Source organism: Salvelinus sp. IW2-2015, linkage group LG4q.1:29 (assembly GCF_002910315.2).
Source record: "Salvelinus sp. IW2-2015 linkage group LG4q.1:29, ASM291031v2, whole genome shotgun sequence".
In the NCBI taxonomy this organism is placed as follows: Eukaryota; Metazoa; Chordata; class Actinopteri; order Salmoniformes; family Salmonidae; genus Salvelinus; species Salvelinus sp. IW2-2015.
Window position 1 is genome coordinate 4,557 of NC_036842.1, and position 144,179 is coordinate 148,735.

A 144,179-nucleotide genomic window follows, 5' to 3' on the forward strand; every position below is an offset into this window, starting at 1 on the left:
TCATCACATAATTGGCAAATATGGAGGACCTGAGCCCTAGGACCATGCCTCAGGACTACCTGGCATGATAACTCCTTGTTGTCCCCAGTCCACCTGGCTGTGCTGCTGCTCCAGTTTCAACTGTTCTGACTGCGGCTATGGAACCGTGAGCTGTTCACCGGACGTGCTACCTGTCCCAGACCTGCTGTTTTCAACTCTCTAGAGACAGCAGGAGCGGTAGAGATACTCTTAATGATCGGCTATGAAAAGCCAACTGACATTTACTCCTGAGGTGCTGACTTGCTGCACCCTCGACAACTACTGTGATTATTATTATTTGACCATGCTGGTCATTTGTGAACATTTGAACATCTTGGCCATGTTCTGTTATAATCTCCACCTGGCACAGCCAGAAGAGGACTGGCCACCTGGTTCCTCTCTAGGTTTCTTCCTAGGTTTTGGCCTTTCTAGGGAGTTTTTCCTAGCCACCGTGCTTCTACACCTGCATTGCTTGCTGTTTGGGGTTTTAGGCTGGGTTTCTGTACAGAACTTTGAGATATCAGCTGATGTAAGAAGGGCTATATAAATACATTTGATTTGATATACTCTTACAGAATTTCCATGTGGGCGAGGATATTGGAAATGTTTTCAAAGCCTACTGGATGATAACTTGTTTAACTAGGACAGAAGAATTTATAACTGACTTTTTCTGACATAACATAGGTACAGCAGATCCCCTTATTGTATGGGACACTTTTAAATGTGCCTGTAGACGCCATGCAATTCAGTACTCCTCTATAAAACAAAAATAATTTACATCAAAAGAGTCCATATTAACAAAGGAAATTGAAGGACTAACAGTACAGTTAGATGGCAATACAAACTGTACCATAGAAGCACAGAATAAGTTAGAGGAAAAACAAAAAGAAATGGAGGAACTTATTCAAGAAAGATCCAGTGAAATATATTCTAAAAATAAAGCAAATTGGATGAAATATGGGGAAAAATGCACCAAAATATTTTTCAATCTCCAACATAGAAATGCTACCAAAACAAATGTTTTGAAACTTGTTAAAGATGGAGTTACGCATGATTCACTGAATGATATTTTGAAAGAGGAAGTAAAGTACTTTAATAATGTTTTTGTTTCAGTTTCCTCCATCTCCACTAAAGTAAAGTATACCAAACCCTTTTTTGATATACTCAGAGGACCATTTATTAGCATGTTTTAAACAATCCTATATAAATGGTAGATTATCAAACACGCAACAAAGTCTGATTTCATTTTTACTGAAACAGGATCCAGTCCATTGGAGAAAAAAATTGGAGGCCTCTTACACTTCAGTGTTGTGATGCAAAAATTCTAGCTAAATGCTTGGCGCATAGAATAAAAAAGTATTTGGCAGATATCATACATTCTTTTCAGACAGGTTTTCTTACATGGAGCTAACACAGACATATGGAAATGTCTGCTCTACCCAAAACTACAACCAACTAATTGCAGCTTTACTACAACAATGGAAGAGGCAAGTAGAAGGGGAAAAAAGTAAGGAACTTGTCTGTCGGCCCTGCATTAAAGACCATAAATGGTTAAAGAAAATAGTGATAAATAAAAACATTCATGAAATTGGTATAAGGACCAAAAATGTACATAAGGTTCAGTAATTTTGTGAAACAGCAGTTACAAATATAAATCAAACTGGATGGACATCAGAAATAGAGGAAGGACTAAAAACAAACAAAATATAACTATTGTAAAATAAATTGTCTGTAAAATGTGTATAATTTGTAGAAACTGAAGGTAGAAGCCTAAGTGTTATTGTTTATTAGTTTACTCCAAATGGGGGAGGGGTGGTAGGGTTTGAGGGGAATAATACAGGCATATTAAAAAAAGTATGTATATACATACAGTGGGGCAAAAAATTATTTTTGGGGCTGTTTTTCTGCAAAGGGACCAGGACGACTGATCCGTGTAAAGGAAAGAATGAATGGGGCCATGTATCATGAGATTTTGAGTGAAAACCTACTTCCATCAGCAAGGGCATTGAAGATGAAACGTGGCTGGGTCTTTCAGCATGACAATGATCCCAAACACACCGCCCGGGCAACGAAGGAGCGTGGCTTCGTAAGAAGCATTTCAAGGTCCTGGAGTGGCCTAGCCAGTCTCCAGATCTCAACCCCATAGAAAATCTTTGGAGGGAGTTGAAAGTCCGTGTTGCCCAGCAACAGCCCCAAAACATCACTGCTCTAGAGGAGATCTGCATGGAGGAATGGGCCAAAATACCAGCAACAGTGTGTYAAAACCTTGTGAAGACATACAGAAAACGTTTGCCCTCTGTCATTGCCAACAAAGGGTATATAACAAAGTATTGAGATAAACTTTTGTTATTGACCAAATACTTATTTTCCACCATAATTTGCAAATAAATTCATTAAAAATCCTACAATGTGATTTTCTGGATTTTTCTTCTCATTTTGTCTGTCATAGTTGAAGTGTACCTATGATGAACATTACAGGCCTCTCTCATCTTTTTAAGTGGGAGAACTTGCACAATTGGTGGCTGACTAAATACTTTTTTGCCCCACTGTATATATGTATGAATGTTTATGTATACAGTTGAAGTCGGAGGTTTACATACACCTTAGCCAAATACATTTAAACTCAGTTTTTCACAATTCCTGACATTTAATCTGAGTAAAAAGACCCTGTTTTAATAGGAGAGTGATTTATTTCAGGTTTTATTTCTTTCATCACATTCCCAGTGGGTCAGAAGTTTACATACACTCAATTGGAATTTGGTAACATTGCCTTTAAATTGTTCAACTTCCCACAAAAAGTTGGGTGATTTTTGGCCCATTCCTCCTGACAGAGCTGGTGGAACTGCGTCAGGTTTGTAGGCCTCCTTGCTCGCACACACTTCTTCAGTTCTGCCCACAAATTTCTATAGGATTGAGGACAGGGCTTTGTGATGGCCACTCCAATACCTTGACTTTGTTTTCCATAAGCCATTTTGCCACAACTTTTGAAGTATGCTTGGGACCCAGTTGAGACCAAGCTTTAACTTCCTGACTGATGTCTTGATGTTGCTTCAATATATCCACATAATTTTCCTCCCTCATGATGCCATCTATTTTGTGAAGTGCAACAGTCCCTCCTGCAGCAAAGCACCCCCACAACATGATGCTGCCACCCCCGTGCTTCACTGTTGGGATGGTATTCTTCGGCTTGTAAGCCTTCCCCTTTTCCCTCCAAACATAACGATGGTCAGACAACAGTTCTGTTTTAGTTTCATCAGACCAAAAAGTACGATCTCCAAAAAGTACAATGTGCAGTTGCAAACTGTAGTCTGGCTTTTTTATGACGATTTTGGAGCAGTGGCTTCTTCCTTGCTGAGCGGCCTTTCAGTTTGTTGATATAGGACTCGTATTACTGTGGATATAGATAGTTTCGTACCTGTTTCCTCCAGCATCTTCACAAGGTCCTTTTCTGTTCTGGGACTGATTTGCACTTCGCACCAAAGTATGCTGATCTCTAGGAGACAGAACGCGTCTCCTCCCTGAGTGGTATGATGGCTGCGTGGTCCCATGGTGTTTCTACTAGCATACTATTGTTTATATGGGTGAACGTGGTACCTTCAGGCGTTTGGAAATTGCTCCCAAGGATGAACCAGACTTGTGGAGGTCTACAATTTTTTTCTGAGGTCTTGGCTGATTTCTTTAGATTTTCCCATGATGTCAAGCAAAGAGGCACTGAAGAGACACCTCCAATTGACTCAACTGTTGTCAATTAGCCTATCCGAAGCTTCTAAAGCCATGACATAATTTTCTGGAATTTTCCAAGCTGTTTAACGGCACAGTCAACTTAGTGTATGTAAACTTCTGACCCACTGGAATTGTGACACAGTGAATTTTAAGTGAAATAATCTGTGTAAACAATTGTTGGAAAAATTACTTGTGACATGCACAAAGTAGATGTCCTAACCGATTTGTGAAAACTATATTTTGTTAACAAGAAATGTGTGGAGTGGTTGAAAAACGAGTTTTAATGACCAACCAACCTAAGTATATGTAAACCTCCGAAATGAATGAATGTGCTTTGTGCTTGCTGCTGAAAACACTACGTGCTTATGCAAGGTACATTGTGTCTGTGAGGAGGAGAACACTTTATAATGTATTCCGTCCATGGGTCTTGGAATGTTAATGCATTCTCATAACATTTATACATTCTGTCATGCAGCAACACAATGTTCTCTGAGGTAAATATCCCCGGTTATACATTTCTCCGTCCTTCTAGACCCTCACAAACTTCCAAAGAAGCACCATTAATCAAACTGCAATGTCCACTTTGCAGTAGCTATTACAGTGAAAAAAGACCATGCTATTGTTTGAGGAGAGTGCACAACAAAACTTTTATCACGGCAACTAGTTTGATACATTCACCTCTGAAGGTAAATGTACTTTATGTAATTTTGCTCTGATTTGTCATCCTGAGGGTCCCAGAGATAAAATGTATGATAGTTTTGTTTGATAAAATGCATTTTTATATTCAAATGTAGGAACTGGGTACTACAGGTTGAACCCCTGCTGTCTCTGGCTACACACCAACCTCGCCCGGCCATCTAGATGTGTGAAAGATCAAATCATATTTTATTAGTCACATGCGCCGAGTATAACAGACCTGACAGTGAAATGCTTACTTACAAGCCGCTAACCAACAATACAGTTAAAAAAAGAGAAAGAATAAGAAATAAAAGTAACAAGTAATTGAAGAGCAGCAGTAAAATAAAAGCGAGACTATACACAGGGGTACCGGTACAGAGTCAATGTGCGGGGGGCACCGGTTAGTTGAGGTAATATGTACATGTAGGTAGAGTTATTAAAGGGACTATGCATTGATAACAATAGATAGTAGCAGCGGTAGTGCAAATAGTCTGGGTAGACATTTGATTAGATGTTCTGGAGTCTTATGGCTTGGGGGTAGAAGCTGTTGAGAAGCCTCTTGGTCCTAGACTTGGTGTTCGGCGCCGTTTGCCGTGCGGTAGCAGAGGGAACAGTCTATGACTAGGGTGGCTGGAGTCTTTGACAATTTTTAGGGCCTTCCTCTGACACCGCCTGGTGTAGAGGTCCTGGATGGCAGGAAGCTTGGCACCAGTGATGTACTGGGCCGTATGCACTACCGCAAGGCACTCCAGTGTATTAGCTAATGATCCATGTATTACCATATAATTTTTGTCTATAGTTATGTACTTGAAAATGTATCCGTATGTGGTCCCGTGTGGCTCAGTTGGTAGAGCATGGCGCTTGCAACGCCAGGGTTGTGGGTTCATTCCCCACGGGGGGACCAGGATGAATATGTATGAACTTTCCAAATTGTAAGTCGCTCTGGATAAGAGCGTCAGCTAAATGATGTAAATGTATCAAATGACCAATTTGACACATTTGGGCAGACTTGATACAAAATATTGTCCACTATTGAAATGATTCACAGGATCAATCTGAAACTGTGCAAACTCTAAATTGTGCCTAAACTGCAATATTATATTAGGGCCTCTCTTGCATTTCAAAGATATATATATATATTTTTTTAAGAAGCATGTGTTTTTGTTTTATCTTTTACCAGATCTAATGTGTTATACTCTCCTACATTCATTTCATTTCAAATATATGTGAAAGTCACCCAGTAAAATACTACTTGAGGAGAAGTCTAAAAGTATTTGGTTTTACATTTACTTTTGATGCTTAAGTGTATTTAAGTGCTAAAATATACTTAAGTATTGAAAGTATGCACTGTTTCAAATTCCTTATATTAAATAAACCAGACAACACAATTTTCTTGTATTTTTTAAATTTATTTACAGATAGATAGGGGCACACTCAGACATAATTTATAAACGAAGCATGTGAGTCAGAGTCAGTAGGGATGACCATGGATGATTTCATGATAAGTGTGTGAAATGGAAAAATGTTCTGCTAAGCATTCAAAATTAAACGAGTACTTTTGGGTGTCAGGGAAAATGTATGGAGTAAAACACTACATTATTTTCCATAGGAATGTAACAGAGTAAAAGTTTTCAAAAATATGAAGTACAGATACCCCCCCAAAACGTAGTAGTATTTTAACTTAAGACCACTGCTGTTAGATTACATTTACATTTAAGTCATTTAGCAGACGCTCTTATCCAGAGCGACTTACAAATTGGAAAGTTCATACATATTCATCCTGGTCCCCCCGTGGGGAATGAACCCACAACCCTGACGTTGCAAGCGCCATGCTCTACCAACTGAGCCACACGGGACCGATAGTCACCACTAGCTGGCCTCTGCCCAGTACCCTGCCATGAACTTGTGACTGTTATTAGAGCAAAAATATAAATGCAACATTTACAATTTCAAAGACTTTACTGAGTTACAGTTCACAAAAGGAAATCAGTCAATTGAAATAAATAAATTAAGCCCAAATCTATGGATTTCACATGATTGGGAATAAAGATATGCATCTGTGCATCTGGATCAGAAAACCAGTCAGTATTTGCCTCATGCCAGGTCGCAGTTGTAAATGAGAACTTGTTCTCAACTGGCTTACCTGGTTAAATAAAGGTGAAATATATATATATTTTTTAGATGCCATCTCCTTAGCATAGAGTTGATCAGGCTGTTGATTGTGGCCTGTGGAAGGTTGTCCTCATCCTCTTCAATGGCTGTGCGAAGTTCCTGGATATTGGTGGGAACTGAAAACTCTTTCGTACATGTCGATCCCAAACATGGTCAATGGGTGACATGTCTGGTGAGTATCCAGGCCATGAAAGAACGGGGACATTTTCAGCTTCCAGGAATTGTGAACAGATCCTTGTGAAATAGGGCCATGCAATATCATGCTGAAAAAAGGTGATGCCGGCAGAGGAATTTAACGACAATGGGCCTCAGGAGCTCTTCACGGTATCTCTGTGCATTACAATTCCCATCGATAAAACGCAATTGTGTTCGTTGTCCGTAGCTTATGCCTGCCCATACCATAACCCCACCGCAACAATGGGGCAGGCACTCTGTTCACAACGTTGCAACCGCTCGCTCACGCGACGCCATACACGTGGTCATCGGTTGTGAGCCGGTTGGACGTACTGCCAAATTCTCTAAAATAATGTTAGAGGCGGCATATAGTAGAGAAATTAACATTACATTCTCTGGGAACAGCTCTGGTTGACATTCCTGCAGTTGGCATGCTCCCTCAACTTGATCCATCTGTGGCATTGTGTTGTGTGACACAACGGCACATTTTAGAGTGTCCTTTATTGTCCTCAGAACAAGGTGCACCTATGTTTTAATCATGCTGTTTAATCAGCTTCTTGAGAAGCGACACTCTTGTCAGGTTGATGTATTATCTTGGCAAAGGATAAATGCTCACTAACAGGGATGTAAACAAATTTGTGCACAAAATGTGAGAAAAATAAGCTTTTCGTGAGTATGGAACATTTCTGGGATCTTTTATTTCAGCTCATGAAACATGGGACCAAAACTTTCCATGTAGCGTTTATATTTTTGTTCAGTGTATATACTGTATATGTGATCCGTTTCAGGAAACTAGGTGTATGTAGCGGGTCACTACTTCACAGGAGAGACGTTTGAAAGTGAATAATAAAAAATAAAAAAATGCGTAAAAAAAAAAATAAGAAAGCCTTCTCAAACATGCCTTCTCAAACATTCTCAAACAATGACAAACAATTGTTAAATTACGAGCCTAGTTGGTTTAGTCAACGAAAAGCCTGCAACCGTCCCGCTAGCCATGATTGGCTGAGATAATGAGTGGTCTGGACATACGGAGAGATGAGTTTGGATTGGTCTCACATATGGCATGCTTCTGTCTATTTGAGCTGACAATCCTTTATAATCTAGGCAATCCTGTCTAATACAGCTTTTTTTAATGTATCGCGTAGTAAAGCTGCATAAGTGTTGCTCTCCACTTTCTGGAGGACTGAGTTTTGAAATCAGTGAAATGTGAGTATTCCGGATTACATCTTCAAACTAAGGGCAACCATTAGCATCCGACAGGAGACTCATTCATCCATAATGTATATGGTTAAGAAAGTCTAGCTAGCTAAATTTTCAGATATTACATCTTTCTAATTTTGACAGAAAGTGCTTCATTTCAAGTTGAAGTGTACTGTTAGCTAGCTAACGCTAGCTGGCTGGCTCGCTAGCTAATATTATGTGTATGTTTTTATTATTCGTATCACAGAGCAATTTGCTTGGCTAGATATAGCCTAATCTTAGCTAGCTAACATTGAACCTGTTTGGTCAGCTATCTGCAGATTCATGCAGGGTAGTAATGTCATGAGTTGGGATTATGGTTCATTGTTTACCTAGCTACATGTCTTAACAAAAGACTCCACTATGCAAGCAACCATTTCGGGTGAGTTCGGAAATTCAGTCTGGCCATCTACTCCGATTTCAGAGCACTCTTGTCTGAGTGTGCCAGAGCGCAGAATAACTGATGAATTTACAAACGCTCAACACCATTTGAATATGGCCGGTGTCAGTAAACATTGTTAAAAAAGCGTCATTAAAATGTTGCCAGCAGCACAGTTACAGTCACCAACGCTCTGGATAACATAAAACAGTAACCAGCTCTGCAAGGGCCAGTAAAATGGTCAGAGTGGGGTGTTCTCTCATTTGTGTCTGGAAGTAGATAGCAAGCTAGCCAATGTTAGCCAGTTAGCTTGGGTGCTTGACTGCCGTTGTGTCTGGAAGTAGCTAGCAAGTTAGCTTGGGAGCTTGACTGTTGTTAGTACAGAACGCTTCAACCAACCCCTAAAGAGATGGGTGGGGCTAAAGCTTAAGAGGGTGTGAACGATGCTGAAATGGGTGTAGACAAAGAAGAACTCTCCAGTAGTATTACCAAAAGGTTCAAAGGCCATTTTCTCAAAAGTGAGTTTACAAGCTTATCAACTTTCAAAGCAGAATTACTTCCCCATTGTTCCTCAACTGTAGTGTATGATACATGTTGTAGCTCTTAGTCTCTACTTTTAGCCATTGCAAAAAACACAATTAAAAATGTTGCTACTTAAAACCGGTCGGTCAAATATATATATATATATATATATATTCAACATTCCAGTTGAATCTACTCCTTACCTGATTTTTCATTATTTTTACTACTTTATACATTGTAGAATAATAGTGAAGACATTAAAACTACGAAATAACACATATGGAACCAAAAAAAAAAGTGTTAAACTCATCAAAATATATTTTATATTTGAGATTCTTCAAAGTAGCCAGAACTTTGAACGTTTCTTTAAGTGCAGTCACAGAAAACATAATGCGCTACGATGAAACTGGCTCTTCTGAAGACCGCCACAGGAAAGGAAGACCCAGAGTTACCTCTGCTGCAGAGGATAAGTTCATTAGAGTTACCAGCCTCAGAAATTGTGGACAAAATAAATGCTTCACAGAGTTCAAGTAACAGACACATCTCAACATCAACTGTTCAGAGGAATCAGGCCTTCATGGTCAAATTTCCGTCTAATTTCTGCAAAGAAACCACTACTAAAGGACACCAATAATAAGAAGAGACTTGCTCAGGCCAAGAAACACGAGCAATGGACATTAGACCAGTGGAAATCTAACCTTTGGTCTGATGAGTCCAAATTTTATGTCATTGTGAGACACAGAGTAGCTGAACGGATGATCTCTGCATGTGTGGTTCCTACCATGAACCATGGAGGAGGAGGTGTGATGGTGTGGGGGTGCTTTGCTGCTGACACTGTGATTTATTTAGAATTGAAGGCACACTTAACCAGCATGGCTACCACAGCATTCTGTAGTGATACGCCATCCCATCTGGTTTGCCCTTGGTGGGACTATCATATGTTTTTTAACAAGACAATGACCAATCAAACATCTAGGCTGTGTAAGGGCTATTTGACCAAGAAGGAGAGTGATCGAGTGCTGCATCAGATGACCTGGCCTCCACAATCACCCAACCTCAACCAAATTGAGATGGTTTGGGATGAGTTGGACCGCAGAGTGACGGAAAAGCTGCCAACAAGTGCTTAGCATATGTGGGAACTCTTTCAAGACTGTTGGAAAAGCATTCCAGTTGAAGCTGGTTGAGAGAATGCCAATAGTGTGCAAAGCTGTCATCAAGGTAAAGGGTGGCTACTTTGAAGAATTGAAAATATATTTTGATTGGTTTAATACCTTTTTTGGTTACTACATGATTTTAAATGTGTTATTTCATAGTTTTTATGTCTTCACTATTATTATACAATGTAGAAAATAGTAAACATTAAGAAAAACCCTTGCATGAGTAGGTGTGTCCAAACTTTTGACTGATACTATATATATATATATAGTGCATTCGGAAAGTATTCAAACCCCTTCCCTTTCCCATATTTTCTTACGTTACAGCCTTATTCTAAAACAGATCAAATTTTTTCCCCTCATTAATCTACACACAATGCACCATAATGACAAATTGAAAACAGGTTTAGATATTTTTGCAAATGTATTAAAAAACAGAAATAACTTATTTACAAAAGTATTCAGACCCTTTGCTAATAGACTCAAAATTAAGCTCAGTTGCATCCTGTTTCCATTGATCATCTTTGAGATGTTTCTACAACTTGATTGGAGTCCACCTGTTGCAAATTCAATTCATTGAACATGATTTGGAAAGGCACACACCTGTCTATAAAAGGTCCCACAGTTGACAGTGCATGTCAGAGCAAAAACCAAGCCATGAGGTTGAAGGAATTGTCCGTAGAGCTCCGAGACAGGATTTGTCATGGCACAGATCTGGGGAAAAGTACTAAAACATTTCTGCAGTGTTGAAGGTCCCCAAGAACACAGTGGCCTGGAACCACCAAGACTCATCCCACAGACTCATCCTGACCAAGAACCCAATGGTCACTCTGACAGAGCTCAAGAGTTCCTCTGTGGAGATGGGAGAACCTTGCAGGAGGACAACGGAGATACGGAGAGATGAGTTTGGATTGGTCTCACATATGGCATGCTTCTGTCTATTTGAGCTGACAAGGGGCTCGAGGGGCTCAGTCAGAGCCCAGACTTGAACCTGATTAAACATCTCTGGAGAAACCTGAAAATAGTTGTGCAACGAGGCTCCCCATCCAACCTGGCAGAGCTTGATAGGATCTGCAGAGAAGACTGGGAGAAACTCCCAAATACAGGTGTGTCAAGCTTGTGGCATAATATCCAAGACTCAAGGCTGTAATCACTGCTAAAAGTGCTTCAACAAAGCACTTAGTAAATGGTCTGAATACTTATGTAAATTTGATATTTCAGTTTTAAAATTGTAATACTTTTGTAAAAAATTCTAAATGTGCTTTTGCTTTGTCATTATGGGGTATTGTTATTATGGGGGCTACCGAGTGGCGCAGCAGTCTAAGGCACTGCATCTCAGTGCTAGAGGTGTCACGACAGACCCTGGTTCGATTCCTGGCTGTTTCACAACCTTCCGTGATTGGGAGTCCCATAGGGCGGTGCAGAATTGGCCCAGCTTCGTCTGGGTTAGGGTTTGGCCGGGGTAGGTCGCCATTGTAAATAAGAATTTGTTTTTAACTGACTTGCCTAGTTAAATAAAGGTTAAATTAATAAATATATAAAATAAATATTGTGTGTAGATTGATGAGGGAAAAAAACATTTTAATCAATTTTAGAAAAAGGCTGTGACCTAACAAAATGTGAAAAAAGTCAAGGGATTTGAATACTCCGAATGCACTGTATGTGGACACCTGCTTGTCAAACAGCTCATTCCAAAATCATGGCATTTATATGGAGTTGGTCCTTCATTTGCTGCTATAACAGCCTTCACTCTTCTGGGAAGGCTTCCACTAGATGTTGGATCATTGCTGTGGGGACTTCCATTCAGCCACAAGAGCATTAGTGAGGTCGGGCACTGATGTTGGGCAATTAGGCCTGGCCCGCAGTCAGCGTTCCAATTCATCCCAAAGGTGTTTGATGTTTAAAAAAAAAATGTATTTACATTTTTTTATTTCACCTTTATTTAACCAGGTAAGCTAGTTCTTGTAAGTTCTCATTTACAACTGCGACCTGGCCAAGATAAAGCAAAGCAGTGCGACAGAAACAACAACAGAGAGTTACACATGGAATAATGAAGCGTACAGTCAATAACACAATATAAAAAAAGAAAGTCTATATATAGTGTGTGCAAATGGCATGAGGAGGTAAGGCAATAAATAGGCCATAGTAGCAAAGTAATTACAATTTAGCAGATTAGCACTGGAGTGTGTAAGTAGTGATACTGGTGTGCAAAAGAGCAGCAAAGTAAATAAAAACAATATGGGGATGAGGTAGGTAGATTGGGTGGGCTATTTACAGATGTACTATGTACAGCTGCAGTGATCGGTTAGCTGCTCAGATGGTTGATGTTTAAAGTTAGTGAGGGAAATGTAAGTCTCCAGCCTCAGCGATTTTTTTTGCAATTCGTTCCAGTCACTGGCAGCAGAGAACTGGAAGGAAAGGCGGCTAACTGAGGTGTTGGCTTTGGGGATGCTGGAGCGCGTGCTACGGGTGTGTGTTGTTATCGTGACCAGTGAGCTGAGATAAGGCGGAGCTTTACCTAGCATAGCCTTATAGATGACCTGGAGCCAGTGGATCTGGCGACGAATATGTAGCGAGGGCCAGCCGACTAGAGCATACAGGACGCAGTGGTGGGTGGCATAAGGCGCTTTGGTAACAAAACGGATGGCACTGTGATAGACTACATCCAATTTGCTGAGTAGAGTATTGGAAGCTATTTTGTAAATGACATCGCCGAAGTCGAGGATCGGTAGGATAGTCAGTTTTACGAGGGTATGTTTGGCGGCGTGAGTGAAGGAGGCTTTGTTGTGAAACAGAAAGCCGATTCTAGATTTGATTTTGGTTTGGAGATGTTTGATGAGTCTGGAAGGAGAGTTTACAGTCTAGCCAGACACCTAGGTATTTGTTGTTGTCCACGTATTCTAGGTCAGAACCGTCCAGAGTAGTGATGCTAGTCGGGCTGGCGGGTGCGGGCAGCGAACGGTTGAAAAGCATGCATTTGGTTTTGCTAGCGTTTAAGAGCAGTTGGAGGCCACGGAAGGAGTGTTGTATGGCATTGAAGCTCGTTTGGAGGTTAGTTAACACAGTGTCCAAAGAAGGGCCAGATGTATACAGAATGGTGTCGTCTGCGTAGAGGTGGATCAGGGAAACACCCGCAGCAAGAGCGACATCGTTGATATACACAGAGAAAAGAGTCGGCTCGAGAATTGAACCCTGTGGCACCCCCATAGAGACTGCCAGAGGTCCGGACAACAGGCCCTCCGATTTGACACACTGAACTCTGTCTGCGAAGTAGTTGGTGAACCAGGCGAGGCAGTCATTTGAGAAACCAAGGCTATTGAGTCTGCCGATAAGAATACGGTGATTGACAGAGTCGAAAGCTTTGGCCAGGTCGATGAAGACGGCAGCACAGTACTGTCTTTTATCGATGGCGGTTATGATATCGTTTAGTACCTTGAGCGTGGCTGAGGTGCACCCATGACCAGATTGCATAGTGGAGAAGGTACTGTGGGATTCGAAATGGTTGGCGATCTGTTTATTATAACTGTTTACTATAACAGTTTGGGTCTAGAGTGTCACCCCCTTTGAAGAGGGGGATGACCACGGCAGCTTTCCAATCTTTAGGGATATCGGACGATACGAAAGAGAGGTTGAACAGCCTGGTAATAGGGGTTGTAACAATGGCGGCGGATAATTTTAGAAAGAGAGGGTCCAGATTGTCCAGCCCAGCTGATTTGTACGGGTCCATGTTTGGCAGCTCTTTCAGAACATCTGCTATCTGGGTTTGGGTGAAGGAGAAGCTGGGGAGGCTTGGGCAAGTAGCTGCGGGGGGTGCGGAGCTTTTGGCCGGGGTTGGGGTAGCCAGGAGGAAAGCATGGCCAGCCGTAGAGAAATGCTTATTGACATTTTTGATTATCATGGATTTATCGGTGGTGACCGTGTTGCCTAGCCTCAGTGCACTGGGCAGCTGGGAGGAGGTGCTCTTGTTCTCCATGGACTTTAGTGTCCCAAAACATTTTGTAGTTAGCGCTACAGGATGCAAATTTCTGTTTGAAAAAGCTAGCCTTTGCTTTCCTGATTGACTGTGTGTATTGGTTCCTGACTTCCCTGAACAGTTGCATATCGCGGGGACAATTCGATGCTATTGCAGTCCGCCACAGGATGTTTTTGTGCTGGTCAAGGGCAGTCAGGTCTGGAGAGAACCAAGGGCTATATCTGTTCTTAGTTCTACCTTTTTTGAAAGGGGCATGCTTATTTAAGATGGTGAGGAAATTACTTTTAAAGAACGACCAGGCATCCTCGACTGACGGGATGAGGTCAATATCCTTCCAGGATACCCGGGCCAGGTCGATTAAAAAGGCCTGCTCACAGAAGTGTTTTAGGGAGCGTTTGACAGTGATGAGGGGTGGTCGTTTGACCGCGGACCCGTAGCGGATACAGGCAATGAGGCAGTGATCGCTGAGATCCTGATTGAAAACAGCAGAGGTGTATTTGGAGGGCAAGTTGGTCAGGATAATATCTATGAGGGTGCCCATGTTTACGGATTTAAGATTGTACCTGGTGGCTTCCTTGATAATTTGTGTAAGATTGAGGGCATCTAGCTTAGATTGTAGGACTGCTGGGGTGTTAAGCATATCCCAGTTTAGTTCACCTATCAGAACAAACTCTGAAGATTGATGGGGGGCAATCAATTCACATATGGTGTCCAGGGCACAGCTGGGAGCTGAGGGGGGTATATAACAGGCGGCAACAGTGAGAGACTTATTTCTGGAGAGATTCATTTTTAAAATTAAAGCTCAAACTGTTTGGGCATAGACCTGGAAAGTATGACAGAACTTTGCAAGCTCTCTCTGCAGTAGATTGCAACTCCTCCCCCTTTGACAAATCTATCTTGACGGAAAATGTTGTAGTTGCGTATGGAAATCTCAGAATTTTTGGTGCCTGGGGACACGCAGGGCCTGGGTTAGCCTCCACATCATCCGAGGAACAGAGGAGTAGGATGAGGGTACGGCTAAAGGCTAGCAAAACTGGTCGTCTAGTGCGTTGGGGACAGAGAATAAAAGGAGCAGATTTCTGGGCGTGGTAGAATAGATTCAGGGCATAATGTGCAGACAGGGGTATGGTGGGGTGTGGGTACAGTGGAGGTAAGCCCAGGCACTGAGTGATAATAAGAAAGGTTGCATCTCTGGACACGCTGGTTATACTGGGTGAGGTCACCGCATGTGTGGGAGGTGGGACAAAGGAGGTATCTAAGGCATGTACAGTGGGACTAGGGGCTCCGCAGTAAACTAAAACAATGATAATTATACAAGTATACAAGGCATTTTGAGAGAGACATAAAGCGAGGCATAAAGCAATCACAGGTGTTGATTCAGAGAGCTAGCTAAGACAACAACGGGTAAGACAACATCAGCTAAGACAACAACAACAGGTAAAATGGCGATGAATGGGCAGAGAGGGTCGGTTAGCGACACAAGTTTGGGGCTAGGGCCGACAGATAAACAAAGGTAAACAAAGTGGAGTACCGTGATAAATGAACAGTCCAGCAGGCATCAGCTATGTAGCCATGTGATCATAGGGTCCAGTGTACAGCAATAGATGGAACAGGGAAGCCGCGGGGTAGTCGTTGCTACGCTGGCACGCGGGAGACACAGCGTTTAAAGTTAGCAGTCCGGGGTAAGTAGAAGCGTCTGCTCCGTCGTCCGTCAAAGGCCGGTTGAAGGCACAGCTGATGGAATTACATCTGCGGACCAGTCGTGGTGGTACGGCGGGGCACCGTGTCGACGAAGGGACCAGGCCAGATGGCGAAAAAGGTATTGTAGTTGTGGTAATTACATTTGCTAGCCGGGAGATGCACCTGGCTCAGGGCTAGCTTCGGGGCTGGGTCATTTAGTGGCAGCTAGCTAGCTGTGATGATCAATGGTCCAGGGTTTATGGCAGGAATCCGGCATTAGGTCAGAGCTCTGTGCAGGCCAGTCAAGTTCTTCCACAATGATCTCGACAAACCATTTCTGTATGGACCTCGCTTTGTGCACAGGGGCATTGTCATGCTGAAACAGGAAATGGCCTTCCCCAAACTGTTGCCACAAAGTTGCAAGCACAGAATCGTCTAGAATGTCATTGCATGCTGTTAAGATTTCCCTTCACTGGAAATAAGGGGCCTAGATTGAACCATGAAAAACAGCCCCAGACCATTAATTCTCCTCCACCATACTTTAGTTGGCACTATACATTTGTTCAGGTAGCATTCTCCTGGTATCCGCCAAACCCAGATTAATTCGTCGGACTGCCAGACAATGAAGCGTGATTCTTCACTCCAGAGAACGTGTTTCCACTGCTCCAGAGTCCAATGGCGACGAGCTTTACACAACTCCATCCGAAGCTAGGCATTGTGCATGGTGATCTTAGGCTTGTGTGCAGCTGCTCTTCCATGGAAACCCATTTCATGAAGCTGCAGATGAACAGTTCTTGTGCTGACGTTGCTTCCATAGGTAGTTTGGAACTCTGTAGTGTGTGTTGCAACCGAGGACAGACAATTTTTACGCGCTTCAGCACTCGGCGGTTCCGTTCTGTCGACTTGTGTGGCCTCCCACTTTGTGGCTGAGCCGTTGTTGCTCCTAGATGTTTCCACTTCACAATAACAGCACTTACAGTTGACTGTGGCAGCTCTAGCAGGGCAGAAACTTGTTTAACTGACTTGTTGGAAAGGTGGCATCCTAAGGTGCCACATTGAAAGTCACTGAGCTCTTCAGTAAGGCCATTCTACTGCCAATGTTTATCTATAGAGATTGCATGGCTGTGTGCTCGATTTTATATACCTGTCAGCAATGGGTGTGGCTGAAATAGCTGAATCCACTAATTTGAAGTGGTGTCCACATACTTTTGGATATATATTCCGGACTCTTACATTGCTAGTTTTAATATTTATATATTTCTTTATTCCTTTATTTTTTTTTGGGGGGGGGGGGATTCGCATGTATTGTTAGGTACTACTGCACTGTTGGCGCTAGGAACATCTGCGTTTTGCTATACCCACGATAAGATCTGCAAAATATGTGACCAATAAAATGCTAGTTGATTTTGACTTGAATAGAAGCCATGATTTCAGAAGAGGACTGTATGGCTTTTGCAAACCCAATGTTCCCTGAAGTATATTAACACAAAATAAAGCTGTGGAAATTGTTTGAAGGACAGTGGTTGTAATGTGAATGGTATTTCTAAAGTCCTATTTGATTCTTTGTTTGCTATTAATTTAGAGCACATCCTTAGGCATCATCCTCATAAAAATGTACTCTACTGCAGTGTTTCCCAATCTCGGTCCTTGGGATCCCAAGGGGTGAATGTTTTGGTTTTTGCCCTCGAACTACACAGCTGATTCAACAAATAATCAAGCTTTGATTGTTTGAATCAGCTGTGTAGTCATCAGCAGATCTACACAGGGCTATCATACTGCCATGCTGTCTTACTCTGTTCTATGCATTCTATGTTCTGTGCATTCTATGTGTTCTGTATGAAAATGTTCTATTTGTTATGTTCTATGGAAGTGTTTTAAAATGTTTCGATATGTTCATGATATCATTCCACAATTTTAAATTAAACATGTAGCTATGAATTAGGCAAATTATGTAATATTGCAGTAACAGTGAAATATTGCAGTATATATTGCAGTATAAAACAATGAAAGTTATTCATCCACTGCTGAGTGTATGTGTGTTGTGTTCAATCCAGTTTGTGTGTGGGACAGCTCATTAGGCCTTACATTTTTTATCAAATTGATGCTTTCACAACTTTCTGACAACAAATACAAACCAGATAAACAATAAAGTAGCCAAGATGAGGAAACGGATGGAGTCGAATCTAAGGCAGGTCATTCACAGATCACAGGTGAGACTACAGTCATAGAGAGCCACTGAATGCTACAGTTACCAATCCCCCCAAAGGTTAGCGCTAGAATAGATTATTATGGCTAATCAGATCACTCACAGGTGAGCCTACTAAGAAACCTATCCAACGGTCAGCACAGATTATTATGGCTAAAGTCATAGATCGCCAGTGGTGCTAACTAAATCTATCTAAGGGTCAGACTCAGAACAGTGGGTAGTAATGATCTCACCCTAATCCTTACCGGTCTTTGCAAGAGTCAAACTGGCAGATTTGTATAGGTACAGTGAGACTAGACTGCATCATAAGTGTTTATAAGCCTACAGCTTCAGAAGCAAGCCCTAGCCATAACACTAGTCTAACGGATATGGGAATTGAACTCTGCTCTTTAATGCAAAAGCCCAATCATTTAGATTCTAACAGCTTATACTAAGAACTCAGAACTCATTAGCATGACTCCAGATGTTTGGTGGTCCATGATGAATAATTTCATGCAGAAATGATGTAATAGGGCATCTAGATTGCAGAACCTCCCCTAACAGTGTTCCCTAAAAGCCCCCAAACAGAGATGGGTAGCATCCCAAATGGCACCCTATTCCCCTACATAGTGCACTACTTTCGACCAGAGCACTTGGGATGCAGACATGGTGCTACTGTAGTTCTGTCTGGGAACCTCCTCACAACAGGGACAAGGGTTTTTGGTATCTGTGACGGCTTTTCCAAATCCTCTTTCAGAGCCACATAGCAGAATGGGGATATTAGATAAAACATATGATTTTATATTAAGTAAGGGCTTACCTTCTCTTGGTACTGCCTGCGGGACGAGTCCAGTGATTGGATGAGAGCAGTGGCGTGGCCGACGAACATGGCGTAGCAGGTGGCGCCCACAATCATACTGAGCATAGTGATCCACAGGTCGGACATGCTGACGGGCGCCCGGGCACCGTACCCGATACACAGCATGTGGCTCATGGCCTTGAAGAGAGCGTACGAGTACTGCTTACCCCACGAGTCATTCTGCAGGGGAGACAGGGGGAGGATGGGGGAGAAGGGGGGAGAGAGAAGGGGAAAGGGGAGAGTTACCGCAGGCTTGTAGAAGATTGACGGCACAGTGAGAGAGGAGGATCTTTCTCTTTGATGGATCACAGAACATCCTGCCAACATACCCTTCATGCTTGGGCACGTTACGCTCACAGAGTGACTAAACCACCCCTCCCTCTCCTCCCTCGCTCCCTCAATCCTCCTTGGCCAACGCGTGTAAAACAATTGATGGCTGGAAGTGGTGCTAATCAACATTGATTACTTCCATTAGCTGTGTAAGAGCTGTTGTATAGTTTGTCTTTGACCTAGGGATCCTTCACTTCACTGAGCTGGACGGAGGAAGCAGAGAGGCGAGGGTTCTGCCTGGCTTCTGCCTTTTCTCTACTACGTCCCAAATGGCACTATTCCCTGCATAGTGCACTGCTTTTGTAGTGTACTATATAGGGAATAGGGTGCCATTTGGGACATAACCCTTCTTATGGCTGATTACCACAAGTGCTTTAATGGGATTCAGGGCAGAGAGGCAGAAATACAGTCCTGTCAGGACCAAGGCACTGTGATTCAGCCCAGATACTATAAACCCTGCTGGAGCAAGGCCTAGACTAAGCATCTGGAACATTGGTTTGAATCAATAGCATACAGTATTTATACAACCGCATTCTTCAGCATTGATTCTCAACATAGTCTCCTGATGATCCTTACTGTTGCTGTAAATGTCAATTTATCAAATGTATTTATAATGCCCTTTTTTTTCATCAGCAGTTGTCACAAAGTTCTTGTACATCAAATGCAAGTGCTTATACAGTGTGGAAATAAAAGCTCTAAATGTACAATTTTATTGAAATGAAATCTTGATGATGGATGCTCTGATTTTGAAAAGCAATAGGGGAGCCTACAGCGACAGCACTGGCAGGTGTGGCATACAAGAAAAGACAACTCCGATAAAAGACAGGGCATGTTCATCAACCAACCTGCTAAATTCCTCAAGAGAAATCAGATCCTGCAGTTCTAGCATACAGGTTTCAAAGGCTTCCATGTAGGGAGCTGAGTAATTGACAGACTGGAGGTGGCATACAAGACAGCAGCAGAGAAAGACCTGGGTAAAGTACAATAGTTGCAGGCACTACAGCGACGGTATAAGACAGAACACTTGAGGTGGCTTCCAAGAGAGCGGCAGCAAAAAAACCTAGTAGGAATTTGTTATAATGTATAACAGTGCAGTGTGTGATGCATCAGACACTGGAGGTGGCAGGCACTACAGCAACAGTAAAAGAGCGCGAGGAGTTGGCATACATGTGGCAGACAAACAGCAGTAAAAGACAGAACATACAATGGATGTAATAAAGTACAACAGCACGGTATGATGAAGCCTAGCACACACTGGAGGTGGCACGGCAGGAAAAGAAAGAACATAAAATGTGACACAGGTGATGCATCAACACAGTGTTACGCACGCCTCTAAGAAGAGGGAACGCAACACCCTGCTACAACTCAACTCCCTGTGAAGTGAAAGAGGTATGGACTGTAAGTGTGAGAAAGGATGACAAAAAGGCAGAATTTACCGTTTACTAGGATTTTATTCCTTACACGGTAATATGGGGAAAAGGGGCTGGACGGAACCAAAGCAAAGAAAGTAAATATCAAAGCTCCCCCTCTCCTATCTAACCTGCCTACCTACTACTTACCACCACCTGGTGCCCTAACCAAAATACAGGGGGTGGTCCGCCCAGGTCTTACCTAGTGTGCCTAGACATTGAATATACTACGGGTATATGCATGCCCGCGGGCCTCTTGCCTAAGCACTCCCTAGGTCCCTTCCCCCCTGGGAACAAATGAAACAGAATATCAAACAATACTCAAACAAACTAAGAAACAAAGGACATCAAATAATCTCTATCTGAGCAACAATCTCACACAGAACATACCAACTGCTCCCAGCAACAACTAACACAGTACATACCAACGACCAACATGCTATAACCCTCAGCCATCAACCTTCTCTCTCAGCAATGATCTATATCACATTCAATCTCTCCAGCAATGATCTCAGCCTGCAATGATCTAAGCCTGCCTATGATCTCTCTCACATTCAATCTCAGCCTGCCTGCCATCAGCTGCTTGGGGAGAATTTCAGGAAGCCATCTCCTGAAACACACACACTCAAATACAAACTACAACACAGAAACTGGGGAACGTAACAACAGTTAAAGACAGAGCACAGGAGGAAGCATTCTAGAAAACACCAATATAAGACAGAACATAGAACAAATGTTATATTTAGTACAACAGTCTTTGAGACAGTGGGGGTTGGGAGTGACAATGTTCTAGAGGTGCACGAGTAGTTCTTTCTATGAAGTGTTCTGCTGGAGTACTTCCTCAGCACTTTTAGTTCACAGAAAGAGAGGAACAGGAGAGAAAATTGGAGGAGTCAGCCACTCAGGAAGAGCAACTACAAGAGACTGTATCAGGGAGCTGTCACATCCGTCTATCCAAATTGAGCTTAGGTGCCTTGCCGGGAGCCATAGTGTGCATCCCAGATGGCACCCTATTCACTTTGTAGTGCCTATAGAGGCCTAAAGGGCTCTGGTCAAAAGTAATATACTATATAGGGAATAGGGTGCCATTTTGGACGTAGTCACAGATGTAGGGGCCTGTTTGGTGGCTTGCTAGCCATATTATATGACTCTACTCTCTTTTTTAATGTTTTATTTATTTTAAAAAATCGACATTGAAGTCTTCAAGACTAGTGGCTTGCAGGAGGATGGAATTTATGCCACTAGGAAGTGGGTTAGCAGCTCAGGAGTTGTACAGAATATCCTGACCTGGAGGCTTGTGACATTTGTGACATTTATTAAGATGAGTAATGTAACAAACAGTTCATTGGGTTCAGGGTTTGGTTGTGTGGTTGCAGCCAAAAAAACAAAGGGGTCAAAAAGGCATACAGTTTGAAGGCTTATGTTTATTTTCCTATACAGTGCATTCGGAAAGTATTCAGACCCCTTGACATGTTCAACATTTTGTTACGTTACAGCCTTATTCTAAAATTGATTAAATCGTTTCCCCCCCTCATCAATCTACACACAATATTCCATAATGACAAAGCAAAAAACGTTTTTTGAATTTTTTGCAAATGTATAAAAAAAAATATATATATATATACTTTTTTACATTTACATAACTATTCAGACCCTTTACTCAGTACTTTGTTGAAGCACCTTTGGCAGCGATTACAGCCTCACGTCTTCTTGGGTATGATGCTACAAGCTTGGCACACCTGTATTTGGGGAGTTTCTAACATTCTTCTCTGCAGATACTCTCAAGCACTGTTAGGTTGGATGGGGAGCGTCGCTGCATAGCTATTTTCAGGTCTCTCCAGAGATGTTCGATCAGGTTCAAGTCTGGGTTCTGACTGGGCCACTCAAGGACATTTAGAGACTTGTCCCAAAGCCAACCCTGCGTTGTCTTGGCTATGTTCTTAGGGTCGTTGTCTTTCGCCCCAGTCTCAGGTTCTGAGCTCTCTGGAGCAAGTTTTCGAAGGATCTCGCTGTACTTTGCGCAGTTCATCTTTCCCTCGATCCTGACTAGTTCTCCAGTCCCTGTCGCTGAAAAACATCCTCACAGCATGATGCTGCCACCCCCATGCTTCACCCTAGGGATGGTGCCAGGTTTCCTCCAGACGTGACGCTTGGCATTCAGGCCAAAGAGTTCAATCTTGGTTTCATCAGACCAGAGAATCTTCTTTCTCATGGTCTGAGATTCCTTTATGTGCCTTTTGGCAATCTCCAAGCGGGATGTCATGTGCCTTTTTACTGAGTGGCTTCCGTCTGGCCACTCTACCATAAAGGCCTGATTTGTGGATTGCAGCAGAGATGGTTGTCCTTCTGGAAGATTCTCCCATCTCTACAGAGGAACTCTTGAGCTCTGTCAGAGTGACCATCGGCTTCTTGGTCACCTCCCTGACCAAGGCCCTTCTCCCTCGATTGCTCAGTATGGCCGGACGGCCAGCTCTAGGAAGAGTATTGGTGGTTCCAAACTTCTTCCATTTAAGAATGAAGGCCACTGTGTTCTTGGGGACCTTCAATGCTGCAGACATTTTTTGGTACCCTTCCCAGATCTGTGCCTCGACACGGTCCTGTCTTGGAGCTCTACAGACCATTCTTTCAACCTCATGGCTTGGTTTTTGCTCTGACATGCACTGTCAACTGTGGGACCTTATATAGACAGGTGTGTGCCTTTCCAAATCATGTATAATTAATTGAATTTACCACAGATGGACTCCAATCAAGTTGCAGAAACATCTCAAGGATGATCAATGGAAACAGGATGCACCTGAGCTCAATTTCGAGTCTCACAGGAAAGGGTCTGAATACTTACTGTATGTAATTTAGGTATGAGTTAACAATTATTAGTTAACAATTATTTTTTATACATTTGCAAACATTTCTAAAAATATGTTAATTATGAGGTATTGTGTATAGATTGATTAGGATTTTTTTAAAGGCAGTAACGTAACAAAATGTGGAAAAAGGGAAGGGGTCTGAATACTTTCCGAATGCACTGTATTCCACATTCTTGTGAAAATTAAGCAATACTGAACAAAAATATTGCTGAGTTACAGTTCATATAAGGAAATCAGCCAATTGAATTAAAACATTTTAACCTTTATTTAACTAGGCAAGTCAGGTAAGAACAAATTCTTATTTTCAATGACAGCATAGGAACAGTGTCTTGTTCAGGGGTAGAACGACAGAGTTTTACCTTGTCAGCTTGGGGATTCGATCTTGCAACCTTTACGGTTACTAGTCCAACGCTCTAACCACTAGGCTACCTGCTGCCCCATAAATTAAATAGGCTGTAATCTATGGATTTCACAATACTGGATATACAGATATACATCTATTGGTCACGGATACCTTAAAAAAAGTAGGGGCGTAGATCAGAAAACCAGTCAGTACCTGGTGTGACCACCATTCGCCTCATGCAGCGCGACACATCTCCTTCGCATAAAGTTGATCAGGCTGTTGATTGTGACCTGTGGAATGTTGTCCCACTCCTCTTCAATGGCTGTGTGAAGTTGCTGGATATTGGCGGGAACTGGAACACGCTGTCGTACGCGTCGATCCATAGCATCCCACACATGCTCAATGGGTGACATGTCTGGTGAGTATGAAGGCCATGGAAGAAATGGGACATTTTCAGCTTCCAGGAAATTGTGTACAGATCCTTGTGACATGAGGCCGTGCATTATCACGAGGTGAAGATGGCAGATGAATGCCACTACAATGTGCCTCAGGACCTCATCAAGGTATCTCTGTGCATTCAAACTGCCATTGAAAAAATGCAATCGTGTTTGTCTTCCGTAGCTTATGCCTGCCCTTGCCATAACAACACCGCTACCATGGGGCACTCTGTTCACAACGTTGACATCAGCAAACTGCTCACCCACACAACGCCATACACGTGGTCTGTGGTTGTGAGGAGGGTTGGACGTACTGCCAAATTCTCTAAAACGACGCTGGAAGCAGCTTATGGTAGAGAAATAAACAATAAGTTCTATGGCAACAGTGCTGGTGGACATTCCTGCAGTCAGCATGCCGCTTGTACACTCCCTCAAAACTTAAGACATCTGTGGCATTGTGTTGTGTGGCAAAGCTGTACAAAAATTAGACTGGCCTTTAAGTGTCCCCAGCACAAGGTGCACCTGTGTAATGATCATGCTGTTTAATCATCTTCTTGAAATGCCACACCTGTAGGGTGAATAGAGTATCTTGGCAAAGGAGAAATTATCACTTACAGGGATGTAAACACATTTGTGCACAGGTTTTTATTTCGTGCATATGGAACATTTCTGGGATCTTTTATTTCAGCTCATTAAACATAGGACCAACACTTTACATATTGCATTTATATTTTTGATCAGTTTATAGTCCCTTTCAGAATGATAGAAAATCTAAGAGAAAAATATTATTAAAAGATCCTGTATAGTATTAACTTAACTTACTACTGAAGTAGTAAGCAATATGCTCATTTTGCCTTCATTTACACTGGTTAGTCTAATTGAGACAAAATATATTTGCAATAAAGACCTGTATTATGTTAAAATGTTGAAGTATGGTGTAATGTGTTTATGTAACTGTATGTTGTAGTGTTGACAATATGGCACGCAACCAATGATGTATATCAACATATATACTGTACATGTACAGTATGTCTATGAATTGATCTGCATGGGGAACCAACTTAACCATGTCAAAGCCACCATGCCCGGAGAAGCCACCATTGCAGCAGCGAATCTCCCGCTGGGGGATTAAGGAGCATGCTAAGGCCTACTATAAACATGCATACTGTCAGCATACAGTACACACATTCAACTGGTAAACAAGAACCAAGCCATGTACAGTGAAGTCAGAGTTTTACATACACCTTAGCCAAATACATTTAAACTCTGTTTTTCACAATTCCTGACATTTAATCCTAGTAAAAAAATCCCTGTTTTAGGTCAGTTAGCATCACCACTTTATTTTAAGAATGTGAAATGTCAGAATAATAGTAGAGAGAATGTTTTATTTCTTTCATCACATTCCCAGTGGGTCAGAAGTTTACATATACTCAATTAGTATTTGGTAGCATTGCCTTTAAATTGTTTAACTTTGGTCAAACGTTTCGGGAAGCCTTCCACAAGCTTCCCACAATAAGTTGGGTGAATTTTGGCCCATTCACAGTAGGAGAGGGAAAAACAATGGCTGTCCAAACTCTGTTGCGCGAGCAAAACTCATGTGACCACTTGACGAGATGTTATCGTTCTGGCTCATTTTTCAAAATATAAGCCTGAAACTATGTCTGAAGACTGTTGACACCTTGAGGAAGCGATAGGAAAATGAATCTGGTTCATATCCCTTTAAATCCAGCAAAGGGAGGCTATGGAACATGGAGTTTTCAAAATAGAAGCCACTTCCTGTTTGGATTTTCCTCAGGGTTTCGCCTGCAATATCAGTTCTGTTATACTCACAGACAATATTTTGACAGTTTTGGAAACTTTAGAGTGTTTTCTATCCAATACTAATAATATGCATATATTAGCAACTGAGACTGAGGCGCTGGCCGTTTACAATGGGCACCTTTTCATCCAAGCTACTCAATACTGCCCCTGCAGCCATAAAAAGTTAATGCTACATTAAAGTAAACCAAAGTTTTGGAAATACATAACACCATCTAACCAGTTATCAAATAATGTTACTGGTATATGCAGTTAAGCCAGCAAGCCAGCCAGCAATGCTAGTTATTTTAGTCTGCTAGTTAGCCTAGTCAGCTAACTAGCCAACCACCACAGTCAACATAGCTAAGTAGTAAGCCAGAGAACAACACCAACTAGGCTAGCACAGGCAGGAACAAAAAAGCTAGCAGATATAAAGTAGAGAGAGCAGAGATAACTTATTGACGGCTGAGTTAGCTACCAAAGAAGAACCATGGAGATCGGAGCTTCAGAAGGAGAGTCCTTTTCACCGGCCAAGGGAGAGTCAGCTAATCCAATAGCGATATAGTGAAGTAAAATCACATTAACTGATCCGCTTAAGGTCTGGTGATTGTGGACGTCAGGTCATCTGATGCAGCACTCCATCACTCTGCTTCTCGGTCTTATAGCCCTTACACAGCCTGGAGGTGTGTTGGGTCATTGTCCTGTTGAAAAACAAATGATAGTCCCACAAAGCGCAAACCACATGGGATGGCGTATCGCTGCAGAATGCTGTGGTAGCCATGCTGGTTAAGTGTACCTTGAATTCAAAATAAATCCCTGACACCATCACACCTCCTCCTCCATGCTTCACGGTGGGAATCACACATTCTGAGATCATCCTTTCACCTACTTTGCATTTCACAAAGACACAGTGGTTGGAACCAAAAATCAAAAATTTGGACTCATCAGACCAAAGGACAGAGTTCCACTGGTCTAATGTCCATTGCTCATGTTTCTAGGCCCGAGCAAGTCTCTTCTTCTTATTGGTGTCCTTTAGAAGTGGTTTCTTTGCAGCAATTCGACCATGAAGGCCTGATTCATGTCTTCTCTGAACAGTTGATGTTGAGATGTGTTTTTACATTTTTTATTTAACCTTTATTTAACTAGGCAAGTCAGTTAAGAACAAATTCTTATTTACAATGACGGCCTACCCCGGCTAAACCCTAAACCGGACGACGCTGGGCCAATTGTACGCCGCCCTATGGGCGTGGAATCAAACCGGTGTATGTAATGACGCCCCAGTTTCATCATAGCGCTTGATGGTTTTTGTGACGGATTGACTGACCTTCATGTCTTAAAGTAATGATGGACTGTCATTTCTCTTTGCTTATTTGAGCTGTTCTTACCATAATATGGACTTAATATTTTACCAAATAGGGCTATCTTCTGTATACCACCCCTACCTTGTCACAACACAACTGATTGGCTCAAGCACATTAAGAAGGAAAGATATTCCACAAATTAACTTAACTTTTAACAAGGCACACCTGTTAATTGAAATGCATTCCAGGGGACTACCTCATGAAGCTGGTTGAGAGAATGCCAAGATTGTGCAAAGTTGTCATCAAGGCAAAGGGTGGCTAATTTGAAGAATCTCAAATATAAAATATATTCCGATTTGTTTGACACTTTTTTGGTTACCAAAGGATTCCATATGTGTTATTTCATAGTTTTGATGTCTTCACTATTATTCTACAATGTAGAATACAGCAAAAATAAAGAAAAACCCTGTAATGATTATATGTGTCCAAACTTTTGACTGGTACTGTATGTATATATGTGAACCTTTTCAGGAAACTAGGCGTACGTCACGGGCCACTACTTAAAAGAAGAGCCGTTTGAACGTATACTTTTTTACAATCAAAATGCGAATATGAACTTTCATGTGCCTTAATAACAAACTTGTATGCCATCTGTAAATACAAATATAATTGTTAAATTACGAGCCTAGTTGGTTTAGCCACATTAAAAGACACCGACCTTCCCACTAGCCATGATCGGCTGAGATCATGAGTGGGCTGGACATGTCGAGAGATGTTTGGATTGGTCTGCCATATAGCACACTTCTTTCTATTTGAGCTGGTCAGTATGTCTAGGTAATCCTGTCTAACACGGCTTTTAAACAAATGTATTGTGTATTAAAACTGCATAAGTGTTGCACTCTAATTTCTGGAGGACGGAGTTTTGATATCAGTGGAATTCGAGTTTGATATCTAAGGAGATGGAGAAAACACCTGTCTCCAGATCACATCTTCAAACTAAAGGCAACCATGGCATCCATGACAGGAGATGCATCCATCCATGAATGATATATACGGGTAAGATAGTCTAGCTAGCTACATTTTCAGATATTACACGTTTATAAATTTGACAGAAAGAGACATTTGCTTGGCTAGATATAGCCTCATGTTAGCTAGCTAACATTGAATCTGGTTGGTTAGCTACCTGCAGATTCATGCAGGGTAGTAATGTCATGAGTGGGGATTATGGTTCATTGTTTACCTAGCTAGCTAGCTACATGTCTTAACAAAAGACTCCACTATGCAAGTAAATTCAGTCAGGCCATCTACTCCGATTTCAGAGCACTCTTGTCTGAGTGTTCCAGAGCGCAGAATAACTGATGAATTTACGAATGCTCAACACCCGTTGAATATGGCCGGTGTCAGGTAAAGTCGGTAAATAAGCGTAATTCAATTGTTGCCAGCAGCACACTTGCAGTCAACAACGCTCTGGATAACATAAAAACTGCCTAACCAGCTCTGCTAGGGCCAGTAAAATGGTCAGAGTGGGGTGTTCTCTCATTTGTGTCTGGAAGTAGATAGCAAGCTAGCCAATGTTAGCCAGTTAGCTTGGGTGCTTGATTGCCGTTGTGAGGTCAGAACGTTTGGATCAACCCTACTCATCGGCCAGAGTGTCCGGTGTGTGCTCTGAACGCTCCGAGATCGACACATTTTGAATTTACCAACGAACAATCTGACAGCACAGTTGCAGTCACCAACGCTCAGGATAACATAACAGCCTAACCAGCTCTGCTAGGGCAAGTAATGTTTTGTGAGTTTTTATTTATTTAACTAGGCACTGTAATTTGTTTCTGGAAGTAGCTAGCAAGTTAACTTGGGTGCTTGACTTCTGTTGTTAGTACACAACGCTCGGATCAACCCTTAAAGAGATGGGTGGGGATAAAGCTTAAGAGGGTGTGAACGATGCTGAATGGGTGTAGACAAAGAAGGGCTCTCCCGTAGTAGTACCAACAGATTCAAAGGCCAATTTCTCAAAAGTGAGTTTACAAGTTTATCAACTTTCAAAGCAAAATTACTTTCCCATTGTTCCTCAACTGTAGTGTATGCTATACCATTTTGTAGCTCTGAGTCTACTTTTATCCAATGTAAAAAACACAATTTCAAATTTTACTACTGTACATAAGACCGGTGTAACGCTCGTCTTCCTCCTCGTCTGAGGAGGAGCAAGGATCGGACCAAAGCGCAGCGTGGTTTGAATACATATTTTAAATATAGCAACGAAGACGAAAAACACTTGACAAAATACAAAACAATAAACGACGTGAACAAACGAACGAAAACAGTACCGTGTGGTGAACAAACAGACACGGGAACAATCACCCACAAACAAACATTGAAAACAGCCTACCCTAATATGGTTCCCAATCAGAGACAATGACAAACACCTGCCTCTGATTGAGAACCATATTAGGCCAAACGAACAAACCTAAACATAGAAACAAATAACATAGACTGCTCACCCCAACTCACGCCCTGACCATACCAAATAAAGACAAAACAAGGGAAATAAGGTCAGGAACGTGACAACCGGTCACATATACAGTGCTTTCAGAAAGAACTCATACCCCTTCATTTATTCCACATTTTGTTGTGTTACAGCCTGAATTCAAAATGGATTAAATAAATAAAAAACTCTAACCCATCTACACACAATACCCCATAATGTGATTTTAGACATTTGTGCAAATGTATTAAATTAAATGCAGAAATATCTAATTTACATAATTATTACACCCCTCATTTACATAATTATTACACCCCTGAGTCAATACTTTGTAGACACACCTTTCTGGGTAAGACTAAGAGCTTTCCACACCTGGATTGTATAACATTTGCCCATTATTCTTTTAAAAATTCTTCAAGCTCTGTCAAATTGGTTGTTGACCATTGCTAGACAACCATTGAGCATCTATGGCAAGACCTGAAAATGGTTGTCTAGCAATGGTCACCAACCATTTTCAGGTCTGCCATAGATGCTCAAGTAGATTTAAGTCAAAACTCTGCCATTTAGGAACATTCACTGTCTTCTTGGTAAGCAACTCCAGTGTAGATTTAGCCTTGTGTGTTAGGTTATTGTCCTGCTGAAAGGTGAAATCATCTCCCAGTGTCTGGTGGAAAGCAGACTGAATCAGGTTTCCCTCTAGGATTTTGCCTATGCTTAGCTCCATTGTCTTTCTTTTTTGAACTGAAAAAGTCCCCAGTCCTTAACAATTACAAGCATAACCATAACATTATACAGCCACAACTACGTTTGAAAATATGAAGAGTGGTACTCAGTAATGTTGTATTGGATTTGCCCAAAATATAACACTTTGTATTCAGAACACGAAGTGAATTGCTTTGCCACATTTTTTAAAGTATTACTTTAGTGCCTGCCTTGTTGCAAACAGGATGCGTGGTTTGGCATATTTTATTATGTACAACCTTCCTTCTTTTCACTCTGCCAATTAGGTTAGTATTGTGGAGTGTGTCATGGTTCCACCTGTCACCAGAGGGTGGCATAGACCGTCCTAGAAACGTTAACGACACTCGTGTGTCCTATTTACTCATTACGATTTCCCTGTTCAAAGAGGTGTGTTTCCTCTTGTCCTTTGCAGAAGCTTGAATTGTTAGTTTTGGTCTATTCTCTGCACCTGGGTCCAACCTCACCACATCACAGCAAGCTTCTGCATCAACATGGACCCAGTAGAGATCACCTGGATCCAGAATGCTATAACCCAACAAGGAGCACTGCTGGGGCAGCAGCAAGAACAACTCTCCCAAATATCAGAGACCCTCCGGGCACTTACCGATTCCCTCCAACCACGGCCCAACCCTAACCCAGGAGGAGCCTCATCATCCAGTGCTACCGGCATCGCCATAGTTCCCCCAGGGAACATGCACCGGGAAACCAAGATCTCAGCTCCCGAGCACTATGATGACCACTCTGAAGGAATTAAGGGGTTCCTCACTCAGTGCTCTCTGGTGTTCGAGCTACAGTCCTCCTCGTTCCACCGATCGGGCTATGATCGCCTACATCATTTCTCTACTCTAGGGCAAGGCCCTGGCATGGGCAACGGCGGTGTAGGAACAGCAGCCACCATCCTGCAGCTTCATATTAGCCTTCACTGCCGAGCTGCGACGAGTCTTCACCCACCCAGTCGGTGGATGAGAAGCGGAATTCCTACTGTTCAACCTCTGCCGCCGAGAGTGGGTGGAATACTGAGGACCAGGTCACTGCTTTCCACCAGGGTCTGTTTTAACTCCAAAAAGGATAAACTGGCCGCTCGGGAACTAGGACAGGACCTCGAGTCCCTGATAATGCTGGCCATCAGGATTGACAACCACATCCGAGAATGTGTGAAACATCACCTTTTTGACAGCACCCCGTATCCCGATTTCCAGAGCACCCCAAGCCCCCCAATCCCAGCATTGAGGAGCCCAGGCAGCTGGGACGCACACGTCTGTGTCATTTTACATTTACATTTAAGTCATTTAGCAGACGCTCTTATCCAGAGCGACTTACAAATTGGTGCATTCACCTTATGACATCCAGTGGAACAGCCACTTTACAATAGTGCATCTAAATCTTTTAAGGGGGGGGGGGGTGAGAAGGATTACTTTATCCTATCCTAGGTATTCCTTAAAGAGGTGGGGTTTCAGNNNNCCACTTTACAATAGTTCATCTAAATCTTTTAAGGGGGGGGGGGGGGTGAGAAGGATTACTTTATCCTATCCTAGGTATTCCTTAAAGAGGTGGGGTTTCAGGTGTCTCCGGAAGGTGGTGATTGACTCCGCTGTCCTGGAGTCAATCACCACCTTCCGGAGACACCTGAAACCCCACCTCTTTAAGGTGATCTGTTTCACCTGTCCTTGTTATTTTCTCCACCCCCTCCATGTGTCGCTTGTTTTCCCCAGTGTATTTATCCCTGTGTTTCCTGTCTCTCTGTGCCAGTTCGTCTTGTCTGTTTCCAAGTCCACCAGTGTTTTTTCCTGTTCTCCTGCCTTTGCTATTCTCCTTTTTCTAGTCCTCCTAGTTTTGACCCTTGCCTGTTTCTGGACTCTGTACACACCTGCCTGACCATTCTGCCTGCCTTGACCTCAAGCCTGTCTGCCACTCTGTACCTCCTGGACTCTGAACTGGTTTTGACCTTTTTCCTGTCCGCAACCATTCTCCGGCCTACTCCTTTTTGGATTGTTAAACATCTTAGACTCCAACCATCTGCCTCCAGTGTCTGCATCTGGGTCTTGCCTTGTGTTATGAGAGTCTGAGCTCACAGGAATGTGGCAGGCGCATGCGCGATGCATGCTGCTGCCTCTACTGCGGAGGTCTCGGACATATCGTTCTACATGCCCAGAGTTGACAGGAAACGCCGGGGCTCACCAGGACAAGGGGAGACCCTGACGAGCTGTGAAATTACACCCCAGCTACCAGGCCACCATCAGACACTATCCGCAACCCTCCATTGTGACAACCGTCAGCACCAAGTTCAAGCCTTCTTGGACTACAAGGCCGCGGATCATTTCATTCACCAAGTCTTTGCCAGAGAATTACAAATCCCCTGCATGAAATGTCTCATCCCTCTACAGATTCAAGCCCTCGATGGATGCCCCATCGGCTCCGGCATGGTGGAATATCAGACCAAACCCATTCTACTGCAGGTTTGGGTGAACCACTCAGAGACTCTTAGTTTTCTTTTGATCACTTCTCCTGAGGACCACCTTATCCTAGGGTACCCCTGGCTAGTGCTACATAACCCACTATTCTCCTGGTCCACGGGACACCTACTAGACAGGGGTAAGAACTGTGAGTCTAAATGCCTAAGACCCCCACCAAGAGCCTCGCCGTGTTCCCCAGCATCCATTGAAGACCAAGACGTTTCTGCTCTACCTCCCGAGTACTTTGACCTCCGGGAGGCCTTCAGTAGGAGGCAATCCGCCCATTCCTTCCTCATCATCCATACGACTGCGCCATAGAAGTCCTACCCGGCTCCCCTCCTCCCCAGGGCCGCCTGTACTCCCTCTCAAACTCTGAAGCCGCAGTCATGGACAGTTACATCCGGGAATTGCTGGAGGCAGGTTTCATTCACTCCTCTACATCCCCAGCTGGTGCAGGCTTCTTCTTCGTGGGAAAGAAGAATGGAGGTCTTCGTCCCTGCATCGATTACAGTGGGCTGGACAGGATTACGATTAAGAATCGTTACCCCCTACCCTGATGTCTGCCGCATTGGTGTTGGCCCATTGGGCTCAATTCTTCACCAAACTGGACCTCCGCAACGCTTACAATCTGGTGAGAATCAGGGAGGGAGATGAATGGAAGACTGCCTTTAACACCCTGGGTGGCCACTATGAGTATTTAGTCATGCCCTTCAGATTATCGACAGTCTTCCAAGCATTGGTCAATGACATGCTTAGGGGTATGTTGAATCGGGTCATCTTTGTTTACGTCAACGACACCCTGATCTTCTCAAAGACCCTTCTGGAACACATCTGCATGTCCGCTAAGACCTGAGATGCCTCCTGCAGAGTCAACAATACATGAAGATGGAGAAGTGTGAGTTCCATGTAGCCCAAGTTTCTTTCCTGGGCACATTATCTACCACCGGCATCCAAATGGACCCTGTAAAGGTGAGGGTGGCTGGCACGGTCCCGCTTCACACAATCAAGTCCAGCTGTTCCTTGGGTGCACTCATTTTATAGGCGTTTTATATGCAACTTTGGTGCGGTGGCAGCGCCTGTCACGGCCCTAACCTGGAAGTCCAAGAAATGTTTTTGCTGGACCCCTGATGCTGACAGTCGTGGAGCTCAAGGGTCGTTTCACCTCCGGACCCATCCTCGTCCAACCTGATCCTACCGGTCCCTTCGTGGTAGAGATGGATGCTTATAACACCGGAGCAGGGGCGGTCCATTCACAGCGGAAAGAGGGGGACAAGAAACTGCATGCATGTGCCGTTCTCACCAGTGGAGCGCATCTACCATGTATTCAACCGGGAGCTCTTGGCTGTTAAAACTTCTTCTTAATAGGGGGCGCTATTTTCAAATTAAACGTCCCAAATTAAACGGCCTCGTACTCTGTTCTAGATCATACAATATGCATATTATTATTACTATTGGATAGAAAACACTCTGAAGTTTCTAAAACTGTTTGAATTATATCTGTGAGTAAAACAGAACTCATTTGGCAGCAAACTTCCAAACAGGAAGTGAAAATTCTGAAAATGGGGCTCTGTGTCAGGGCCTGCCTATTCAACTGGCTTATATTTATGGATCTGTATGCACTTCATACGCCTTCCACTAGATGTCAACAGGCAGTAAAATGTTGAATGGGGTGTCTAGCTTGATGTGAGCCCGAATGAGAGCTTTTGGAGTGACAGGTCCGCTCTTTTGTCAGTATTCAACTGCGCACCAGGTACCTCACATTGTCTTCTGAAAAGCGTTAGGTATACACGACGAAATGCTCCGGCTCTGATTTTATTGGATACATATGAGAAAAACATCATAAAGTAGGATTTTCAACCGAGTTTGACCAGTTTATTCWACGTTTATTGGGACWTTTGGAATTTTTCGTTCCAGGCGCAAAGARTTCTTGGACATGTGCCCTCCACATGGCTAGCCAAAGTTGCTAATTCGACAGAAGAAATGGACATTCTAAAACAAAACAACGATWTATTCTGGAACTAGGACTCCTTGCACAACATTCTGATGGAAGATCATCAAAAGTAAGAGAATATTTATGATGTTATTTRGTATTTTMGTGGTTTGTGTTGGCTCCAACAAGGCGGAGAATTGGTGAGCGCTGTCTCACAATATTGCATGCTGTATGTTGTACTAAAGTTATTTTTTAAAATCTAACACAGCGGTTGCATTAAGAACCAGTGTATCTTTCATTTGCTGTACAACATGTATTTTTTAGTAAAGTTTATGATGAGTTCTTTGGTTAGATTACGTGACTGTCCAAAATATCTCCGGACAATTTGGTGCATCGTGGCTACGTATTCACAATGTAAAACCAGGATTTGTACCTCAAATATGCACATTTTCGAACAAAACATAAATGTATTGTATAACATGATGTTATAAGACTGTCATCTGATGAAGTTGTTCAAGGTTAGTGATTAATTTTATCTCTATTTGTGGGTTTTGTGAAAGCTACCTTTGCGGTGAATAAATGACGTTGTGTGTTTGGCTATTGTGGTAAGCTAATATAAATATATATTGTGTTTTAGCTGTAAAACATTTGAAAAATCGGAAATGATGGCTGGATTCACAAGATGTTTATCTTTCATTTGCTGTACACCATGTATTTTTTATAAATGTTTTATGATGAGTATTTATGTATTTCACGTTGCTCTCTGTAATTATTCTGGCTGTTTTGGTGCTATTTGTGATGGTGGCTGCAATGTAAAACTACGATTTATACCTCAAATATGCACATTTTCAAACAAAACATAAATGTATTGTATAACATGATGTTATAAGACTGTCATCTGATGAAGTCGTTCAAAGGTTAGTGATTAATTTTATCTCTATTTGTGGGTTTTGTGAAAGCTACCTTTGCGGTGGAAACATGGTGAAAACATGGCGTTGTGTGTTTGGCTATTGTGGTGAGCTAATATAAATATATATTGTGTTTTCGCTGTAAAACATTTTAAAAATCGGAAATGATGGCTGGATTCACAAGATGTTTATCTTTCATTTGCTGTATTGGACTTGTGATTTCATGAAATTATATTATATGATATCCCTGTCACGTTAGGCTAGGCTATGCTAGTCAGCTTTTTTGATGAGGAGGATCCCGGATCCGGGAGAGAGAAGCGGTAGAGGTTAAGTGGGCCCTTGAGGAGTGGAGACAGTGGTTGGAGGGGGAACCTCATCCTTTCGTGATCTGGACGAACCATAAGAACTTGGTCTCCATTCAAGATGCCAAGATGTGGAACGCTCGCCAGGCTAGCTGGGCTCTGTTCTTTAACAGGTTCACCGTAGCCTATCGCCCGGGATCCAAGAATCAGAAAACAGACACCAACACGATGTCTCTAATGAGGAGAGGGACTCCGAGCCCATCCCCAGCTCCCGCATTGTGGCCCCCGTGATATGAGTATTGAGACCACGGTCCAACAAGCCCAGACCCAAGAACCTGACTCCGGCCGGGGTCAACGATCATGTTCCACGATCAGCCCGATCCCGAGTACTACAATGGGGACACTCCTCTAAATTAATTGGTCATTCAGGAGTTAATCAGACACTGGAATTCCTGAGGCGGAAATTCTGGTGGCCCAACATGATTGAGGATGTGAGATCCTTCGTTACGGCCTGCTCCACCTGTGCCCAAAGCAAGTCCTCATGGTCGCGACGGGCTGGGTTGCTCCAACCTCTGCCCATCCCTAGCCGGCCCTGGTCCCACCTGTCCATAGACTTTATCACAGGGTTACCCCCATGCCAAGGGCTTACCACTATTCTGGTGGTTGTCGATTGGTTTTCCAAGGCAGCCCATTTCATCGCCTTACCCAAGTTGCCCTCAGTGAAGGAGACCGCTGATCTCATGACTACCCATGTCTTTCAACTACACGGACTTCCTCAGGACATTGTCTCGGATCGTGGGCCCCAGTTCGTCACACAGTATTGGAAAGCCTTCTGCTCCCTGATGGTGAGTCTCTCCTCAGGGTTCCACCCACAGTCGAATGGGCAAACGGAGCGGGCCAACCAGGAGCTGGAGAAGTTCCTCCGCTGTTTCGTCTCCACCCAGGCCAGCAACTGGAGCAAGTTCCACATCTGTTGAGAGTATGCTCATAACACACTGCTGAAATCATCCACTGGACTGTTGCCGTTCGAGTGTCAGTTCGGGTTCGCCCCCCCCCCCCACCTGTTTCCTAAACAAGAGGCCGAGGCGGGGTGCCATCAGCCAATGCGTTCATTCGACCATGTCACCTCACCTGGATTAGAGCGCAATCCTCCTTGCTCCGCTCTCTGCCCGACACCAACATTTTTGCAAATTTGTTAAAAATAAAAAACCGAAAGACCTTATATACAAAAGTATTTTGACTCTATGCTATGAGACTCGAAATTGAGCTCAGGTGCATCCTGTTTTCATTGATCATCTTTGAGATGTTTCTACAAATTGATTGGACATGATTTTGAAAGTCCCACACCTGTCTATATAAGGTCCCACAGTTGACAGTGCATTTCAGAGCAAAAACCAAGCCATGAGGTAGAAGGAATAGTTGTAGAGCTCAGTGGCCTCCATCATTGTTAAATGGAATAAGTTTGGAACCACCAAGACTGTTCCTAGAACTGGTCGCCAGGCCAAACTGAGCAATCGGGGGAAAAGGGCCTTGGTCAGGGGGGTGACCAAAACCCGATGGTCACTTTGACAGAGCTCCAGAGTTCCTCTGTGGAGATGTGAGAACCTTCCAGAAGGACAACCATCTCTGCAGCACTCCACCAATCAGGCGTTTATTGTAGATTGGCCAGATGGAAGCCACTCCTCAGTAAGAAGCACAACAGCCTGCTTGGAGTTAGCCAAAAGGCACCTAAAGGACTCTCAGACCATGAGAAACAAGATTCTCTTGTCTGATGAAATCAAGATTGAACTCTTTGGCCTGAATGCCAAGCGTCACATCTGTAGGAAACCAGGCACCACTCATCACATCGCCAATACCATCCCTACAGTGAAGCATGGTGGTGGCAACATCATGCTGTGGGGATGTTTTTCAGCGGCAGGGACTGGGAGACTAGTCAGGATCGAGGGAAAGATGAACGGAGCAAAGTATGGAGAGATCCTTGATAAAAACGAGAAGTTTCAGGACATCAGACTGGAGGCAAACAGCCAAGACAATGCAGGAGTGGTTTTGGGACAAGTCTCTGAATGCCCTTGAGTCTGGCTCTGGCTGAGACCTGAAAATAGCTGTGTAGCGACGCTCCCCATCCAACCAGACAGAGCTTGAGAGGATCTGCAGAGAAGATGAGAGAATCTCTCCAAATACAGGTGTGCAAAGCTTGTAGTGTCATACCTAACTTATTCTTTACAGAGTCAAGTATATTTGTCCAGGCCTCAATTATTCCTTGACTTGCCCCATTCATTCTCGCTGTCGATAAATCTGTTATAACTTCTAATAGTAACGAATTGGGAGAGAGTGAGGTGATTGCCATTTTGAAGTTCCCACATTTTAAGTTATTTCTGTTGGACAATACATAATAGGGAATAAGCTGGCTTGCCAGGTCCTCCATATAACGTCATACCCCACAAAAACATTTCCTGACATAACTTCATCATTTTTCAGAACTCTGATCGGTTTTATGCTTTAGCTGAGATTATTCTTTACAGAGTCAAGTATATTTGTCCAGGACTCAATTATTCCTTGACTTGCACCTTCTCGCTGTCGATAATTCTAAAGTTATAACTTCTAATAGTAACAAATTGTGAGAGAGTGAGGTGATTGCCATCTAAGAGCCAACATTTTTTTTGCGGCAGTGCTGCCTGACAGCAGTAATCGTCTCTGATTGATTAAGAGATTTAAGGAGCTTTCATCGTTAAGTAACATAATGTAATATGTTAAAAATGTAATAACTCAAAAAATAGAAAAGAGGTTTGCATTTGGGACTTTTTGATGTGTATACTAATGCAAATCCATATGTTATATGTGGTTACCATTATGCTACCTACCTTTTGAAAGTGATTCCAACTGGTACCAATGTTTTAACATTTCCAACTATGAAAGAAACAAACAAGAGGTAGGGTATAATACTTACAACCATACCATTTAGCGACACCCAGCAATCTTGGGGGAAATCTTGTAGGAGGGGAACCAGGAACTGTAGACAACCGTCCCAGTGGCAGAGCAGTAGCATCATCCCTATCAGATTAAATATTCTTACCACAGCACTGGCCAGGTCGTAGGTCATATGGAAGATCTGGAGACAGAGAAAAGAGAAGGGGGAAAAAATATGTTAAGATACAAGGATTCAAATATTAATAGTTCTGGGACAAAGATGATTGATCCGAAACGCGACATATTACCCATTATTCAAAGGAATTAAGTTACTAACCTGAAGCTCAGTATTTCAATTTTACATTCCTAAGACTGAGCACCCTTTCAACAGTCCAGAAAATACTTCAAATTGTGGTTAGAGCGCAACCATACTACAACTATCCAAAAATCGAATTTTAAAGCAGTAGTAGAGAGGAGAGCCGCAGCCATTTTGGCCACAGGAGAATTTCAATCACTTTACAACACGGTGTAAAAGTGTAATTCACAGACGTTGGGGTATTCATTATTTGTCATGGAAATCATCCAAAGCAAACAGACCACAGTGAAATGGCCAAAAATGTAAGGTTGCTGTACACAGGGGGAATACGTTTAGAAGAGGGCATAGCCAAGCCAACGCACTAGCCACAATAATAGCACATTTCAAAGCTTGTAATGATCAAACAACTGTTTATTTAAACTTAACAGTGATGGCGAGTCCACGATTTCTAACACTTCCAGTTTAACACGTCCAGTCAGAAATGTTATTAAATTAACAAGTAAAGCATTTTCCTTTCAAAAATATTTTTTAGTTACAGTTGAACCCCCATCCACACTATACATGCTTTACTAATACCCATATCATCTATTCAAAATAAACTGGATTTAACCGTGGAGACATGAGATGACAGAGGGAGAGAACCAGAGAGATAGAGATCTAGAGAGAACGAGAGAGAGAGAGACACGATAACGATCATGTTGCTTAGTCAGAGCGAACCAGGGCGCTGCTAGAATAAAAGCCAATCTACAGTGTGACAGAACAGGTCTGGAGAAAAGGATTGGCTGACATTGGATCAGAACAAAATAGAATCTCCTCACACTTCTATGAGTTCCACTCTATCTGCTAATTAGTTCTCATTTGCATAGGAAACCCATTATTTCTCTCCTGGCTCATTATTCCATTACCCATTTTGGCCAAAGTGCCAATTACTGTATTTCTGAAAAAAATCTGGAAGTGTTTGAGTGAAAATTCACAAAGTTCCAGTTTCACATGACAAACCAGCTATCACCCATTTGTTAAAAATGTAAAACGCAACACATTGTTGAACCTGTCGACTGCCTTATCCCAATCCGAGGGGTTGATGAGGTAATTATTATCTATTTTTAAGGTGATAGGATTTCTCCATAACCTGCTTTAAAAGTCACTAATGCATGCATTTAATTGAGTTTTAATGGGTTCTTAAGGTATGATTTTAATGGCAGATTAAGAAATTCATATTATTCTTGACAAAATCCATAGGCAGTTGAAAAATGGTGACCTTTCGTTTTTATATATTATTGCCCTGGGGGGGATAAATAGTTAGTTGGAATGCTGTTGAATGCTGTAGAGTCAAGGTCTGGAAAAAACAAATAGGCCTAATGTAATTCAAGATATTCAAGCAACAACAAGGAAGGTTTTGCCCCTTGCAGAACATTAGCTCCTCCTTCTCACTGTTATTATCAATTCAAGGTATCTGAAATGATATCGCACGACAGTCTTATCGTTAATTCCGTGGTCATAATTGCTGAATAACTACTAAGCAAGCAACACATATTATAGAAGAGAACTTTCATCAGAATTCCTTTCACATCTACAGATGTAGGATCTTAATTTGACCAGTTTGCTACAGCAGGAAAATATGTGGATCATAATTAACGGAAATTGTTGTAGGGCATAATACATTTTTCGTAAAGGAAATTTCAAAGTGGAAATTACAATCTTCAGAAGCCTTTTTAACCCATTACAGTCTATGCCATTTAAAAAAAAAAGTACAACCCATTGAAGTATCAAAATGATCTAACTTTTCGGGATGAAATATTGTATTTGGCCTTACTGCTATTAGACCATACTAACACATTGAATAACAGATTCACTACATGGAACAACATGTAGTGAACAATTTAAAGGAACTTTGTTCTGAAGTGTCTGTCCTATATCTAAAGGAAATAAGAAAGATCAGGAAACATTATATATACAGTATATCACAAAAGTGAGTACACCCCTCACATTTTTGTAAATATTTGAGCATATCTTTTCATGTGACAACACTGAAGAAATGACACTTTGCTACAATGTAAAGTAGTGAGTGTACAGCTTGTATAACAGTGTAAATTTGCTGTCCCCTCAAAATAACTCAACACACAGCCATTAATGTCTAAACCGCTGGCAACAAAAGTGAGTACACCCCTAAGTGAAAATGTCCAAATTGGGCCCAAAGTGTCAATATTTTGTGTGGCCACCATCATTTTCCAGCACTGCCTTAACCCTCTTGGGCATGGAGTTCACCAGAGCTTCACAGGTTGCCACTGGAGTCCTCTTCCACTCCATGACGACATCACGGAGCTGGTGGATGTTAGAGACTTTGCACTCCTCCACCTTCCGTTTGAGGATGCCCCACAGATGCTCAATAGGGTTTAGGTCTGGAGACATGCTTGGCCAGTCCATCACCTTTAACCTCAGCTTCTTTAGCAAGGCAGTGGTCGTCTTGGAGGTGTGTTTGGGGTCGTTATCATGTTGGAATACTACCCTGCGGCCCAGTCTCCGAAGGGAGGGGATCATGCTCTGCTTCAGTATGTCACAGTACATGATGGCATTCATGGTTCCCTCAATGAATTGTAGCTCCCCAGTGCCGGCAGCACCCATGCAGCCCCAGACCATGACACTCCCACCACCATGCTTGACTGTAGGCAAGACACACTTGTCTTTGTACTCTTCACCTGGTTGCCGCCACACACTCTTGACACCATCTGAACCAAATAAGTTTATCTTGATCTCATCAGACCACAGAACATGGTTCCAGTAATCCATGTCCTTAGTCTGCTTGTCTTCAGCAAACTGTTTGCGGGCTTTCTTGTGCATCATCTTTAGAAGAAGCTTCCTTCTGGGACGACAGCCATGCAGACCAATTTGATGCAGTGTACGGCGTATGGTCTGAGCACTGACAGGCTGACCCCCCACCCCTTCAACCTCTGCAGCAATGCTGGCAGCACTCATACGTCTATTTCACAAAGACAACCTCTGGATATGACGCTGAGCACGTGCACTCAACTTCTTTGGTCGACCATGGCGAGGCCTGTTCTGAGTGGAACCTGTCCAGTTAAACCGCTGTATGGTCTTGGCCACCGTGCTGCAGCTCAGTTTCAGGGTCTTGGCAATCTTCTTATAGCCCAGGCCATCTTTATGTAGAGCAACAATTCTTTTTTTCAGATCCTCAGAGAGTTCTTTGCCATGAGGTGCCATGTTGAACTTCCAGTGACCAGTCAGTATGAGGGAGTGTGAGAGCGATGACACCAAATTTAACACACCTGTTCCCCATTCACACCTGAGACCTTGTAACACTAACGAGTCACATGACACCGGGGAGGGAAAATGGCTAATTTGGACATTTTCACTTAGGGGTGTACTCACTTTTGTTGCCAGCGGTTTAGACATTAATGGCTGTGTGTTGAGTTATTTTGAGGGGACAGCAAATTTACACTGTTATACAAGCTGTACACTCACTACTTTACATTGTAGCACAGTGTCATTTCTTCAGTGTTGTCACATGAAAAGATATACTCAAATATTTACAAAAATGTGAGGGGTGTACTCACTTTTGTGATGTACTGTTTATATATATTTTTTTGGTACTAAACAATCTCCATATGTACTTCCCTTCATTTTTTCAACCGGTACCAGGGGACCTTCAGACGAGTCTTGTGAGGCTTGTTGGCGTCCTAGATATGTACGTGTTAGTGAAAGTCTCACCTTTGAACAGAGGGGTCATATTAGTGTGATGCCCAAACTTTTCGGACGCTACAGACAGAAGTTGGCAGATCGGCTATACTGACTTCAGACGAGTCCCAAGAGGCTTTTTACATGATGCTAAATCGATTTCCGTGGGGGAGCAGACATCAACTCTAGGGGGTTAAACCTCCTGCACCAGGGTGATCAAATTAAGATCTTACATCTGTAGATACCAACACATAAGGGTTGGGGTCAATTTAATTAAAACTCCAGTCAATTCAGAAAGTATACTGAAATTCCAATTGCATTTATCTTCAATGCTTTTCAATTAATAAAGTTAAATTGGAATTTTGTTTACTTCTGGAATTGAAATGGAATTGACCCCAACCCTGCAACACGTCGTAAATACTGAAACTGCATGACAACACTGACCCGGGCATGACGTAGTAAAATGGGGCAATCACATGTACCCTAATCGTTGCTTTCAGACTTGATTTTCCCTTACAAAATGTATAAACGCCTACAAAAATGTCATTCATTATAATCCACATATAATATATATTTTCTGCTGTAGGAAACTGACTAAAATTGAGGTCCTACATCTGTAGGCCAAGTCAAGATAGCCCAAAAGAGAACACAATGATTATTTGGTAATCAGCGCTGTTGTTGTCTTAAAATAAGCTTGGTCAGCAGAAAGGCAGTCTGGAGAAACCAGATGGGCCAGGGTGTCGGAGAGCGTGTCTGTCTGTCTGTGTGTGTGTTAGGGTTTGGCGGTATCCAGATTATCATACCGTCATACTGTTTCTGTACCATACCGGGGTATACGGTATTACCACGGGCGTGTTTTTTTGACACCCAAAATTATTTAGGCAACAGGGATGTTGTTCCAGGAGGGGATTTAATGTCTCTGCTGTAACCAAGAAGCTTGATCTTGACATCTAGCCACTTACTTTAGCTAGCAAGTTAGCAAACCAAATGCATAGCTGGAGCCCTGAGCTAGATATAATTTATTGATTTCTTATAGCTATACTTAACTTAGCTGTTGGAGCTAGGAACACAAGCATTTCGCTACACCCACAATAACATCTGCTAAATGTGTGTATGTGAACAATACACTTTGATTTGATTCAGCAGTGGTGCAGCACGCCCCCTCGCACACCCATATTACAATTGTCACTTTCTCACTCTCCCACTCAAAGTTCTGCCCTCCACTTTTATTTTCTACTGACTTCATGATGACTCCATGATGTACTGAATAAAAAGCATGTGGATGTATTGAAGCCAAGACATACTGGAGCTCTACTGCCAATAGCCCTTCCATTGCCCTCATAGGACATGTCACACACACACACACACACACACACACACACACACACACACACACACACACACACACACACACACACACACACACACACACACACACACACACACACACACACACACACACACACACACACACACACACACACACACACACGGGCCAGATGTACTCTCTTCTGCCAATGACCCTCTCATTGACCTTCCAGGACCTGTCACAAACATGTAATCATCACGCCCCAGTCTGTGAGGGATTGTGATTGGACATCCTCCCTGTTACTCAGTCACTCAGGCCCTGTGCCATTCAGGTGTTGTCATTTGCGCTACGCCAAGTGGACCCAACATTTCTAGCTGAAGGTTTTGTAACACTCCCAAGTGGCGCAGTGGTCTAAGGCACTGCATATCAGTGCTAGAGGTGTCACTACAGACTGGTTCGATTCCAGGCTGTATCACAACCGGCTGTGATTGGGAGTCCCATAAGGCGGCGCCCAATTGTCCCAGAATCGTCCGTGTTAGGGCTTGGCCGGGGTAGGCCGTCATTGTAAATAATACATTTGTTCTTAAATGACTTGCCTAGTTTAAAAACAACACTGCACCATCCTTAACAGAACCCACCTGAGCCTTCCCTACCTCTCATGCTGTACATCCATCCCCCTCCATGTCAAGGACAAAGCAGGCCATGCTAGGAAGCAGAACGGAAGAGAGAGGAAGGAGTCCAAATACAGACTGATAGATCTCAGTGATGAGTTGGATCACTGGATCTCAGTGATCCAACTCATCTGTGGGGAGATTCAGTGGCAGTACAAGGGAAGGCAAAAATTTGCCATCAGGGCTAGCTCAAAGGATGGCTGCTTGTCTCACCGTCTCAGTGCTCTGCTCTATCCTGCTACCTGCCACTGCCTTACTCGCTCTGTTAGCGTTACTTTATGTGTCACTGTGTGTTTGATTACACACAGTAAGAGAGAAACAGCACATGTATGAAGCAACATACTCCTGCAGGACTCAGAGAGGATGGGAAAAACAGGAAGCAGCAACTTTGGCCTATTTGAATTGCTAATGTCTCCCTCACACCCTACGTGGCAAAAACAGAGATGTCTTCACAGCTTGTCTACGCTGTCCTGGTCAGCGACATAATTGAAAACAAAACAAAAGAAACCGAGGGAGGGAGAGAGAGAGAGAGAGGGAGAGTATGAAGCATGACGCAAGAGAGGGCGAGATGCTCATTGCAGTTGAGTTAACAGCATCAAGTTGTATATTACTTCCCAGGACCTAAACAGACTTTGTCTGGCTGCAGGTACTCAGGGGCTCAATCCACCTTGCTGGAAAACCTCTCTAACCTACAGTAGGCCTACAGGGCTGGGGTGTGATTATTTCATGAATCATGATATCATACCCTAGCCTGGTAGTTTAGGAGCTGAATTGTGCTTCAGTGACTTCAGAAACTATTCATACCCCTTATTACTTATTACAGACTTATTACACATTTTGTTGTGTTACAGTCTGAAAAAAAATGTATTACATTTATTTATATTTTTCTCACACATCTACACACAATACCACATCATGACAAAATCAAAACATGTTTTTAGAAATATTTTGCAAAGTATTCACACCCTTTTGCTATGCCTCTCCAAATTAAGCTCAGGTGCATCCAATTTTTGTTGATCATCTTTGAGATGTCACTACTTGATTAGAGTCCACCTGTGGCCAATTAAAATGTTTGGACATAATTTAGAAAGAAACACACCTGTCTAAATAAGGTCCCACAGTTCACAGTGCATGTCAGAGCAGAAACTATACCATGAAGTCCACGGAACTGTCCGTACATTTCCGAGCTAGAATTGTGATGAGGCATATATCTGGGCAAGGGTATAAACCAATTTCTAGAGTGTTGAAAGTTCCCAAGAGCACAGTGGCCTCCATCATTGGTAAATAAATAAAAACATTTAACTACCCAGTCTCTGCCGAGAGCTGGCCGTGCGATCAAAATGAGCAACAAGGCAAGAAGGACCTTGGTCAGGGAGGTGACCAAGAACCCACTGACTACTCTGACAGAACTACAGAGTTCGTTGGCTGAGATGGGAGACCCTGCCAGAAGGACAACAGTCCCTACAGCACTTCAAGAGTCGCCAGATGGAAGCCACTCCTGAGAAAAAAGCACATGACAGCATGCCTGGAGTTTGCAAAAGGCACGTAAAAGACTCTGAGAACATAAGGCAAAAGATTCTGTGGTCTGATGAGACAAAAAGGTAACTATTTGGCATGAATGCAAAGCGCTATGTCTGGAGAAAACCGACACCAACCCTACCGTAAAGCATGTTGGTGGCAGCATCATGCTATGGGGATGCTTTTCAGCATCCTGACAACATGATACATTTGTAAATTGCAAAGACTTTGAAAAACATGGTTTTACTTTGTCATTATGGGGTATTGTGTATAGATGGGTGGGCAAAGAATCTGTTTAATCAATTTTGAATTCAGGCTGTAACAAAACAAAATGTGGAAGTCAAAGGGTATCAAATCAAATCAAATGTTATGTCACATGCACCGAATACAACAGTGAAATGCTTACTTACAAGCCCTTAACAACATTGCAGTTTTAAGAAATGGAAGTAAAAATAGATAAATAACAAATAGTTAAAGAGCAACAATAAAATAACAGTAGTGAGGCTATATACAGGGGGTACCGGTACAGAGTCAATGTTGTAGGAAGAGTTAAAATGACTATGCATAGATAATAACCAGAGAGTAGCAGCAGTGTAAAAATGGGGGTGGGGGATGCAAATAGTCTGGGTAGACATTTGATTAGCTTAAGGCTTGGGGATAGAAGCTGTTAAGAAGCCTTTTGGATCTAGACTTGGCACTCCGGTACCGTTTGCCATGCGGTAGCAGAGGGAACAGTCTATGACTAGGGTGGCTGAAGTCTTTGACAATGTTTAGGGCCTTCCTCTGACACATGCTGGTATAGAGGTCCTGGATGGCAGGAAGCTAGGACCCAGTGAAGTACTGGGCCATACGCACTACCCGCTGTAGTGCCTTGCAGACGGAGGCTGAGCAGTTGCCATACCAGGCAGTGATGTAACCAGTTAGGATGCTCTCGTTGATGCAGTTGTAGAACGTTTTGAGGATCTGAAGACCCATGCCAAATCTTTCTATTCCCCCTCAGTCTCCTCAACGTTCAGCACGATAGTGCCATCAAAGCTCATCACTAAGGTAAGGACCCTGGGACTAAACACCTCCCTTTGGACCATGATAGTTTGTTGGTGATGTGAAGCTCTCAACCTAATCCACTACGGCCCCGTCGATGAGAATGGGGTCATTCTCGGTCCTCCTTTTCCTGTAGTCCACAATCATCTCTTTTGTCTTGATCACGTTGAGGGTGAGGTTGTTATCCTGGCACCACACGGCCAGGTCTCTGACCTCCTCCCTATAGGCTGTTTCATTGTTGTCGGTGATCAGGCGTAGGCACAACACTGTTGTGTTGTTGGAAAACTTAATGATGGTGTTGGAGTCGTGCCTGGCCATGCAGTCATGGGTGAACAGGAAATACAAGAGGGGACTGAGCACGCACCCCTGAGGGGCCCTTGTGTTGAGGATCAGCATGGCAGATGTGTTGTTACCTACCCCTACCACCTGGGGGCGGCCCGTCAGGAAGTCCAGGATCCAGTTGCAGAGGGAGGTGTTTAGTCCCAGGGTCCTTAGCTTAGTGATGAGCTTTGATGGCACTATGGTGATGAACGTTGAGCTGTAGTCAGTGAATAGCGTTCTCACGTAGGTGTTCCTTTGGGAAAGGACAGTGTGGAGTGCAATAGAGATTACATCATCTGTGGATCTGTTGGGGCAGTATGCAAATTGGAGTGGTTCTAGGGTTTCTGGGATAATAGTGTTGATGTGAGCCATTACCACCCTTTCAAAGCACTTCATGGCTACAGACGTAAGTACTACAGGTCGGTAGTCATTTAGGCAGGTTACCTTAGTGTTCTTGAGCACAGGGACTATGGTGGTCTGCTTGAAACATGTTGCTATTACAAACTCAGTCAGGGACAGGTTGAAAATGTCAGTGAAGACACTTGCCAGTTGGTCAGTGCGTGCTCAGTGTACACGCCCTGGTAATCCGTCTGGCCCCGCGGCCTTCTGAATGTTGACCTGTTTAAAGGTCTTATTCACATCGGCTACGGAGAGCGTGATCACACAGTCATCTGGAACAGCTGATGCTCTCATGCATGCTTCAGTGTTGCTTGCCTCACAGCGAGCATAGAAGTAATACAGCTCGTCTTGTAGGCTTGTGTCACTGGGCAGCTCGCGACTGTGCTTCCCTTTGTAGTCTGTAATAGTTTGCAAGCCCTGCCACATCCGACAAGCATCGGAGCCGATGTAGTACGATTCAATCTTCGTCCTGTATTGAAACTTTGCCTGTTTGATGGTTCTTCTGAGGGCATAGCAGGATTTCTTATAAGCGTCCGGGTTAGAGTCCCGCTCCTTGAAAGCGGAAGCTCTACCCTTTAGCTCAGTGTAGATGTTGCCTGTAATCCATGGCTTCCGGTTGGGGTATGTACGTACGGTCACTGTGGGGACGACGTCATCGATGCACTTATTGATGAAGCCAGTGACTGATGTGGTGTACGCCTCAATGCCATTGGAAGAATCCCGAAACATATTCCAGTCTGTGCTAGCAAAACAGTCCTGTAGCTTAGCATCTGCATCATCTGACAAGCTCTTTATTGACCGAGTTATTGTTGCTTCCTGCTTATTGTTGCTTCCTGCTTTCGTTTTTGATTGTAAGCAGGAATCAAGAGGATAGAATTATGGTCAGATTTGCTAAATGGAGGGCAAGGGAGAGCTTAGTACGCATCTCTGTGTGTGGAGTAAAGGTGGTCTATAATTGTTTTTCCTCTGGTTGCACATTTAACATGCTGGTAGAAATGAGGTAAAACGGATTTGTTTCCCTGCATTAAAGTCTCCGGCCACTAGGAGCGCTGCCTCTGGATAAGCATTTTCCTGTTAGCTTATGCATATCCTAGCTTCTGGGCCTGAGTAACAGGCAGTTTACTTTAGCACCTTTGACAGTGATTACAGCCTTGAGTCTTCTTGGGTATGACGCTACAAGCTTGGCACACCTTGAGGAGTTTCTCCCATTCTTCTCTGCAGATCCTGTCAAGCTCTGTCAGGTTGGATAGAGAGCGTCACTGCACAGCTATTTTCAGGTCTCTCCAGAGATGTTTGATCGGGTTCAAGTCCAGGCTCTGGCTGGGCCATTCAAGGATATTCAGAGACTTGTCCCGAAGCCACTCCTGCAATGTCTTGGCTGTGTGCTTAGGGTCATTGTCCTGTTGGAAGGTGAACCTTCGCCCCCAGTCTAAGGTCTTGAGCGCTCTGGAATAGGTTTTCATCAAGGATCTTTCTGTACTTTGCTCCGTTCATCTTTACCTAAATCCTGACTAGTCTCCCAGTCCCTGCCGCTGAAAAACATACCCACAGCATGATACTGCCACCACCATCCTTCACTGTAGGGATGGTACCAGGTTTCCTCCAGATGTGACGCTTGGCATTCAGGCCAAAGAGTTCAATCTTGGTTTCTACAGACCAGAGAATCTTGTTTCTCATGGTCTGAGAGTCCTTTAGGTGCATTTTGGCTAAATCCAAGCATGCTGTCATGTGCCTTTAACTGAGGAGTGGCTTCCGTCTGGCCACTCTTCCATAAAGGCCTCATTAGTGGAGTGCTGCAGAGATTGTTGTCCTTCTGGAAGGTTCTCCCATCGGGTTCTTGGTCACCTCCCTGACCCCCAAATTTTGAACAGTAGTGTATATATGTATTATGCAACAATTTCAAAGATTTTACTGAGTTACAGTTCATATAAGGACATCAGCCAATTGAAATAAATTCATTATGTCCTAATCTATGGATTTCACATGAATGGGGAAACAGATATGCATCTGTTGGTCACAGATATCCTGTTTGGGATAGGGGGCAGTATTTTCAGGTCTGGATGAAAAGCGTGCCCAAAGTAAACTGCCTGCTACTCAGGCCCAGAAGCTAGGATATGCAAATAATAGAAATCAGTTTCTAGATTCCCATAGAAAACATATTGAAAACATGGTCACCTCAAAAAAATAAATCCTGGATGGTTTGTCCTCGGGGTTTCGCCAAATAAGTTCTGTTATACTCACAGACACAGACGTATGAAAGTTAAATATTTCTAATAATTTATTTTGAATTCCGCGCTCTGCAATTTCACCGGATGTTGTCGAAACGTTCCGCTAGCGGAACCCCTAACCGTACAAGGATATCAGAAAAACCAGTCAGTATCTGTTGTGACCACCATTTTCCTCATGCAGCACGACACTTCTCATTTGCATAGAATTGATCAGGCTGTTGATTGTGGAATGTGGTCCCACTCCTCTTCAACATCTGTATGAAGTTACAGGATATTGGGGGGAACTGGAACGCGTACACATCGTTCCAGAGCATCCCAAACATGCTCAATGGGTGACATGTCTGGTGCTAGTCAAGGAACAATTGAGGCCTGAGTATGCAGACCATGGAAGAACTGGGACATGTTCAGCTTACTGGAATTGTTTACAGATCCTTGTGACATGGGGCCGTGCATTATCAAGCTGAAACATGGTGGTAATGGTGGCGGATGAATGGCACGACAATGAGCCTCAGGATCTCGTCACGGTATCTCTGTGCATTCAAATTGTCATCGATAAAATGCAATTGTGTTCGTTGTCCATAGCTTAGGCCTGCCCATACCATAACCCCACCGCCACCATGGGGCACTCTGTTCACAACGTTGACATCAGCAAACCGCTCTCCCACACAACTTCAAACACGTGGTCTGCGGTTGTGAGGCCAGTTGGACGTACTGCCAAATTCTCTAAACCAACATTTGAGTCAGCTTATGTTAGATACATTAAACTCTCTGGCAACAGGGCTGGTGGACATTCCTGCAGTCAGCATACCAATTGCGCAGTCCCTCAAAACTTGAGACATCTGTGGCATTGTGTTTTGTAACAAAACTGCATATTTTAGTGGCCTTTTATTGTCCCCAGCACAAGGTGCACCTGTGTAATGATCATGCTGTTTAATCAGCTTCTTGATATGCCACACCTGTCAGGTGGATGTATTATCTTGGCAAAGGATAAATGCTCACTAACAGGGAAGTAAACAAATTTGTGCACACAATTTGAGAGAAATAAGCTTTTTGTGCATATGGAACATTTCGGGAATCTTTTATTCCAGCCATGAAACATGGAACAAACACTGTTGCATTTTTGTTTTTGTTCAGTGTATCCGAGGGCCTTCAAAAGGAGCGGCCAGTTGCCCATCCCTCATAAACCTCATATATGCAGAACTCACTAGTCGAGCTAGTTTGCCTTTAAAATCCCTTCTATAAACACATAATTTAATTGTAATTGTCACAAAGGATTAAACTGAGACACCAAACATAACCAAACAACTCTATCTGGGACCAAGCCAATGTTAGGAACATACAATATCTGTAATTGAAATTGTTTCGAATCTATTTCATAGAATAGATTACGTTGTCTTCCACAAACATATAATTCAATCCCCTACTGTTGTTACAATACCCACTGGGCACAGACGTCAATTAAACGTCTATTCCACATTGGTTCAGCGCAATTACATTCAAATGACGTGGAAACAAGATTGATTCTACCAGTGTTCCCAGTGGATAGAGATGAGAGTCATCCTTGTCCCTGCGTGTCTCAAATAGATTTGTGAAGCTAGCTACACCTTCCCACTAATCCTTTATTAGTGGGATCTTATCTCACACACCTCTGCATGGAAACAACCACAGCAGCACACAACACTGCAGAGATGTCCCTGGCTCCTCTAATAATAACAAGATCATAATCGTGACAGAGAGACAGGCAGGCAGACAGGTGGGCCTACAGCATAGCAGCATAGCAGATGACATTAACCCACTGCAGCGCAGAGACATCCCTATCCCAACATGAATAAAATCATCATCGTGAGACAGACACACAGACAGGGAGGTCGGCTACACAGACAGACTCTTACACTACAGGCTACATACAGAGACTCAATAGAGGAGGATAGACATCAAAGTGGATATTAGCCCCTCGTATTTGAGTGACAGCTAGCAAGAGGCTTGCCCAGCGTTATCCAGTGAGGCTGCAGGACGGGCCCAACGGCTCAGTGGACACAGCAGAGAGAGAGAGAGAAATGAATGACGTGGTTCATATATCTGCACATATGTGACGAAGTACAACATTTTTGGGACCACATTTGGCTTGTGAGTGCTACTTTCAGAACTACTGGCTAAAAAGTATACAACAGTACAGATAATCTCTTTCGTGTACTGTAAAATAATTACATCATGCTTCTTGTGACCATTGAAATGGTCTAAACACATTTTAAGAATGGTGTCCAGCAAAGCCTGCATATGTCTGGATGTGGCTACACAGAGAGGCTACAAACAAATTTGTAGGGGTGTATACATCTTTTGAACAAGTTCTCAGAATGGTGTCCAGCAAAGCCTGCATATGTTTAAATGTAGAGGAATTATATATTTTTACTTATGTAAGATAAAACCATTGAAAGCGTCTGAACATATTTTCAGAATGGCGTGTGGAGTCCCTTGGGAAACTTAACTACCGAACCATCCATGGATGGGATTAATACATACATTATCTGGGCTCCCGAAAGAAATCAGCTCTATAGTATATAAACAACTTTTGGAAAGCTCATATTCTGAGCTAGCCATTAAAAAAGTATGGTGCACAGATCTAATTGAATCTGAACAACCCTTTAACTGGAAGAGAATATGGAAAAATATGACCTTGGCATCCTATAATTCATTCATATGATGTGGGAGTTTTCTGCAGTTAAATGTTTCTGGGGAAAAGTTACAAAAACTACAGTAAGTGCATGTGTGCAAATTATTTGCATCTATTATGTTACTTAACGAAGATAGCTCCTTGAATCTCTCAATCAATCAGAGAAGATTACTGCTGGACAGCAGCACTGCTGCAAAGTGTTGGGCTCTAAGATGGCAACCACCTCACTCTCTCCCATTTAACCAGTAGATACAGTAGTTATTAGATTTTATAACATTCGAATTATCGACAGCGAGAATGAATGGTGCTAGTCAAGGAACAATTGAGGCCTGGAAAAATATGTCTTATGTAGCAACACTTGAAATAGTGTTTTTTACATTGGACAAAAGTAGAGACTCAGAGCTACAAAATGGTATATGATACACTGCACTTGAGGAACAATGGGAAAGTAATTCAGCTTTGAAAGTTGATCAGCTTGTAAACTCACTTTTGAGAAAATGGCCTTTGAACTCATCCCTCGGGATGTCCATCCCACTCACTATCTCAGCCAATCATGGCTAGTGGGAAGGTTGCTGGCTTTTGCTGTGGCTTAACCAACAAGGCTCGTAATTTAACATTTTTATCCGTATTTACAGATGGCATACAAGTTTGTTATTAAGGCACATGAAAGTTCACATGTTAGAGAAGGCATTTCTGCCCCAAAATGCATTTTGATTAAAAGTAAATATTTGCGTTCAAACGGCTCTCCTGTGAAGTCGTGACTTGCAACATATTTCCTGAATCGGGTCACATATAGACTCTGTAAAGAACAATGTCTGTTAAAGCCCCTCACATACAAACCAATTGTATATATTTATTGAGACTTTTGTTACTTACTTTATTTTCATGCCCACAGGGAAAGAGTGGTACGAGGGGTGCGGCGGTCTCTGGACGTTGTGGGGGATTGGGGGGAATGTAAGGGGAGACTCAGGGGATGGATGGGTGGGAGGGGACTGATGGGCAAACTCGGTTGTTGGTTGGGATGGGAAGGGGTGGGGGGCATGCTTTCTTCGGGTCGGGGAGGTGTGGGGGTCTAGGCGGGGTGGAAACCATGGTTGCCGGGTGGGGAGGGAGGATGTGGGAGGGTCGATGGGGACTGAGAGGGGAACGTGTTGGGTTTATCTTGAATTTCTTAGATTGTTTTTGTACCCCACCCCTCCCACCTGAAAAAAAGACAAATCTAAATAAAAAGTTGGTCACAAAAAATAATTGTGTTATGAATCAACAAGGCCTGCATATGTCTGCAGTCTTATACTGGTTAAAACCTGTTTCTGAATGCTAATAGACAGTACAGTAAACTAGCTGGCATTCACCCACACAACATAAGCTTAGAATTAAGAAGTTCTAAAAGCTTATATTTGACTAAGGGGGCATAGTTTAGTCTAATCATTTCCCCCTTAATACAGGGGAGTCTCACTCTCGCTCATGCCCAAGAAGGGATCAGATAGTGTGTAAAGGTCAAACCAGATCAGCTAATGCACACCTGTAGTAGGTCCTGAAAGAGTGTGACGCTGGCTGGTAGTTTCAGATCATAGGTTCAGTTCCTGCAGTGATCACTTTCTGGTACTAAGTCCGGTCATAGATCTGTTTGTGCCGTGCCATTTGGCATCACAGTGTAGATGTCAGAGGACTTAGTGTGAAAAGGTCAAATGAAGGCCATGACATCACATCAGTACACACAATCCTGTGTGGCTCTAATGGCACCCTATTCCCTATTTAGTGCCATAGGGCTCTGTTCATAGTAGTGCACTGTAGGGTGCCCTTTGGGACGTGAATGAGCCTGGCGCTGGCTGGCAACGCAAGGTCATGGTACAGTGGTTCCTCCTTTAAAAGTTGCGAGCTTACACCGCGGGACTTAGAGGTACCCAGCGTCACGGCTTCATTGCTCCAGACCACCACAAGGGGGAGTTAGAGCACTCATTCTGCATTTGGGTCCCAAGGTTTTTATATGACCAATCATGTCGAACGAATTTGACGCGTAGCCACCCCTCCCTGGTGACTTTCTTCTGCAAAGATGGCTGACAAAACATTACCGGGAGGCAAATGTAAGTAGTTATAACGTCATAACGAGTCAAGCAAAAAAGTACTGTAGAGACAAACGATTGTGCATATTTTTTTGTCATCAAGTTAATTCACGAAAATCGCTATTGTGCATGTTTTTTTTCTGTCATATCCATTACCAGGTGTATCAAACTCCATTCTGTGAATGATGCTGTGTCTGCATGTATATCACACTTATACACTTCAGTGCTCCTGGGACATCAATGATTACACATTGTAACTATGCAATAGACTAGAAACATGATTTTGTAATTCATATATACAGAATAAAAAACAGTACATCCTGCCAGCACGCCCACAAGCATGCTGAAAGACGTGTGGAAGAGAGCGAGGAATGAGATGTGAGTAACAAGGCTAGGCTATTTGCTCTGAGACGACCGGCATAATAATGTAATGAAACAAGCAGGGAGCAGGTTTCGAACCCTCAACATTCTAGCCCGAAGTCCAGCACACTATCGACTGTGCCCAAATGTATTAATTGCGGTTGAGGCCGATTGTGGCTAAAAACACTTTATCAATTGCAATCTTTAACGTGGAAAGGGAAAAAAGTATTATTATTAGTTTTTCACAAGTGTAGCATGATGGGCTATTAGCTGAACAATAGACTATTCAACCTTTACTAAAGAATTGTCTAATAGCTGAGCTAGGTGTGAAACCCCCCACCCCAACTTGAGCTAGGTGTGAACCCCCCCAACTTGCAACAAATCATTTGTATCTATCTTTCCACATCTACCTACACACGGTTAATGTTCGGGAAAAATAATATATATATATGTCTCACCCCGCCCAAAACTCCACCCTTAACACAGTTACCATTCAAAAACGAGCTGTTAATAAAAAATAAATCACATTGCGACCAAAGAGAACAGATGAACTGGACATCGTTTTCATCAAGCCAGCTTCTTTCTATGGCGCTACCCATTCCAGGGTTAGGAATGTAACCACCAGAGGACTTGAAAATGAGCCGGAGCTGAGAGGATCACTAAAACTAAAAGTTTTTTAGTTTCAGATAGTTTTATTTAAAAAAAAGAAGGTATATAAATGTTTAGGCGTACTGTATAATAAAATCGATAATTGTGTCCTAAAAACGTGAGTGTGTTTTTTCAGAGCTTACAACCATGCCGACAACCATCCGTGGAGATCAGTGGACAAAGGGCTGGACAACGGGCAGCACCGAAAAAATGGTTGCCAAGAAGCTAAATTCTTAAAATGTGTATGCAGCATTTGGGTGTTGGAGTCACTTTTAATTCTTAATTGATCAACTGTTTCTATCATAGGCCACTGTAATCGATGGGGGCTCAGGGCGGTACCATTCTGCTCATCTGATGAAGGTGCTCATGAGGGAGATTCAAACTTTGAATACTGAGATCGAGGCATTGAAGGCAAACCAGCAGGAAGAGAAACATTTTCTGAGAGCAGAGATACGGGCGACAGCTGATGCATTGGTCCAGAGCCAGGTGGTATTGGCGGAGAGTCACTCCTCATTGGTGGAGATGTGTAACCGAAGAGAGATACCACGAGTGGGCACAGAATACAAACTGGGATGGATCCCGAGGCAAATGTGGCTTACCAGTGAACCTCCGGGTGTTCATCATTAACACTGTGTCTCAGAAATTTCCGTCCATGACTGATGCAACCCGAAAAAGCATTAAAGATATAGTTAATGAGTATTTGAGGTCAGCGAGAAAGTCTGGACATGCTCTCCCTTATGTAAGGAATTGGGCACTTTCCCATGTTTACTACAGTATATATTGTAGACTGCACAGAAGCCTAATCAACAAATAAACATATTTTGTTAAGAAAATAATGATTAAAAAATACTCTTTCAAACTGCAGATGTTGATTTAGTCATTGATTTAGTCATGGAATTACTATGGGAAAAATATCACTGATTTACAGAAATATTGGAACAAAGTTGTCTAATGAAGGCAAACAATTTAGAAACCTCCGATCCTGTAGCCTACTCCCGACGTCACATTGTACAGCGCCATAGAAACCCTGAGGGTTTCATTTTTTGATTTTCTCTGAATAGAAACACCATAATATTAATACAATTAATTAAGTATATGGTATTGATTTTAAGAAATTTGGCTATGTTATTACAAAAAAGGTTTTAAATTCTCTGGTAATACAGAATACTATCAAATGCTTCTCAAAGATGCCCTCTGGTGGTCAAACTAGGAAAAACTTGCAGTAACAGAAAAAATGGCTGAGAATTAAATGACGTGCCACAGAATGCTGCGGCAGCACGCAAGGTGTGCCGCAGTATGACACAACTTTTAAAGGAGGAACCACTGTTGAGCTGGGCGATATAGAAAATACTCCATATCGCTCCCCATCGTTACGCACACCTGGATTTTATCATCACCCTGTTTACGCTCCCTTTATTTAGCCCTCAGTAGCCTCAGTCTTCAGGCAGTCTAGGTTTTGTTTACATGCAGTACGCCACTCCTGTTTTTATTATACTCACCTTCTGCTTCCTGACTCCCTGCGTATACGTTACAGAATACTTCACAAGATGTGGAAGCTTCAGAAGTGGGCGTGGGGGCCGTCTTGTTCCAATGTCAAGGTAACCCACAGAAATTGTATCCATGTGCATTTACTCAAATAAACTGTCTCCTGCAGAGAGGAACTATGACGTTGATGACCGGGAGCTCTTGGAGGTGAAGTTGGCATTAGAGGAGTGGAGACACTGGCTGGAAGACCCATTTCTCATCTTCAATGATCATCGGAACCTGGAGTACATGCGGACAGCGAGGTAGCTGATCCTGTGCCAAGCAAGGTGGGCCCTTGTATTCACTAGATTCAACTTCAGCTTGTCATATCGCCCAAGTTCAAAGAACATTAAAGCCGATGCCCTGTCCAGAGTGTACCCATCAATCCGCCTTCCCGAGTTGTTGCCCCCATGTTTTGGGATGTAGATGTGGACATTCGCCAGGCTCTGGAGAGGGAACCTGCGCCTACAAGCTGTCCTCCAGAGCGCACATACGTTCCCACGGGGATAAGGGATTGGCTGTTGACTTGGGCACACACATCTCTCATCGCTGGACACCCAGGTATCCCTCGCACGATTCAATCTTTATCCGGAAAGTACTGGTGGCCCGCTCGCTATGTCAACTCCTGCTCCGTATGTGCCCAAACAAAACCTCCCCAGCACGCTCCAGCAGGGAAACTCCTTCCCCTTCCCGTGCCTCAGCGGCCTTGGTCTCATCTGTCCATTGATTTCGTCACTGATCTCCCCTCTTCTGATGTTTTCACTACTATTATGGTTGTTTTAGCCCTCTCTCTGGTCTCCCTACCACTCTCCAGGTCGCCGAGGCACTGTTCCAGCAGGTCTAACGGCACCATGGCCTTCCGGAGGATATTGCCTCCGACCGTGGCAACCAATTCACATCACGTGTATGGAAGGCATTCATGGAGAAGCTGGGGTCACGGTCAGCCTCACTTCTGGGTACTGGCCTCAGTCCAACGGGCAGGTGGAGAGGATTAACCAGGAGCTGGGGAGGTTCCTTAGGAGTCACTGCCAGGACCGGCAGGCGGAGTGGGCCCGGTTCCTTCCCTGTGTGGAGTACGCCCAGAATTCACTGCGTCACTCCTCCATCAGGCTGACCCCCTTCCAGTGTGTCCTTGGATATCAGCCAGCCCTGGCTCCATGGACCCTGAGCCAGCCCGAAGCTCCTGCAGTGGACGAGTGGTTCAATGCCCACGTGAGGCTTCAGTGTGCCGTCCACCGTCAGAAGGAGCAAGCGGACCGCCCCCACAGTGAGGCTCCTGTGTTCCATCCTGGTGAGTGCATCTGGCTCTCCACCAGGAATCTCCCGCTTCGCCTGCCCTGTAGGAAGCTGAGCCCTCGGTTTGTTGGGCCCTTCAACGTCCTCCGGAGGGTCAGTGAGGTAACCTATACATTACAACACTCCATTAACTACCGAATCTCACCCTCTTTTCATGTTTTCCTCCTCAGGCCAGTGGTTCCTGGTCCCTTGGCTGGTGCCGTCCCTCGCGACACCCTCCATCTCCCCTCGACATTGATGGGAGCCCCGCCTATGCCGCCAGGTCCCTCCTGGACCCCCGATGTCATGGGGGTCGGCTTCAGTACCTGGTGGACTGTGATGGGTACGTTCCAGAGGAACTCTATTGGGTCTGGGATTTCCACCTCCGCCGTCCGGCCCGGCCCACTTCTCGCTCTCGGGGCCGCCCACCTGGCCGGTGTCATCCTGCGACTGGAGCCATGCGTTAGGAGAGGGGTACAGTCACGCATACTCCCACTCTCCCGCTACTAACCACCGGTCCTGGCAACCATCATTGCGCACACCTGCTCCCCATCGTTATGCACACCTGGACTTCATCGTCGCCCTGATTCCTTCCCCTTTATTTAGCCCTCAGTAGCCTCAGTCTTCAGGCAGTCTTGGTTTTGTTAACGTTCAGTACACTACTCCTGGTTTGTTTATCTTCATGTTTGTAATTATTAAACTGACCTGCTTCCTGACTCCCTGCGTATATGTTAAACTTTTATTCAATGAACACCAAAGAAAACCGCAATCAAGTAAACAGAAATCAGCAAACGCCACATTTCCCCCAGCACAATCATTAATTAATTCATAGCTAAAGAAATGTATGTCTCACAAGCTAAGGACCCATGCAGGCTATGCAAAGGACACATCAAGTTGCACGCAGCCTACACACCATTTTGTATGTCCTCTATGCATCTTTAAATTGGGCACGGCTGTGAATGACCTCCAGTTAAGGTTACAGGGGATTAATAGAGGATTTATTTGAAGGGATTAAAACACTGACTGGCTATTACAATGAAGGATGACAAACTATTTCCAGGAAAATAGCTTCCACCGCCTTCCTCTTAAATTTCTTGCAATCTTTCCTCATCTGTTTTTTATTGTGACAGTAGTAATGTGTGTAATTGCAAAACATATTGCGCTGTGATCAAATGGAAATGTGCGATTGTTTTCAACTATCTTATTATTTCCTCCTCGTCTGTTGCTAAATGCAGTTAGGAGAGATGTATAAACAGAGCAAATCTGAAGACCCAGATCCAATCAAACATGCCTTCATGTTTATGGAGTGTAAACAAAATACTGCAAGTGCACACACACATGTCGTATTAGGAAAATTGGAAGCATCACCTATCACCACCTTTACTATTTTCTTTAAATAGTAAAGTAAAACTTTTAAAACTACTTCCACGACCAGAAAAATACCTTTTAAAGCGCTAAAACAAGCACCACAACTCTTTACTTCATGTAAAGTTACCATCTAGTTAAATGCATGATAATGATCGATGGAAACAACCTTGCAGATCTGCACAAAAAGTGATCTTGAAAGTGTCATAAATCGACAGGAAAGGAAAACAGAATCTGAAATAGAATCTGCTGCATAATATCAAGTCATAGCCCAAGGCTCATCTGATTGCCATACAAGATCACTTCTCTTGTTGTAAAACAAAAGTAAATCGGGATTATGTTGTGTAATATTTGTTTGTGTTCTCTCTTTCCTCCTACATTTCTTTACGACAACATTAACTGCGAAGCCATGCAGAGCAGAGTAGAGCAGAGGGCTTTATAATGAGGGCCGGGTCCCTGACTGTTGTTGTCTGTTACCGTCACCATCAAATCCAAGTTGTGTGTGTGTGTGTGTGTGTGTGTGTGTGTGTGTGTGTGTGTGTGTGTGTGTGTGTGCGTGCGTGCGTGCGTGTCTTCTCTTCTCATCATGGAGAAGTCCCTGCCTCCTTGCATCCTCCTTCCTCTACTCTGAATGTGTCTCTCTGAACCTTCAGGCTCTGTGCTCTGCTAGCTGGATCTATTTTGGTCGTGCGTGTGTGATAACCTCCACACTTCTGTTCATCCTTAATCTGTACATTTCCATTCTGAGCAACATCCACATGAGCAGGGGCCCTGTCGTATGGTGGACGGTTTAGTTCAGACTCTTTTATCTATCCTAGCTATAGCTGCTTGGCTTCTCCTTGCATGTAGAGCCACAGACAAGGGGAAGGTAAATAAATCACAGGTCCACACATTACACTAATTTAAAGGTGCAATCTGAAATATATATATACAACCGTTATATGGTTCATTTTGTGCTTCTTGTGTCTGATTGGACCAAACTGGACCAAATCCAAGCGTGGGTTTGACAAGTTCATAATGCCAAAAGTTAATCAACTTCTTTCAGTCTTCAAATATAAAGGACAGGACAGGATGGAAAGCCCAGAGCAATGGATGGATGGCAGGGTAGAGCATGTGCTCTGTTGTTCTAGGCTCCTTAGAGTTGTGTTTTTGGACAGCCACCATACATTTTTATTCACTATGCAATTTGATTTACTCTGCATTTTGATTCATTATGCACTTTCAAGGAAATTACAGTTTCTCTCTATATGAGCAAGCAGAATAATTACATTTGCTAAAGGCAAGTGGAGAAAGCCCATTGAGACTAAAGTGAATAGCCATCATGCTGAATGTAGTTCTGAAAATACCCTTTGTTTAAAGGATATAATAATTATGTACAGCCAACATGGCGGTCATGAAATTTTGTCAGCCGGTGATTGTCATTCAAATAACTGCCGGTCTCACGGTAATTGACCGTTAATTAACATAAACACATTTAGCATCTCGGCTTCCATGCATAGCCTACAAGCCACTGATGCTGAACATTGTTTGAACATCTACATTTTAAAAAGTCTAATAAATCCATGTAACATAGCCTACACCATCCCAATGAATCCATTATATATTTTAGGAAGGTCTAAAGAAACATTATGATATGAAGAAAATGTAGCCTATTTCAGAAGAACAGAATAGCATATTCTGAGTCATCCTTATGTTAGGCCCTGATCTGCCTATGCCATATGGCTGTTGGCTACACTAGTTCATTTAGTTGGCAAGATTTGCCTAGAAACAGGTCCTCCTATTTAGAGATATTTATTACATTTACATTTAAGTCATTTAGCAGACGCTCTTATCCAGAGCGACTTACAAATTGGTGCATTCACCTTATGATATCCAGTGGAACAACCACTTTACAATAGTGCATCTAACTCTTTTAAGGGGGGGGGGGGGTTAGAAGGATTACTTTATCCTATCCTAGGTATTCCTTAAAGAGGTGGGGTTTCAGGTGTCTCCGGAAGGTGGTGATTGACTCCGCTGACCTGGCGTCGTGAGGGAGTTTGTTCCACCATTGGGGTGCCAGAGCAGCGAACAGTTTTGACTGGGCTGAGCGGGAACTGTACTTCCTCAGAGGTAGGGAGGCGAGCAGGCCAGAGGTGGATGAACGCAGTGCCCTTGTTTGGGTGTAGGGCCTGATCAGAGCCTGAAGGTACGGAGGTGCCGTTCCCCTCACAGCTCCGTAGGCAAGCACCATGGTCTTGTAGCGGATGTTTATTTAATTTATGCAACTTTAGTTGTGATACAAACGTTAGCCTGGCTATATGTTTTGGTTTCTAATACATTCTAAGGCCGCATGATGCAATGAATAATGATTAGAAAAAAGTCACATGACAAGGAATCACTGCTCTGTTTCTGTGCAGGCTGCACACACTTCATCAGTCTCTCATTCACAATTTGACAAGCACTTGATAATATGCTCACACAATATTCTCAAATGAATCTGGTCTTTACAATATAGCCTACTAATGTATCCTATTTGTGGAACTATTTTTGATTTAGAATGTCCCCCCCAAAAATTCAAATAAACATCCATAGCCTGCACTGGAATAGTGAATGGAGGTTATGTGCAGTTACTTTTTATATGCCAGGTAGGCTACACCATTGGTCAAGTGGATTAATTTGCTTAACTTTTAAGAATTGAGCAAAAATATAGCAGCGTGAGAAAGCTGGGATACATTTTATAATTATATGGTGTTAATTGAAATAAATGTTTCAAAGTTATAGAATTACTGCTGTCTGTTCAGAAATACATGAACTCATTCAGAATAGCCTACTACACCATGAGTAGGCCTATAATTTAGCCGCAGAGGAGCAATAGCTTCTTTTTAAAAATTGCCTAGCTGTGGATTCTGTGTAACCCAATAACAAGGCTTGGCCTACAGTCGGGAACGCGCAGAAAATCTGCATGCAGACAAAATAGACCTTACGCAATATTTAAATCGCGGGATATTACAATCGCGGGAAACACAGGTTGGAATGTAAATGATAAGAGAAGAGTCTAATCCGTATGCTGTAGGCTACCAAAATATTTGATAAACTTCCAAATATTGTTTTTCAAAGCAAGCAAGAGAGCGATAGGCTTTTGGCATGAACGCATCGGCCACATCACCGGCGAGTGAGCTGCGCATTATTAGTTGAACAGTATAAATTTGTTTTCTCATGCAATTGTTTAGCGTAGCTTATATAAATGCTGCTCAACAGGAGCACTTATTTTATTCCATGCCTCAACCAGCAGGTGTTCCTATTTGGCTCAAACTCTGAATGCCATGACTCTCATAAAGTGTTTGATTTGATTTTCAATTGCATTTACATTGATGTCAGAGTGATTAGAGGGACAATAGAGCACTGAGTACCGGCCTTTAGCAACTGGCATTAGCAAGTTTGGTAGGCTACTAATGACCATCAGAGGCAGTTTGGAGAAGCGTAGTTACCGTGACCCAACGGTCACATGGAATTTGACTGCAGTCATGACTCCTGACTGCCGGTGTGGTGGTAATATGGCCACAGATCTGAATTATGCATCCACTGGATCTTAATAATAATAACTGCTTTACTTTCCTTTACATCTATATGAAATAATGTTCAATACTTTAGCTGGCCTTGCTCAAGCTTGCCAGGTGCAACGGAGCCAATGGAAAGTCACAAAATTGCAAACCCCGCCCACCTGAGACTCCAAGCAGGCTAAAGAAAATAGTATCAAAATAGTATTGATTCCCATTCCTAATTAGATTTCTCTAATGAGTTTACCAGTAATAGAACTAAACATAATCCAACAGAAATGGTAACTGGATTATAAAGAGTGGTTACTAACTAAACTAAATTAGGTTTAAGGGAGAGATACAGTGCCATTAACCTGCCGTGCTGTGACCTGACTAACAGGGGCCATTTATAGACCCGGCAGCTTAGAGTGCTGTCACAGGGAAGAAGGCAGTTGGTTAATACTTTTGGATAGGGGATGCCTCTGATCAGGCTCTATCTTTAGTGTGTGTGTTATAGGTTTTTATGGTTTTGCTCAATTTCACGGTTGTGTGTGGTTTGCCCTGATTGGAATCAACCTCGTTGGTCAGGATGCGTTGCACCTGTGCTGGCATAGGTGATATTTAAGAGCAGCTGGCCCAGAGCACCAGCTGGCAGGAGCAGTGTTGGGATTAGTTACTTGAAAAAGTACATATTACTTGTTACATTTTACAAAAGCAACGCATTACTTTACAATATGACTGTGTGGAAAGTAACACATTATATTACTTTGAGTTATTTTCATGAAATAATTATTAAAATCTCACCGTTTGTTTGAACGTCAGAGAGAGCAAGGCGCTACCACAGGATACTAACTCAGGGTTGATCACTAGTTCTCCTTTAATCGGTGGCGCTGCTTTCCTGTGCTAGTCTACAACTGCTGCGCTCTATATGGGCTGCTTAATTAGCCATATGTACTGTAAGCCAAACATATGTACATATTTCCTATCTTTTCATTCAAAATCTTTCTCTTAAGCCGCCAATTCTGGTTATAGACCGCGTGTACACGGACCCTTAAAGATGTATAGAGGGCACACTTGCCACTAGACAGGAAAGCCCTCTATGGGCTTTTAAATCACAGTAGCGATCAATGGCAAAGATCAGAGGTGTGCCCTCTATACATTTCTAATGACAGCAGCCTTTTATGTAGTGTTCTCCCATTTGATTAGCTCCACTTACTTTTAACTCCATATTATAAGTTGGTGTGGGTTTTTGGTTTGGTTTGCCTTTTCTGGGGCATGATGGGTGTCTTTTAAGACATAGTTATTTTTGACTAATCAACTTTCAGTGGACACCCCCATGACTGTCTTTGAGAACCCATCCTAAAACCCCACCTGTTTCGGGTTTGTGCTTGTCTGTGGTTAATTTGTTCTTTTTTTTGTGAATGACGATGTTATGAATTTGTCTTACTGGGACTCTAACAGTGTGTGTATGCACATGTGTGTGCACGTGAAGCTGCATATATTTGATACATATGCAGCTTCACACAACACACACACACACACACACACACACACACACACACACACACACACACACACACACACACACACACACACACACACACACACACACACACACACACACCACACACACACACACACAACACACACACAACCACACACACACACACACACACACACACACAAATGTTTGAATCTCTCATTCTTCACATATTTAGACATGTATAATTTATTTTCTTACATTTATGTCAGTGTATTTGTCATTGTCCATAGTCTGTCTTGCATTACACATTTTTAGAACATTTTAAACTGCTTGGTAAAAAATCTGATCCCCATTTTTATATGCAGATCTTGGAATTGCACTGTAATGGCTTTACTTTTGTGTCTCTTTATTCTGCATTATTATTGAAATGTAAAAAATGAATAGCTTACCCTTATTTACCCCTCCACATTGATTGCTTTAATTAAAAACAATAACTACATTTAAATTACACATTCACATGTACAACGGTTCATTTACGGCATTTATCACCCCTCACACACTAAAGATAGTGCCTGACCAGAGGCATCTCTCATCCAAAAGAACCTCTAATGATCTGTACACTCTCTAACAGTAATTTATTGATTACTGATTAGTAATCAAATACTGATTTTAATTATATATTACGCCATTTTCATTCACAATTCAGAAGTCCGTTCAAAATGACAGACATATTTGACCAACCTGTAGACTACTATCTAAATACCAGCATAGCCATACTCTCTAGGATCGCCATCTTTAAAACCATTCACAGAGCAACAACGAGAAGCAGCAAACAAAGACAACAAATCATTAAACTCCCCAGTCATTCATGGTTTTCAGTTAAAAGACAGCAGGAGGAGAAATGCCATGTTTCTACCAAGGGAAAGTACTGCTCGTAATTGGACTTCCTCAGATTAGATTAGACCATCTCACAGAGCCCTGGTGGTGCTACAGCCTCTCTTCTCACACCCAACCAGAGATGGAGGAGGAGGGGGAGGAAAGGGAGAGAAAAAGTAGGGGAGAGAGAGCAAGATAAAAGAGAGAGATGCAGAGAGAGTATATTGGATAGAGATGTGAGTGTGTGTTGGTGTGTAAGTCTTGTGTGTGTAGGTTGTGTGTCAGAGTATGCTGAGAACACAGTCTGGGAGGATTATACCTCCATGTGGATAAGAGGGAAGACGGAAAGAGGGATTTGGCTGGATTGCACCAGATGACCCAATGGTTTCAAGTAGTAAACAACCAATACGGCCTTCTTCCTTCCCCGCTGCTTTTCTAAAGTTGGAATCCGTTGCGGTGAAACTGCCATGTCCGTTTGTGATATTACAAAGATGTTACTTTATTCCCTCGGACATGAGTGCACGCACGATAGAACAGCCGAGTGTGTGCTACGATTTTTATTTCATTACGTTGCTGGAAGCTTATCTTCTTTTCAAAAACAAAACAAAAACAATAACAAATGCGCCTGTTTTTGTTCTGTTTCACCTTTCGCAGATCTCAGCTTTAAAGGAGACCCCGAAGGTCGCTCTCGCAAAATAGGATTTAACCTCAATAATCTTTACTGGTTAAATACATAAACTGCAGGCTGCAGTGTAATTATACAAACAGCCTTCCATTCCCAGCCACATCACTATTTGCTTTGCAGGTGAATTTCATTTGATATATACTGTATTCTCAATATGTTAAGACTTTGAGTGGTTAAACATGTTGACCTATATGCATATACTAGAACTAATGCCTGAGAGGATACAGTGAATGAACATGAGGAGAAATAATTTTGATTCACAATGATATTGCAGTACAACACATTTAACGGCAGTGTATCTGGAATCATAGAAAGCAGAACTAAGTCCAGCCAAATTCTTTTTGTGGAACATTTTCTCTTTGCAAATAGATGCAGCAGAACATTAACTCGGAGACTCAAACGCAACAATAGATTCGAATGAATCACTTGGTGCATTATGCTGCCATTTACCGTAGGTACATCTCCCATGCATGTCATTAGACTTCACTCAACACACAACACATCATGTATTCTCAATCTCTCTCTCTCTGTATCTTTCTGTGTGTGTGTGTGTCTCTCTCTCTCTCTGTGTATCTCTCTCTCCCTCTTGTGGGTAACTGGAGGGTGATAAGTTACTTCAATACAGATAATAATGCGATTAGGCTATACTGTATGTACTGAACAAAAATATAAATGCAACATGCAACAATTTCAAAGAATTTACTGAGTTATAGTTCATAGAAAGAAATCAGTAAATTGAAATTAATTCATTAGGCCCTAATCTATTGATTTCACATGACTAGGTGGGGGTGCAGCCATGGGTGGGCCTGGGAGGGCATAAGCCCATCCACTTGGGAGCCAGGTCCACCCACTAGGGAGCAAGGCCCAGCCAATCAGAATGAGTTTTTATCATAGACATAAATAAAGGGCTTTATCATAGACATAAATACTCCTCAAACCCCCCCCTCCTCCTTAGACAATCCCAAAGGTGAAGAGGCCGGATGTGGAGGTCCTGGGCTGGCGTGGTTACACGTGGTCTGCGGTTTTAAGGCCGGTTGGACGTACTGCGAAATTCTCTAAAACGACATTGGAGGTGGCTTATGGTAGAGAAATTAACATTCAAATCTCTGGCAACAGCTCTGGAAGACATTCCTGCAGTCAGCATGCCAATTGCACGCTCCCTCAAAACTTGAGACATCTGTGGCATTGTGTTGTGTGACAAAATTGCACATTTTAGAGTGTCCTTTGATTGTCCCCAGCACAAAGTCCACCTGTGTAATGACCATGCTGTTTAATCAGCTTCTTGATATGCCACACCTGTCTGAAGGATGGATTATCTTGGTAAAGGATAAATGTTCACTAACAGGAGCGTAAACAAATTTGTGCACAACATTTGAGAGAAATAAGCCTTTTGTGCATATGGAAAAATTCTGGGATCAGCTACACTTTACATGTTGCGTTTATATTTTTGTTCAGTATATTTACATAAAATCCAAAGTCTGTAAGATTTCCAGTCATTCAAATTAATGAAATACCTATTGATTGGTCCTCCCGAGTGGTGTAGCGGTCTAAGGCACTGTTTGAGGTGTCTTTACAGACCCATGTACAATCCCAGGCAGTGTCACAACCGGTCGTGACCGGGAGTCCCGTAGGGCGGCGCACTATTGGCCCAGCGTCGTCTGGGTTAGGGGGGAGGGTTTCGCCGGGGGGGCATTACTTGGCTCATCGCGCTATAGCAACTCCTTGTGGCGGGCCGGGCGCCTGCAGGCTGCAGGCTGCAGGCCTGCAGGCCGACACATTAGTGTATTTGACTTCCGGGTTAAGCGGGCAAGTGTTGAGAACTGCATTTAGGCGCGTCATGTTTCGGAGGACGCATGACTGGACCTTCGCCTCTCCCAAGCCCGATGGGGAGTTGCAGCGATGAGACAAGATCGTAATTGGATATCATGAAAATGGGGTAAAATACATCTTTTAGAATAGGATTTGGAAATATGGAAATGTACAATAGTCAAATTAACCTACTCTGTTGCTTACATTTTTGTTCTCATTCCGGACTGATTGGGGAAATGTTTTAAAAATATGGCTGAAAAAATGCTTGGAGCACTACTGAAAAGTGTTATTTTCATTTGAAAAAGAAATTCCATAAAATGTGCAATACAGTACACCTATTGTTTCATGTTTTTGCTGTTGACACTTTGATATCTCAATAGTTTGCAGTGGTTGAAGTCTATCAAAAGTGTTGGAGTTTGAGAATGTGTCCGTTAGGACCATGTCTTTTTTACATTTTTTTTTCAACTTATTTTTGACAGTTTGTCATTTATATTTATTTCAACAGGGAGGTCATATTGAGACCAATGGTGGAAAAAGTACCCAATTGTCAAACTTGAGTAAAAGTAAAGATACTTTAACAAAAAATGACTCAAGTAAAAGTGACGCAGTAAGTCACGCAGTAAAATACTATTTGAGTAAAAATCTAAAAGTATTTGACTTTAAATATAATGAAGTATCAAAAGTAAATGTAATTTCAAAAGTAAATGTATAAATTGTTTACAATTCCTTACATTAGGCAAACCAAACAACACAATTCTTTTGATTTCTTAATGTACGGATAGTCAGGGGCTGTCACGTTCCTGACCTGTTTTCTGTTCGTTTTTGTATGTGTTAGTTGGTCAGGATGTGAGTTTGGGTGGGCAGTCTATGTTTTGTGTTTCTATGTTGGTTTATGGGTACCTGATATGGTTCTCAATTAGAGGCAGGTGGTTTTCATCTCCTCTGATTGAGAATCATATTAAGGTAGGTGTTTTCACTTTGTTTGTCGTGGGTGGTTGTCTCCTGTGTCAGTGTCTGTGTATGTTACGCCACACGGGACTGTTTTGTTTGTTCGTTTGTTTTATGTAGTCATTTTTCCTGTTCGTGCGTTCTTCGTGTTTCATGTAAGTTCTTACGTTCAGGTCAGTCTACGTCGTTTGTTGTTTTGTTTCTATTCAAGTGTTTGTCGTGTTTTCGGTTTTGTTTAAATAAATATCATGTCTTATCATGACGCTGCGTTTTGGTTCAATCCCTGCTCCTCCTCTTCGGAGGAGGAGGAACACCGTTACAGGGGCACACTCCAACGCTGACATAATGGACAAATTAAGCATTTGTGTGTAGTGAGTCCGCCAAATCAGAGGCAGAGGGATGAGCAGGGATGTTCTCTTGATAAGTGCATGAATTGGACCATTTTCATGTCCTGCCAAGTATTCAAAATGTAACGGCTACTTTTGGGTGTCAGGGAAAATGTAAGGAGTAAAAAGTACATTATTTTCTTTAGGAATGTACTTAAGTAAAAGTAATCAAAAATATAAATAGTAAAGTGCAGATACCCCCAAAAACTACTTAAGTAGTACTTTAAAGTATTTTTACTTAATACTTTACATTACTGATTGAGACTAACGTCTCTTTTACAAATGAGCCATGCACAATACAAAACAAGAATGTACAAAAGTCAAGTATAGATAAACATAAATATAGACAATATACACATTAAATACACATTAAGATACAAAACACAGTCAATTAGAACACATTTTATTACATTTTTTATTTCACCTTTATTTAACCAGGTAGGCCAGTTGAGAACAAGTTCTCAATTAAACCTGCAACCTGGCCAAGATAAAGCAAAGCAGTGCAACAAAAACAACACAGAGTTACACATAAACAAACGTAAAGTCAATAACACAACAGAAAAATCTATGTACAGTGTGTGCAAATGTAGAAGAGTAGGGGGGTAAGGCAATAAATAGGCCATAGAGGCAAAATAATTACAATGAGTAATTGCAGTCCTGCAGTCCTGATGTCTAGAAGTTATTTTTGGTCATAAGAGACGGTAGCGGCAACATTATGTACAAAATAAGTTACAAAACGCAGATAAACGAACAAAAAACACAATCAGTTGGAGGTACGTAAAACGTCTGCCTTCTGCTCCGGCGCTATCTTAGGTTAACTGCCAAAAGCATTTCCATCGCCCTCACCTCGATTTGTATTATATATAGCTATTAAAAAAAAATATATAATTGAAATCCATAATTAGCTATTAATATTTGTAGTAATTTAGGCAGTTTAGGACTTGTGAGTTGTCTGTTTCTCAAACTAGACACTCTAATGAACTGTCCTCTTGCACAGTTGTGCACAGGGGCCTCCCACTCCTCTCTATTCTGGTTAGAGCCAGTTTGCGCTGTTCTATGAAGGGAGTAGTACACAGCGTTGCACGAGATCTTCAATTTCTTGGCCATTTCTCGAATGAAATAGCCTTCATTTCTCAGAACAAGAATAGACTGACGAGTTTCAGAAGAAAGTGATTTGTTTCTGGCCATTTTGAGCCTGTAATCGAACCCACAAATACTGATGCTCCAGATACTCAACTAGTCTAAAGATGTCCAGTTTTATTGTTTCTTTAATCAGCACATTAGATTTCAGCTGTGCTAACATAATTGCAAAATGGTTTTCTAATGATCAATTAGGCTTTTAAAATTATAAACTTGGATTAGCTAACAAGACGTGCCATTGGAACACAGGAGGGATGGTTACTGATAATTGGCCTCTGTACGCTTATGTAGATATTCCATTAAAAATTAGTCGTTTCCAGCAACAATAGTCATTTACAAGATTAACAATGTCTACACTGTATTTCTGATCAATTTGATGTTATTTTAATGGACAAAAAAAATAGCTTTTCTTTCAAAAACAAGGACATTTCTAAGTGACCACAAACTTTTGAACGGTATTGTACATTTACATATTACCTCAATTACCTCGACACCGGTGCCTCCGCATATTGACTCTGTACCGGTACCCCCTGTATATAGCCCCGCTAATTATTTGCTATTTTTATGTTATACTTTTTTGGGGGTGGCATTTTCTTAAAACTGCACTGTTGGTTAAGGGCTTGTAAGTAAGCATTTCACTCTAAGGTCTACACCTGACAAGGTAAAAATCTGTCATTCTGCCGCTGAACAAGGCAGTTAACCCACTGTTCCTAGGCCGTCATTGTAAATAAGAACTTGTTCTTAACTGACTTGCCTAATTAAATAAAGGTGAAATGAAAAACATCGGTTTCTGAGGACGGTTAGAATGTTTTTGCGTTCTAGAAATCGTCGGGGATGTACTCAGATCCAGACTCATTGCTGAGAAGAAAATAACGTCGGTGGGCGTGGCATAGCGCTTGGCTGGAGTAAGGAGTTTGGGTAGCCAGGCAATCCTGTTGGGGATCCTAAGTGATATTTTGATAGCTAGTCACTTGAAGAATATATATATGAGCTGAAATGAAAAGTACAAGGTTTGAGTTGAGCTCCCCATTAAGTGGGCCTGACTATCAACCAGTTTACATCGAAGACATGTAGCTACCATCTTTATCTTTATTCTTTGTAGTGATTAACTAATGCTTCCTCACTAGTCTATGCTATATATACAGAGAGCAGCCCAATCTGTGTCCCCAAGATGGGGCTATCATTTAGCAGAGACAGTCCTGGTAGCTGGTGGTTCTCCCTGAGCTCCACTGATATAGTGAGACAGCAGATTTGGCCCCTCTGTGATATGGGGATTCTCTGGAGCTACATTCAGTAACTGAGGCTCTGAATGGCTTGTCTGCAGTCTGCAGACTACACGGCTTCGTCACAACACTGCTTTTGCATACAGTAGCAATCTGAGGGAGTGCAATACTCCATTCTATTATCTCAATTATACATTCATCTCAAATGTACATTGTTATCCATGTAAACCAAAGTAGTTAGAGATAAGCAGTTATGAGTCTTTAAGTGAAATAACGGCCTACCAATATTGGACTAGCAACACAAGATAAAAATAACACACTGCAAAAGCTTTAATTCTAGTAACAAAGCTATAAGACAAATAGTTTCAGACATCCAGAAACATTTTGATGCTGTGGTGGCTACCAAGCAAACCGGGAACATTCCCAGGGCATTAGCTAACATTCCCATTAATTTCTAGTTAGGATGATAACATCCCAAAAACAAATAATGTTTTTGAGAACAACATGTTAAATGAAAGGCAACATTTTTGTTGAGCAAACTTTTTTTACAGTGGATCCTTGGAATGCTGATGGAAGAGATGCCACTTTGTCTCTGACCGCAGAGGGAGGGAGGGGACTCATGGAATAGCTGTTACTGTCTCGGTCTGTGACAGCATAGTGTTGGCTTCGCCATTTTCAACATTGAGATATTCACTAAATGATAGAGAAGAAGCATAGAATCAAAGGAGAAAGTTAAGGGTTCTCTGTAGAAAGCCAGAAGGCTTTGGAATGTGTTTGATGGAGGAGAGGAGAGCGACGTGCTGATACAGGAAAGACAGATGGACATCTGTGTATTGACGAAAGAGGGGTCGAGGTCAGGAGGTGAGGACAGATTCTCTTAAGAGAGTAATACACGTTTGGTATCCTGTTACCCTCTTTATTAGCTTCCCGCAGAGCCATAAAATGTAAGGATTGGAGAGAAGGAGGAGTGTCTTAAGTGGGATATAAATATCTGGATGGGACAAACGTTGGGTTGTCTGATTACAGCTGTACAGAACCTTTGGGCCGAATTAAACTTGGTTCAAACTTCTCTCGTGTCCGTGAGTTATTTACTCTGAAAAATAAGAACCTAACAATCGGGAGGGAGGGGACTGATGGAAGGGGGAGGCACTGATTCAAATGCCTGAAGCCCAGGGCCAGGCTGAAGGAATGTCGGGAGTGCTGGAGACAGCGGCTCCAGACTGCAGTAGGTCCTGGCAGCAGCCGCAGCAGATCTCCCTTGTTCAACAGAAAGGGCTAATTTAATGATGGACTGCAGCGTCGGGGACATTATGCCAGCAGAGGACTGTGTTTGTCCGTCCCCTGTGATAATGTACTGTGGTACTGCTAATGCCCTGCAACAGTTTGGTGTGTGACTAACTGAGTGCCCACTGCCTTTCCCTCTCACTGACTAGCTGCATATAGGGTTTGGATACTGTGTGTCACTTTCTTTCACTCACGGTTTATAAATCCATTTATTTTGTTTGGTTACACCGAAATAAGTATGTATTCCAGAGAGAGCGCGAGAGACAGAGAGAGAGAGAGAGAGAGAGAGAAACTGCAGTAAGCAGTATCCATCCTGTTTCTATTGCTATTGTGACAGATCATACAGATTTCTTGTCACTGCAGTTTGTATTATGTTTGTGTTATCAACCATCTGTGTAAAACCATGGAATATGATTTCCTGTCTCTAACTTTCTTTACCAAGTTACCAAATATATTTACGTATCGGCCTGTGCCAGAGATGAACCAGAGGTTAGACTTTGGCAACGGCACAGGTGCTACAGTTTGTGCCTGCAGGTCGGCTGCTTTATTGAGCTTGCTTGGCTTAATGGACCAATAGAATAGTTCTGGAAATGTAAATACCACCCATCTGGCACTCCAGGCAGAATAAAGCAAATGCTCGAAGGTCTGCCTCAGAGAGAGGGGCACACTGTAAGACTTTTCTGTTATCTCAACCGGAAAACACTGTAGAATTGGTGGTCAGAGAACGTCGCTGGAGCTGCTGAGCTGTATTAGTCCCGCTTTAGGTCTCATTACGGCCAGCACTAGCAGGTCAAACGAAGGACTAAATGAACAAGTCACTAAGAGAAACAAATCATGACTCTCAAGTCAGTAAAAAGAGTTGTTCAAAAAAAGCAATGCATTCGTTCACGAAGAGTCGTTCACAATCTAGTCCGGCCACAACCATACCTCATTTCAAATGTTTCAAGAAATAATTGTATTTGTATGCCTAGCAATCAACAAATGTACATTGTTTAAAGCACAAATGTACAAGTCTCAGTCACAAATTACAGCTCCAATAAGCCCCCTATTGTTAACAACATGTGAACGAGAGGCTTGTTGAATAATGACTCATTCCAGTTTTCAGTTCATCGTCTGCCAGTAGGGGATCCTACGTGCTCTGGGCATTACTGACTCAAATGAATGAAATGAGTCGAAAGACCTGTTCTTTTTCACTGAACAAGATGAAAAGATCAGAGTCAGTAAAAAGAGCCGAGCTTCCCATCACTATTTGGTTCACTCGGCTCTCAGCTGCGAGACATACATCATTGTTTTACAGACCAAGAGTGTCCGCATAGACTCTTCCCACTAACCATTTGTTTAATATAAACATTGTTCCAAAATATTACAGTATTAGCTAAACCTGTTTACTTGACTAGTTGTATGCAAATGTTTGGTGGCACAGAAAGAAAAGAAAATGCTGTGAGCCTGGTAAAATAATCTGTGGTATTGTGGAGGCTATAGCAATATTTTATTATTTAGCTAGGATTTGAAGTATGTGTATCTAGCTGTCTTATTTGTATTTGTTCAAGGCCTCAATTGATTTCATAAACTATATTGGATACAATGTATGCCTGTAAAGATTCCTGGTTCAAATCAACCCAAGATGATGAGCCCTGTAGATTGGACAATGTGAATGACAAGGTGGCCCAGAGGAAGCCAGCTGTTCTCAACCCCCACATTGCCCCATTCTTCCAAGAGCTCACTGAGTTTGAATTAAGACGTCTAGTGTGGTAAATGCGCACACACACACACACACACACACACACACACACANTAGCCTTCATTTCTCAGAACAAGAATAGACTGACGAGTTTCAGAAGAAAGTGATTTGTTTCTGGCCATTTTGAGCCTGTAATCGAACCCACAAATACTGATGCTCCAGATACTCAACTAGTCTAAAGATGTCCAGTTTTATTGTTTCTTTAATCAGCACATTAGATTTCAGCTGTGCTAACATAATTGCAAAATGGTTTTCTAATGATCAATTAGGCTTTTAAAATTATAAACTTGGATTAGCTAACAAGACGTGCCATTGGAACACAGGAGGGATGGTTACTGATAATTGGCCTCTGTACGCTTATGTAGATATTCCATTAAAAATTAGTCGTTTCCAGCAACAATAGTCATTTACAAGATTAACAATGTCTACACTGTATTTCTGATCAATTTGATGTTATTTTAATGGACAAAAAAAATAGCTTTTCTTTCAAAAACAAGGACATTTCTAAGTGACCACAAACTTTTGAACGGTATTGTACATTTACATATTACCTCAATTACCTCGACACCGGTGCCTCCGCATATTGACTCTGTACCGGTACCCCCTGTATATAGCCCCGCTAATTATTTGCTATTTTTATGTTATACTTTTTTGGGGGTGGCATTTTCTTAAAACTGCACTGTTGGTTAAGGGCTTGTAAGTAAGCATTTCACTCTAAGGTCTACACCTGACAAGGTAAAAATCTGTCATTCTGCCGCTGAACAAGGCAGTTAACCCACTGTTCCTAGGCCGTCATTGTAAATAAGAACTTGTTCTTAACTGACTTGCCTAATTAAATAAAGGTGAAATGAAAAACATCGGTTTCTGAGGACGGTTAGAATGTTTTTGCGTTCTAGAAATCGTCGGGGATGTACTCAGATCCAGACTCATTGCTGAGAAGAAAATAACGTCGGTGGGCGTGGCATAGCGCTTGGCTGGAGTAAGGAGTTTGGGTAGCCAGGCAATCCTGTTGGGGATCCTAAGTGATATTTTGATAGCTAGTCACTTGAAGAATATATATATGAGCTGAAATGAAAAGTACAAGGTTTGAGTTGAGCTCCCCATTAAGTGGGCCTGACTATCAACCAGTTTACATCGAAGACATGTAGCTACCATCTTTATCTTTATTCTTTGTAGTGATTAACTAATGCTTCCTCACTAGTCTATGCTATATATACAGAGAGCAGCCCAATCTGTGTCCCCAAGATGGGGCTATCATTTAGCAGAGACAGTCCTGGTAGCTGGTGGTTCTCCCTGAGCTCCACTGATATAGTGAGACAGCAGATTTGGCCCCTCTGTGATATGGGGATTCTCTGGAGCTACATTCAGTAACTGAGGCTCTGAATGGCTTGTCTGCAGTCTGCAGACTACACGGCTTCGTCACAACACTGCTTTTGCATACAGTAGCAATCTGAGGGAGTGCAATACTCCATTCTATTATCTCAATTATACATTCATCTCAAATGTACATTGTTATCCATGTAAACCAAAGTAGTTAGAGATAAGCAGTTATGAGTCTTTAAGTGAAATAACGGCCTACCAATATTGGACTAGCAACACAAGATAAAAATAACACACTGCAAAAGCTTTAATTCTAGTAACAAAGCTATAAGACAAATAGTTTCAGACATCCAGAAACATTTTGATGCTGTGGTGGCTACCAAGCAAACCGGGAACATTCCCAGGGCATTAGCTAACATTCCCATTAATTTCTAGTTAGGATGATAACATCCCAAAAACAAATAATGTTTTTGAGAACAACATGTTAAATGAAAGGCAACATTTTTGTTGAGCAAACTTTTTTTACAGTGGATCCTTGGAATGCTGATGGAAGAGATGCCACTTTGTCTCTGACCGCAGAGGGAGGGAGGGGACTCATGGAATAGCTGTTACTGTCTCGGTCTGTGACAGCATAGTGTTGGCTTCGCCATTTTCAACATTGAGATATTCACTAAATGATAGAGAAGAAGCATAGAATCAAAGGAGAAAGTTAAGGGTTCTCTGTAGAAAGCCAGAAGGCTTTGGAATGTGTTTGATGGAGGAGAGGAGAGCGACGTGCTGATACAGGAAAGACAGATGGACATCTGTGTATTGACGAAAGAGGGGTCGAGGTCAGGAGGTGAGGACAGATTCTCTTAAGAGAGTAATACACGTTTGGTATCCTGTTACCCTCTTTATTAGCTTCCCGCAGAGCCATAAAATGTAAGGATTGGAGAGAAGGAGGAGTGTCTTAAGTGGGATATAAATATCTGGATGGGACAAACGTTGGGTTGTCTGATTACAGCTGTACAGAACCTTTGGGCCGAATTAAACTTGGTTCAAACTTCTCTCGTGTCCGTGAGTTATTTACTCTGAAAAATAAGAACCTAACAATCGGGAGGGAGGGGACTGATGGAAGGGGGAGGCACTGATTCAAATGCCTGAAGCCCAGGGCCAGGCTGAAGGAATGTCGGGAGTGCTGGAGACAGCGGCTCCAGACTGCAGTAGGTCCTGGCAGCAGCCGCAGCAGATCTCCCTTGTTCAACAGAAAGGGCTAATTTAATGATGGACTGCAGCGTCGGGGACATTATGCCAGCAGAGGACTGTGTTTGTCCGTCCCCTGTGATAATGTACTGTGGTACTGCTAATGCCCTGCAACAGTTTGGTGTGTGACTAACTGAGTGCCCACTGCCTTTCCCTCTCACTGACTAGCTGCATATAGGGTTTGGATACTGTGTGTCACTTTCTTTCACTCACGGTTTATAAATCCATTTATTTTGTTTGGTTACACCGAAATAAGTATGTATTCCAGAGAGAGCGCGAGAGACAGAGAGAGAGAGAGAGAGAGAGAGAAACTGCAGTAAGCAGTATCCATCCTGTTTCTATTGCTATTGTGACAGATCATACAGATTTCTTGTCACTGCAGTTTGTATTATGTTTGTGTTATCAACCATCTGTGTAAAACCATGGAATATGATTTCCTGTCTCTAACTTTCTTTACCAAGTTACCAAATATATTTACGTATCGGCCTGTGCCAGAGATGAACCAGAGGTTAGACTTTGGCAACGGCACAGGTGCTACAGTTTGTGCCTGCAGGTCGGCTGCTTTATTGAGCTTGCTTGGCTTAATGGACCAATAGAATAGTTCTGGAAATGTAAATACCACCCATCTGGCACTCCAGGCAGAATAAAGCAAATGCTCGAAGGTCTGCCTCAGAGAGAGGGGCACACTGTAAGACTTTTCTGTTATCTCAACCGGAAAACACTGTAGAATTGGTGGTCAGAGAACGTCGCTGGAGCTGCTGAGCTGTATTAGTCCCGCTTTAGGTCTCATTACGGCCAGCACTAGCAGGTCAAACGAAGGACTAAATGAACAAGTCACTAAGAGAAACAAATCATGACTCTCAAGTCAGTAAAAAGAGTTGTTCAAAAAAAGCAATGCATTCGTTCACGAAGAGTCGTTCACAATCTAGTCCGGCCACAACCATACCTCATTTCAAATGTTTCAAGAAATAATTGTATTTGTATGCCTAGCAATCAACAAATGTACATTGTTTAAAGCACAAATGTACAAGTCTCAGTCACAAATTACAGCTCCAATAAGCCCCCTATTGTTAACAACATGTGAACGAGAGGCTTGTTGAATAATGACTCATTCCAGTTTTCAGTTCATCGTCTGCCAGTAGGGGATCCTACGTGCTCTGGGCATTACTGACTCAAATGAATGAAATGAGTCGAAAGACCTGTTCTTTTTCACTGAACAAGATGAAAAGATCAGAGTCAGTAAAAAGAGCCGAGCTTCCCATCACTATTTGGTTCACTCGGCTCTCAGCTGCGAGACATACATCATTGTTTTACAGACCAAGAGTGTCCGCATAGACTCTTCCCACTAACCATTTGTTTAATATAAACATTGTTCCAAAATATTACAGTATTAGCTAAACCTGTTTACTTGACTAGTTGTATGCAAATGTTTGGTGGCACAGAAAGAAAAGAAAATGCTGTGAGCCTGGTAAAATAATCTGTGGTATTGTGGAGGCTATAGCAATATTTTATTATTTAGCTAGGATTTGAAGTATGTGTATCTAGCTGTCTTATTTGTATTTGTTCAAGGCCTCAATTGATTTCATAAACTATATTGGATACAATGTATGCCTGTAAAGATTCCTGGTTCAAATCAACCCAAGATGATGAGCCCTGTAGATTGGACAATGTGAATGACAAGGTGGCCCAGAGGAAGCCAGCTGTTCTCAACCCCTACATTGCCCCATTCTTCCAAGAGCTCACTGAGTTTGGATGACCACACACAAGCTTGATACTGTCTCTTATACACATCTAGATGTGTAAACACACACACACACACACACACACACACACACACACACACACACACACACACACACACACACACACACACACAAGCTTGATTTTTTAGCAACCGAGTAAGCCCTGGCGCACTCTGTCTCTCATTCTATTCTTTATTTTTCTATGCTTGTCCTATAGGTGAGAAGAGCTGACAAATCAGAACTGAGGAGGATTGTTACGGAGGAAACCTGATGCTGCCAAAACTGTGCTGTTGTGTGTTTCACTGCCTCTCCACCCCCTTACCCCAAATAGAGTTGCCCCTGATCATAGATCTAGCATTGTACCCAATCCCAATTTTAACTCCCCTCTATCTCTTTGTGTCTCTCTCCCCCACACCCCACACACACAGGCACACAATATCATTTTTAAATCAAATGTAATCCAATTTTATTGGTCAAATACACGTGATTAGCAGATGTTATTGCGGGTGTAGCGAAATGCTTGTGCTTCGAGCTCCGACAGTGCAGTAATATCTAACAAGTAATAGCTAACAAATTACACAACACATACCCAATATACACAAATCTAAGTAGGAATGAATTAAGGTTATATACATATGGACGAGCAATGTCAGAGCGGAATGGACTAAGATACAGTAGAATAGTATAGAATACAGTATAAACATATGAGATGAGTAATGCAAGATATGTAAACATTATTAAGTGAATGAGATACCGTAGAATAGTATAGAAAACAGTACATACACATGAGATGAGTAATGCCAGATATGTTAACATTAAGTGACTAAGATACCTTAGAATAGTATAGAATACATTATATACTGTACAGTACATATGAGATGAGTAATGCCAGATATGTAAACATTATTTGTGACTAGTGTTCTATTCCTTAAAATGGCCAGTGATTCCTAGTCTATGCCTATGGGCAGCAGCCTCTAATGTGCCAGTGATTGCTATTTAGCAGTCTGATGGCCTTGAGATAGAAGCTGTTTTCTAGTCTCTCTGTCCCAGTTTTGATGCACCTGTACAGACCTCGCCTTCTGAACGATAGTGGTGTGAACAGGCAGTGGCTCAGGTGGTTGATGTCCATGATGATCTTTTTGGCCTTCCTGTGACATCGTGTGCTGTAGGTGTCCTGGAGGGCAGGTAGTTTGCCCCCGGTAATGCGTTGGGCAAACCACACCACCCTCTGGAGAGCCTTGCGGTTGCGGCCGGTGCAGTTGCAGTACCAGGTGGTGATACAGCCAGACAGGATGCTTTCAATTGTGCATCTGTAAAAATGTGTGAGTGTTTTAGGTGACAAGCCAAGGCCTCCTGAGGTTGAAGAGGCTTTGTTGCGCCTTCTTTAGCCACACTGTCTGTGTGGGTGGTCCATTTCAGTTTGTCAGTGATGTGTACGCCAAGGAACTTGAAGCTTTCCACCTTCTCCACCTCGGTCCCATCGATGTGGATAGGGGGGTGCTCCCTCTGCTGTTTCCTGAAGTCCACGATCATCTCCTTTGTTTTGTTGACGTTGAGTGAGAGGTTGTTTTCCAGGCACCACACTCCGAGTGCCCTCACCTCCTCCCTGTAGGCTGTCTCGTCATCGTTGATAATCAAGCCTACTACTGTTGTGTCGTCTGCAAACCACGTTATCTCTATACTGACGTTTAGCTTGTTTTATTGTCTTGCGGAGTGAATAACTACACTCTTTATATTCTGCCATTATTGCCAGTCGCTTTGCCATGGTCAAATGATGTGGTTTCAGTTAGTGTTGTAATGATGCTCTTATATGGTTACATACAGTATGTGTTAACTGTTGTTACTTCTATTGTCAATTCTGTTGTTAATGTTGTTACCAACTTTGCATTTTTTATTTTATGTACAAAAGTATTGTTTTTATTACATTTAGATTTCAGGGAGAACTTCACTGTACATATACAGCATTATCCTGGCACCAGAGTTGCCATCTTAATACTATAATACTATAATTTTGCATTACAGAGATGCTTTAATATACACTACATGACAAAAAGTATGTGGACACCTGCTCGTCGAACATCTCATTCCAAAATCATGGGCATTACTATTGACTTGGTGCCCCCTTTGCTGCTGTAACAGCCTCCACTATTCTGGGAAGGCTTTCCACTAGATGTTGGAACATTGCTGTGGGGACATGCTTCCAATCTTCCACAAGACTATTAGTGAGGTTTGGCACTGATGTTGTGCAATTAGTCCTGGCTTGCAGTCAGTGTTCCAATTCATCCCAAAGGTGTTTGATGGGGTTGAGGTCAGAGCTCTGTGCACGCCAGCCAAGTACTTCCACATCGATCTCGACAAACCATTTCTGTATGGACCTTGTTTTGTGCATGGGGACATTATCATGTTGAAACAGGAAAGGGCCTTCCCCAAACTGTTGTCACAAAGTTGGAAACACAAAATCGTCTAGAATTTCATTGTATGCTTTAGCGTTAAAATTTCCCTTCACTGGAACTAAGAGGTCTAGCCCAAACCATAAAAAACAGGCCCAGACCATTATTCCTCCTCCACCAAACTTTACAGTTGGCACAGTGGATTCGGGCAGGTAGCGTTTTCTTGGGATCCGCCAGACCCAGATGCTGAAGCGTAATTCATCACTCCAGAGAACGAACGTGTTATCACTGCTCCAGAGTCCAATGGCGGCAAGCTTTGCACCACTCCAGCCGACGCTTGGCATTGTGCATGGTGATCTTAGACTTGAGTGTGGCGCCTTGGCCATGGAAAACCATTTCATGAAGCACCCGACGAACAGTTCTTGTGCTGACGTTGCTTCCAGAGGCAGTTTGGAACTCGGAGTGAGTGTTGCAACCGAGGACAGACAATTTCTACACGCTACGCGGTCACGTTCCGTGAGCATGTGTGGCCTACCACTTCGCGGCTGAGCCGCTGCTGCTCCTAGACTTTTCCACTTCACAATAAAAGCACTTACAGTTGACCGGGGCAGCTCTAGCAGGGCAGAAAAGTGACTAGTTGGAAAGGTGTCATCCTATGACGGTGGCATATTGAAAGTCACTGAGCTCTTAAGTACGGGCCATTCTACTGCCAATGTTTCCATATGGAGATTGCATGGCTGTGTGCTCGATTTTATACACCTGTCAGCAACGGGTCGGGCTGAAATAGCCGAATCCACTAATTTGAAGGGGTGTCCACATACTTTTGATTATATATAGTGTATTTCACACTACTATTTTCCTTACTGTAAAACATGACATAATCCCGGTAAATTTACAGTGGAGATGCTGTAATATGTTTTACAGTAAGGAAAATAGCACTTTAAAATATATTACAGTATCTCTGCTGTACAGCAAAATTACAGCATTATGCTGGGAACTGGTTACAGGGGAAAGTTGTACAGTGGGGGCATGAGAGCAGCTGTACCTTATTGTAACAAAATGATTGTGTTATGAGTTTTCAACTCGTCATTGTGAAGGGAAGGAAAACAGTTCTGTCATTGTGGAGTAAACAGCTGCGAGGAAAACAGGAAGAGGGGTCCCGTGTGGCCCAGTTGGTAGAGCATGGCCCTTGCAATAGATTCCCAAGGGGGACCTGTATGAAAAAAAATATGAAAATGTATGCACTCAATTCTGTAAGTGGCTCTGGATAAGAGCATCTACTAATTTACCAAAATGCAAATGTAGACTGCAGAGGAAAACTGAGTGACACATAGGGAGACGCAGAGCAGCAGGAGCTACGGGAGCGTTAGACTCTATAAATGATATCATCAATGCAGCATGCAGAATCAAGGAATATTAGAGTGTTCTGTCAAGCTCAGCCTTTGTCTTGACAGACAAAATATTCAATCAAGTAGTCTGATTAAATCTTATCTCCATCTAATACAACATTAAATCTAGGATCCAATGCAACGGCAAATGTAATTAAACGCAACATTAGGCTACATTTGTAATCCAATGTAATGACAATAGTTGGGCTAGTTCTGTAGTAAGCACAGGAATCATTGATACTTGCCCATGGTGCAAGAGAGGTTTGAAATGCAATAATGTCTGTACATAAAGCATAACAAAGCCTATTCCCATAGAATCTCTGGCTTTTTCAAACTTCTCTATTGGAGCATCAAATCAGATCTGATTTCTGGCAAGTTAACATATTTTTTGAACATTTTGCACATTCATGTTGATCAATCGATCAATCAGTGAAATAAAGGTATGAAAGGAGAGCAATTCCAGCTGGGTAAATGGAATGAGTGACTCACAGAGGAGTGAAATGACACCATAGGAGGGTAATCTCTCTTTCTCCTCTCTCCTTCTTTTCCTCTCCCTCTCTCTCTCTGTACCCCTCTATCTCTCTTCTCTTTCTCTCTCTTTACCTCCCTCTGTTTAAACATCATTATCCCATATCTAAACTCCGATGTACAAGAATGACTTGAATTCATTCTCACATTCACCTAAATGTCAGAAGTCAGAGCTGTGGCATTCAGCCTCTCACACACACACACACACACACACACACACACACACACACACACACACACACACACACACACACACACACACACACACACACACACACACACACACACACACACACACACACACACACACACACCTGTCTCTTATACACATCTAGATGTGTATAAGAGACAGCACACACACACACACACACACACACACACACACACACACACACACACACACACACACACATCTATCTTACCTCTTCCCACTGATGTATGTATCTGATGAGTCGGGAAAGTCTCAGCAGCCTCAGAAGAGACAGAATCTTAGTAAACCTAACGATCCTCAGCGCCCTCGCCGTCTTGTACACCTCCGAGTCAAACCCCTTTTCCACTATTAGAAATATATAATCCACTGGTATGGACGAGAGGAAGTCGACCACAAACCAGCTCTTCAGGTAGTTCATCTTGATGACCTTGGGGTCCAGGATGATCTCGGAGCTCTCCTCGTTGACGATCCCCGTGCGGAAGTTCATGACCAGATCCACGAGGAAGATGGTGTCTGAAGCTACGTTGAATATTAGCCAGGTGGTGGTGGTCTGCTCTGAGAAGAAGGTTATTCCTACGGGAATGATGATCAGGTTCCCCATCATCATGACGAGCATTACCAAGTCCCAGTAGAACCTAAAACAGACAGAAATGGGTCATCAAATAATATGGCTTTAAGTACAGTACACATAGAGGGGTTGGACCAATAGAACCTACAACAAATAGAGAATGTGTAAAAAAACTATGGTTTCAGAATCTTGAATAGACAAATAACATGTCAAAATATGGCTTTACATATGAACGGTACACATACAAAGAATCAAACCTAGAACAAACAAACAGCATGTCAGAACATTAACCAAATCAAATCAAAACTTTATTTGTCACATGCGCCATGCATGTAGACCTTACCGTGAAATGCTTACTTACAAGCCCTTAACCAACAGTGCAGTTCAAGAAGAGTTAAGAAAATATTTACCAAATAAACTAAAGTAAAAAATTGTGTGCGGAGGTACAGGTAAGTTGAGGTAATTTGTACACGTAGATAAGGGTGAAGTGACTATGCATAGACAAAAAACAGCGAGTAGCAGCAGTGTACAAAGCAAATGAAGGGGGGGGTCAATGTAAATAGTCCTGTGGCACTTTAATTAATTGTTCAGCAGTCTTATGGCTTGGGGGAAGAAGCTGTTAAGGAGCCTTTTGGTCCAAGACTTGGCACTCCGGTACCGCTTGCCGTACGGTAGCAGAAAAAAACAGTCTATGACTTGGGTGACTATAGTCTCTGACAATTTTATGGGCTTTCCTTTGACACCGCCTATGATATTGGTCACGGATGGCAGGTAGCTTGGCCCCAGTGATATACTGGGCCAATCGCACTACCCTCTGTAGCGCCTTATGGTCAGATGCAGAGCAGTTGCCATAGCAGGCAGTGATGCAACCGGTCAGGATGCTCTCGATGGTGCAGGTGTAGAACTTTTTGAAGATCTGGGGACCAATGCCAAATATTTTCAGTCTCCTGAGGGGGGAAAAGGTTTAGTCATGCCCTCTTCACGACTGTCTTGGTGTGTTTGGACTAGGATAGTTCGTTTGTGATGTGGACACCAAGGAACTTGAAACTCTCTACCAGCTCCACTACAGCCCCGTAGATGTTAATGGGGGCCTGTACGGCCCGCCTTTTCCTGTAGTCCACGATCACCTCCTTTGTCTTGCTCACATTGAGGGAGAGGATGTTGCTCTGACACCACACTGCCAGTTCTCTGACCTCTCTATGTCATCGTTGTCGGTGATCAGGCATACCACTGTTGTGTTGTCAGCAAACTTAATGATGGTGATGGAGTCGTGCTTGGCCATGCAATCGTGGGTGAACAGGGAGTACAGGAGGGGACTAACTAAACACCCTGTGGGGCCCCAGTGTTGAGGATCAGCGTGGCAGACATGTTGTTGCCTACCCTTACCACCTGGGGGCGGCCCGTCAGGAAGTCCAGGATCCAGTTGCAGAGGGAGGTGTTTAGTCCCAGAGTCCTTAGCTTAGTGATGAGCTTCGTGGGCACTATGGTGTTGAACGCTGAGCTGTAGTCAATGAACAGCATTCTCACATACAGTTGAAGTCGGAAGATTATATACACTCAGGTTGGAGTCATTAAAACTCACTTTTCAACCACTCCACACATTTCTTGTTAACAAACTGTATTTTTGGCAAGTCGGTTCGGACATCTACTTTGTGCATGACACAAGTAATTTTTCCAACAATTGTTTACAGACAGATTATTTCACTTATAATTCACTGTATCACAATTTCAGTGGGTCAGAAGATTACATACACTAATTTCACTGTGCCTTTAAACAGCTTGGAAAATTCCAGAAAATTAAAAGCTTCTTCTAGGCTAATTGACATCATTTGAGTCAATTGGAGGTGTACCTGTGTATGTATTTCAAGCCCTACCTTCAAACTCAGTTCCTCTTTGCTTGACATCATGGGAAAATCAAAAGAAATCATTGACCTCAGAAACAAAATTGTAGACCTCCACAAGTCTGGTTCATCCTTGGGAGCAATTTCCAAACACCTGATGGTACCACGTTCATCTGTACAAACAATAGTACACAAGTATAAACACCATGGGACCACGCAGCCGTCATACCACTCAGGAAGGAGACGCTTTCTGCCTCTTAGAGATGAACATACTTTGGGGTAAAAAGTGCAAATCAAACCCAGAACAACAGCAAAGGACCCTGTGAAGATGCTGGAGGAAATAGGTACAAAAGTATCTATATCCACAGTAAAACGAGTCCTATATCAACATAACCTGAAAGGCCGCTCAGCAAGGAAGAGGCCACTGCTCCAAAACCGCCATAAAAAAGCCAGACTACGGTTTTCAACTGCACATGGGGACAAAGATCGGACTTTTTTGAGAAATGTCCTCTGGTCTGATGAAACAAAAATAGAACTGTTTGGCCATAATGACCATCGTTATGCTTGGAAGAAAAAGGGTGAGGCTTGCAAGCCGAAGAACACCATCCCAACGGTGAAGCACGGGGGTGGCAGCATCATGTTGTGGGGGTGCTTTGCTGCAGGAGGGACTGGTGCAATTCACAAAATAGATGGCATCATGAGGAAAGGAAAATTATTTGGATATATTGAATCAACTTCTCAAGACATCAGTCAGGAAGTTAAAGCTTGGTCGCAAATGGGTCTTCCAAATGGACATTGACTCCAAGCACACTTCCAAAGTTGTGGCAAAATGGCTTAACCTCTCTGGGATATGTGGGACGGTAGCGTCCCACCTGGCCAACATCCAGTGAAAATGCAGAGCGCCAAATTCAAATAAATTACTGTAAAAATTAAACCTTCATGAAATCACACATTCAATATACCAAATTAAAGCTACACGTGAATCCAGCCACAGATTTAAAAAATGCTTTACGGCGAAAGCAAACAATGCTATTATCTGAGGATAGCACCCCAGCAAACAATCACAGACCATCATATTTCAACCCTCCCGGCGAGACACAAAACGCAGAAATAAAGATATAATTCATGCCTTACCTTTGATGAGCTTCTTCTGTTGGCACTCCAATATGTCCCATAAACATCACAAATGGTCCTTTTGTTCGATTAATTCCGTCGATATATATCCAAAATGTCCATTTATTTGGCGCGTTTGATCCATAAAAACACCGGTTCCAACTCGCTCAACATGACTACAAACGTTACCAGTAAGCTTTGTCCAAACATTTCAAACTACTTTTGTAATACAACTTTAGGTATTTTTTTACGTGAATAATTGATAAAATTGAAGACGGGATGATCTGTGTTCAATGCCGGAGTAAAACAATGTGTAGTATGCTTTCTGGTCACGCGCCTCTAACAAACAGTACACTTTACTCGACCCTCGTTCTGAACAGGGCTACTTCTTCATTTCTCAAAGGAAAAACCTCAACCAATTTCTAAAGACTGTTGACATCCAGTGGAAGCGATAGGAACTGCAGGAAGGTCCCTTAGAAATCTGGATTCCCAATGAAATCCCATTGAAAAGAGAGTGACCTAAAAAAAAAAAATCTGAATGGTTTGTCCTCGGGGTTTTGCCTGCCAAATAAGTTCTGTTATAGTCACAGACATGATTCAAACAGTTTTAGAAACTTCAGAGTGTTTTCTATCCAATACCAATACTAATATGCAAATATTAGCATCTGGGACTGAGTAGGAGGCAGTTTACTCTGGGCATGCTTTTCATCCAAACGTGAAAATGCTGCCCCCTATCCATAAGAAGTTAAGGACAACAAAGTCAAGGTATTGGCTGTCCATCACAAAGCCCTGATCTCAATCCTATAGAAAATTTGTGGGCAGAACTGAAAAAGCGCGTGTGAGCAAGGTGGCCTACAAACCTGACTCAGTTACACCATCTCTGTCAGGAGGAATGGGCCAAAATTCACTCACCTTATTGTGGGAAGCTTGTGGAAGACTACCCGAAACATTTGACCCAAGTTAAACAATTTAAAGGCAATGCTACCAAATACTAATTGTGTGTATGTAAACTTCTGACCCACTGGGAATGTGATGAAAGAACTAAAAGCTGAAATAAATTATTCTCTCTACTATTATTCCGACATTTCACGTTCTTAAAACAAAGTGTTGATCCTAACTGACCTAAGGTAGGGAATTTTTACTCGGATTAAATGTTAGGAATTGTGAAAAACTGAGTTTAAATGTATTTGTAAACTTCCAACTTCAACTGTAGATGTTCTTTTTGTCCAAATGGGAAAGGGCAGTGTGGAGTGCGATTAAGATTGCGTCATCTGTGGATCTGTTGGGATGGTATGCGAATTGGAGTGGGTCTAGGGTATCCGGTAGGATGCTGTTGATGTGAGCCATGACCAGCCTTTCAAAGCACAAAGCACTCATTTAGGCAGGTTACCTTCGCTTCCTTGGGCACAAGGACTATGGTGGATGTGGCCCCATCATCGGATGTGGCCACAGTGTCTCCTGACCCCTCCTGTCTCAGCCTCCAGTATTTATGCTGCAGTAGTTGATGTGTCGGGGGGCTAGGGTCAGTTTGTTAAATCTGGAGTACTTCTCCTGTCTTATCCGGTGTCCTGTGTGAATTTAAGTATGCTCTCTCTAATTCTCTCTTTCTCGCTATCTTTCTCTCTCTCGGAGGACCTGAGCCCTAGGACCATGCCTCAGGACTACCTGGCATGATGACTCCTTGCTGTCCCCAGTCCACCTGGCCGTGCTGCTGCTCCAGTTTCAACTGATCTGCCTGCGGCTATGGAACCCTGACTTGTTCACCGGACGTGCTACCTGTCCCAGACCTGCTGTTTTCAACTCTCTAGAGACTGCAGGAGCGGTAGAGATACTCTTAATGATCGGCTATGAAAAGCCAACTGACATTTACTCCTGAGGTGCTGACTTGCTGCACCCTCGACAGCTACTGTGATTATTATTATTTGACCATGCTGGTAATTTATGAACATTTGAACATCTTGGCCATGTTCTGTTATAATCTCCAACCGGCACAGCCAGAAGAGGACTGGCCAGCCCTCATAGCCTGGTTCCTCTCTATGTTTCTTCCTAGGTTTTGGCCTTTCTAGGGAGTTTTTCCTAGCCACCGTGCTTCTACACCTGCATTGCTTGCTGTTTGGGGTTTTAGGTTGGGTTTCTGTACAGCACTTTGAGATATCAGCTGATGTAAGAAGGGCTATATAAATACATTTGATTTGATTTGGTCTGCTTGAAACATGTAGGTATTACAGACTCGGTCAGGGAGTGGTCGAAAATGTAATTGAAGACACTTGCCAGTTGGTCTGTGCATGCTTGGAGTACACGTCCTGGTAATCTGTCTGGACCCGCAGCTTTGTGAATGTTTACCTGTTTAAAGGTCTTGCTCACATTGGCTACCGAGTGCGTTATCACACAGTCATCCAGAACATCTGGTGCTCTCGTGCATGCTTCAGTGTTGCTTGCCTCGAAGTGAGCATAAAAGGCATTCAGCTCGTCTGGTAGGCTTGCGTCACTGGACAGCTCGTGTCTGAGTATCCCATTGTAGTCCATAATAGTTTTCAAGCCCTGCCACATCCAACGAGCATCAGAGCCAGTGTAGGAGGATTCAATCTTAATCCTGTATTAACGCTTTGCTTGTTTGATGGTTCGTCTGAGGGCAAAGTGGGATTTTTTATAAGCGTCCGGATTAGAGTCCCTCTCCTTGAAAGCGGCAGCTCTAGCCTTTAGCTCGATGTGGATGTTGCCTGTAATCCATGGCTTCTGGTTGGGATATGTACGTACGGTCACTGTGGGGACGACGTCGTCGATGGAGTTATTGATGAAGCCGATGACTGAGGTGGTATACTCCTCAATGCCATTGGATGAATACCGGAACATATTCCAGTCTGTGCTAGTGAAACAGTCTTGTAGCGTAGCATCCGAGTCATCTGACCACTTCTGTATTGAGTGAGTCACTGCTACTTTCTGATTCAGTTTTTGCTTTTAAGCAGGAATCAGGAGGATAGAATTATGGTCAGATTTGCCAAATGCAGGGCATTTGCAGGGCATGCAGAGCTTTGTATGCGTCTCTGTGTGTGGAGTAAAGGTGGTCTAGAGTTTTTTTCCCTCTGGTTGCACATGTGACATGCTGGTAAAAAGTTGGTAAAACTGATTTAAGTTTGCCTGCATTAAAGTCCCTGGCCACTAGGAGTGCCACTTCTGGATGAGCATTTTCTTGTTTGCTTATGGCCTTATAGAGTTGGTTGAGTGCGGTCTTAGTGCCAGAATCGGTCTGTGGTGGTAAATATACGCTACAAATAATATATATGAGAACCTTCTTGGTAGATAGTGTGGTCTACAGCTTATCATAAGGTACTGTACCTCAGGCGAGCAATACCTCGAAACTTCTTTAATATTAGACATTGCGCACCAGCTGTTGACAAAAAGACACACACCCCCACCCCTCGTCTTACCAGACGTAGCTCCTCTGTTCTGCAGGTGCATGGAAATTCCCACCAGCTCTATAATTTCGGTGAAACATAAGATATTACAGATTTTAATGTCCCGTTGGTAGGATAAATGTAGGTCATCAATTTTATTTTCCAATGATTGCATGTTAGCAAGTATAACGGATGGCAGTGGGAATTTACTCGCTAGTCTACGGATTCTCAGAAGGCAGTCCAATCTGCGCCCTCTTTCCCTCTGTCTTTTCTTCACGCAAATTATGGGGGTTTTGGCCTGTTTCCGGGAAAGCAGTATATCCTTCTCGTCGGACTTGTTAAAGGAAAAAGCATCCAGTTCATGGTGAGTAATCGCTGTTCTGATGTCCAGAAGATATTTTTGGTAGCAGCAACATTATGTACAAAATAAGTTACAAAATAAGCTACAAACAATGCCAAAAAAACATACAAATTTGCACAGCTGGTTAGGAGCATGTAAAACGTCAGCCATCCTCTTCGGCGCCATCTTAATGCATGCCATTTAGCAGACACTTCTATCCAAAGTGACTTACAGTGCAGTAAATACTTATATTATTAGTATACTGTATATTATCCCAGCAGGAAAACAACATACAACCTTGGCATTACAAGCACCATGTTCAATGCGTTTACCAACTGAGCCACAGAGTCACGAAAAAATCCCTGGATAATATGGCTGTATTATTTGCACAAAGAAGATTGCATCAGTTTGCACCAAAGGACTCAGGCGTGGGTGTGTGAATATGATATGCCTGTATGCATAAACCCACACATCATCCCTAGACAGAGCCTTTATGGGATGAGTTCAAATGTAATCGAATGGATATGGAAGTCAATACTCAGTAAAAACCTTACCAACATTCTGTCAGGCACAGTTAAGAAAAATGAATGCACACGTGTCAAGGAGCATGTGAAGGGAGATTATGAGGTATCAGTATCAATTTGGAGCTTAAACGAGTGCTTCTATCAAACAAAATCGGTTTTTGTTTTAATTTATCTTCCATCCCCATTTTTTCCTGTTCATATTGTTTCAGAGGGGATTTAATAAGAAACTCGACTATATATTCCCCTGTATGTAATTTACAGTGAAGGGGGAGACTAGATTCTAGTAGTACCGCTGGGAGACCAGTACCCTAAGGCTGGGAGGCTGGGTTAAGGACAATCTGACACTGCTATGATTACAGGCTGACTCTGCGAGTTCTCTGAGAGGTCTATGAGATATTTCTCTATCTATCTACTGACACTTCAAATCGGTTACTCGCATTGATCTGTTAAGGTAGACAACCCAGATCTTGAAAAAAAGCTTGAATAGAACAATAGGCACAACAGAATTAGCTAGTCACCTACATAGTTTTTTCTCTTTGTGAGGCTGGGTATGTCCTGAGAGGCAGAAACTCTTCCTTGGGTTGTGTCCGTGGAGAAACATTTTCAAACAGAGTGATGCATGGAAGGTACTGTCCTAACTTTGTCCAATAAGAAAAGCTCAGTTTTCTGTTTCAAAATGTTTTGGCTTCTACTATACACAAACCTTGTCCTGGTTGTGTCTGTGTAAATGTGACTCTCCCCTGTCTTGTCAGAGAAGTCAAAAGTGATCCATGGGCGCCCAGCCGGCCGGGCTGGGGGAGTCTGTTCTTCAAGCAGTCACAAAATGTTCTGCTGGCCTAGGCCTACTGATAATGCTATTACATCCCATACATGGTACTAAAATAGATGCTTTCAAGAATCTCGTGCTAAAAACTGTCCGGGGACACTGTTCTATCTCATGCTAAAAACTGTCTGGTGACACTGTCCTATCTCATGCTAAAAACTGCCCGGTGACACTGACAAAAAGACACACCTCCACCCCTCGTCTTACCAGACGTAGCTCCTCTGTTCTCTGAATTATGAGATTTACTTTTGTCTCTTTAGAGAATTCTCATGCTAAAAACTGTCCTGTGAAGCTCGTCGATGCTAGGCTAGTCTGGGGTTGCGTCCCAAATGGCAACCTATACATATCACAATCAAATTAGAAAATGTTATTGACAATGACAACTGCGATAAATTACGATCAATAATGTTGGGGAGGTGCTAGAGCTGGGCGATATGGACATAAAGTTATATCTCGATAAATGTAATTATTTTGCTACATAACAACAAATTTAACGAAAAAGGTGCCATATGCAGAAATCAATCCGCCATTTCCTGTTTGCAAAAATTATAATAGTTTGCTTAATTTCAGTTTGTGACAAAACAAGCAATGCATGGTTTAGAGAATCATTGTGCCATCTAAACCGATGTGAAATATATTTTCAATAAACAAAAATATTGTATTTTCAGCTGTTTGAAGCTGGTGTACAAAACCGAAAGTAAAAGATGCAAAAACTAAAGTTAAGAACATTTAAAACAGATCTACCACTTCTTAGACTTGTTTTCAATGAGAATGACAGATCTATCTCATATTTCTATGTGAATTTGGTCGGGTTGCCCAAAAGTTACATATTGCAGCTTTAATGGACAGTTACTTTACATTAGTGGCAGAGGTCTTGAAGTAAGACAGCTGAGATGGTAGCCTATGATTAAAAAGTAAGCTATTTCATCTAACATATCCAGGAAATGCATGATTGATATTTTGATGTGCAACCTGTCAAAATAGGATTCAGAATTATGAGATTTATTTTTGTCTCTTTAGAGAATTTGTGTACATAGGTTATACTATTCACCACCTGAAGAAGTGGGACCTCAAAACACTTATCTAGATCACTAAATCTAAATATTATATTGTTGCTATATAGCCATGTAGGCTAATCGATTCATCTATCAGTAAATGTAGGCTAATGTCCTGCAAAAACATTCCAGCACTAGGCCTGGCTGCTTGATTTATTCACTGCAAATGGTGCGCTCGGCTCTGCGGGTGTATCAAAACCATATTAACTAGGCCTACAGCCTACTCCGGTTGTAAAGTGGTGCCATGAACTAAATATTATGAGGTGAGAAATACATTATTTACTCACAGAAAGCTGTGACTCTCCTCTCTGTAACTAGAATAACAGTAGTTGCTTTGATAATTGTATTTTTCCCGCAATAGCATTTTGAGCAACTGTCATGCTTGTGCTTCTCAGAATGCATCTCTCCCTCCTCCGTGTGCACAGTCGAGAGAAGGAGTGAGAGTCAGCAGCTGACAGCGAAACAGAACGCTGTGTAGAAAAATGTCAGAAAATTACTGACGTAAGCAAAATGCTTCGGCAAGAGGATGGCAATGTCAGTGTCTGTAATTTTTGGTTTATCGTCCCAGCTCAAGTGGACCATATAAGTTAGGGTGCCATTTTGAATGCACTCTTGGTTGGAGATGCACTCTGCAGTGCAGGCTCTAACGGATCTGTTTAAATAAATGAGGCAGAAGCCAGTGGTTGGGTCCTTCCCTTATAAATATCTGTGTCTGCACTTCAGCTAAACGGTCATCTCGCTGGGTTAATAATAGACATATATTTATAACACCAGGCGAGGCGTCTCTAATCTCATTCCATAGTCAGGGTGGAATGTTCTCACATTGAGCTTGTTTAAAGCACCACATCACTAACGTACAGTAGGAACCCGTCTGGGGGATTTCAAAATGTAAATTAGGCCAAATCACTTGGCAAATATGACTGGAAAAGACCCTTGTGAGTATCAAGCCCAAGATACTACATTTATGGGCATTTCTGTGCCAGAAGTGCTAATACTGTGGCCATATGATGTCTCTGCAGACAGATCATCTAAGCAAATTATGATTTTATTCCTAGCTATCAACATACTACATGACAGAAGGCAGGTGCCAGTGCTGCATTTTCACAGGTGGAATCAACCTGCACCACATGGCCTGTTAGCTGGTCTACAAACTCCAGAGGAAACAGGCATCTTGCCCTCCACAGATAAGCCTCATGCTGTATATCATGGCAGGATCATGTTATGTCTATGTACTCAACTCAGTCATATAAACAAACAAACAAACAGGGGCCATTTTGCATATGACAACTCGTTTCTCCCATTAGCCAGTCTGCCTATTAAGGCTGGTGCTGCACCAAACAGGATATACTGTAGGTATAATTACGCAATAAGGCTCGAGGAGGTGTGGAATATGGCCAATATACCATGGCTAAGTTCTTAGGCAAGGAGTGCTAGGACACAGCCCTTAGCCGTGGTATATTGCCCATATATCACAAACACCCGAGGTGCCTTATTGCTATTATAAACTGGTTACAGTGGTTCCTCAATTAAAAGTTTTGAGATTATGCCGCAGGATTTAGAGGTAATTTGTTGTTTAGTAGGTTACCCTGCATCACTGCTTCATTGCTCCAGACCAGCGCAAGGGGGAGTTAGAGCACTGACTATGCTTTTGGGTCCCAAGGCGCTAATGTGTATCTAACTGAAAGAATGCTGTAAACGAATGGGAGATATAAACCAAATAGAAACTGATAATTGTGCACAACTTCAAAATTGAATGTCAATGAGCTGAATGATGAGGATGAAGAAGGTGATTGAATTTAGAACAATAGTGTAAGAATTGCCATTCCTCTGTCCTGCACGCACACCCGAAAAAAAATTACATATTTTTTTATTTCTACTTGGTCAGAAGAAGCTGTAACTGGCCTGTACATATTATTTACTAAAACTGTTGTTACACTAAGGTTTTTATTCTAAGAGAAATTAAAATGTTAAATTATATTCCATGATATTCTTAAGATATATGTGTTGACTGAATATAAGCAGCAAGTGATGTCTCCTAAATATTCAAGTTGATGGCGCAGTCATATAGCCTTGGCACCTACTGTACATAAAGCTGAGTGACTCACTCATTCATGGCTTTGGATCAAAATAAACACGCATCAACATTTTTATGATAGTCTTTAATAAAGAAATGTTTTGACTGTCCGCCTCATGACCTCAAACTGCACCATTTTGTTCAGTTTGAGGTCATGACCTCAAACTGCACCGTCGCCCACACGCACTTTAAACATTTGGATTATAAAGCATTTAAAGCATATTGAAGATAGAAGCCTCCTCTTAATGAGTTCCCAGAGCTGATCTGTTATCCAACGATTATTATTATTATTAACCTTGCATTATAATTAAATAAAAGCCTCTTAGACATTCTGACAGACCAGATTTGCCCTAACGAAAAATGACATGAAAAGCGTACATTTGTAAATCCCAAACTCTAAAAGTAATTGGAAAGGTAGATACAAAAGGTACAGTAGTAATCAAGTGACATAGCCAAACTTTAATGGACTGAAAATAGAAGCGATACTAAAAAGTCACAATTCTACAATTGATCACTAGTTTCGGTCTCAAATAAGCACGGTCTCTGTGAAGAGCATTTAACTAAAATAAGCAATGTTTGTAAAAAAAAAAAACACCAGGAAAATATAGACCTAGACCTATGAAAACTTGAAAAACCAGAGTCACGTTTAGCGCGTTGTGTATATTATTGGTTATCCTGACCTGGATGGCATGTATTATAGTTTCTAAAAGGGAAAAATATTACTACCGTCTCTTGCGTCTCTCATTTTCCTTTCATAATGCATCCTTATTTACAAAGCAATTTTGATTATTTATTATTATTAACCCTGCATTATAATTATATAAAAGCCCCTTAGATATTCTCACAGACCAGATTTGCCTGAATGAAAAATGCCCCTTAGATATTAATTTAGAATCCTCCAATCCTCTAAATGTAATTATTGGCGTAGTGTCACGTCATTGGCAGATAGTCAGGCGGCATTGGCGGAGAGTCAGGCGGAGAATGACACGTTGAAGAGGGCGAGGAACGAGATGGAGTCACAATCCATCCCAGGCACACCTGTGAGCTCTGGAACTACACCTCCTGTTTCTGGACTCTGCAAACAACGTGTCCTTGATGAAGATACCTGTCTATTTGTGGAAAAATTGCCCTGATTAACTCTTTAGTCATGTCAGTTTACATATTTGCTTATGGTTTTGCCTACACCTAGCGACCTGTTTAAATTATATGAGCAAAAAATATCCAATTTTATTTGGAATGGCAAGCCAGACAAAATGAAAAGGGCCTATTGTCTCACCCAATTTTCAAGAATGGCTTTTTTACCTTTATTCAGATTACAACCACTCACTTTCGGTTATTTGAAAACAAAATAATCTCCAAAATATCGTAATTTTTCCAGCTTCTGGCTTAAGAGGCAGGACTAACAAGGGTATTCCATGAACTACTAGTACAGGTAGATAGCAATAAAAACGATACTACGGAGATACAAAATAAGTTAGAGGAAAAACATAAAGAACTTGAGGAACTTATTCAAGAATGATCTAATGTAATCTATTACAAAAATAAAGCAAACTGGATGGAATATGGAGAAAAAAGCACAAATTCTTCCTGAATCTCCAATACAGGAATGCTAACAAAAATAATTTGCAGAAACTCGTTACTGAAGAAGGAGTAATCTATGATTCTCCAAATAATATTTTAAAAGAGGAAGCTAATTATTTTAGGCAGATGTTCTCTTTTCTGTCTCATCCTTTCCCACTGAATGACGATTATGGTTAGGAATTCTTTCCAAATAATATCAAAAATGGAAAATTAACAAATGTACAGAAAGATCAGTGCGAAGGCCAAATTACAGAGGTAGAACGTTGAGGCTATTAAATCCTTTCAGTCTCGAAAAACCCCAGGGCTTGATGGCATACCGGTAGAGGTATATCAAGTATTTTTTGCTATACTAAAAGCTCCATTGTTAGATTGTTTTAACTACTCCTATAGAAATGGTAGTCTGTCAGATACTCAGTTCATCCTGATCAGACAGATTTTTTACATGGACGATACATTGGAGATAATATACGACAACTACTAGAAATAATAGAACATCATGAAACATATAAGATGCTAGGAATGGTATTTATAGCGGATTTTGAAAATGCATTTGATAAAGTAACACAGGATTTTATTTATAAATGCCTGAATTTTTTCAATTTCGGTAATTCTCTTATAAAATGGGTAAAAATAATGTATAGCAACCCCAGGTGTAAAATAGTAAATAATGGCTACTTCTCAGTGAGTTTTGAATTGTCAAGAGGAGTTAAACAAGGGTGTCCGCTGTCACCATATCTATTCGTTATGGCCATCGAAATGCTAGGTATTAAAATCAGATCCAATAACAACATTAGAGGATTAGAAATCATGCTTTTCAGCTAAAATTATTATATAGAATTATTGCCACCAACAAAATGTTGAATATTTGGGGCATAAAATCATCGAAGCTCTGCAGATTTTGTTGTGAGGATACAGAATCAATAGACCATTTTTTTTGGTATTGCCCTCAGGTAGCCTCTTTCTGGTCTCAGGTTCAGGAATGGCTGAAAATGCATAGAATTGATAAAAAATTGACTGTAGAAATAGTAGTTAGGAGATCTGGAGAGACCGGGTCAGTCAATTACTAATACTCTTAGTAAAAGTATTTATCTTGAACTCGCAATCTGTGGATTGTATTCGATTAGATAGATTGAAATTGTACGTTAAACATCACAGCATAGTTGAAAGATATGTGTTGTGTAGAAACCCGAAATGGGTGGCCAGCAGAGATAGATGGGATGGGCTGAGGGAAGCTGAGAGTTGGAATGTGGAATTGGAGACAAGTGGGAGTGGAGTTGCTGTGTGGGAGATAGAATGATGGTCAAAGATAAATAAATAAATAAAAAATGTCAAAATAAAACATAATAAAAAGTACATTTGAATGACACTAAGTGGCAGTGTTTTTATAACTAATGCCGGTTTGCCTGAGGCTGATCCCGTGCAGGTGTTTGTACACATGCATATATACACATTCTCATTCAAATAAACACATACAAGAACACACACATACATGTAATAGTGCCAGACATGCACACAGACATATACAGTTGGCATTGCTGTTATGATTTTAGTTGTCCTTGATGTCCTTTGTTTTAAACATATTATTTTGCTTTATTATTTTTTTGCATTGTTGTTTTCTGTTTTCTTCTGTCTTTTCCTTTTTTCTCTTTAGTTCATTCTCTTGGTCATTGGTGCATTGGAGGGTTCTTGGGTTCTTGGGGAATGGGGAATGGAAGTAATTGTATTTTTTATTTTATTTTTATTCCTGGGGGGGGACTGTGGGAGGGGTCTCGAATGGTTGAGGGACAGCTATTGGGGAACTGGTGGTAGATCGGTCAACGTGCCCTTGACCAGGGCATTGACCCTGGATGCTTCTGTGTGTCACTCTGAATGGGAATCTGTTGGATGACTGGTATGATGTAGTTGTTGAGTGGCTTCACTGCAAGTATATTGTATGTTTCGAATATTCAATAAATGCGATTTTATTTTTTCATTTTTTTAATAACGTTTCCACTCAGAGAATGAGAATGGTAAATGATTGTAATTAATACATTCATTCAATACATTGGAATACAAAATGATGGACTATTAGCAGGACAATACTCTTCATAGCCCAGCTACTGTGGGTGTGAAAATCCCCACAATTTGCAATGTATTCGATGTTAAGTACTCCAAAGTTTTACATTTCTAACTATAAAGCTCATGCAACTGCAAAATGTCGGATAAAGCATTCAGTATACTGTACAGTATCTGTTCCTTAACATCTTTATGCTTCCGTTAATAAAATAAAGAGAAAAAAAGACTTTGAAAATGCAGATGTTTATTTAAACTACATTTTAGTCGCACTTCCCACCAACTCCACGACCACGGGTAAAACCTTGCTGAGATGATCAATGAATTTGTTGCATTGTTGTATCTTCAGTTTCTCAAGCCAAAACGTCTTGATGGCCTTCACCAGCTCATCTTTGCTTGTAGGCTTGGCAGAGTGACAGATTCATTTTTCAGAATAAAGTAGGCTAATGAAGGCAAAAAATTGTTGCTTACTGGAACACCCAAAGTCATCCAATTGTTATAATAGGATTTGAAGCAATAGCCTACCCGCGTGTAGTCAACTATTTCAGCACCATTTTGCACTGCTCTAAGACAAGCATGGGGACTAGATTTTTATTTTCACTGAATCTCCATTTGGGTAAAGGTTAGCCTACAATTCGGGTGTGGAAATGTTAGGATTATTTTGCTCTTAGTAGCCTACTCCCGACCGGTCGCGTTGTACAGCGCCATATTTTCCTGAGGGTTTCGTTTTTCGAAACACCATAATATGAATCAAATTAATTAAGCTACATTTCTTAAAATTAATTCAAATATACTATGTTCTTACAAAAAAGGTTTTAAATTCTCTAGCACAACCAATATTAGGAGATAGGAGATAAACTAAATACAGGCACATACTGTGTGTGGAAAATGATTTAAGACTGACATTCTCCAATACAACCCAACATTGCAGAGTTATGTGCATCCTTTCAAGCACACCCTTCTCATTGACCTGTGGTGAGTTATTCACAATTTTTGATGAACAAATAAGGCTTTGTGTAAGATGGCTAAGTAAAGAGCAAAATTATTATATTATTATATTATTATTTGTGCCCTGGTCCTATAAGAGCTCTTTGTCACTTCCCACGAGCCGGGTTGTGACAAAAACCCACACTCATTCTTATGTTTAATAAATGTATCGTATAGTGTGTGTGTGTGGCAGGCTTACAATGATGGCAAAAAAAAAACATTTGATAGTGCGCTGACTCTGCTGCCCACAGGGGATACGCAGCTGGAGGTTGAATGTTTGAAGGGGCTACGGACTATAAAAAGTTTGTGAACCACTGTTGTAGACTACCCAAAGCCGTGGTGGGGTCCATTCGCATGCTCTCAGCTGTAGTTACCGTCGTTGACAAACAAACAAGACCGGACCCAAGGGACAAGTTCGAATTTCAGACCTGCAGCCGACTGGGCCTGATTGGGATCTCGGGTATATCGGGTCCAACTAGACCCGTGAAGACATCTAGTGTTTGTTCTACATTGAATCCAATGATTGTGCAGCGACTGTGGAATTGAGGGCATTGCTCTGTATTGTACTGTAGCAAATGTAGGTATAAAAACACAGCAGAGAGCAGCACTGCTAATTAGGGAGCACCAGAGGGCATGGATTTGGTAAAAAGTGAGATACTGGTTGCATCTGAAATGGCACCCTATTTACTATACAGTGCACTACTTTTGAAGAGGGAACCCATAAGGGCTATGATCAAAAGTAGTGCACTATATTGTATATTGAATAGCTAAGGTGCCATTTCTGATGGATCCATAGATTTGGAAAAAAAATACACTTTTCTTCACAATGTCCTTCGTTAGACTGTTAGAACACCTCTTTGATCTGAAGAGGAAGAAAGAGAAGCTGGACACAACCACTTCAAAATCAATAATGCACAACATAGTCGCACGTCTCTAAAAAGACGCTTTGCTTTGGTGTTGTTGTTGGAATCTGAAAATATTTGGGTTTGATTACATTCTGCTGTGCTCATCATATTGGAATTTCACATTTTAATTTGATCAAATATTGTGATTATGACCCATTTCAAGTGTCTTCAACAAAGGTACTGCAGTGGTGTTACACAAGCACTAAACTAGTACTGTAAATGCTGTTTTGAGACTTACAGTATGTGGTTACTGATGATTTCACTTATTACAAAGTCATATTGTCTTTCATTCAATGTCCCTCATATTTTGGTAAATATCAACTGATAGTACAAGAAGGCCATGCAGCAATGTCATACTATCTGAACATGGTTATGCTAAAAGAGCCCCAAGAAAGAAAGAGTACAAGAAGGCCATGCAGCAATGTCATACTATCTGAACATGGTCATGCTAATCATGCTAATAGAGCCCCAAGAAAGAAAGAGTTTCATGGAAGGCAAAAGCTTCTTCTCCAAGGCTACACCAGGCCAAGCACGAACCCTTTCTGAAATCTATAAATAATGAATATTACTAACCAGCCATTAAACTTTAAGCAGCCTCTGTACTAAGGATATGTTAGAAGATTGAGTTGCAGAAGCTTTTTGAAACCATACAAAGCACCCATGAATGGTGAGGTCTGTCATTCATGGATGGACAGTTGTTATATAGTCGCATGGTTGCTCCTTGGTATTTCAATGCCAGAAAGGTGATAGCATCAACCAAATATGACTGCAACAAGGTTTTAAGCGCATGGTGCTCATTTATGTTTTTTCTATTTGTCAAAAAAAAATTAACTAAATACAACCGTCAAATTGTTGTTTTCAATAATAAAAACCTATGGAAACCCATTTACAGCGGTGTTAGGAAGTCCATCCGATGAAATTTCAAAATTATGTAACAGCCATGGTGCTACAACCTAAAAGGGTTATTCGGCTTTCCCCATAGGAGAAAACTGGCTCCAGGTCATGTATAAGTCTATGCTAGGTAAAGCTCCGCCTTATCTCAGCTCACTGGTCACGATAACAACACCCACCCGTAGCACGCACTCAAGCAGGTGTATCTCACTGGTCATCCCCAAAGCCAACACAACTTTTGGCCGCCTTTCCTTCCAGTTCTCTGCTGCCAATGACTGGAACGAATTGCAAAAATTGCTGAAGCTGGAGACTTATTTTTCCCTCACTAACTTTAAACATCAGCTATCTGAGCAGCTAACCGATCGTTGCAGCTGTACATAGCCCATCTGATCTGATCTAATAGCCCACCCAATCTACCTACCTCATCCCCATATTGTTTTTATTTACTTTGTAACGGCTTTCTTCCATAGGTGAAGGAGAGGACCAAAGTGCAGCGTAGCCAGTGCTCAACATGTTTAATTAAAAGATCAAGTGAACACTACAAACAACTTACAAAATAACAAACGTGAAAACCGATACAGACCTATCTGGTGCAGAACACAAACACAGAGACAGGAAACAAACACCCACAAAACCCCAACACAAAACAAGCCTCCTATATATGATTCTCAATCAGGGACAACGATTACCATCTGCCTCTGATTGAGAACCATATTAGGCTGGACATAGAAACAGACAAACTAGACACACAACATAGAATTCCCACCCAGCTCACGTCCTGACCAACTAAACACATACAAAACAACAGAAAACAGGTCAGGAACGTGACATACTTTGCTGCTCTTTTGCACACCCGTATTTGTACTTGCACATCACCACCTGCTCATCTATCACTCCAGTGTTAATTTGCTAAATTGTAATTACTTCGCTACTATGGCCTATGTATTGCCTTACCTCCTCACGCCATTTGCACACACTGTATTTAGACTTTCTTTTTTTTCTATTGTGTTATTGACTGTACGCTTGTTTATTCCATGTGTCACACTGCTTTGCTTTATCTTGGCCAGGTCGCAGTTGTAAATGAGAACTTGTTTTCAACTAGCTGACCTAGTTAAATAAAAGTTGAAATAAAAAAAATGTAAAAACTAAAAAATTCTCTTCCAGGTAGAACCATTTTGGCTTCTATCTAAAACCCTTTCCACAGAGGGTTTTACATGGAACCCAAAAGAGTACCTAGAACCAGAAAGAAAGAGTACAAGTTCTCATATGGGGACAGCCAAATAACCCCTTTGGAACCCTTTTTTCTAAGAGTGTACAGTAATTCTGGGAACACAGCAGAGAAGTTGAATATCAACAAAGACAAAGTCCCTGAAACTTTGAAGCATCTACAGAAAGGAGGATTTGAGCCAAACAACAAGAGCACCTTGCATGTCCAAACCAGCAGCACTCGCTGCAGAATGAAGCAAAGCCAGTTATACAATAGCCTTAGAGTTATGTACTGAGGCCAGAATACAGCAAAGGTGAAGAACAGCCATACAGAACAAGTCTGTGCTGTGGAAATCATTTTATGGCCCTGGATGTAACATAAACAAAATAAACGGTTCTTAGAATGTGGCCAAAGAACCAAAATATTATATAGGCTATAGAACCACAAACCTCCCTTATTTTAAACAGAGTAGCCAGGTATAGAATAGCCATACGGAACAATTATGCATTGAAGCCAGCAATACAGAGTAGGCCTACAGCATTGGTGTAGAATAGCCATACAATTCTATGGGACCAAGAAGGAAGAGCCAGCCAGCCAGCTCTGCTCTAGCATGGTAATTGTAATCTCTCTTTACATTGGCACAGGGACAAGATAACACATCACTCTCTGTGATGTAGAGCCCAATGGAAGGTATCATGAACGAGGCCATAAAGTGAACTGCTGAACCCCTTTCATGTGACGAGGGAGGTGACACTTTGTGGACATTGAAACAGGGATTCAAGGTGTCCATTCAATGATCTTGGTGGAAAACAATATTGGTATAAAATGAGATGGTTATTATACATGAAGAAAACATTTGTGACTCGCTTCAGCTCATTAGAAGTATGTTTGTGGCAGTGGATAGGATAGCCTGACGTGAAAGTTGGTTAAGTGTCTCTAGCTTGAACGGTTCAAGAGTTACTGTTGGTGGGTTATTTCATGCAAAGGTTTGCAAATGTATATAGTTACTTTCATCACTCTAAACTCCAACAAACAGCTGTAACTTTTGATTGGAAGAAGATAATTATATTCTGATTCCAGATTTGAACAGTAGAAACGTAGACCAAGATGTCATACCCTCTATGTTTTTGTCTAAAGTGCTGCAAAAGTTGTCAAATTTTCAGTTGTTTGGAAAAGGTTGGGAAAAAATGTGTTGATGCGGTTAGTAAAATACCTGCATCATTTGATCAGTATAAGATATTTTGGTTCAGATATTTTTAGTAGCAAATAAATAGAGGAAGAGTTCATACACTAAGTTTTTGTCTAAGTTCATGGGAAAATGGTCAAAGTAGCTGATTTGTGTCAAAGTTACATTGTTCACAGTGAATAGAATAGAATGTTGGGAGTGATGAAGTAACAATAGGACTGTCACGCCCTGACCTTAGAGAGTGTGATTTGGGGTAGGCATTCTATGTTTTGTATTCTATGATTTTGTGGTTCTATGTTTTGGCCGGGTATGGTTCTCAATCAGGGACAGCTGTCTATCGTTGTCTCTGATTGGGAACCATACTTAGGTAGCCCTTTTTCCCTCCTTTCATTGTGGGTAGTTGTCTTTGTTTGTGGCACTATAGCCCTTAAGCTTCACGGTTGTTTCTTTCGTTTGTTATTTTGTTGGCAACATTTTTTTAATTAAAAGGAAAATGTACGCTGACCACGCTGCACCTTGGTTCACTTCCTTTGACGGCCGTGACAAGGACATTTAGAATGCTGAAGCAATCCCATGAACGTGGATGGAGGACAAAAAGAAGGTTAAAAAGCTTAATAGTGTCACGTTCTGACCATAGTTCTTTTGTATTTTCTTTGTTTTAATGTGGTCAGGGCGTGAGTTGGGTGGGTTATCTATGTTTTGTATTTCTATGTTGGGTTTGTCGTTTGGCCTGATATGGTTCTCAATCAGAGGCAGGTGTTTGTCATTGTCTCTGATTGGGAACCATATTTAGGTAGCCTGTTTTGTCTTTTGGTTTGTGGGTGTTTGTCTTCCGTGTCAGTGTTTGTTCGCCACACGGTACTGTTTCGTTTGTTCACTTCGTTTATTGTTTTGTTTAGTGTTCTGAGTTAATTAAAATACTTCATCATGAACACTTACCACGCTGCGCTTTGGTCCGATCCTTCTACTACCACAGACGATCGTTACAAATAGTTTAAAAAGTATAAAATTAATGTAAGAAACTTAATCCAGACCAGACTACACATTTTAACGTGTGAACAGCGTTTTTAGCTTAAACGATGTAAGAGCAGTATGTCAAATATTTAAAGTGGAACTGACAGCATTTTATGTGCTGGCGCTGGACAGACGGGCAGCTCAGGCGGCGCTGGACAGACGGGCAGCTCAGGCAGCGCTGGACAGACGGGCAGCTCAGGCGGCGCTGGACAGATGGGCGCACCTGTAGGGAGGAGACGGAGAGACAGCCTGGTGTGTGGGGCTGCCACAGGACCCACCAGGCTGGGGAGACCTACAGGAGGCTTGGTGTTAGGAGGAGGCACCTGAAGGACCGGGCTGTGGGGGAGCACTGCAGGTCTGGAGCACCGAACCTGCCCAACCCTACCTGGCTGAATGCTCCCCGTAGCCAAGCCAGTGCGGCGAGGTGGAATAGGCCGCACTGGGCTGTGCTGGCGAACCGGGGACACCATGCGTAGGGCTGGTGCCATGTACCCCGGCCCGAGGAGACGCACTGGAGACCAGATGCGTTGAGCCGGCTTCATGGCACCTGGCTCGATGCCCACTCTAGCCCGGCCGATACTAGGCGCTGCTATGTACCGCACCGGGCTATGCCTGCTCACCGGGGACACCGTGCGCCTCACGGCATAACATGGTGCCTGCCCGGTCCCTCTCTCTCCAAGGTAAGCACGGGGAGTTGGCTCAGGTCTCCTACCTGGCTTAGCCACACTCCCCGTGTGCCCCCCCCAAGACATTTTTGGGGCTGCCTCTCTGGCTTCCAGCCGCGCTTTCGTGCTGCCTCCTCATACCACCGCCTCTCGGCTTTAGCTGCCTCCAGCTCTTCACGAGGGCGGTGATATTCTCCAGCTTGTACCCAGGGTCCCTTACCGTCCAGAATTTCCTCCCATGTCCAGGAGTCCTGAGATCGCTGCTGCCCGATACCACGCTGCTTGGTCCTTTTTTGGTGGGTGGTTCTGTAACGGCTGTCGTCGGTGGAAGAAGGTGAGGACCAAGGTGCAGCGTGGTAAGTGTTCATGATGTTTAATAATCATCAAAAACAGAACACTGAATAACAAAATAACAAAGAAATAACCGAAAACAGTTCTGTCTGGTGCAGACACACAAAGACTGAAAATAACCACCCACCAAAACCCAACAGAAAACAGGCTACCTAAATATGGTTCCCAATCAGAGACAATGACTAACACTTGCCTCTGATTGAGAACCATATCAGGCCAAACGAGAAAACCAACACAGAAACACAAAACATAGATAACCCACCCAACTCACGCCCTGACCACACTAAAACAAAGAAAATACAAAAGAACTATGGTCAGAACGTGACACAACTAGAGCTACAGTAGGCCTTTATGCAAACCAGCCATTTTCCACACAAGCCTGCCATCATTCACTTTAAACAGGACTGTATCTCTACAGGCAGTTGCAACAGCGCGAATTTAGATCATTTGAATGTTTTCGCCAAAAGCCACAAAATACACCTAAATGGATTTCTGCAAATCTGTCAATACCACGGGAGTCCTCTTACATTTGGGAACTTTGCAGTCCTATTGATCAAACAACCATGAAAAGGTAGGCTCTCTCTCCCTCAGTTATGCACGTCAACAAGATCAACAACTAATGCTAGCCAGAGCAAGATGAGCTAAAATCTAACGAATTAATATTATATAAACTCTCTGAAACTTTTTTCAGCTAGTTGGCCTTCAGCATTACACTGATATACGACGGGGTATTGTAACCTACTGCAGCTTGCCTGCAACCAAGCACCCAAGCTAACTGGCTAAAGATAGCTAGCTTACTAGCTAGCTACTTCCAGACAAAAATGAGAGAACACCTCACTCTGACCATTTTACTTGCCCTAGCAGAGCTGGTTAGCTAAGCTGTTTACATGTTATCTAAAGTGTTTGTGACTATTACTTTTTTTGCCTACGTTTACTGACACCGGTCATATTCAGCCGGTGTTGCGCGTTCTTAAATGTATCAGTTATTTGACGCTCTGGAACACTCAGACAAGAGTGCTCTAAAATCGGAGTAGATAGCCAGAGTGAATTTGCCAACACGAGATGCTAACTGGATAACAGCCGTTCAAGTTCTTCCTAGCTAAATAAATTACACCTGCATCTCTAGCTGTGTATAGCCATCGAAAAATGACATGACATGACATCCTCCTAGCAGCTGGCTAGCTAGCTAACATTAGGATCTGTGTTTTTAGCTTGCTACATAAATATACTGAGCAAAAATATAAACACAACAGGCAACAATTTCAAAGATTTAAAATTGTACTGAGTTAGTTCAAATAAGGAAATCAGTCAATTTAAATAAATTCATTAGGCCCTAATCTATGGATTTCACATGACTAGGCAAGGGCACAGCCATGGGTGGGCCTGGGAGGGCAAAGGGTAGCCAGGCCCAGCCAATCAGAATGAGTTTTTCCCCACAAAAAGGCTTTATTTCAGACAGAAATAAAGCCACCTCCAACGTCGTTTTAGAGAATTTAGCAGTACGTCCAAGCCGGATGTGGAGGTCATGAGCTGGTGCAGTTGTGAGGCCGGTTGGACGTACTGCCAAATTCTCTAAAACAACATTGGAGGTGGCTTATGGTAGAGAAATTAACCTTCAATTATCGGGCAACAGCTCTGGTGGATATCCCTCTGGGGGATGTCAACAAATTTGTGCACAACATTTGAGAGAAATAAGCTTTTTGTGCATATGGAACATTTCTGGGATATTTTCTTTCAGCTCATGAAACATGCGACCAACACTTTCCATGTTGCGTTTATATTTGTGTTCAGTATAGATACGCTAGCCTATTAGCCACGTGATGACTGACTTGTGCCCTTGCTAGTTTGATTGTATTGACATCCTTAGTTACAATCGTCAGTTTTTGTTAAAATATTGCATCCCGAATGGAGGCAGCAAACAATGTACCAGGCCAGCTGTGATTTACAACCTGATAACAATAATTTTTGAACTACCAAGAAATGTATTGGTGAATTATATTAATCATGCATTGAACTGCATCCATCTATTCTGCCAACATTTCCTTAGTGTACGTCAAGGAATGTTGAGTCAAATAGAACCTATTTGTAAAACCACTTATAAAGTTGGTTTTGTAGCATAAACTGGATATTTGATATGTTTGACTGATATTATGACTGTCTGTTTGTTTCATATCTGCAAAGTAGTTAAAACACTGTCAGTTTCACTTTAAAGCAGGGACTCTTGCTTTGAAAGCCCCACTAACAAGGTCTAACAGTTTTTTTTTTTTATTATACATTTACAGACTGGATCTTTTAAATGATTTAAAATGATCCTATTGATGAGACAGTTATCTAGTTATCTATGTAATAGTCATTAATAAGCAGTCATGCATATCACCACATTGGTCCAGATATGCCTTTTGTGTATATTATCACAGAAAGGGAGATCACATACTTGTTTTGGGGTCTGCTATAGCCTAAATTAAGCTCATGTAGTAGTAGTTAATACTGGCACACCTTTGTTCTATTGACAGGCAGACGTTCTAGACGCTCTGTCACCACTCCCATATTTTCAATGCAGGCAATGTGTTTAGCAAGCCAAATACCTCCCAAACTAATCCATAAAGTTTTATACATACAATATCTATGAGAAGTGAAGTGTATCCTAAACGGTGGACAGTGTTTGTTAACCTTTTGTCAATAGGGAGCTGTTAGCATTATTTTTTTTTTACATTTCCAAATTAAACTGCCTCGTACTCAATTCTTGATCGTACAATATGCATATTATTGTTATTATTGGGGTAGAAAACAGTCTATAGTTTCTATAGGAGTTGAAATTTTGTCTCTGAGTGGTACAGAACAATTTCTACAGCACTTTATGACAGGGTTCAGATTTCAGAAATTTTTACCTCTGATCTGGGGTCTGTTTATAAGGCCACAGTGAATGCTATGAAGAAACCGACACTGCCTACGTCTTCCTCTGGGTGTCTGTACGTCATCACGTTTTCAATGAAATCGATGGGACGTTCACAGCCATTATAAATGACCAAAATGTACAGAGACCGCCCTTTCTCACGCGCGCCTCAAGCGTGAAGGCCATCGGACCTGTCTCGTTCCAAGTCGTTTTCTAACCAGCAATATTTCTCCGGTCATTTTTCAGTCGTTATAGTTGTTAAAAACATCATAATGTAGTAATTTGAACCGTTTTATATCAATTTATATCCGTTTAGGCGATTCTGAGGAATTTATTTGTCGTGCACTCTGAAATTGTTGTGACACGCTTTAGGGTGTCGGTCGTTGGTGATGGACATTTCGAAGGACAGAGACATCTATCGACCAAAAGACGTATACATAGAAAGGATACATTGCCCAAGAATATGATGAAGATCAGCTCAAAGTAACAATATTTAATATGATAACCGTGTTTCTGTCGAAATATTTTAAACGCAAATATCGCCATTTTGTTTGGTATAGCTTCACTTGGCCAACCCTGTATTGAAAAGTAAGGATAATTTTAAAAATGTAAATCAGCGTTGCATTAAGAACTAATTTGTCTTTCATTCCTGTCAACCCTGTATTTTTAGTCAAGTATATGATTAGCTTTTAATTAATACTAGTCACTCTGATAAGATGACATATTGAGGCTTGATTTCCTAGTATTTTCATTGTGTAACCACGGTTTTGTATGGCTAAATATGCACCTTTTCGAACAAACTGTATATGTATGTTTGTAAAATGATGTTACAGGAGTGTCATCGAAGAATTCTGAGAAGGTTAGTGAAAAAATTAATATCTTTTGGCGGTGGTTACGTTATAGCGCTCTTTGGCTGGAATCGATGCTCTTAACGTTGGAACATGTAGTATGCTAACTTATCGATTTATTGTGTTTTCGCTGAAAAACGCTTAGAAAATCTGAAATATGGTCTGAAATCACAAGAACTGGGTCTTTCCATTGCTATGCTTTGTCTATTTTTATGAAATGTTTATGATGAGTAAATTGGTCATACACGTTGCTCTATCTAGTAATTCTAGTGGATTTGTGATGGTCGGTGCAATTGTAAACTGTGATTTCTACCTGAAATAGCACTTTTTTCTAACAAAACATATCCTATACCATGAATAGTTTATCAGACTGTCATCTGATGGTTTTTTATAGGTATTGGCTATCAATATCTTAGTTGACCGAATTGGTGATAGCACCTGAAGGAGTAAGAAACTGATGGAGTAGAATAGTGGTGTATTTTGCTAACGTGTTTAGCTAATAGATTTACATATTTTGTCTTCCCTGTAAAACATTTTAAAAATCTGAAATGGTGGCTTTATTCACAAGATCTGTATCTTTCATCTGGTGTCTTGGACTTGTGATTTAATGATATTTAGATGCTACTATCTACTTCTGAAGCTATGCTATCTATGCTAATCAGTGTGTGGGGGGTGGGGGGTGCTCCCGGATCCGGGTTTCTGAGGCAGTAAAAGTTAAGAATAATAGATAATAGCATTATGTGTGTAGTAGTAGGCTAGCAGAGGCTATCTCCAGACTCCACAGCGCAGAGTAGCACTTCAGCACCGTGGATAGTGACGAGCTAAATTCAAGTCAATACTTTAGATTATTATAACAGGGACGGAAAGTCACCTCCCCATCCATTCAACTCTACCAGGGGACACCGGTGAACTAAAACGTAGCCTATTGGGTATGGACACTTTTTTGGGGACCAGACGTCATACCGGTGTATTTACATGTGAAACACTCTCTCAAGTCACTTCGGTACAGCTATGACAAGAAGTGACTTCCATAGCAGGCTAGAGTGCCTTATGCTGCAGGTTAGGACAAATAACATAGCAGGTTAGGAGATTGAGATTAAGGTTAGGAAAGGGGTTAGCAAAAATTCTCTCCTAACCTGTTACGAAAATCACTTCGGGTCGCTGTATTGAAGTGGCGTGAAAAGAGTGTGTCCCGTATTTACATAGATGTCATACTGTTAGGTGACCTAAACTGGGACATGATTAACACCCCGGCAGTCCTACAATCTAAGCTAGATGCCCTCAATCTCACACAAATCATCAAGAAACCTACCAGGTACAACCCTAAACCCGTAACCGTGGGCACCCTCTTAGATATCATCCTGACCAACCAGCCCTCTAAATACACCTCTGCTGTCTTCAACCAGGATCTCAGCGATCACTGCCTCATTGCCTGAGTGCGTACTGGGTCCGCGGTCAAACAACCACCCAACATCACTGTCAAACGCCTCCTAAAACACTTCAGTGAGCAGGCCTTTCTAACCGACCTGGCCCGGGTATCCTGGAAGGATATTGACCTCATCCCGTCAGTAGAGGATGCATAGTTTCTCTTCAAAAATGCTTTCCACTCCATCTTAAATAAGCATGCCCCATTCCAAAAATGTAGAACTAAGAACAGATATAGCCCTTGGTTCACCCCAGACTTGACTGCCCTTGACCAGCACAAAAACATCCTGTGGCGTTCTGCATTAGCATCAAATAGCCCCTGTGATATGCCACTTTTCAGGGAAGTCAGGAACCAATATACTCAGTCAGTTAGGAAAGCTAAGGCTAGCTTTTTCAAACAGAAATTTGCTTCCTGTAGCACTAATTCCAAAAAGTTTTGGGACACTGAAGTCCATGGAGAATAAGAGCATCTCCTCCCAGTTGCCCACTGCACTGAGGATAGGAAACACTGTCACCACCAATAAATCCACGATAATTGAGAATTTCAATAAGCATTTTTCCACGGCTGGCCACGCTTTCCACCTGGCTACCCCTACCCTGGCCAACATCTCAGTAACCCCTGCAGAACCCCCCCTGCTTCTCCTTCACCCAAATCCAGACAGCTGATGTTCTAAAGGACTGTAAAATCTGGATCCCTACAAATCAGCTGGGCTAGACAATCTGGACACACTCTTTCTAAAATGATCTGCCAAAATTGTTGCAACACCTATTACTAGCCTATTCAACCTCTCTTTCGTATCATCTGAGATCCCCAGAGATTGGAAAGCTGCCGCGGTCTTCCACCTCTTCAAAGGGGGAGACACTCTAGACGCAAACTGTTATAGACCTATATCCATCCTGCCCTGTCTTTCTTAAATCTTCGAGAGCCAAGTTAATAAGCATATAACCGGCCATTTCGAATCCCACCGTACCTTCTCCGCTATGCAATCTGGTTTCCGAGCTGGTTATGGGTGCACCTCAGCCATGCTCAAGATCTTAAACGATATCATAACCGCCATCGATAAAATACAGTACTGTGCAGCCGTCTTCATCGACCTGGCCAAGACTTTCGACTCTGTCAATCACCGTATTCTTATCGGTAGACTCAATAGCATTGGCTTCTCAAATGATTGCCTCGCCTGATTCACCAACTACTTCTCAGACTGAGTTCAGTGTGTCAAATCTGAGGGCCTGTTGTCCGGACCTCTGGCAGTCTCTATGGTGGTGCCACAGGGTTCAATTCTCGTGCCGACTCTTTTCTCTGTATATATCAATGATGTCGCTCTTGCTGTTGGTGCTGTCTCTGATCCACCTCTACGCAGACGACACTATTCTGTATATATCTGGCCCTTTTTTGGACACTGTGCTAACAAACCTCCAAACAAGATTCAACGCCATACAACACTCCTTCCGTGGCCTCCAACTGCTTTTAAATGCTAGTAAAACTAAGTGCATGCTCTTCAACCGATTGCTGCCCGCATCCTCCCACCCGACTAGCATCATTACTCTGGACGGTTGTGACTTAGAATATGTCGACAACTACAAATACCTAGGTGTCTGGTTAGACTGTAAACTCTCCTTCCAGACTCACATTAAGCATCTCCAATCCAAAATTAAATCTAGAATCGGCTTCCCATTTCGCAACAAAGCCTCCTTCACTCATGCTGCCAAACATACCCTCGTAAAACTGACTATCCTACCGATCCTTGACATCGGCGATGTCATTTACAAAATAGCCCCAACACTCTAGTCAGCAAACTGGATGTAGTCTATCACAGTGCCATCCGTTTTGTCACCAAAGCCCCATATACCACCCACCACTGTGACCTGTATGCTCTCATTGGCTGGCCCTCACTACATATTCGTCGCCAAACCCACTGGCTCCAGGTCATCTATAAGTCTTTGCTAGGTAAAGCCCCACCTTATCTCAGTTCACTGGTCACCATAGCAACACCCACCCGTAACACGCGCTCCAGCAGGTATATTTCATTGGTCATCCCCAAAGCCAACACTTACTTTGGCTGCTTTTCCTTCCAGTTCTCTGCTACCAATGGCTGGAACGAACTGCAAAAATCTCTGAAGCTTGAGTCTTATATTTCCCTCTCTAACTTTAAGCAACAGCTGTCTGAGCATCTTACCGATCACTGTACCTGTACACAGCCAATCTGTAAATAGCACACCCAACAACCTCATACCCATATTATTACTTACCCTCTTGCACCCCAGTATCTCTACTTGCACATCTATCACTCCAGTATTAATGCTAAATTGTAATTATTTTTGCCTCTAGGGCCTATTTATTTTCCTACCTCCCTACTCTTCTACATTTGCACACACTAAAAATAGGTTTTTCTATTTTTATTTTATTTTGTATTATTAATTGTATGTTTGTTTATGTGTAACTCTGTGTTGTTTTTGTCTCACTGCTTTGCTTTATCTTGGCCAGGTCGCAGTTGTAAATGAGAACTTGTTTTCAACTGGCCTACCTGGTTAAATAAAGGTGAAAAAATAAATACAAAATGCTGTAGTCTAGACAGAGTGTAGATTCATCCATATTCACATGCCACTGCAATGTTTATACAACACACAATAGAAAGCTGGGGTGTTACTGAACAGATGAGGCAGGTTATGAATGCTTCCATTTGACTAGATTATGTTCCAGAATACTGTGTATCATTTTAATTTGTTTCATTCTCTCAAACAAATATTCCACTGACTGACAGTCACCCAAATAATAATTTACAGCATTCAATCTGTCTCATTCTGTTATTTCTGTCAATGCGCAATATTAGGTCGTTTCTATGCAGTCAAAGAAATGTCAGAGACACTGTGCATGAGGATGACACTTTAAACAATACAAAGCAATGCCTACACAAGCCCATTAACCACGTATCTCAAACTCTATCCAATTGAATTAACAAAATCAAAGCAAGCAATTAAGTGTATCATAAGAGGAACTTGTTGTAATAGGTTAATATATCCCTAAAAACAAATATACACATTCCATCGCGTTGTTTCTGTGCAGTTCAACGTGGATTTATGTTTGATGGGTGTGTATGGCACGCCAAAGCGTTGTGCATGTTAAATATCTGTCCATTATTCACGGTTTTGCAAGCGAGATCCCTTTAACTGTTCAAATGCCTGGTGTTTGAATTCATCCCATTCCCTTGTATTCTCTTTTTATTTTATGCGGATGACCAATGTATAACTATTTATCTATTCTCTCTCCCTATTCTCTGTTGTCGTTTCTTGCTAGAATTGACCGCGTATGTCTATTTTCCATCCAGAGGCCATCCTCACTTATCCTGACGGATCCTCGTCGTCGTTTCATCATTGCAGGATGGGCTATGTTTACAATCCTGGTGTTCTCACCTTACTTTCATGGCTTATTATAGATCCGCATATGCAGCAATAAGAACTACTGTTATGTGGAAAACAATTCGTATTTGTGTATTCAACTCGTGACATTCACCATCCTCTTTCCAAGGACATATCATGGACTCATCTATTTCGGTCTTCCATATTAGAATAATTGCCGCAATGGAAAATATGAATACGATCACAATTTGATAGGTAAAACAATCAACGCCTCTATAATTGACTCAAGAACGACGCAAGATTAGCCAACACATTGGACGAGGCGTAACCTACCCGCACTGATGACATAGTGATGTGGTTGGTGTCTTGTGGACCTGGCTGTGTGGATGAATGGATGGCATGGTAAAAAAATAAGATGAGAAGGTGACTTTCCACTCCTTACCTAAAATCGCTATAGGGGTGAATGATCCAGTATCCCGCAGTTTGGACCCTTTCTTGCTCTTTCTCAACGGCTTTCTGACTGCCGAACATTCGCAGGGAGAACTTATTGACGCCAGGCTGCATCATCGCTCCAAATTGCCTCTGCATAAAGCCATGTCGATTCCCGGACCCGTCTAGATCGTCGAACCCGACCAAGGCTTCCTCCTGTTCACCCTTAAAGCCCACCGAGTTCGCGTGGTCCCCTGCTTTCATGTTCTGGCTCCCAATATTCTTCCTCTGTATCGAGTCTTGCCTCTGCAATACATTATTCCCATCCGCTTTTTCCACTTCTTTGTTGCTAGAGAACGAATTAGATTTTTCTTCCATGATTTTCAATAAAACGCACTGTCTCCTGGCTCGGAAGACAGGCTACGCGCAAAACTCAAAAGGACTCGCTGTAAACTTCCGTGTTTCATTTGATGTCCTTCAACTGCTCGGCTACGCTGCCTCCTTTGCGAATGATGCAAACTGAGACAGACTTCTGTTGAACCTGACAGATCAGGTTTCCTGGGTTACCGCCATCTACCGACTGAACCGATTCACAGTTCAACTCTTCTCTTGCTCGCGCAGCACTGCGGTTTAACTGGGACACTGCTGGCGCTTGGCCACTTCATTTCCATAATGTGACTGATCAGGGGCATTTCTAGGATTTGGAGACATTCAGGGCTTAACCCAAAGCCAGTAGGGGGGTCCTGGGGGCATTTTCCTTCTAAAGGAATTTTAGCAGCTAAATGCATGAATTTGGTGCACTTTGATATATGAACATTGAGAGATTAGATATTTTTCAGGTAACTTGCATCTGCCACAGCAGACACTGCCAGTACTCAATTACAGTTGCTAGCATGGGTCTCTACTCTGGAAAACATACAGTACCAGTCAAAAGTTTGGACACACCTTCTCATTCAAGGGTTTTTCTTTATTTTTACTATGTTCTACATTGTAGAATAATAGCAAAGACATCAAAACAATGAAATAACACATATGGAATCATGTAGTAACCAAAAAAGTGTTAAACAAATACAAATATATTTGAGATTCTTCAATGTAGCCACCGTTTAAATTTTCTCAACAAGCTTCATGAGGTGGTCAGCTGGAATGCTGAACCGTCTTGAAGGAGTTCCCACATATGCTTAGCACTTGTAGGCTGCTTTTCCTTCACTCTTTGGACCAACTCATCCCAAATCCTCTCAATTGGGTTGAGGTCGGGTGATTGTGGAGGCCAAGTCATCTGATGCAGCACTCCATCACTCTCCTTCTTGGTCAAATAGCCCTTACACAGCCTGGAGGTGTGTTTTAAATCAAATAAAAGTTTATTTGTCACATACACATGGTTAGCAGATGTTAATGCGAGTGTAGCGAAATGCTTGGCTTCTAGTTCCGACAATGCCTTAATAACCAACAAGTAATCGAACCTAACAATTCCACAACTACTACCTTATACACACACAAGTGTAAAGGGATAAAGAATATGTACATAAAGATATATGAATGAGTGATGGTACAGAACGGCATAGGCAAGATGCAGTAGATGGTATAGTGTACAGTCTAACATATGAGATGAGTAATGTAGGGTATGTAAACATAAAGTGGCATAGTTTAAAGTGGCTAGTGATACATGTATTACATAAAGATGGCAAGATGCAGTGGATGCAGTGGATCTTATGGCCTTCCTGTGACATCGGGTGGTGTAGGTGTCCTGGAGGGCAGGTAGTTTGCCCCCGGTGATGCGTTGTGCAGACCCACTACCCTCTGGAGAGCCTTACGGTTGTGGGCAGAGCAGTTGCCGTACCAGGCGGTGATACAGCCCGACAGGATGCTCTCGATTGTGCATCTGTAGAAGTTTGTTAGTGCTTTTGGTGACAAGCCGAATTCTTCAGCCTCCTGAGGTTGAAGAGGCGCTGCTGCGCCTTCTTCACAACGCTGTCTGTGTGGGTGGACCAATTCAGTTTGTCCGTGATGTGTACACCGAGGAACTTAAAACTGTCCACCTTCTCCACTACTGTCCCGTCTGTGGATAGGGGGTGTTCCCTCTGCTATTTCCTGAAGTCCACAATCATCTCCTTTGTTTTGTTGACGTTGAGTGTGAGGTATTTTCCTTACACCACACTCCGAGGGCCCTCACCTCCTCCCTGTAGGCCGTCTCGTCGTTGTTGGTAATCAAGCCTACCACTGTAGTGTCGTCCGCAAACTTGATGATGTGAGTTGGAGGCGTGCATGGCCACGCAGCCGTGGGTGAACAGGGAGTACAGGAGAGGGCTCAGAACGCACCCTTGTGGGGCCCCAGTGTTGAGGATCAGCGGGGTGGAGATGTTGTTACCTACCCTCACCACCTGGGGGCGGCCCGTCAGGAAGTCCAGGACCCAGTTGCACAGGGCGGGGTCGAGACCCAGGGTCTCGAGCTTGATGACGAGTTTGGAGGTACTATGGTGTTAAAATGCTGAGCTGTAGTCGATGAACAGCATTCTCACATAGGTATTTCCTCTTGTCCAGATGGGTTAGGGCAGTGGCAGTGTGGTTGTGATTGCGTCATCTGTGGACCTATTGGGTCGGTAAGCAAATTGGAGTGGGTCTAGGGTGTCAGGTGATATGGTCCTTGACTAGTCTCTCAAAGCACTTCATGATGACGGAAGTGAGTGCTACGGGGCGGTAGTCGTTTAGCTCAGTTACCTTAGCTTTCTTGGGAACAGGAACAATGGTGGCCCTCTTGAAGCATGTGGGAACAGCAGACTGGGATAAGGATTGATTGAATATGTCCTTAAACACACCAGCCAGCTGGTCTGCGCATGCTCTGAGGACGCGGCTGGGAATGCCGTCTGGGCCTGCAGCCTTGCGAGGTTAACATCGTTTTAAAGTTTGACTCACCTCGGCTGCAGTGAAGGAGAGCCCGCAGGTTTTGGTAGCGGGCCGTGTCAGTGGCGCTGTATTGTCCTCAAAGCGAGCAAAAAAGTTATTTAGTCTGTCTGGGAGCAAGACATCCTGGTCCGCGACGGGGCTGGTTTTCTTTTTGTAATCCGTGATTGACTGTAGACCCTGCCACATACCTCTTGTGTCTGAGCTGTTGAATTGCGACTCTACTTTGTCTCTATACTGGGACTTAGCTTGTTTGATTGCCTTGCGGAGGGAATAGCTACACTGTTTGTATTCGGTCATGTTTCCGGTCACCTTGCCCAGGTTAAAAGCAGTGGTTTGCGCTTTCAGTTTCACGCGAATGCTGCCATCAATCCACGGTTTCTGGTTTGGGAATGTTTTAATCGTTGCTGTGGGTACGACATCGTCAATGCACTTTCTAATGAACTCGCTCACCGAATCAGCGTATTCGTCAATGTTGTTGTTGGACGCAATGCGGAACATATCCCAATCCACGTGATCGAAGCAGTCTTGAAGCGTGGAATCAGATTGGTCCGACCAGCGTTGAACAGACCTGAGCGCGGGAGCTTGCTGTTTTAGTTTCTGTTTGTAGGCTGGAAGCAACAAAATGGAGTCGTGGTCAATTGAGTCAGGTCATTGTCCTGTTGACAAACAAATGGTAGTCCCACTAAGCGCAAACCAGATGGGATGGCATATCGCTGCAGAATGCTGTGGTAGCCATGCTGGTTAATGCAACCGCTGTGTCAGATTTCAAAAAAACTTTACGGAGAAATAAACCATGCAATAATCTGAGACGGAGCTCAGAACAATAGCCAAATTAGCCGCCATGTTGGACTCAACAGAAACCAGAAAATACATGATAAATGTTTCCTTACCTTTGATGAACTTCATCAGAATGCAGTCCTAGGAATCCCAGGTCCACAATAAATGCTTGATTTGTTCGATAATGTCCGTTATTTATGTCCAATTAGCTACTTTGGAATTGTTTACCAAACGCGCTAACCAAAGTCACAAAGCGTGACCACTATAATGTGACGATATGTCCAAAAGTTCCGTTACAGTCAGTAGAAACATGTCAAATGATGTACTGAATCAGTCTTTAGAATGTTGTTAACATACATCTTGAATAACGTTCCAACCGGAGAATTACATTGACTTCAGTTGACCGATGGAACGGAGCTCCCTCTCACGTGAACGCGCCTCTTCAATGCGTGATCACCTCGTGGCAGTGGTGACTAATTCCTGTCTCCTTCGGCCCCCCTTCACATTAGAGTCATCAGACAAAGTTCTATTGACGGTTGACATCTAGTGGAAGCCGTAGGAAGTGAAAACTCATCAATATCTCGCTGTAATTTCAATGAGAGCTTGGTTGAAAATCTGGCACCCCCAGAAAAAATCCAAGCAGGAAGTGGAACTTCTCAGGTTTTTGCCTGCCATATGAGTTCTGTTATACTCACAGACATAATTCAAACAGTTTTAGAAACTTCAGAGTGTTTTCTATCCAATACTAATAATAATATGCATATATTAGCAACTATGACATAGGAGCAGGCCGTTTACTCTGGGCACCTCTGTGCACCTTTCATCCAAGCTACTCAATACTGCCCCTGCAGCCATAAGACGTTTTAAGTGTGCCTTGAATTCTAAATAAATCACAGACAGTGTTACCAGCAAAGCACCACCACACCATCACACCTCCTACTCCATGCTTCATGTTGGGAACCACACATGCAGAGATCATCCATTTACCTACTCTGCGTCTCTCAAAGACACAGCGGTTGGAACCAAAAATCTCAAATTTGGACTCATCAGACCAAAGGACAGATTTCCGCTGGTCTAATGTCCATTGCTCATGTTTCTTGGCCCAAGCAAGTCTCTGTTATTATTTGTGTCCTTTAGTAGAGGTTTCTTTGCAGCAATTCGACAATGAAGGCCTGGTTCACACAGTCTCCTCTTAACAGTTGATGTTGAAATGTGTTTGTTACTTGAACTCTGTGAGGTGCAATCTGAGGTGCAGTTAATTACCGATTTCTGAGCCTGGTAACGCAAATGATCTTATTCTTATCCATGTCCAAGATGGTGTAGCAGTCAGGTGTCTTTGTCTTCGTCTTGTCGTGATCCGTATCTTTTTTCTTCGCATTTTCTTCGCATATATTTTAAAAATATTTTTTTTATCCTCAACTCCAACATTCTCTCCTGCAGCCCGCCTCACCCAATGTGGTATGGATCTGCTATTTTCTTTACTTTAGAACCGGAACAAGATAGTAGTCAGCTAGCCACTGCTAGCGGTCATCAGCTAACCTTTAGCCCGGACAACTACTGCCAATCTGCACAGCGTGATTCAATCTAGAACATACTGGACTCTTTTTCCCCACTGTAAGCTCTGAACCTTTTCACCTGGATCATCGCAGCTAGCTAGCTTCTATCTGAGTGGCTACTCCTCGCTAACGTCTCTATCCTAAAGCAAGCACCATTTAGCCTGGAGTTAGCCTAAGCTAGGCCAATCTCCCAGCTAGCTGAAGAGGTCCATCAGCCACTCCTTGGGCTACAATACCTATTTTGCCAATTGGCCTGGACCCCTTTTACTGCCGATACGGAGCCCCACCGATCCTTCACGACTGGTCTGCCGACGTAACCGCCCGAGGGGGCTACAACTGACTCTTCTGTCACGACGTCCCCTGAATGCCCATCTGCTAGCCTGCTATCCCCGGCCCGCTAGCTGTCTGAATCGCCGTGTCTCCAGCCCGCCTAGCTACTCACTAGACCCCATGATCACTCGGCTATGCATGCCTCTCCCTAATGTCAATATGCCTTGTCCATTGCTGTTTTGGTTAGTCATTATTGTCTTATTTCACTGTAGAGCCTGCAACCCTGCTCAATATGCCTTAGCTAACCCTTTTGTTCCACCTCCCACACATACGGTGACCTCACCTGGTTTAATTAAATGGTGTCTCTAGAGACAATACCTCTCTCATCGTCACTCAAGGCCTAGGTTTACTTCCACTGTATTCACATCCTACCATACCATTGTCTGTACATTATACCTTGAATCTATTCTTCCGTGCCCAGAAACCTTCTCCTTTTACACTCTGTGTCACGCCCTGACCTTAGTTATCTTTGTTTTCTTTATTATTTTGGTTAGGTCAGGGTGTGACAAGGGTGGTTGGTTTAGTTTTTGTATTGTCTAGGTGTTTCGTCCTGTCTAGGGTTTTTGAATATCTATGGGGTTTTTGTATGTCTAGGTATATGTAGGTCTCTGGTGGCCTGAATTGGTTCCCAATCAGAGGCAGCTGTTTATTGTTGTCTCTGATTGGGGATCCTATTTAGGTTGCCATTTTCCATTGTGGTTTTGTGGGTTGTTATTCTATGTTTAATTGCCTGTTTTGCACTAGACATATTGCTTCACGGTTCGTTTTGTTGTTTTGTAAGTTTGTTAAGTATTCTTCGTTCATTAAAAGAGTTATGTAATCTTATCACGCTGCTCCTTACGACGACCTTGACACTCTGTTCCGAACGTATTAGACGACCAGTTCTTATAGCCTTTAGCCGTACCCTTATCCTACTCCTCCTCTGTTCCTTTGGTGATGTAGAGGTTAATCCAGGTCCTGCAGTGCCTAGCTCCACTCCCATTCCCCAGACTCTCTCATTTGTTGACTTCTGTAACCGTAAAGCCTTGGTTTCATGCATGTTAACATTTGTTTTATTCACTGCTTTAGCACACTCTGCAATCCCAGATCTCCTAGCCGTGTCTGAATCCTGTCTTAGGAAGGCCACCAAAACCCCTGAAATTTCCATCCCTAACTATAACATTTTCCGACAAGATAGAACTGCCAAAGGGGGTGGAGTTGCAATCTACTGCAGAGATAGCCTGCAGAGTTCTGTCATACTATCCATGTCTGTGCCCAAAAAATTTGAGCTTCTACTTTTAAAAAAACCACCTTTCCAGAAACATGTCTCTCACCGTTTCTGCATGCTATAGACCACCTTCTGGCTTCCTATTTCGCAACAAAGCATCCTTCACTCATGCTGCCAAACATACTCTCGTAAAACCGACTATCCTACCGATCCTTGACTTCGCCGATGTCATTTAGAAAATAGCCTCTAACACTCTACTCAGCAAATTGAATGCAGTCTATCACAGTGCCATCCGTTTTGTCACCAAAGCCCCATATACTACCCACCACTGCGACCTGTCAGCTCTTGTTGGCTGGCCCTCGCTTCAAAGCCAAACCCACTGGCTCCAGGTCATCTTTAAGTCTTTGCTAGGTAAAGCCCCGCCTTATCTCAGCTCACTGGTCACCATAGCATCACCCACCCGTAGCACGCGCTCCAGCAGGTATATTTCACTGGTCACCCCCAAAGCCAATTCCTCCTTTGGCCGCCTTTCCTTCCAGTTCTCTGCTGCCAATGACTGGAACAAATTGCAAAAATCTCTGCAGCTGGAGACTCATATCTCCCTCTCTAACTTTATACAGCAGCTGTCAGAGCAGGTCTCAGATCACTTCACCTATACATAGCCCATCTGTAAATAGCCCATCCAATCTACCTCATCCCCATACTGTTGTTTATTTTTTTGCTCCTTTATCTTTATATCCAGTATCTCTACTTGCACATTCATCTTCTGCACATCTATCACTCCAGTGTTTAATTGCTAAATGGTAATTAATTTGCCGCTATGGCCTATTTATTACCTTACCTCCCTTATCTTACCTCATTTGCACACACTGTACAGTATATATACTTTTCTATTTTGTTGTTGACTGTATGTTTGTTTATTCCATGTGTAACTTTGTGTTGTTGTTTGTGTCGCACTGCTTTGCTTTATCTTGGCCAGGTCGCAGTTGTAAATTAACTTGTTTTCAACTGGCCTACCTGGTTAAATAAAGGTGAAACGAAAACATTTAAAAAAAATACTCTGCAGCAGAGGTAACTCTGGGTCTTCCTTTCCTATGGCGGTCCTCATGAGAGACAGTTTCATCATCATGGACTGTCATTTCTCCCTGCTTATTTTAGCTGTTCTTCCAATAATATGGTCTTGGTCTTTTACCAAATAGGGCTATCTTCTGTATACCACCCCTACCTTGTCACAACACAACTGATTGGCTCAAACCCATTAAGATGAATGAAATTCAACAAATTAACTTTTAACAAGGCACACCTGTTAATTGAAATGCATTCCAGGTGACTACATCATGAAGCTGGTTGAGAGAATGCCAAGAGTCTGCAAAGCTGCCCTTTTTTGGTTACTACATGATTCCATATATGTTTATTTCATAGTTTTGATGTCTTCACTATTATTCTACAATGTAGACAATAGTTAAAATAAAGAAAAACCCTTGAATAAGTAGGTCTGTCCAAACTTTTGACTCGTACTGTACACCAGGCCTAACTGTCTCCTTCTCATATAATGATCACAAGGGCCATGTTCATATTTAGATCAAAACAGAATGGTCCATAGTGGTTGGTTGCTGTTGTTTACCCTGATGAAGACAGCTTGTCTGTTGAAACGTTGGAAATAAATATTTTTGCATCTGAGCTCCTAGAGTGTGCGGCTCTCCTTTATTTTTTTAAGTGTTCCATTCTGCTGGCCAGCACCTCGCCTAAATAGGTGTGCGTTTCTTTCGCCTCTAGATGGTTGTTGTTGTTTATCATGTTGACATATTTATAATTTCCACAACTCATCAATACCAGCAGAGTGTGTGTCAGGGATGCATCGATAATAATAAAGTGTTAATAATAGGATAACATCTCTGTCATTAGTGTACACTGCTTCACGTGCAGGTTGTCAGAGTTGGCATCCTGAATGGCGCCCTATTTCCTACAGTGCACTACTTTTGACCAGATGCTCCTTGTCAAAAGTAGTGCAGTATATAGAGAATCGGGTGCCAATTGGGACACAGAGAGTCCACCTTGTCAGTGACAGTGGTACCATCCACTCTCTGAATTGCGGACCCAATGGCACCCTAAATGTTCACTCCCTGTACTTGCTTCTCCTCTCCAGCGTCTGTCCTCACAGAAGCTCAAATTGAAAATCATTGAACAAAATAATGAGGATTTCTATCAGCCTAATCGAGGTGTAGATTACATCTCACATTCCAGTGTTCAAACTTGCAAACAAGGTTGGATGGGATTTCTATTAAATCTGGATTCCGCATGGCATCGGCGACCATATGCTTCCACATTTCTTGTGTAGTGTTTTCACTTTGAACAAAAACAAAGGGGTTTAGCCCTGAGTCACCTTGGGCTGGCCTTCTGGGCTGTGTGTGTCTTTGCACTAATCCCGCCTACTCAAATGACCCTGCTGCCCTGGAGCTGGAGAGAAAGTGAAAGTCACTGGCAACCTAGTATTACAGACACAAGAAAAACAAAAAGAGCATACAGATGAAACAAACAAGCATCATTCTCTGTTGTTGGATATGAAACAACTCGACCCCAAAAGAGAAAAAGACTGCTCATGACCAATCCATAAACTGGATAAACATTGGAACAAACATTGAAAAAACTAAAAATATAAATACAACATGACACAATTTCAAATATTTTACTGAGTTACAGTTCATATAAGGAAATCTGTCAATTTAAATTAATTAATTTTGGCCCCAATCTATGGATTTCACGACTGGGAATACAGATATGCATCTGTTGGTCACAGATACCTTAAAACTTCTTGTCAATATGGGGGCGCTGTTTCCACTTTGTAAGAAATCGTGCCCAAATTAAACTGCCTCGTACTCTATTCTAGATAGTACAATATGCATATTATTATTACTATTGGATAGAAAACACTCTCAAGTTTCTAAAACTGTTTGAATTATACCTGTGAGTAAAACAGAACTCATTTTGCAGCAAACTTCCAGATAGGAAGTGAAAAATCTGAAAACGATGCTCTGTTCCAGGGCCTGCCTATTGAATTGCCTTATATTTATGGATTTGCATGCACTGCATACGCCTTCCACTAGATGTCAACAGGCAGTGGAAGGTGGAATGGGGTGTCTAGCTTGATCTGAGGTCGAACAAGAGCTCTTGGAATGACGTGTTCCCCAGAATTTCCTTTCTCTACCTAGGCGGCGGAAAGAACCTCCATGGTTGTCTATATGATAAGACGTTCGGTATATCCACGGCTAATATCTCTCGGCTATGATTTATATTTGATACATATTAAGAAAAACATCATAAAGTAGGTTTTTTCAACGAGTTTCACATCAGTTTATTCAACTTTAATGGGACTTTTGGAGTTTTCCGTTCTCTGCGTCGAGAGAAATTGGGAACGTTATCAACATTGGCCTAGCCTTGTGGAGCGAATTCGACAGGAGAGAAGGACATTCTAAAACCAAACAACGATTTATTCTGGACAAAGGACTCCTTGTACAAGATTTTGATGGAAGCTCAGCAAAGTAAGAACAATTTATGATGTTATTTCGTATTTCTGTGGAAAATGTTGAGTCCTATTATTCGCCCTTTTTGCGGGCGCTGTCTCGTTATAACGTAAGCTGTTTGTTATTGTCACGTTCCTGACCTATTTATGTTATTTTTGTATATGTTTAGAGGGTCAGGGCGTGAGTTGGGGTGGCATTATATGTTTGTGTTTCATTGTTTAGGTCACTTGTAATTAGCCTTATATGGTTCTCAATCAGAGACAGGTGTTGACGTTTTCCTCTGATGTGAGAACCATATATTAGGTTGGTGTTCACACTGTTTGTTTGTGGGTGATTGTCTCCTGTGTCTGTGTCTATGTTGCACCATACAGGACTGTTTTCGGTTTGTTTGTACGTTCGTTAATTATGTAGTCATTTCCCTGTTCGTGCTTTCTTCGTGTTTCATGTAAGTTCTTCCGTCCAGGTCTGTCTACCCGTTTGTTGTTTGTTAGTTATCAAGTATAGTTCGTTTTTTTCGTCTTCGTCTGTTTTGTTTAATAAATTATCATGTCATCATACCTCGCTGCGTATTGGTCTCCCGATCCTTCTCTCCTCTCCTCGTCTGAGAGGAGGAAGATCTAGAAAGCCGTTACAGAATCACCCACCAACCTAGGACCAAGCGCGGGGGGAGCTCAACAGGCAACCAGGACTGTGGACTTGGACGAAGTATTGGAGGAAAAGGACACTGGGCGCACATTGGGAATATGCCGCGCTCGTAGAGGAGATGGAGGTAGCGAGAGCCCAACAGCGGTGGTATGAGAGGCAGCTAGGAGACGTGCTGGAAGCCTGAAAAGCTGTGAGTACTACCCAAAAATGTCTTGGTGGGGGGGCTAAGAGGTAGTGGCCAAGGGCAGGTAGGAGACCTGCGCCCACTTCCCAGGCTAACCGTGGAGAGCGGAGTACGGGCGGACACCGTGTTACGCAGTAGAGCGCACGGTGTCTGTACGTGTTCATACCCGGTGCGGTTATTCCACTCCCCGCACTGGTAGGGCTAGATTGGGCATTGAGCCAGGTGCCATGAAGCCGGCTCAACGCGTCTGGTCTCCAGTGCGTCTCCTCGGGCCGGCTTACATGGCACCAGCCTTAACGCATGGTGTCCCCGGTTCGCTGCATAACCCAGTGCGGCTATTCACCTCGCCGCACTGGCAGGGCGACGGGGATCATTCAACCAGGTAAGGTTGGCAGGCTCAGTGCTCAAGAGAGCCAGTACGCCTGCACGGTCCGGTATTTCCGGCGCCACCTCCCCGCCCAGCCTAGTACCAACAGTGCCTACAACCACGCACAGACTTCCCAGTGCGTTTTCAGAGCCCTGTTCCTCCTCCACGCACTCTCCCTGTGGTGCGTGTCTCCAGCCCAGTGCTCCAGTTCCGGCACCACGCACTAAGCCACCTGTGCGTCTCCAGAGCCCTGTACACACTGTTCCTTCTCCCCGTACTAGTCTGATGTGCGTGCCCTCAGCCCGGTACCTCCAGTTCCGGTACCACGCACCAGGCAAAGAGTACGTTTTGAGAGTCCAGTGTGCCCTGTCCCTGCTCCCCGCACTAGCATGAAGGTGCGTTTCCTTAGCCCGTGCCTCCAGTTCCGGCACCACGCACCAGGTCTACAGTGCGCCTTATCCGCCAGAGCCATCCGTCTCCCAGCGCCATCTGAAGGCCATCCGTTCCCCAGCGCCACTGAGCCATCCGTCTCCCAGCGCCATCTGAGCCATCCGTCTCCCAGCGCCTTGAGCCATCCCGTCCCCCAGCGCCGTCTGAGCCATCCGTCTCCCCCGCGCCGTCTGAGCACCGTTGCCCGAGCATTAGAGCCGGCCCGTCTGTCCCGAGCCGTCAGAGCCGATAGTCAGTCAGGAGCCGCTAGACCATTCGTCAGACAGGATCTCCAGAAGCCCGCCAACCAGACAGGATCTGCCAGAGCCGCCAACCAGACAGGATCTGCCAGAGCCGCCAACCAGACAGGATCTGCCAGAGCCGCCAACCAGACAGGATCTGCCAGAGCCGCCAACAGACGATCTGCCAGAGCCGCCAGTGAGCCATGAAGCGTCCAGAACCGCCAGTGAGCCATGAGCGTCCAGAGCCGTCAGCCAGCCATGAGCGTCCAGAGCCGTCAGCCAGCCATGAGCGTCCAGAGCCGTCAGCCCAGCCATGAGCGCCAGAGCCGTCAGCCAGCCATGAGCGTCCAGAGCCGTCAGCAGCCATGACCAGCCAGAGCCGTCATCCCAGCCATGACCAGCCAGAGCCGTCATCCAGCCAGGATCCGCCAGAGCCTTCCGCCAGCCAGGATCCGCCAGAGCCAGCCAGCCAGGATCGCCAGAGCCAGCCAGCCAGGACCTGCCAGCCAGCCAGGATCCGCCAGAACCTTCCGCCAGCCAGGATCGCCAGCCAGTCTGGTGGTGCCCCCCATTCTGGTGTTGCCCTCATCCTGGTGATGCCTCTTAATTTAGGTGGGGTTATATGGAGGGTGGTCATTTTGAGGAGGCTACGAAAGCGGGTAGTGACTAAGAGGATGGGAACCACGCCCAGAGCCTGAGCCACCACCGTGGTCAGATGCCCACCCAGACCCTCCCCTAACTTTTGGTAGTGCGTCCGGAGTAACGCACCTTGAGGGGGGGTTATGTCACGTTCTGACCTATTTTATGTTATTTTTGTATATGTTTAGAGGGTCAGGGCGTGAGTTGGGGTGGCATATATGTTTTGTGTTTCATTGTTTAGGTCACTTGTAATTAGCCTTATATGGTCTCAATCAGAGACAGGTGTTTGACGTTTCCTCTGATTGAGAACCATATATAGGTTGGCTGTTCACACGTTGTTGTGGTGATTGTCTCCTGTGTCTGTGTCTATGTTGCACCATACGGGACTGTTTCGGTTTGTTTTGTACGTTCGTTAATTTATGTAGTCATTTCCTGTTCGTGCTTTCTTCGTGTTTTCATGTAAGTTCTACGTCCAGGTCTGTTACTCCGTTTGTTGTTTGTTAGTTATCAAGTATAGTTCGTTTTTTCGTCTTCGTCTGTTTTGTTTAATAAATTATCATGTCATCATACCTCGCTGCGTATGGTCCTCCGATCCTTCTCTCCTCTCCTCGTCTGAGGAGGAGAAGATCTAGAAAGCCGTTACAGTTATGTAAAGTTATTTTTAAAAATCTAACACGGCGGTTGCATTAAGAACTAGTGTATTTTCATTTGCTGTCCAACATGTATTTTTTAGTAAAGTTTATGATGAGTTCTTTGGTCAGATTAGGTGAGTGTCCAAAATATCTCCGGACAATTTGGTGAATCGATGCTAATATTCACAATGTATAACCACGGTTTGCAGCTCTAAATATGCACATTTTTGAACAAAACATAAGTGTATTGTAAATACCTGATGTTATAAGACTGTCATCTGATGAAGTTGGTCAAGGTTAGTGATTAATTTTATATCTTTTTGCTGGTTTTTGCGATCGCTACCTTTTGCGCTAATAAATGCATTTGTGTGTTTGGCTTATGTGTAAGCTAATATAATGCTATATTGTGTTTTCGCTGTAAAACACTTTTAAAAAATCGGAAATATTGGCTGGATCACAAGATGTTTATCTTTCATTTGCGTACACCATGTATTTTTCATAAATGTTTATGATGAGTATTTAGGTATTTCACGTTGCTCTCTGTAATTATTCTGGCTGCTTTGGTGATATTTTTGATGGTAGCTGCAATGTAAAACTATGATTTATACCTCAAATATGCAAATTTTCGAACAAAACATAAATTTGTTGTATAACATGTTATTATAAGATGTCATCAAGTTGTTTCTTGGTTAGTGACTAATTATATCTCTATTGGTCGGTTTTGTGATAGCTACCTATCGGTAGAAAAATTGTGAAAATATGCGGTGAGTCTTTTGCTATTGTGGTAGCTAATAGAAATACATATTGTGTTTGCTGTAAAACATTTAAAAATCGGAAATGATGGCTGGATTCACAAGATGTTTATCTTTCATTTGCTGTATTGGACTTGTGATTTTCATGAATATTAATATTATATGATAATCCCTGTCGCGTTAGGCTAGGCTATGCTAGTCAGCTTTTTTGATGAGGAGGATCCCGGATCCGGGAGAGAGAAGCGGTAGAGGTAAAAAAAAAAAAGTAGGGGCATGGATCAGAAAACCAGTCAGTATCTGGTGTAACCACCATTTGCTTCCTGCAGCGCAACACATCTCCTTCGCATAGAGTTGATCAGGCTGTTGATTGTGGCCTGTGGACTGTTGTCCCACTCCTCCTCCTCAGAAATGTTTTGGTTGTGCAAACCCACAGTTTCATCAGCTGTCCGGGTGGCTGGTCTCAGACAATACCACAGGTGAAGAAGCCAGATGTGGAGGTCCTGGGCGTGGTTGCACATGGTCTGTGGTTGTGAGGCCAGTTGGACGTACTGCCAAATTATCAAAAATGACGTTGGAGGCTGCTTATGATAGAGAAATTAACATTTAATTGTCTGGTGGACAGCTCTGGTGGACATTCCTGCAATAAGCATGCCAATTGTACACTCCCTCAAAACTTGAGACATCTGTGGAATTGTGCTGTGTGACAAAACTGCACATTTTAGACAGCATTATATTGTTTCCAGCACAAGGTGCACCTGTGTAATGATATCCCTTTGCGCATACTGCAGTTATTAATTACACTTAGGATAGTGTATCAATTCATCCAGTCACTACAAAGATACACGTGCCCTTCCTAACTCAGTTGCCGGGAAGGAAGGAAACCGTTCAGTGATTTCACCATGAGACCAATTTTTCTGTATTCAGGGTAGCCCAATTGAGTCCAGGATCTCATTCCCAATGGAGATTTTAAAACAGTTACAGAGTTTAGTGGCTGTGATAGGAGATAACTGACGATGGATCAACAATATTGTAGTTACTCCACAGTACTAACAAATGACGAAGTGAAAAGAAGGACAAATATTGCAAAACATGCATTCTGTTTGCAAAAAGGCAGTAAAGTAACACTACAAAAAAAACAGCAAAGAAATACTATTTTTGTACTGAAATCAAAGCGTTATGTTTGGGGCAGATCCAAACAAGTCACCTCCTCATATTTTCAAGCATAGGGGTGGCTGCGTGTTATGGGTATGCTTGTCATCGCCAAGGACTAGGAAGTTTTTGGGGATAAAAAGAAACAGAATAGTGCTAAGCACGGTCAAAATCCTAGAGGAAAACTTGGTTTCAGTCTGCTTTCCAACAGACAGTGGAAGACAAATTCTCCTTTCAACAGTGTCACGGTTGTTGTCATGGACGGACCAAGGCGCAGCGTGTGTAGAGTTCCACATCTTTATTACGGTGAAACTTCAAATAAAAAAACAATAAACCAACAGCGAAAGCGTGACATCAGTGGTGCAACAAGCACAAACACAAACACAATATCCCACAAAGCAGGTGGGAGAAAGGGCTTCCTAAATATGATCCCCAATTATAGGCAACAATTACCAGCTGCCTCTAATTGGGAACCATACAACCCAGCCACATAGAAAATCAATGACTAGAACACCCCCCTAGTCACGCTCTGACCTAAACACCATAGAGAACCGAGGGCTCTCTATGGTCAGGGCGTGACAAGCAGGATGATTATCCAAAACACAAGACCAAATATACACTGGAGTTGCTTACCAAGATGACATTGAATGTTCTTCAGTGGCCTAGTTCCAGTTTTGACTTAAATTGACTTGAAAATATTTGGCAAGACATGAAAATGGCTGTCTAGCAATGATCAACAACCAATGTATTGTATAATCCAGGTCTGCAAAGCTCGTATAGACTTACCCAGACAAACTCACAGCTGTTATCGCTGCCAAAGGGGATTCTAACATGTATTGACTCAGAGGGTTGATTACTTATCTAATCAAGACATAGTGTTTTATTTTCCACTTTGATATTAGAGTATTTCGTTGACAAAAAATGACAATTACATTCATTTTAATTTGAAACAAAATGTGGAAAAAGTCAAGGGGAGTGAATACTTTCTGAATATATTTATTTAACCAGGTAAATTGACTGAGAACACATTCTCATTTACTGCAACGACCTGGGGAATAGTTACAGGGGAAAGAATGAACCAATTGGAATTTGGGGATGGATTAGGTGGCCATAATGGTATGGGAATTTATATAGGACACCAGGGTTAACACCCCTACTCTTACAATAAGCACCATGGGAGCTTTAATGACCAGAGAGAGTCAGGACACTTGTTTAATGTCCCTCCAGAAGACAACACCCTACACAGGGCAATGTCCTCAATCACTGCCCTGAGACATTGGGATATTTTTTTTTTTAGATCAGAGGAAAGAATGCATCCTATTGGCCTTCCAACACCACCTCTAGCAGCTTCTGGTCTCCCATCCAGGGACCAACGAGGACCAACCCTGCTAAGCTTCAGAGGCAAGCCAGCAGTGGGATGCAGGGTGGTATGCAGGGTGGTATGCTGCTGGCCCAAAAGATAGTATGAATTTGATGTGCATACTTGATGTGGAAACATGGAGACCATAACATTCTTTGGCTAGAATATTGGTATTGGTGGAGCCAGAGAGCATTTTTCAAAGGGTAATGATTCTCCCATGTACCATATATCCACCATATATACAGCAAAATGTATTGTACACTGTACAGCTAAAATATACCATATATAAACATATCCCAAACAACTGTCTGATGTGTCACCAGGAAGGGAATTAGCTCAGATAGTAAACAGCATTCGGGTGTGGTGGGGAATTATTATGTAAGCTTCCCAGTGTTAACATAATTGAAACATCCCTTGATTTTCTCCGTTTTTATTTTCATTCCTGTCAGCTGGGGTTGTTTGGTGGATTAGTTTGCATGCCAACACACACTCAAGTATGCACGCACACAGACACACACAGCAACTGTTTCCTCAATAGGGGATGCTTTTCAGCTAATGAGGAGGGAGAGAGAGAGAGGAGTGTTGCTTATAGCTGAAAGTAATACTGAAATTGACCAAAGTGCAAAACCCAGTCTGGCCAGTCAGGTGTCTGGGTAATCAACACAAAGAAATGTGCAGCTGATAAATTTCATAGTGCCAGACTCTGACAGACTGACAGGGCTTTTAAATTGACCCCAGGGACGGACTGGGACCATAAATCGGCCCAGGCACTTGTATCTCACTGGCCGATTTGTTTCCTCAAGCCCAGGCACAGGTTAAGAAGCCACACAGACCTGTTTTTCTTTACTCAAAGACCCCATGATTAGCCAAATAATTATCCTTTTGCACAGAAAAAACAAACACATTTTAGATAGGCCCACTGGGCTAAAGATGGCCCAGCCCATCTGGCAGAATTACCCTATGACCAGTCCATCCCTACTTTACCATTTAGATAGGACTGCAGCAAGCGGGTAGCTGAAGCTTTGCAGTCAAATGTTCAGTCAAATTTCAGGCTAAGAAGGCACATTCGTGCCAAGCTATGTAAATTGTCTGCTCCTGCCTGCCAGTGTCTGTCTGCTTGCAAGTGATTGTGGGCTAATTCAAAAATGACAATATATAAAGGCAGTACAATCTTCAATGGAGACAGATCTGTTCTGTAACAAACAGTGAACAGCCCATTAGATGTTTTAAAATGTTTTACACATAATCGATAATGTTTACAAGAACATTTTGGGCGTAGTGCTCTGGCTCGGTTGTGCTCAGTGAAAATAATGAAATAAAGAATTATGATAGGAATAGGAACTGATACAGTATAGAATATAGGCCGACAGAATGGTTCCCCAAATATCCAGCTTCCTGTGAGTTAAGAATGTTTTCCTTGTTCTCTCCCCTGGGCTTCTGATCGGTCCATAGGGAGAACAGTATCTCTTCAGTTACATTCAGAGTGCTATGTTTTACAGTCAATACTTCATCTAGACATGAAACATTACATTACTCACAATGCCCGCTATCGTCCATGCCACAAATAGACCTTAGCTACAAAATGGCCCCCGTTTTCTCATTCTGCAAGTCATTCAACATATGGCTAGTTGCTTTAGCAGCTATTCAGGTAGAGGAGCCAATCTGTTCCATATCCCACAACATAGGAGGTCTCAAGTGTGGAGACCAGTGATTATGGCTGAGAATCCAGATTCCATAACGTTGCCTGGTTCCAGACCGATGATTGATGGCTGTGATTCTAGATTCTATACAACATTCTAGAGCTATCCCTGGTTCCAGACCAGTGATTGAACAATCCCTGGTTGGTTCCATGCCCGCCATTGTCTCAGATCCACGCTGGCCCTGGGATAGAAGGTATCTAGGGAGTCTGTGCTGGCTAGCGACTAAAATCACCAATCCAATTACAATACTACCAACCTCCCTGCTTCCTTCATCCCCAATCTTGTTGTAATTAAGGTGTTTTGTCATCACAAGCCAAGCACAGGTGGTCTGGTCTGAAACGAAGGCACAGGACTGTCAGATTTATTCTTTCAATTCCAAGTTATTGTATGTTCATATACCAGCAATTACTGTAGCTGGATTGTTTTTACATCTGTGGGAAGGAAAATAATAGTTTTTCAATTATAAAAAAAGAAAACACAAGCTCATCATGACTGGACACTTTAATAAATGAAACAACTTACTTTAATAATGTTTACATATTTTGCATTACTCATCTCATATGTATATAATGTATTCTATTCAATTCTACTGTATCTTAGTCTATACCACTCTGATATTGCTCGTCCATATATTTATATATTCTTAATTCCATTCCTGTCACGCCCTGAACTTAGTTCCTTTTTTATGTCTCTATTTTTGTTTGGTCAGGGCGTGAGTTGGGGTGGGCATTCTGTCTGGTGTTCTATGTTGTCTATTTCTTTGTGTTTGGCCGTGTGTGGTTCTCAATCAGAGACAGCTGTCTATCGTTGTCACTGATTGAGAACCATACTTAGGTAGCCTGTTCCCACCTGTGTTTGTGGGTAGTTGTTTTCTGTGTTGTGTGTTTAACTGTTTCGTTTGTTCGTTCGTGCTCTTTGTTATTTTGTTCAGTGTTCAGTTGATTTATTAAAATACATATTATGGACACTTACCACGCTGCGTATTGGTCCGATCCTTCCTCCTCATCTTCCCAGGACGAGAATCGTTACAATTCCTTTACTTAGATTTGTGTGTATTGGGTATATGTTGTGAAATTGTTAAATATTACTTGTTAGATATTACTGCACTGTCGGAGCGAGAAACACAAGCATTTTGCTACACCTGCAATAACATCTGCTAATAACGTGTACGTGGCCAATCACATTTTATTTTATTTTTGACATGCTTTGGACCAGCTCGGCTTTGGGAAGATGGTGAGGATCGCGATTGATTGACAGGAGGTTTCAGGTCAGGTTGAGAACTCCAGTATCTAAGTGCCAGGTTGGCATTAACCCTGCAGGATCTAAGTGTGCGTCTGAAATGGCACCCTATTCCCTTTTGATCAGGACCTTATGGGCCACTTGGCAGCCCTGCTTAGACAGCTAGACCAGGGGCAGGGCCAGGTGTGGGCTTGATACACCATTGACAGCCTTGCGCCGTCTAATTTGAGATTTGGCTAGCTTGCTAGGCGTAGTAATCTCTGCGAATCGAGGATCGGTAGGATAGTCAGTTTTACGAGGGTATGTTTGGCAACGTGAGTGAAGGAGGCTTTGTTACGAAATAGGAAGCCGATTCTAGAGTTAACACAGTGTCCAAAGAAGGGCAGGATGTATACAGAATGGTGTTGTCTGCATAGAGGTAGATTAAGGAATCACCCGCAGCAAGAGCGACATCATTGATATATACAGAGAAAAGAGTCAGCCCGAGAATTGAACCATGTGGTACCCCCATAGAGACTGCCAGAGATCCGGACAACAGGCCCTCCGATTTGACACACTGAACTCTGTCTGAGAAGAAGTTGGTGAACCAGGTGAGGCAGTCATTTTAGAAACCAAGGCTGTTGAGTCTGCCGATAAGAATACGGTGATTGACAGAGTCGAAAGCCTTGGCCAGGTCGATGAAGACGGCTGTACAGTACTGTCTTTTATCGATGGCGGTTATGATATCGTTTAGTACCTTGAGTGTGGCTGAGGTGCACCCGTGACCAGCTCAGAAACCGGATTGCACAGTGGAGAAGGTACGGTGGGATTCGAAATGGTCGGCGATCTGTTTGTTAACTTGGCTTACGAAGACTTTGGAAAGGCAGGGCTGGATGAATATAGGTCTGTAACAGTTTGGGTCTAGAGTTTCACCCCCTTCGAAGAGGGGAATGGCCGCGGCAGCTTTCCAATCTTTAGGAATCTCGGACGATACGGAAGAGAGATTGAACAGACTAGAAATAGGGGTTGCAACAATTGCGGCGGATCATTTTAGAAAGAGAGGGTCCAGATTGTCTAGCCCAGCTGATTTGTACGGGTCCAGGTTTTGCAGCTCTTTCAGAACATCTGCTATCTGGATTTGGGTGAAGGAGAAGCTGGGGAGGCTTGGGCAAGTAGCTGCAGAGGGTGCGGAGCTGTTGGCCAGGGTTGGGGTAACCAGGAGGAAAGCATGGCCAGCCGTAGAGAAATGCTTATTGAAATTCTCGATTATCGTGGATTTATAGGTGGTGACAGTGTTTCCTAGCCTCAGTGCATTGGGAGGAGGTGCTCTTATTCACCATGGACTTTACAGTGTCCCAGAACTTTTTGGAGTTAGAGCTGCAGGATGCAAATTTATTTGAAAAAGCTAGCCTTTGCTTTTCTAACTGCCAGTGTGTATTGGTTCCTGACTTCCCTGAAAAGATGCATATCGCAGTGACTATTCAATGCTAGTGCAGTACGCCACAGGATGTTTTTGTGCTTGTTGAGGGCAGTCAGGTCTGGAGTGAACCAAGGGCTATATCTGTTCTTAGTTCTACATTTTGTGAACGGGGCATGCTTATTTAAGATGGTGAGGAAATTACTTTTAACCTGTTTGGGATAGGGGGCAGCATTTTCACTTTTGGATGAATTGGTGCCCATAGTGAACTGCCTCCTACTCTGTCCCAGAAGATAATATATGCATATTATTACTATTGGATAGAAAACACTCTGAAGTTTCTAAAACTGTTTGAATTGTGTCTGTGAGTATAACAGAACTCATATGGCAGGCAAACTTCCAAACAGGAAGTGAGAATTCTGAGAAGGGTCGATGTGAAAGTCATCGCCTATTCAATTCCCTGTAATATATGGATCTGTTTGCACTTCCTACGCCTTCCACTAGATGTCAACAGTCAGTAGAACGTGGAATGAAGCCTCTAGTGTGATGTGGGGCCGGATGGGAGCTATTTGAGTCAGTGGTCTGGCAGAATGCTAGTTCCTGGTCATGCGCGCTAGTCATGGAATGGCCATGTGTGCCATTACTTATACAGACATGAAGAAATGCTCCGGTTGGAACGTTATTGGATATATATGATAACAACATCCTGAAGATTGATTCTCTACTAAGTTTGACCAGTTTATTCGACTTGTAATATAACTTTTTGAAGTTTTCGTCCGACGTTTGCCTGCATCTGCGCCAGCGTTTGGACACGTGTACCACACATGCTAGCAAAAGTTGCTCATTGGACATAAGTAATGGACATTATCGAACAAAACAACGATTTATTGTGGAACTAGGATTCCTGGCATTGCATTCTGATGAAGATAATCAAAGGTAAGGGAATATATATGATGTAATTTCGTATTTCTGTTGACTCCAACATGGCGGAGAAATTTTGTTAAATCTGAGCGCCGTCTCAGATTATTGCATGGTGTGCTTTTTACTAAAGTTTTTTAAAAATCTGACAGAGCGGTTGCATTAAGAACAAGTGTATCTTTTTAATTATATGTAAAACATGTGTCTTTCATCAAAGTTTATGATGAGTATTTCTGTTATTTGACGTGGCTCTCTGTAATTACTATGGATATTTTGGAGGCATTTCTGAACATGGTGCCAATGTAAACCGAGATTTGTGGATATAAATATGCACATTATCGAACAAAACATAAATGTATTGTGTAACATGATGTCCTATGAGTGTCATCTGATGAAGATTATCAAAGGTTAGTGATTCATTTTATCTCTATTTCTGCTTTTGTGTGACTATCTTTGGCTGGGAAAAATGTCTGTGTGTTTTTTGGATTTGGTGGTGAGCTAACATAAATATATATATGTAAATATATGTGTTTTCGCTGTAAAACATTTTAAAAAATCGGACACGATGGGTAGATTAACAAGATGTTTATCTTTCATTTGCTGTATTGGACTTGTTAATGTGTGAAAGTTACATATTTCAAAAAAATATTTTTGAATTTCGCACGCTGCCTTTTCAGCGGAATGTTGTGGGTGTTCCGCTAGCGAAGCCTGGGCGAGAAAGGTTAAAGAATAACCAGGCATCCTCTACTGACGGGAATGAGGTCAATATCCTCCCGGATACCCAGACCAGGTCGATTAGAAAGGCCTGTTCGCAGAAGTGTTTTAGGGAGCGTTTGACAGTGATGAGGGGTGGTCATTTGACCGCGGACCCATTACGGATGCAGGCAATAAGCCAGTGATCGCTGAGATCCTGATTGAAAACAGCAGAGGTGTATTTGGAGGGCAAGTTGGTCAGGATAATATCTATGAGGGTGCCCATGTTTACGTTAGAGAGAGAGAGAAACAGAGATAGATCATGAACGACGGCATTCAAACACGTAAATACATTAATTTCTTACTCCCAACGAGCGGTGGTTAGTGTGCAAAGTAAATGGTTACTGTGAGCGTAGTTTCCAAATGTACGATAAGTGTCTCTTTCCCTTTGTCTGTCTCTGCCTCTCTCCCCTCTAACGATATGTTGTAACAAGCCTTCATATCTTGTCAGTCCACTAGGGACTTTTGTCTCATGTAAGTGTGTATGTGTATTCTGTGTTAATATTTAGTTATTTAGTAAATAAATGATTAACCAATTTGCGTAGTACTGATAAATCAGCAAGGCTGGGGTTCTTGCGAAACCAAGAAGGTTACGACTGTTCAGAATGAGACTGATATGAGGCAATGATTAATAAGTGACTGTTATGAATACTTTAACTTATATATCTTCTAGAGTTTAATTCGGGAGATAACTCGTTAACCTGTTTGGGCTATAGGGGGCGAATTGGAAAAACTGGAAAATATGCGCAAATTTTCAAACGGCCTTTTAATCAATTTCTGCTCTTACAATATGCATATTGTTAATAGTATTGGATAGAAAAGAGTCTCAAGTTTCTAAAACCGTTTTAATTTTTTCTCTGAGTGAACACAAGTCCTTTGGCAGCACTTCCCCGACCAGGAAGTAAAATGCAAGATGTTTATGCTCGCTTCAACGCTCTGCCTATACATGGTCATGCCACTTATGACCCGAAACACACCTCGTACGCCTTCCTCTGGGTGTCAAGAGGACGTCAGAGGAGAAATCATGCGTTTATCTTGTTCTGACGTGAAATAAGACCTATTTCTTTGACGTGACCGTCAATTTCAGGAAGTCAGAAGCGTGCGACTTGGGAGAGATATCAATGTTTTTTTTTGCTGCCGTTTTGGATGTGAACTATCTCCAGCTCGGATTTGATTTGATAAATGAGACCATGTCATCGTAATGTATGTTTTTTCAATATAGTTTAATCAGATTATTTGAATTTTTCGGGAGTTTTTGCCGTGTTCCGTAATGTTTACTTTGTTTACGTTGGAGAGTTCCGTGCCACTCGACGAGTACCCCTGCTAAATGAAGATGGAAAGTTGCCATTCTGAATGGATTGAACGACTCTTCTGGACTAAGGACAACTTGATCACATTCTGATGAAAGATCAGCCAAAGTAAGACCAAATTTATAATGTTATTTCATATATCTGTCGTGCATGTCAACTGGTCGCGCGCGCCCAAGTGTGTCTGTCTGGCGTGGCTATGCTAATTAGCGCTACATTTAGTTTTCGATGTAAAACATTTAATAAATCGGAAATATTGTCTGGAATCACAAGAATCCTGTTTTTCAATTGCTGCACAGTATGTATTTCTCAGAAATGTTTTATGAGGAGTAATTAGGTATTTGATGTTGGTGTCTGTAAATGTTATGGGCTTTTCTGATTGTAGCTGAAATGTAATTTATGATTTATACCATAAATATACACATTTTTCAAAAAAAAATATGCTATACAATAAATATGTTATCAGACTGTGATCTTATGAAGTTGTTTCTTGGTTAGTGGCTATATATATCTTCATTTGGTCGAATTAGTGATAGCTAGTGACGGAGTAAAAAACTGATGCAGTTAGAAAAGTGCTCTCTTTTGCTGACGTGGTTAGCTAATAGATTTACATATTTTGTCTTCCCTGTAAAACATTTTAAAAATCGAACATGGTGGTTAGATTCACAAGATGTCTGCCTTTCATATGCTGTATTGGACTTGTTAATGTGTAAAAGTTAAATATTTAAAAAAAATGTTTTTTTGAATTTGCCGCTCTGCCTTTTCAGTGGAATGTGGGAGGAGTGCCGCTAGCGGCACCCCTGGCCTCAACAGGTACAACTTCTTCTGTGGTGCCCCAAATTCCTATTGAGTTAATTGTTACCTGATTAATTTAAAATCAGGTAACAATTAAACATTGTTATTTATTTTTTCCACTAACTGTCATCAGACTAATGAAAGTCAAGTCACAAGACACCAGTACCAAAAGTCTGTCTCACTGTTGTTAATGAAAATAAATATTGCCTTTTTTTAACCAGTCTTAATAGGGATGTATTGAACTTTAACAAACTACTTTAATTGCTGTTGAACTTTAACTACGGTTATAAATTGATGACAAATCATCCACTCTCAATAAAGATGACACTATTTTGTGCTTAGACTTGTTTAGGTGCAGTGCTAGCCTCATACAAACTTTACATTGTCTTGAATAATGGCTAAACGCTGTGGGAAACTGGAGTCAATCATAGAAAATGTACTGAATGTTCAGCGTTTGTATTTCTTGATAAGAACAACAAAATCAGTCAGTGATTTCACACTTTTTGAATCCAACCAAACAAAGATCATTATCAAATCAGACATAGGGATGCTCAAATACAGGTGGAATTCAAAGCTTAAAACGAGCATGACATTTTTAAATATCATCTTGTTCAGGAGGCCAAGTATTAAAGTATAAAACCAGACAAAACAACTCATTTACAGCATGAGGACACAGCCAGAGACATGCATGAAAGGTACAGTATCTAACTGTTGAGTTGGTTATGTGGATCAAAAAGTCAAATCGCCTATGGCAAACCAGATATATGAGGGACAGTTGGGACAATCCATGTTAATCCTGTATGATCTGAAGTGCTTATGCTCCCACGATGGCAGACAGACAGACCAGACAGTAGCTAGCCTAGAGAGAGTTTTGGAAGGGTGAAGTGGAGCTAAGTTACTTTTCAGGGAAAAAGATGTTCATGTGGTGTTTCCATGGGTCGAAAGAGAGTGGTGTGTGTGTGTTTGTGCATGTGTGTGTAAGCATGTGTGTCTGTGTGTGAGAAATGGCGTGGAGAGGGTCAGCTGGCCAGCCGATGGGGGCTTTTGCATAGCTGTGCCATTGGTTAAGGACCCGACCTGTCCTGCTGTCTCTCCAGCCTCCCCCAAAATCCTAGCCTCCCCATTGGTTGAGGACATGGTCCTGTTCTCCTCTCCCCGTAAACCCCAGCCTCCCCCTTCACAGAATGAGCCTACCTATTGGTTAAGGACACACTCCCCCCAGCTTCCCCCATCTCCCCCAGCCTGATTGGTTAAGGACAGGTCTTGTCTCAGCCTCCCCGGTAGTCCTCTGTGCTGTTTCAGCAGTGCTGCAAGGTTGAATATTCCAAAAGCACGGAGTACATTCCAAATTGCACCCTATATAGCACAATACAGGGAATAGGGTGCCATTTGGGACGCACAAATGATATTTTCTGCGGGAATGATCACAAAAGCTTCCTTTCATTACCACCATCATAGCCCCTCTCAGTTCAGACTTGATTATACATTTCAGGCAAAAAGGATAAACAAGACAAAATTCTGAGGAATATATTAACACAATCACCTACAGCAATGTCCTGGTACTGAATACAGAACTCCACTTAATACCGAAAAAGTTATTTCTAAAAATAGGAATTTCTAACAACATTTCTGTGAAAATTTCTGTCAAGAAAATAATTTTATTACCTTGTCATTGTCAGGTTGATTTGATTCAAAGTATGTTTTTCTAGATGTCACATACGTTAACAGGAAACAAACTGCATAGAATGTCAATGGCCATTTAATATTCACGATATGTTGGGCCACAATAAGTAAGATCAATAAGTTTAATTGTATTCATCATATTTTAATCCTTATACATCAATGTAATCAAGTTTGTATTCGAAGATCTAGAAAGCCCCAGTCATCATATCACAGTCTCGTTTTGTTCTTCCCGTGTTTTCTCTCCAAAAAAAAACATGACAACAGACACAATGGTCTTGTGGCATTCATTCGCACTCTGTTGTTCATAAATGTAGCTAATTTAGTTCTAGTCCACTGTTGTTTCCCTGCAACCCAAATGTGCAGTCTAATTGGTAGTCTGCCAAACAAAACTAGGAGCATAATGATACAACACTTACTGATGAGGCAGCACTCCATGCTGCTTTGAGAAACACTAAAGGTACGTCTCAACTGGCATCCTATTCCCTTTATAGTGCATTCATTTTGACCAGGGCCCATAGGGACCAGGTCCATCGGGTATTGGGTGCTATTTTGGACGAAGCCTAAGACACTATTGATCAGTTAGCCTGGTCTCATGTGGGCTATATGTCTCTCACTTATCTAACACTAAATCACTTATTATTATGCCTCCTAGGACCAAGACCGCCCATCATTTTGATCTACATTGAACCAGACCAGTATCTACTTATCTAGAATAGACCAGAGTAGACGCTGCATAGACTACACTGTACTCCCAGAAAACCAAAAATTGGTTTTCTGAACATTCCCAGAACATTCATTAGCTTGCCCCAAAAGTTATTGTAAGACAGCACAACTGGACAGTTGTGCTAAGGATTATACAATGTTTGTTTACAACATGTGCCTGATGTTGCAAAAGAAGGTTCCCAGAACAAATGTTTTTACATTACCTGGAAACTTAAGAACCTTAGGGGGATGTTATGTGGTGTTGCACATTTTAGTTAATGTTAGGATATATATATTTTTTATGAAAAACATGATTTGACTCTGTTTGGGATGTTATCATCCTAATGTTAGATAAAACCCTGACTAGAATTTAATGGGAATGTTTCCTGTTCGCTGTTTTCACACACATCAGATTACGCTACTGTGGGCTATGTAATTTAATTCATTTGATTGTAATATGCATTTTATAAGCCTACATTGTGTTTATAGGAAAAGGGAAGATATGAATGAGCAGCCAACTGAGAGAAAATAAATCATCCTACCAGCCTTTACGTAAGGCAATTTCAACCCACAACTCCCTGCAGAACTTTGATATTTTTACATCAAAAAGAATTGCAAAACAGAGATTGCGCAATAGCTGGCCTTTAGCCATGGACTGGGCTGGTTGGAGGTAAGGTTGTGCAGGTGTTGTAGGTGCTTCATCACTGTTATTGTAGCAGGTGGAGGCCGGGAGTGATACGGAGGGGGACGAGAGGCGAGAGAGACAGAAAGGGTGGGGGGGTAAGAGGTAGAGTGGGGTCAGAGAGAGATAGGGAGGAGTGGGGAGCGAGACAGATGAAGAGAGCACACACAGGTGTATGAAGTGGTGCAGATTCCCTTCTCAGAACTGTATAATATCCATTGAAGCTTTTCATATGAAACTAAATATTCATACCTTTGAATGTTGTTCTATAAATGATCACAGTGTCTTTGTGTTTGGTTGAGGAGAAGATGAGGGGCTGGCAGTATAGCTAAATCAGGTTTTTTCTTGCCCTAGTTTGTTGTACTTGGTACATGTGCCAATGTGACCTTCCTGGTCCCATCCCTCAAGTCAGTGAGTCAACACAGGAAGGAGTAATGGATGGATAGTTCATTTATTTCTGAGCTGCAATCATGGGAAACACAGTATGGATGAATGATGAGTAGTCGACAGGAT

General features: G+C 42.4%; 1 protein-coding gene across 1 annotated transcript; it reads right to left on the bottom strand.

The window, feature by feature from the left end:
* Nucleotides 1–15,594: 15,594 nt before the first annotated feature.
* LOC111962803 (potassium/sodium hyperpolarization-activated cyclic nucleotide-gated channel 1-like) lies at nt 15,595–116,350 on the bottom strand. Its single transcript, XM_023986139.2, has 5 exons — nt 115,811–116,350; nt 84,485–84,908; nt 39,001–39,162; nt 18,718–18,936; nt 15,595–15,672 (listed from the first exon to the last, which is right to left on the bottom strand). The coding sequence occupies exons 1-5, from the start codon at nt 116,173–116,175 to the stop codon at nt 15,595–15,597; spliced, it is 1,248 nt and encodes a 415-aa protein (XP_023841907.2). The 5' UTR covers nt 116,176–116,350.
* Nucleotides 116,351–144,179: the final 27,829 nt, after the last annotated feature.

What these genes read in the sequence shown, in the direction of transcription:
- LOC111962803 (XM_023986139.2), bottom strand. Translation starts at nt 116,175, where the DNA reads ATGGAAGAAAAATCTAATTCGTTCTCTAGCAACAAAGAAGTGGAAAAA. An exon ending in CACCCCTATAGCGATTTTAG is followed by an intron (nt 84,909 to 115,810) that starts GTAAGGAGTGGA and finishes TGTCTGTTTTAG; the next exon opens with GTTCTACTGGGACTTGGTAA. An exon ending in GCAGGCAGTACCAAGAGAAG is followed by an intron (nt 15,673 to 18,717) that starts GTAAGCCCTTAC and finishes CCCGCGTGCCAG; the next exon opens with CGTAGCAACGACTACCCCGC.